This window comes from Indicator indicator, chromosome 20 (genome assembly GCF_027791375.1).
Source record: "Indicator indicator isolate 239-I01 chromosome 20, UM_Iind_1.1, whole genome shotgun sequence".
Taxonomy (NCBI): domain Eukaryota; kingdom Metazoa; phylum Chordata; class Aves; order Piciformes; family Indicatoridae; genus Indicator; species Indicator indicator.
Genome location: NC_072029.1, coordinates 1,921,588 through 2,063,550, shown reverse-complemented (window position 1 = coordinate 2,063,550; position 141,963 = coordinate 1,921,588). Strand labels below are relative to the sequence as shown.

General features: G+C 47.8%; 3 protein-coding genes across 3 annotated transcripts; 1 reads left to right on the top strand and 2 right to left on the bottom strand.

The window, feature by feature from the left end:
- Positions 1 to 49,924: 49,924 nt before the first annotated feature.
- SNAP47 (synaptosome associated protein 47) lies at positions 49,925 to 67,213 on the bottom strand. The gene is made up of 4 exons (XM_054390195.1): positions 66,702 to 67,213; positions 61,781 to 62,265; positions 57,639 to 57,763; positions 49,925 to 50,071 (listed from the first exon to the last, which is right to left on the bottom strand). The coding sequence occupies exons 1-4, from the start codon at positions 67,196 to 67,198 to the stop codon at positions 49,925 to 49,927; spliced, it is 1,254 nt and encodes a 417-aa protein (XP_054246170.1). The 5' UTR covers positions 67,199 to 67,213.
- Positions 67,214 to 74,857: 7,644 nt separating this feature from the next.
- Positions 74,858 to 80,915, top strand: JMJD4 (jumonji domain containing 4). The gene is made up of 6 exons (XM_054390197.1): positions 74,858 to 75,122; positions 75,752 to 75,917; positions 77,087 to 77,212; positions 77,867 to 78,134; positions 78,998 to 79,144; positions 80,516 to 80,915. The coding sequence occupies exons 1-6, from the start codon at positions 74,858 to 74,860 to the stop codon at positions 80,825 to 80,827; spliced, it is 1,284 nt and encodes a 427-aa protein (XP_054246172.1). The 3' UTR covers positions 80,828 to 80,915.
- Positions 80,916 to 83,637: 2,722 nt separating this feature from the next.
- Positions 83,638 to 124,248, bottom strand: ALS2CL (ALS2 C-terminal like). The gene is made up of 25 exons (XM_054389995.1): positions 124,140 to 124,248; positions 122,891 to 123,083; positions 120,744 to 120,809; positions 118,991 to 119,156; positions 117,922 to 118,050; positions 117,481 to 117,600; positions 115,901 to 115,977; positions 115,454 to 115,520; positions 113,799 to 113,995; positions 111,110 to 111,175; positions 108,521 to 108,619; positions 107,090 to 107,248; positions 106,137 to 106,248; positions 104,243 to 104,320; positions 98,884 to 99,011; positions 97,314 to 97,487; positions 96,206 to 96,299; positions 95,477 to 95,634; positions 93,477 to 93,545; positions 92,295 to 92,468; positions 91,678 to 91,720; positions 90,257 to 90,318; positions 86,080 to 86,229; positions 85,136 to 85,232; positions 83,638 to 84,713 (listed from the first exon to the last, which is right to left on the bottom strand). Exons 1-25 carry the CDS (start codon positions 124,243 to 124,245, stop codon positions 84,642 to 84,644), a joined length of 2,856 nt encoding a protein of 951 aa, XP_054245970.1. The 5' UTR covers positions 124,246 to 124,248; the 3' UTR covers positions 83,638 to 84,641.
- Positions 124,249 to 141,963: the final 17,715 nt, after the last annotated feature.

The window sequence follows — 141,963 nt, the reverse complement described above, 5'->3', positions numbered from 1 at the left end:
AAGAAAGAAGAAAAAGAAGAAAAAAGAAGAAAGAAAAAGAAAAAAGAAGAAATTCTGACACAGAGAAAACAACACACTTTCATTATCAATGTTTCATTTTGCCTACAAAAATATAAAAGTTCCAGTTCTGTTCTTATGCAACAGAGTTTTTCTCCTTCAGCTGTGGCATCCTCAGGGTGACTCATGGGTTCATGAAACATTCTTCACTGGGTGTCTGTTGGAGTGGTGAGATGCTTCCATCCATCTGCTTTATCAGAAAGTGTTCAGGATGCCATCAGCTGAAGAAAGAAAGGAAGGGTTTGATTGGCAATGGATGGAAGTTTAAACTCCATCAGAATTTTTGAGTTTCTGCTGTTACTTAATACATGCTGGTTAGAAGAATCAGATCAGACACTCCCAATTTGTTCTTTTTTTTTTTTTTTCCTGCTATTTAAACTCTCAGAGATGTCACCAATGCTGTTCTTGGAAATCTAGATGGATGTCTGCTGCATGAAATTAGAGAAGAGCAAACATTTTCCATGGGAGGAAGAGTTTGGAGGTTTACATGCACATCAGGGTGCCCTGCTAAGTTTAGACACTACATTTGGAATGAGCCAGAATGGAGTTTGTTGACTCTGGCTGGTACCTGGCTTGATCATTAGCCATACTTTTTGTTTGCCTGTGGCCAGCTGTCTCACTTAACCATCTGGCTCTTCCTCAAGGACATTCATCCATCTCTTTATTTCCTTCTGTGACAGCACGTCCTGCTCTGTGGACATGTTGCCGTCAATAGAATGAAGAATAAGCCTTTAACAATCCCAGATTAACCAAGCTCTCCTTTGAACAAATCAAGCAGCCTCCAGCCTGTTTGCTATGTTAAGGACAGGCCAATTAGGCATCCAAAGGTCAGACTAAGGGATCAGAAGCACATCCTCACTGAAGAGCTGCACTACATGATGGCCTGAAATTGTGCCAGGGGAGGTTTAAGTCAGATATTAGGAAAAATTTATTTCCTGAAGGGTGGTCAGATGTTGGAACAGGCTGCCCAGGGAGGTGGTGGAGTCACTGTCCCTGAAAGTGTTCAAGAAATGAGTGGACATAGCACTTTAGGACATGGTTGAATGGCTGTGGTGGTCTTAGGTTGAAGGTTGGGCTCAATGACCTTGAAGGGCTTCTCAAACCAAAACAGTTCTATGATTCTGTGCTGAGGTTTCCTCACTCACTGTGCTATGCTTCTGACAAGCATCTGGCAGGAGTCATGTCACCAGGAGGAAACACAGAATCATAGAATTGTTTTGGTTGGAAAAGACCTCTAAGACCATCGAGTTCAGCCATCACCATTAAGCCCTATCCCAGGGTGCCATGTCCACACATTTCCTGAACACCTCCAGGGACAGTGACTCTACCACCTCCCTGGGCAGCCTGTTTCAATGCTTCACTGCTAGAGGCAAGGATGGAATTTTGGGCTGCTTCTTGACCTGGCTGCTTCTTGGGTATCCCTCTACCTGCAGGTCTCCTACCTCCAGCAGAACACCACTTTGCTCACTCCAGATATGTGTCCTGCCCAAGGTTTGTCTCAGAAAAGCCTAGTTTTAAGAAGTTAATTGGGATGTGAGGGCAAAACAAGGACAGCACTGTAAGGATATTTTTCTTGGGCAAATATTTGTAAACCATTTGAGTGTTTGTGGCTTTACAACAGCTGGAACTCACACATGGCCTCACCAGCACTGCAGCCTGTTTGGGCTGGAGGGGGAAGAGGATGCAGCACAAGCATTGAACCCTTTCATTTTCCCTCCATCCCTTCCTAATAGAGTTTTCATAATTTCTCCTATTTTCTCTTTCCAAAGAGAAGAGAAGGCAATGTGCAGGGTGTTTCATTTCTCATCCCTGTTCTCAGTCCTTTTGACCTGAAAGGGACCTACAAGAAAGCTGGAGAGGAACTTTTTACAGGGGGTTGTAGTGGTAGGGCAAGGGGCAATGGATTGAACTTGAGGAGGGTAGATTTAGACTGGAGATCAGGAAGAAATTCTTCATAGTAAGGGTGGTGAGACACTGGAACAGGTTGCCCAGGGAGATTGGGGATGCCCCATCCCTGGAGGTGTACAAGGACAGGCCTTGAGCTACCTGGGCTGGCAGAAGGTGTCCCTGCCCATGGCAGAGGGGTTAGAACTGGATGAACTTTAAGGTCTCTTCCAACACAAACCATTCTATGATTCCGTGATCTGTGGTTAAGTGGAAGGCCACCTACACCTAATTCCTCAGTATTACTACAGCCTCATGCTCTGCTCTCCAAGATGCTGTGGGCCAACAAACTATCCATGTGGCAAATAAAAGCCTCCAGACACCTGCTCCTGGGGATGGAGCAGAGCCAGGGGTCTGTCAACAAGGCCAATATTGTTCAAAGGGTGGGCTCAAAGCAGTGAGGTCAGCAGGTGTGGCAGAGCCAGGAGCTGCCATTCAGTGAATGCTTCATTTGCTGCTCTCCCCCAAGCCCATGTCTGCTCTGCAGCTGGGAAACCACATTCCTCTCTGCATACTGATCCATCCTGCCCTCTCACACCAGCATCAGCCCAGGCCCTCAGGCTGCTGCTGAGGGATGAAACCTTCTGATTCCCTGACAGCCTCTGCTGCTAATGCTCTCCCAGGACTGGGAGCTCAATGCTCACTTCTTCACCATGTTAGAAGCCAGAGAGTTTTTTTGCATCTGGTTTTCATGAGATCTTGACATAAAGGAACTGGAATGCTAAAGTCTTTGGGGGCTTCTTCACTGCTTTGAGTGAATCCTGATCTCCAGGTCTGGGTCTTTGATCCTGAACCCCAGTTCTTTGCTTTAGTGCTTCCCCAGGAATGGATGAGGTTCATTTTCTAATTCCCACACAGAGAAATATCCTTTGTGGTCTGCAGACTGCTCTTAGGCAGATTCATGCTTACCCTTTGATCACCTTTGAAGGAGGAAGCCAGAACCACAACATTTAATCTCCTGATACTGCAGCACAGGTTTGGTTATCTGCATTCACATCCACACTCCAAGACAAGCCCCCAGCAAATCAGACCAACCTCAGCTTTATCTGATCCACACTAAGGAGCAACACTAAGGCTTTGGGAGACCTTTCTTTGTGCTGCAGCAAGCTAACTCCTGGAAGTCATACCCCTGTGAACCATAGGAAAAATTATCCCTGCTTCCTGGGCATGATGGGCAGGGGACATGGAGTCTGGGCAACCTTTGGCAAAGCATCCACACATTTTGTGCACTTAAGTTTCTTAGCTTCTGCACTTCAGCAGAGGTACTCTAGAGGCTCCTTCACAGGTCAGCAAAGTGGGTTTAAGAGTCACTGTTTACCCATGAGGTGCTCAAAAAAAGAATGTTTTATCAAACAAAATTCATATTAGGGTTCAGATTCAGTCACCAAGCAAAGACAAGAGGCTCTCCCAGGCTTTCCCTGCTGCAATGCACAGTCCATCACCACCTCTCCACCCCATATGCTGCCCCAACCAGGAGGACCATGCCTGCTGACTGCCCAGCTTTCATCTCAGATTAGAGGAGGGACTGGAATGCAACAACCTGTGTTCTGTTCCTCTCTCCTTTAATCACTCATCGATGTTCACAAGACTGCTTGGTACCTAATTCCTTGGAGAGCTCTATCTGCTACAACCACTGAGACCAAGCACCAGCAGGGAGAGGCAGCTGGGAAATCAACATGAACATATCAGCCACAGTTCCTGCAACCTCCAGGGTAAGAGTGAATAAGGAAAAGAGGAAGAAGGCATGAAGCAAATCATTTTGAAGGCATTAGATGGAGAAAAACCCATGAGGGAAGCTATGTTCTGTGGCTGTCAGGACCCTAGGAGTTTGTTTTCAATCTTTCCAGAAGAGACAGAGGCTGTAATAAAAATAAATGCCCATTTCCAAAGGTGGATGAGCAAGCTTTGAGGAATGATGGTGGAGCATTCAAATGCATGTTTGTGTTCTCTAGCTGGCAAGGTGTAGGAAGCTGGATTCGTATCATGAGAAAGGACTTGCCAATCCACCTGTAATGACAATCAGTTGTTTATATCATCTCTGAAGGTTCTGCTTTTGCAACTCAGGAGCCCCAGTGTGTCCAAGTGTCCAAGAAGGCCACCAACACCTGGGCTTAGATCAGCAATAGTGTAGCCAGCAGGAGGAGTGATTGATTGTCCCCCTGGCGAGTCCACATCTTGAATCCTGGGTTCAGTTTTGGACCCCTCCCTCCAGGAAGGACATTGAGGTGTTGGACCACATTCAAAGAAGAGAAATGAAGCTGGTGAAGGGTCTAGAACACAAGTCTTGTGAGGAGCAGCTGAGGGACCTGGGATTGTTCAACCTGGAGAAGAGGAGACTGAGGGCAGACCTTCTGGCTCTCTTCAGTTCCCTGAAAGGAGGCTGGAGCCAGGTGGGGGTTAGTGTCTTCTCACAAGGTGAAAGCAACAGAAGAGGAAACTCAGCAGCCTTAAGCTGCATCAGAGGAGGTTTAGCTTAGACATGAGGAAAACTTTCATCACTGAAAAACTGTCAAGGCCTGGCCAAGGCTGCCCAGGGCAGTGGTGGAGTCCCCATTCCTGGAAGGGTTTCAAAGCAATGGAAATGTGGTGCTGAGGGCCATGGTTGAGTGGTGCCCTGGCAGTGCTGGGTCCATGGTTGAACTCCATGATCTTCAAGGTCCCTTTCAAGAAAAGTTGTTCTGAAATTCTATGAACTGATGTCAGGGGTCATAAATGGTCTCCTGCCTTCCTGCCTTTTTTTTTTCTTCTAACCTGGACCTGAATCTTGAGAGAACCCTTCCAGCCCAAACCATTCCATGATTCTAAAATCTGGAATTAGAATAAATATATTTCTAGATGTCTCTCATCAGGTCTTACATAATTAGCTAATGATCTGACTTCCACTTCACCTTGGCTGTGTTTACTGCTGTGCTATTCTGAACATGATTAATTCCAGTTTGGGGGTTTGTTTTTTTTTTTTTTCTCTGTACTTCTCCACTGAAATAAATATTGAATGTTGTCACTGAAAGCCTTCTCCAGTGTCTATTTGTGTTGAGAATACTTCTCCTTGGGATGTTGAGGGATGTGTGTATTTAACCCCATCTGAAAGTCAAATGAGTCCTTGACTATTCTGCTGGGCTCATTTGCTTCACTTGGTTTATTAAATAAGAGCCAGATGGCAAACAGCCTTAGGGCCACTTGGTGATGTAAAAATATATATACACATATTATTCATCACTGCTGGTCTCCACCATGCTGCAAATAACTCTGGACTGACTGCAAATAACTGACTTTCATGTGAAAAAAGGGTAAAAGCAGATCACAACAGCAGAACTCCAGCAGAGGAGGTTCCACCTCAACACGAGGAGGAACTTCTTCACTGTGAGGGTCCCAGAGCACTGGAACAGGCTGCCCAGAGAGGTTGTGGAGTCTCCTGATGGAGACTTTCAAGACCCATCTGGATGTGTTCCTGTGTGACCTGTGCTGGATTCCATGGTCCTGCTCTGGCAGAGGGTTGAGACTCGATGATCTTCGGAGGTCCCTTCCAACCTGTGACATCAGAATCACTGCACTGAAAGGCTTCACTTCTGCAGTGCTATCAAACTTCTGATCATAAGTGTTAGCACACACTGGCACAGGCTGCCCAAGGAGGTGGTTGAATCCCCGTTCCTGGAGGTGTTTAGAAGAGGCAGAGATGTGCTGCTGAGGCACACAGGGTAGCACCAGACTTGGTGAGACATGGAGAGAGTTATTAGCTGTTGGAATGTGCTGCCCAGGGAGGTGGTGGAGTCACCACCCCTGGAGGTGTTCAAGAGGGGATTGGATGTGGCACTTGGTGCCATGGTTTAGTACTCGTGAGGTCTTGGGTGAGAGGTTGGACTTTGATGATCCTTGAGGTCTTTTCCAACCTTATTGCTTCTGTGATTCTGTGGTAGAGTTAGGGAATGGTTGGATGTCACAGAATCACAGAATGTTAGGGGTTGGAAGGGATCTCTAGAGGTCATTGAGTCCAACCCCCCTGCCAAAGCAGCATCACCTAGGGCAGCTCACACAGGATCTGATGATCTTTAAGAACTTCTCCAATGAAAAGGACTCTGTGATTCTAATATTAGTTTTTCACAAGCTCAGACACTGACAGCTCTCTCCACTTGACAGCTTCATGCACTGGTGTCATAACTCCTAGGGTGTTGTGTGTTCTAAACATGTTTCAGCTTCTTCTAGAGAGCAGATTTCTGCTCTGTTTCTTCATCACAGAAAATAAGGAAAAACTTTGCTGTGTGGGTGCTGGAGCCCTGGCCCAGGCTACCCAGAGAGGCTGTGAACTCTCCTCCTCTGAAGAGGTTCCAAACCCACCTGACCAGTTTGATCTTGGCAGCCTGTTGTGGGTGACCCTGCTTGAAGCAGTTGGGTTGGGTTAGATGATCTCCAGAGGTGCCTTCCAACATGCTCCATGCTGGGTTGCTGTGAAAATGCAGGAAACCTATGTTCAGCTCCCTTTCTTTGCTTGTTTGGGGCAGCAGCTGGTGTCCCTATATCCCACAGGATGCCTCCTAAGAGACTTGCCATTACCTGTTAGCAAACCTGTCTCTTCTAGGGATGATATTTAAGTGCTCCTTAAGGCAGTGACTGCATCCCAGCCCACCACATGAAATCTGTAATTTCTGGAATTGAAAACAATCCCAAATACCAGGCAAAGAAGATTCCTCCTCAAATCCCAGTTCTACTCACTGGAGCTAGAAGAAATACCATCTCCATCAGCCCTGGTGGGTTTGGTTGGGGTTTCTTTTTTTCCTCACCCCTTTCACTTTTGGCACAGGGAGATTTTGTTCAGATAAAAGCTGCATCCCTTTATTTGACTACATCACAGCAGCAAAACACAGAAAGTCCAAGGTGGGAATGAGTCTGGGCTTGGTGGGACACAAATCATTTCAACTTTAAAGGCTGTGTTCCCAGCTAGAGGATTTGTTATCCCCTCCAAAGAGACCAGAGAGCTATTTCTATCTCCCTTAAATGGCTCAGAATATGACCCTTTGAAAGAGAATCTGCCTTGCTTTGTCTTTTGCTTCTCATAGCCCAGGAAATGCATTTATTCTTTGTAATAAAAACGTTTATAGAGACAGAAAAGAAAAAAATATATATATTTAAAAAGTATTTATTTCAATGACTTTTTCCAACTTTCCAGTAGGAAAATTCAAACCAAAGAAGCCACAATTACAATTACTCTTTGGATTTGCTCTCTTTCTTTGGTTTTGTTTTTTTTTTTTTGTTTGGTTTGGGTTTCTTGTTTGTATTTTTTTTTTTTTTAATTAAAAGCACCAATTTTTAGTGGTGTTTCCAAGAAGGTTTTGTTACAAGGTTTTGTTCCCTGAAATGAAGGAATAAAGGAACCCTAATCAGGCTGTCAGAACTCCAAGGCTCCCACATCTGGCACCATTAGGCTTTTATTTGTTAACCACTTGCAATTTCTTTAAGACCCAGATAGACACCACAGGGCAGATTGATGCCAGCCAAACCCAGCAAAATCAGAGGGAGTTTGCTCCTCTGGGCCAGCAAATTTTAAGATTTGGATGAGAACTATAGGGAGAGTTAAAAAAAAGCACTGAGGAAACATCATCCACCTCTGCTGGCACATGGAATGATTCTTCTTCCTGCTGACTCATTCTGCCAGTGGTGCCCAGGGACAGGACAAGAGGTAATGGGCACAAAGTTGAACGTAGGAGGTTCCATCTAAACATGGGGGAAAGTTCTTTACTTTGGAAGTGGTAGAGCACTGGGACAGGCTCCCCAGAGAGGAGATGGTGGAGTCTCCATCTGTGGAGTTATTTAAAATACACCTGGACACCATCCTGTCTGTGGAACCATTCTGAGGTGAACCTGATCTGGCAGAGGGATTGGAGTAGGTGATCTCTAGAGATCCTTTCCAAGTCCTATCATTCTGTGATTCTATGGTTGTGTTTGGTTTTGTCAACCAGACATGAAATGAAAACCAGGATCCAGGCTTATCTTAGATATCCTTGTGCCCTTCTCTTGGTTTTCATCTTCATCACCATCAGAGCTTCAATCTAAACTGAACTACCACACCACAAACTGCCTTCTAATGAATCTTCCTGCAAATACATCACCTTCATAGTATCATAGAATGGTTTGGGTTGAAGAAGACCTCTAGAGATCATCTGGTCCAACCCCTCTGCAGTCAGCAGGGACATCTTCATCTCGACCAGGTTGCTCATAGCCCCAAACAACCTCATCTGCAATGGTTCCAAGGATGGGGCATCTGCTTTTGATCTTTTACCAGGGTAGATTTAGGTTGGACATTGGGAAGAAGTCCTTTACTTTGGACAGCAGGGAGAAGTTTTTTACTATGAGAGTGGTGGAAGACTTGAACAGGTTGCCCAGGAAGACTGGAACAGGTTGCCCAGAATGACTGGAACAGGTTGCCCAGGAAGACTGGAACAGTTTGCCCAGGAAGACTGGAACAGGTTGCCCAGGATGACTGGAACAGGTTGCCCAGGAAGACTGGAACAGTTTGCCCAGGAAGACTGGAACAGGTTGCCCAGGATGACTGGAACAGGTTGCCCAGGAAGACTGGAACAGTTTGCCCAGGATGACTGGAACATGTTGCCCAGAGAGGTGATGGAGACCCCATCCCCAAAGACATTCAAGGTCAGGCTTGATGGGGCTCTGAGTAACTTCATCTCTATGATTCTATAATCTTCAATTAGATTGAAGATCACAGAATCATAGAATGTATTGGGCTGGAAGGGACCTCATCAGGGACATCCCCACCTAGATCAGGTTGTTCAGAGCCCCATCAAGCCTGACCTGGAATGTGTCCAGAGATGTCCATGCTGACTGCAGGGCAGTTGGCCTAGATGACCTTTCAAGTGTCCTTCCAAGCCAAAGCATTCCATGGTTCTATGATTGTGTGACTGTGATGGAGTGATGCCATTCTGCCCTGCTGATGGTGCAGCTTTTGGGTGTAAATGGATGCAAATCCCATTGGATCGTGCAGAATGCAGCCCCTGGGGAATGCATTAAGCTGTTCCAGAGATGAAGCCAAGTGAGGAGAAGAGACACATACCCAGTCCTCAAGCCCAAGTGGCAAATCTAATTATTTTCTGTTTGGATTTGCAAATCTGGGGGGGGGGGGGGGGGGGGAGGGTGAGGAAATAAATCAATAGCTGCTCAGGAAAATTGCAAAGGACCAAACTATAGAGTGTGAGGAGCAGTGCCAGGAATTCCTTCCTTCAGAAGCCAGTAGTGAATGTAAACCACTGGCAGCAGGCTCATTTCTAGCAATAACAGCTATGTCATGTTTCCTGGAACATGGGCAGTGTGGAGTATCATAGGAAAAGGAAAATAAACACTGCTCTGCTTGCTGAATCACCAGCCATAAATTCTCACTGAGGGGAAAAAACATCTCCCCCCGCAAAAAACACACACACACAGCTCAAAGAGACTTACTGCAGGACCAGCAGTTTCCTAACCCCCTCAGATGATGCACCAAGTGGAGATAATATCCCAGTTTTCTGAGCTGGGATAAACCTATTGTACAAAGTGATGTGAATAAGACAGAGACAAACCACCTCCTCCTTCACCTTCTGTAATGCCATTCAAGCTGTTTCCTCTGCTTTCAAACTTGGATCTTGACACTAATGGAAACTTTTCCAGGCTTTCTTTTTTTCCTTTTTTCATTATTTTATTTTATTTTATATTTTTAATTTTATTTTCTCTTTTTTTTTCCTTTTCACTTCTTTTCTTGTCTCTTCTTTTCTTTTTCTTCTTTTTTTTTCTTTTCTCTTCTTTTTGCTTTGCCCTCTCCTCTCCTCTCCCCTCCCCTCCCCTTTTCTTTGATATTCTTCTCTTCTCTTTTCTTCTTTTCTTTTCTTTTTTCTTTTCTTTTCTCTTTTCTTTTCTCTTTTCTTTTTTCTTTTGTTTTATTTTATGTTCTTTTCTTTTATTTTATTTTCTTTTCTTTTCTTTTCTTTTCTTTTCTTTTCTTTTCTTTTCTTTTCTTTTCTTTTCTTTTCTTTTCTTTTCTTTTCTTTTCTTTTCTTTTCTTTTCTTTTCTTCTTTTCTCTTTTCTGAAAACCTATGCAGGGCTACAGAAAAGCTGGAAAGGGACATTTCACAAGGGCTTGTAGTGAGATGATGAGGGGGAATGGCTTTAAGCAAGAAAAAAGGAGAACCAGGCTGGAGATTAGGACAAAAATCCTTTACAGTGAGGGTGGTGAGACACTGGAACAAGTTGCCCAGGATGCTCTCTCCCTGGAAGTGCTGACAGCCAGATTGGACAGGGCTTTGGGCAGCCTGGGCTAGTGGAAGGTGTCCCTGCCCATGGTGTTGGAACTAGATGATCTTTAAGGTCCCTTCCAACCCAAACCAGTCTGTGATTCTATGATTCTAATTGCCCAAAGGAAGTCCTACCCAGAGGATCTCCTGGGAATCCCACTGTACAGATGAAGTTTGGTGTCTCTATGCCACACTTGCATAACTGAAGTCCAACAGCCCTGTTTGCAGCCTGCAGCTGACAAGACCTGGTGATGCAGGGAGGCTCCACGCTGCTGCTGACATCTGATGCCCTCTGAAGCCTTTCCAGCAGGCTGAAGGAGTCACCAAGGCTGATCCATATCTTCTTCTCCAGGCAGCCCTGTCAGATGGCTCTCCAGAGAGCTGGCAAAAGATCAATATCTGCCTGCTTCAGAGGGAGAAATTGTGAGCCCTGGTATGAGCAACAATAGAGCCTTTGAGGACAGGGGTGAGCAACTGCACCCACACATTCCTTACTGCACACTTACCTTCATTATGTCGCCTGCTCATCACCCCTCTGCCTGTCAGCAGGGAAATGTTATCACCCTTCAGCAAGGCATCAAACCAGAGCTGCAGAGGGATTGCCAACTCTGGCCTGCCCCTTTCTCATCAACATGAAAGGCAACAGAGAGAAACCCAGTTTGAGGCTGGCTTGTGCTGCTGGGAACAGACAGTGGGCAGGCAGTTGGGCTTTGTGAAGCAAAGCTGTGCAGACAGCTCAGGCTAGACAAAAATCTCTTCAAGAGCACACAGAGGAGTCAGATGTGTTGCCTCTCTTTGTCTCCTGACACTCAGTGTTTCTCCAGCCTTTTAGGTTTGGGGTTTTTTTCCCCTCTTTGCAATTTATTGTGTCTCTTGTAGCTTTGCAGAAGCACAGCCATGCTCTGCCCTGCAGTTCTGTCACACAATCACAGAGTCATTTAGGTTGGATAAGACCTTCAGGATCATTTAGAGGCTAGGAAGTTGCCTGTCAGAAAAGGACCTGGGGGTGCTGGTTCACAGTCAGCTGAGCAGTGTGTGCTCAGGTGGCCAAGAAGGTCACCAGCATCCTGTCTTGGGTCAGCCACAGAGCATCCAGCAGGAGGAGGGAAGTCATTGTGCCCCTGGAATCACCACTGTTGAGGCCACACCTTGAATCCGGGGTTCAGTTTTGAGCCCCTCATTACAAGAAGAACATTGTACTGGAACAGGTTCACAGAAAGGCAATGAAGCTGGTGAAGGGTCTGGAGGACAGGGCTGGTGAGGAGCAGCTTAGGGAGCTGGGGTTGTTTAGTCTGGAGAGAAGGAGGCTGAGAGGAGATCTTCTTGCTCTTCACAACTCCCTGAAAGGAGGTTGGACCCAGGTGGGGGTTGGACTCTTCTCCCTGTTATCAGGTGATAGAACAGAAAGAAGTGGACTTAAGTTGTGCCAGGGGAGATTGAGGTTGGATATACTTTCCTGCAAGAGTGGTGAGGCGTTGGAAGAGGCTGCCCAGGGAGGTGGTGGAGTCACCACCCCTGGAGGGCTTCAAGGACAGCATGGACATAGCACTTCAGGCCACATTGAGCCGTGGTGGTGTTGGGCTGCAGACTGGACTTGGTGATCTTGGAGATCTTTTCCAACTGAAACAATTCCCCAGTTGAGGAATGGGCTGTAGGGGAAGCATGGTCAGCTCATGATTCACCCAGACAGACTCACCCTCCCCAGTTCTCACACTTCAGTGTTCCAGAACAAGAGTCCCACTGTTTAGCATCCCCCTCTAATTCTTTGGCTTCTCACTGTTTATACTTCCCAGGATTTATTCCAAGGGTGGAGGTGGTGGTGTTGGGAGATGAAATTGCTCTGTTTTTCACGATGAGAAATTTTCAATGGGTAATTTACTACTGTATAATTAAGCTTCAGATTTGGGTTTTTACTCAGAAATGTTTTCCAAAGGAAGCCAACTATCTGGTCAGATTTGTGATGAGCAGTTGATGAGAAGCAGAAACCCTAAAAGGCTGAGCAGAAATCCAGCCATGGTTCGTAGAAAGAAGTCTCATATCCTCTGGAAGAAGGTAAGTAGAGGTCAGCCTGCCCAGGAAGCTTCCAGTATGGCCCCAGGAGGTGGACACAGCTGCTAAGAGAGAGCTCTTGCTCTGAACCACACATGCTGCCTGCTGAAGGCAGGGTTTGCCTCTGTTGAGTCTCTCCTTGCTGATGCAGAAGTGAAACAGAAGAGAATCACAGAATTGTTTAGGGTGGAAGAGATCTTTCACATCATCAAGTCCAACTCTTAACCCAGCACTGCCAGGGCACCACTAAGCCATGTCCCTCAGCACCACATCTGCACAGCTCTAAACCCCTCCACGGATGGGGACTCCACCACTGCCCTGAGCAGCCTGTTCCAGGTTTTCACAACTCTTTTAGAGAGAAAAAGTTGTTCCAACCTAAACCTCCCCAATGTAGGTTAAGGCTGTTTCCTCTCATCCTGTCACTTGTTCCCTGGGGGAAGAGACCAACCCCACCTGGCTCTGACCTCCTTTCAGGCAGTTGCAGGGAGCCAGAAGGTCTCCCCTCAGCCTCCTTTTCTCCAGGCTAAACAACCCCAGTTCCCTCCATGACTCTTCAAGAGCCCAGCTTATAGGCATTCCTACTTTTAGCATAAAAAGCTCTGTCTGCAAGAAGAAAAATGACCTTGAGAGCAGCTGATTCCATATTCATCTGATACAGACCTAGCTACAGCTCTGGGGAAACTCTGGCACCTGTGAGCTTCTAGGCCCCAAGTCTGGAAGTGTTCAAAGCTAGGCTGGATGGGACCTCAAGTAACCTGGTCCCAGTCAGTCCCCTCTCAGTCTTCTCTTGCCCCGACTGAAGAGCCCCAGGGCTCAGCCTCTCCTCACAGGGCAGTGCTGCAGTCCCTTCAGCATCCTGGTAGCTCTCTGTTGGACTCTCTCTTGAGTAGATCCCTGTCCCTCTCAAAGAGGAACAACCAGAGCCACGTCAGAGAACGGTAGGGGTTGGAAGGGACCCCTGGAGATCATCTCCTCCAGCAGCCCTAGGTCAGTGCATCAGCTGGGCACACACTGCATGGGCTGAAAGAAGCCTTCTGACCATAGTCCAGCTCAGCACTCTGGTGCCTTCTCCCAGGACTTTGTTTTTCCAAACATGGTAAGGAGCCCAGCCTTCCCATCCAGGAACTTGTGTCCTTGCTAGGTACAAAAATAGCAAAGCAGGCCAGACATCTCCTCAGCAGGACTCTGGTGTTGCTCCCCCTGAAGCAGGGCACAGCCATTTGCTGTGGGTCATCACCACAAGGATCCTCTTTCAGGAGCTGTGTCAGCACGAGGGCTCCACGAGGCTCTCCCAGGCCACATCTCCTCTCCTTGGTATCTGGGGCTTGTTGATCCTGGCACAGCACCTGGGAACAGGCAGGAGGCCAGGCTAACAGATTGGCATGTGTGCAGGCAGGGAAGGAAGCTGAGAATCTGGCTTTAAACATTGGGGCTCAGATTTCTCTTGGAGGGTGTTGACAGGAAAGTGCCTGCCGGAGCTCTGCTGCTGCAGGGACTGCCACCCCACCAGCCTGGGACAATTCCACTCCTGAAGAGCTTTCCTTCCTACCTCCTGATCATCATAGAGTCATAAAAAATCCAGTCTGAATGAGGTTCAGTTGGGAGTTGGTCTCTTCTCCCAGGCAACCAGTGACAGAAGGAGAGGACACAGCCTGAAGCTGCACCAGAGGAGGTTTAGTCTGGGTGTGAGGAAGAAATCCTTCCCAGAAAGAGAGATTGGGCATTGGGATGTGCTGCCTGGGGAGGTGGTGGAGTCACCCTCCCTGGAAGTGTTTAAAAACAGCCTGGATGAGGCACTCAGAGCCATGGGTTAGTTGATTAGATGGTGTTGGGTGAGAGGTTGGACTGGATGATCTCTGGGGCCTTTTCCAACCCTGGTTAATTCTATGATGATTCTGTGAGTTCATCACTTCAGACCCTACAGACTCAACAATGGTAGAAGTTGCCTCCATGAGCTCTAGAGGAGTTAGGATCACTCAAATGAATGCCACAAGCCTCAGCAATGGTAAAGCTCACCTCCACAAGCTCTGGAGGTGTTAGGATCCCTCAAACAAATGCCATGAGCCTCAGCAAGTGTAATTCTGTGTAGCTGTTTAAATTAAGCAAGGTCTTGGTGCAGGTGGACATCACTCTGTGCCACAACTCCACCTCAGCCCTAAGGTCAACAACTGCCCACTAATAAATATAAATATCTGAAGGGTGGGGGTCATGAGGCTGGGGCCAAACTCTTGTCAGTGGTGCTCAGTGACAGGACAAGGGGCAGTGGGCACAAACTGGAACCCAGGAGATTCCATCTGAAGATGAGGAAAAGCTACTTTGCTGCTAGGGTGCTGGAGCCGTGCCCCAGGCTGCCAGAGAAGTTGTGGAGTCTCCTTCTCTGGAGAGATTCCAAAGCCACCTGGACATTGTGATCCTGGGAAAGCTGCTGTGGGTGCCCTGCTTGAGCAGCAGGGTTGGACTAGATGATCTCCGGAGGTCCCTTCCAACCACTACCATGCTGGGATTTGGGGATTCTGTAAATAAAAATCAACACTGACAAATTGTCACCAAAACAAAGACTCTTTGCCACCAAAGCATTTTGTCCTCCTAAATCTTAGCTCAGTGCCCTTACCAGAAGATCATTTTCCCTTGGTGATAGGAAAAGCAAAGCATCCATGAAATCATGCAGAGTGGTGCTGGCACAGCAGCAGGAGCTGTGGGCATTCTGTGGGTTCCAGAAGTGAGTCTGGAGGGGCTCTGTGGTTTGCACACATACACAACCCAGTGGGGGGTCACAGATCTGCCTTTCCTTCCTGGCTCTCCCACACATCTTCAGTGTGATGTTGGACAACTTCCTATCCATAAGCTGTTCCTCAGTTTCTCCATCCTTTGAGGGCTGCTAAACATTCAAAGAGGAAATGGTTGGGAAGTTTTCTAGGCTCCTGTAGGAGAGAACAACAACTGGGCTTGAAGGGAGGACCTGCATCTGCATCATTTGAAGGGGAAAGCTTAGGATATCAGGGAGTGACAGGACTGGAGGGGATGGAATAAAGCTGGAAGTGGGGAGATTCAGGCTGGATGTGAGGAAGAAGTTCTTCCCCATGAGAGTGGTGAGAGCCTGGAATGGGTTGTGCAGGGAGGTGGTTTAGGCCCCATCCCTGGAGGTGTTTGCAGCCAGGCTGGATGAGGCTCTGGCCAGCCTGCTGTAGTGTGAGGTGTCCCTGCCCATGGCAGGGGGGTTGGAACTGGATGATCCTTGTGGTCCCTTCCAACCCTGACTGATTCTATGTATTAAAGCCACATCTCATCAGTGTCTGCAGCAGGAGACAGGACCAGACATCCCTGCAGTCATGGTGACCTGGTCATGCTGGGTTAATGGTTAGGCCTGATGATCTCAAAGGTCTCTTCCAACCACAATAATTCCCTGATTCTCTGATCCTATTGACTTGAGGTGGAAACATGCCACACCTAGCTGAGGTACAAGACAGATTGTCCCCCAAAGAGGGTTGTCTTCCAAGCTCTCCACAAAGCATCACTGGTTTCCATGAGATGTGATGTCCCAGGGAGAAGGGATGGAGAAGAAACCTGTTTAATAGGCTAAGGCAAGGGAAATGAGATGTAAATCAGGGCTGTCAGCCCTTTCCTGACCCAGGCTGCAGCACATACTTCTGTCCCAAAGTATGTTTGTCCTGGAAGACACAGACAGGTCCAGGCTGCAAACATCTGAGTGAGAGCACAGGGAGGAGAGCCAGCACTTATTTCCCTTCAGCCCCTGATGTCCAAATTGTCCTGGCTTTTATACCTGGGGTAGATGTAAGAACAAACTCACACATGCGTGCTTGTGCAGTCCCAGATGTGAGGAGATGGCTGAGAACCCAGAGGAGATGGTTAAGAACGTTGAGGAGATGTCTGAGAGCATCGAGGAGATGCTTAAGAACACTGAGGAGATGGCTGAGAGCATTGAGGAGATGCTTAAGAACACTGAGGAGATGTCTGAGAGCATTGAGGAGATGCTTAAGAACACTGAGGAGATGGCTGAGAGCATTGAGAAGATGATTAACGACATTGAGGAGATGGCTGAGAGCACTGAGAAGATGATTAACGACATTGAGGAGATGGCTGAGAGCATTGAGAAGATGGTTAAGAACACTGAAGAGATGGCTGAGAGCACTGAGAAGATGGTTAACAATATTGAGGAGATGTCTGAGAGCACTGAGATATTTCTCCAATTGCCAGAGCCTGTTTGCTTTCAGTCCTCCACCTCAAACACGATGAACATCATGTGGATGCCTCTTCAGAACATTTACCCAAGCAGAACCAGTTTGCAACCAGCAAATGTCACTGTCCACACCCCATCATCACCACTGAGTTGAGCTCCTTCAAAGCTACCCAGGTGCCCACAGGAATTCTGACACCTGACTCCAGGCAAAGTCACTCCAGGTCCATGTTCTGCATTGGAGCCTCAGTGCTGTGGTAGGGAGGGTTGCTGTCCCAGGTGGGCTGCCAGCTCCCACCTGATGGTGGACACAAGTGGAGTTAAAAAAGAGTGTCTGCTGCCTTCAGAGACTAGAATCATAGAGTTGTTTAGGTTGGAAAAGACCTTTAGGGTCACTGGGTCCAACCCTTCAGGTGAGGCTTAATAGTGAACATGCAGGCAGGGGGTCTCAGTGGGTCTCAGTGGGTCCTGTGTGCTTGAGGTCTGTGGTAGAAGGATGGAGGAGCTCAGGGTAGCTTTGTGACTGAACAGCAGCTGGCTTGGATGCATGAGTTGGCTCAAACAGGATTTAAGCTGCTTCCTCTGGGGCAAATGCCAGGCTGTTAATGGACTGTTGGAGCTAATGCTCAGCAGCTCTGGGTCTTCCAGGGGACAAGTTGCTCCTGGAAGGCAGTCACAATGCAGCTATAGAAAGAAGGGTTTCAGCTGAGGGATGTTTGCCACCAACTGGTTACACAACACCTTGTGCTTCCTTTGCCTAGGTCACCCAGAAGCCAGCCATGCCCTGGGCTGATCCCCAGCAGTGTGGGCAGCAGGTGGAGGGAGAGGATTCTGCCCCTCTGCTGTGCTCTGCTGAGACTCCACCTGCAGTGCTGGGGCAGCTCTGGAAGTCCTCAGCACAGCACAGACAGGGACCTGTTGGAGCAGGGCCAGAGGAGGCCACAGCAATGCTGGCAGGGCTGGAAGCCCTCTGCTGGGAGGCCAGGCTGAGAGACTTGGTCTTGGTCAGCCTGGAGAAGAGAAGGCTCCAGGGGGACTTTCTGGTGGCCTTTCAGGGCTTAAAGGGCTCAGTCAGAAAGCTGGGGGCAGACTTTTGAGCAGGACCAGGAATGATGGGTTTAAACTCAAAGGGGGAGATTCAGACCAGAGAGAAGAAAGGAATTTGGAACAAAAGTTTTGGAATAAAAGTGGTGAGACCCTGGCTCAGGTTGCCCAGAGAGGTGGAAGCTGCCCCATCCTTGCCACCATTGCAGATCAGGTTGTCTGGGGCTCTGAGCAACCTGCTCTAGTTGTAGGCTGCAGAGGGATTGGACTGGATGACCTTTGAAGGTCCCTTCCAACCCAAACCATTCCATGATTCTATGAGTCTGACCTATGCAACAGGGTGACATCTTCCAGCCAGGCTCCTCTGAAAGCAGGCTTCCATAAACTAGAATTCCCTCACTAAAACACTTGCTCCTGCTTGGTGATTCCTCTGTGCCTGGTAATGCCAGACAACAACAACAAAAAAGAGTAAAACAGAAATTCAAAACCTGAAGGAGAAGCCTGTGTGTGAGGGAGCCCAAAGGGAGACCAACTGTGTGACCCCTGCTCAACCTGAACCTCCCCAGGTTAATCACTGCACTTCCCTGCTGCAACCAGAACATCACCAATGCCAAAACCCTTCCTGGCTGCAGGGATGTTCTGTGATCCTTCTGTGGTCCCATCAGGATAGTGCAATGGATGGGGCAGAAAGGAGAGCCCCCATTTTCCAAGGGAGAGGGATCTACCCCTTGCACAGCTCCAGAGAGTGTGGACAACCACAGTCAAGGACAGAAAGTTGGAGTCTGGAGGGAGCTCCTGCAGGAGTGAACTCACATGCTGTAAAGCAGCAAGTGCTTAAGGCCAGGCCCCATAAATCCACCAAATTAGATGCTGGTGACATTATAGACCTGTTTTGTTAGTTTTTCCAGCTGAGCTGCAGACCACAGAAAATGATTTATCCTCCAAGGGCTGGGATGGTGGGGGAAGGAGAGCAGGATGAGGGGAAAGGGGCAAAGGGGAGTGACTCTCAGAATTTAAATTTCTAATTGATTCTTTTCTTAAGGAAGGAGGAGAAAAAGAAAAGAACAACTTGTTCTTGGTGCTGAGAAAGTGGGAAATACAAATTGGGTGTGAGGGTGAGTTAAACATCTTCCTTCCAAGATTCATTCAGAGTGGAGGAGGCAACAGCTCCCCTGGAAGGGGCAGAGCACAGCCAGTGACAAGGACAAAGCAAAGAGAAAGGGAAGATGAGGACACAGAACTCACCACATGCATGGCAAACCTGCCATGGAGGCTTGCAGAAATGTTACACAGAGGTCTTTAGCCTCTGATATAGACTTAGCAGAAGACAGCCCTGAGAATGAGACCAAAATCTTTCTTCCTCATCATAAGAACTAGGCAGCAATGCCTATGTGGTTGACATGGAGAGCCAAGCTGAGGGGAATCATAGAATCAAAGAATCACAGAATCAAAGAATCATAGAATCACAGAATCATAGAATCATAGAATCACAGAATCATAGAATCACAGAATCATAGATTTATAGAATCATAGAATCACAGAATCAGAATTATAGAATCACAGGATCATAGAATCATAAAATTATAGAATCATAGAATCACAGAATCATAGAATTATAGAATCACAGAATGATAGAATCAAAGAATCACAGAATCAAAGAAACATAGAATCAAAGAATCAGAGAATCAGAGAATCAGAGAATCAAAGAATCACAGAATCAAAGAATCAGAGAATCAGAGAATCACAGAATCAGTCAGGGTTGGAAGGGACCACAAGGATCAGCCAGTTCCAACCCCCCTGCCATGGCCAGGGACACCTCACACTACAGCAGGCTGGCCAGAGCCTCATCCAGCCTGGCTGCAAACACCTCCAGGGATGTGGCCTCAACCACCTCCCTGCACAACCCATTGCAGGCTCTCACCACTCTCATGGGAACCAAACCTCTTGACTAGAATCATAGAATCATCAGAGAATTACAGAACATCACAGGTTGGAAGGGACCTGTAAAGCTCATCTAGCCCAACCTCCCTGCACTCAGAGGGACCACCTGCAACTAGAGCAGCTTGGTCAGAGCCCCAGACAGCCGCATCCTGGAGCTCCATCAACAGGGAAGGAAAGAGGTTATCAGTGCAGATGTAGATGTATTGAATCAGAGACACTTCATGGCAGAAGCCTGGTCAGATGGAGATGTATTGAATCAGAGAAACTTCATGGCAGAAGCCTGCTCTTCAGCGTTGCACACAGGGAAGATGGCCTTAAGACCATCATGTGGATGATGGTCTTGAGAGATATGGAACAAGAGAAAATGGAACAAGAAAAAGACTTGATCAGACCAGAGCCCTAAATCACACAGCTGCTACCTTTGCTCATGCAATTCTGACAACCACATCTAAAGCTCTGAGAAATCAGGATCTTGTCCTTCTGACAATAATGTCCTGGAGTAAAGAGGGAGACAAAAAATAAAACCAGCTTGAACACAACTGGACACATTTTGTGCTCTTTGACTGCCATTCTGACACATGAAGAATGGCATTAAAATGAAAGGAAATAGTTTTCCCCTCTGGTTTTGGAGGGTTTTGTTGCCTTTTTTTTTTTTTTTTTCTCTTCATGGAAAATGTTGACCTGATTTGAAAGATTCTGACAAGCTGCTGTGGTGACATGAGGCTTGGGTTGCCCAGCAATGCCAACCCATAGAAGGAAGCAGGCAGGATCCTGTCTTCAAAATGGCTTTGGGTACAAATAAGGAAGGACTGCACTCTGCAAGCTGTCCAGAGAGAGCTTTAGAGATGAAGGAGAAAGCCTTTATGAGGTGAAATATTTAGTACCAGGGCTTTTAAATATTATTTATCCAGGAGGAGCTGCTGAAGGAACTGAGATTGTTTAGTCTGGAGAAGAGGGGACTGAAGGGAGGCCTCATTGGTCTCTACAAGTCCCTGAAAAGAGGCTGGAGATGAGTGGGGGGTCAGTTCTCTCTAGTATCAGGTGATAGAAGGAGAGGAAACAGCCTGAAATTGTGCCAGGGGAGGTTTAGGTTGGACATGCTGCAAGAGTGGTCAGGGATTGGAACAGGCTTCCCAGGGAGGTGGTGAAGTCACCATCCCTGGAGGTGTTCAAGAAATATGTGGCCATGGCACTTTAGGACATGTTTTACTGACCATGGTATTGTTGGGTTGAAGATTGACTCAGTGAGGTCTTTTGGTTGAAAGCTGGACTCAAAGAGGTCTTTTGGTTGAAGATTGACTCAATGAGGTCTTTTGGTTGAAGGTTGGACTCAGTGAGGTCTTTTGGTTGAAGGCTGGACTCAATGAGGTCTTTTGGTTGAAGATTGACTCAATGAGGTCTTTTGGTTGAAGGTTGGACTCAGTGAGGTCTTTTGGTTGAAGGCTGGACTCAATGAGGTCTTTTGGTTGAAGATTGACTCAATGAGGTCTTTGGGTTGAAGGTTGGACTCAATGAGGTCTTTTGGTTGAGGATTGACTCAATGAGGTCTTTCGGTTGAAGGTTGGACTCAATGAGGTCTTTTGGTTGAAGGTTGACTCGATGAGGTCTTTTGGTTGAAGGCTGACTCAATGAGGTCTTTTGGTTGAAGGTTGGACTCAATGAGGTCCTTTTGGTTGAAAGTTGGACTTAATGAGGTCTTTTCCAAACAAAACAATTCCATGATTCTATGATTTAGAGCTCAGTTCGGGCAGCAAAAATACTTATTCCAGATGAGACCAATTAAAAGTACCCCTTGGGTGTCACTTGTTGCTTCATCATCCTCTCTTTTCTTCTTTGTTTCTTATCTTGGATGCTGTTTTCTATCTCCCACCCCGCAGTAAGTCCAAGGTGCCCATGGGTTTCATGCCCAACCTTCACAACAATGACATCCACCAGCGTCACCACTCCTGAAAGGGTTAACCTTATTGGAACCTATCAGGGCACCCCAACTACAGTTTGGGTAAGATACCAATGGAGTAAGGGAGGGATGATCCTTCAGAGAGAGGCTTTGGAAGTCTCTCCAAATGCAGGCAGTCATCACAGTGTTGGCTTGTTGAGAAGTTTATCTTAGCAGCCACAGGCTGTAAAAATATAACCCCAGGAAGACGGAGGGAATCATAAAGTCACAGAATCACAGACCTGTTTGCCTTAGAAAAGTCCTTCAAAATCATGGAGTCCAAGCCTTAACCCAGCACTGCCAGGGCACCATTCAGCTGTGGCCCTCAGCACCACAGCTCCACAGCTTTGAAACCGTTCCAGGGATGGGGACTCCACCACTGCTCTGAGCAGGCGTTGACAACCCTCAAGGGGCAGAAATTGTTCCTCATGTCCAACCTAAACCTTCCCTGGTGCAATTTGAGACAGCTTCCTCTTGCCCTGCCACTTCTTCCTTGGGGGAAGAGACTGGATCTTCACCTGGCTCCAACCTCCTTTCAAGGAAGTTATAGAGAGCAATGAAGACTCCTCTCAACCTCCTTTTCTCCAGGCTCAACAACCCCAGTTCCCTCAGATGCTCTTCACAAGACTTATGCTCTAGATCCTTCAGCAGCTTCCTTGCCCTTCTCTGGACCTACTCTAGAGCCCAAACTGAACCCAGTATTCAAGTGCCTCAAAGCTGAACCCAGTATTCAAGTGGCCCAAAGCTGAACCCAGTATTCAAGTGGCCCAAAGCTGAACTCAGTATTAAAGTCACTCAAAACTGAACCCAGTATTCAAGTGCCCCAAAACTGAATCCAGTATTCAAGTGGCCCAAAGCTGAACCCAGTATTCAAGTGGCCCAAAGCTGAACCCAGTATTCAAGTGCCTCAAAGCTGAACCCAGTATTCAAGTGGTCCAAAACTGAACTCAGTATTCAAGTGCCCCAAAACTGAATCCAGTATTCAAGTGGCCCAAAACTGAACCCAGTATTCAAGTGGCCCAAAGCTGAACCCAGTATTCAAGTGGCCCAAAACTGAACCCAGTATTCAAGTGGCCCAAAACTGAATCCAGTATTCAAGTGGCCCAAAGCTGAACCCAGTATTCAAGTGGCCCAAAGCTGAACCCAGTATTCAAGTGGCCCAAAACTGAACCCAGTATTCAAGTGCCCCAAAACTGAATCCAGTATTCAAGTGGCCCAAAGCTGAACCCAGTATTCAAGTGGCCCAAAGCTGAACCCAGTATTCAAGTGCCTCAAAGCTGAACCCAGTATTCAAGTGGTCCAAAACTGAACCCAGTATTCAAGTGGCCCAAAGCTGAACCCAGTATTCAAGTGGCCCAAAACTGAACCCAGTATTCAAGTGCCCCAAAACTGAATCCAGTATTCAAGTGGCCCAAAGCTGAACCCAGTATTCAAGTGGCCCAAAGTTGAACCCAGTGTTCAAGTGGCCCAAAGCTGAACCCAGTATTCAAGTGGCCCAAAGCTGAACCCAGTATTCAAGTGCCCCAAAGCTGAACCCAGTATTCAAGTGCCTCAAAGCTGAACCCAGTATTCAAGTGGCCCAAAGTTGAACCCAGTATTCAAGTGGCCCAAAGCTGAACCCAGTATTCAAGTGGCCTAAAACTGAACCCAGTATTCAATTGGCCCAAAGCTGAACCCAGTATTCAAGTGCCTCAAAGCTGAACCCAGTATTCAAGTGGCCCAAAGTTGAACCCAGTATTCAAGTGGCCCAAAGCTGAATCCAGTATTCAAGTGGCCCAAAACTGAACCCAGTATTCAATTGGCCCAAAGCTGAACCCAGTATTCAAGTGGCCCAAAGTTGAACCCAGTATTCTAGTGCCTCAAAGCTGAACCCAGTATTCAAGTGCCTCAAAGCTGAACCCAGTATTCAAGTGGCCCAAAGTTGAACCCAGTATTCAAGTGGCCCAAAGCTGAACCCAGTATTCAAGTGGCCCAAAACTGAACCCAGTATTCAATTGGCCCAAAGCTGAACCCAGTATTCAAGTGGCCCAAAGTTGAACCCAGTATTCAATTGGCCCAAAGCTGAACCCAGTATTCAAGTGGCCTAAAACTGAACCCAGTATTCAAGTGGCCCAAAACTGAATCCAGTATTCAAGTGGCCCAAAGCTGAACCCAGTGTTCAAGGTCCAGCCTCAGCAGTGCCCAGTACTGGAGGATGATCCCTGCCCTGGTCCTGCTGACCACACTGTTGCTGATCCAAGCCAGGATGCTGGTGAGCTTTGTGTCCCCTGGACACACTGCTGGCTCAGGCTCAGCAGGATGCATTCTGTGGGGCTTGTGACAGCCCCCAGCAAAAGCTTAGCTCACTGGAGGGCTGGAAACACATGAATGGGATGAGGCAAAGGTGTTACCTGATAGTGCAGGTGCAAGATCCCTGTGTTTTTCCAGCTGGAGGAGCAGGGTGCTGGGACTTTTCCCTGGGTTTGCTGCATAACTCAGACTGAGTAATTGCACAACCGCCCCAGAGGGATCTGGCTTCATTCTATTTGCTTAGGACCCATCTTTGCTGTCAGAGTAAGACTCTTCCAGGTCTGATCCAAAGGACAGGGAAGGACTTTCACTGAGCACACACATGAGAGGAGATGTTGATGAAAGGATGGATTTGGAGCATTTTTCCAAGCATGTTGTTCCCATCTCAACCTCCAGCTCGCTCCAGGGCAGTGCTAATTCCCACACCCTGGGAACATGAGGTCAATTGTTTGTCAAATTACCCAGGTGAGCTCACACTTGCAATGAGCTCCCTTTCACCTCAGGCTGCAGCTGGGCTCTGGGTAGACCTTTCCTATTCCTTATTTTTATCCACCCAGGCATTGTTCCATGGAGTATTTTCCTTTGGAAGAGTTAGAGGACCCACTGCAAATCCTTGGGAAAGACTGACCTCTTCTGGGAAGCCAAAAGGCAGCTGCTGAGGGAACCTGAAACCAGCCATTGTGCCCTGGAATTTCCCTTGGGCATTTTGGGCAGCAAACTCTTGGCATTGGATGCTGAACATTTTCAATGACTTCTCTAGAGATGTCTCTCTTAAAGGTGATTTCTTCTTGCTGGCTCTTGAGGATTCTGGGCTTACACTAGCTACTTTTACTTTATTTTTTATTATTCTTCTTCTCCCTCACGTCCCTCACACTCATTTTTAAGTTCAGTGAGGTTTTCTAAACCCTTTCAACTCTGTATCACCTCCCAGCTTCTCCTTTCTGCTTCTTCCCTAACACTTCAGCCCTTTCCCTGGTGCTCACCGTTGGCCATAATGCATTAAAATCTTTCTGGAGAGATTCCAAACCTGCCCAGACATTGTGATCCTGGACAGCCTGCTGGGGGTGACCCTGCTTAAGGAAAGGACTTGGATTAGATGATCTCCAGAGGTCCCTTCTAGCCCCCAGCATGCAGGGATTCTGTGAATCTTTGTGGTTCTTTGCACTACAATGACTTGAAGAGCTCAGTTTTGATAGATCTACTCTCTTTCATTACCCCTCTTGAACACAAACTATGTAGGGACCTAAGAGTATGCCCCTGGCAGGCACTTTGAGCAGTGCCAGCTCTTGCACAGGAGGCTCTGGAAACATCTGTGACTTGCTAAAGTTTGTCCCAGGTTTTGCATAGGTGAAGTCTGCCTCAAACATAAAGCTGTGTAAAAGTTTTTCATCCATTCATATTTAGATGCATAGAGTCACCAAATCGACGAGGTTGGAGAAGACCTTTAAGAACATCAAGTCCAACCATTGACTCCTGAACCATGACCCCCAGCACCACATCTCCAGGGATTTTCAATCCTCCAGGGATGAGGTCCCCAGCATGGCCCTGGGCAGCCTGGTCTAGGGCTGTGACAACCTGTTTGGAGAAGTAATTTTTCCTAACATCCAACCTAAACCCCTCCTGGTGTAACTCAAGGCTGTTTCCTCTGCCCTCTCACTTATTCCTTGGGAGAAGAGACTGACTCCCACCTGCCTCCAGCCTCTTGCTCTACTAATGGAGTGAGTGTGTAGTGAGGTTTGGTGATGGAGTGCCTGTTGCATCAAGCCAGGGAGCAGTCTGGTCCTTGAATCTTGGATCTTAGTGCTCTCCATGGTCTCTTTGCCACCCTTTTTGTTTCCCCTATCTTTTTATGGATGCTGATGGAATCATCCAGGTGTCTTTGCCATGAGTCAAGGTGCTGCTGGTCTGTGTGCATACAGACACAGGCCAAAGTCTGGTCCTGCCCAAGGGAGCTCACTCAGTTCTTCAGCTGTCCCCCGCTGAGAAGCCCTTTAGCTTCAGCTGATATTTTTGGCCACACAAGGAATTATCACCCACTGAAATCCAAAATCAGAGAGGTCTTTGCAGCTGCCTCTGCTGTCCATCCTGGACCATCCATGCCTTCCAGGAGCTCAGGGGATTCCAGCAGCATCTGACAAAGGGCCTTCAAAGGATACTGTGGATGGGATTGGATAAGAGACCAGCAATATTTGCCTGTATGGAGAACAAACATCCAAGCAAAGAAAAATCTTTCCAAGGCAGGGTTATTGATATTAAAACCACAGAACTTAATTAAAGATGAAGATAATTAAAGCCATATGGAAGAAAACTTTTCCTTTTCCCCCTGCATACCATGTTGTAGACTCAAAGCATGACTCAGAGAGAGAGCAGTAAGTCAAGGTGACTGGGAACATTCAAGGAGTGATTATCTGGGATCATTAGTGGGGCTGGTGGGCAGCAGCTATAAACTGGGAAGGGATCCTGATGAGGTACACAGCCTTTAACTCCTCTGGTAAGTAATGAGAGCTGTAAATCTGCCCATTACAGGCACTGGGAATGCTGCTGTATTCAGCCAGCAGCTTTGCTTTAATCTCTTTGTGACATCAAGAGCAAAGGAGGGGGACCCTTGCTCCAGGACCTGAGTGATCTGAGCCTCCTGGACTGGGTGAAACTCCCTATTTTCATGTGGGCATTAGGTGCAGCCAGCTAAAGATTGAAAAGCTGAATTCTGGTGCCAGTACCTCTGGTTCCTTGAGGAACTGCATGGGTTCCCAGGGATTTACACCTCTCAGAGTGGAGAAGAGCAGACTGAGAGGGGGTTTTCTCAGGGAGAAGCTGCAGGCAGCCCTTCCTGTGACCTTTCAATGCTTAAAGGGCTGGTCAGAAAGCTGGGAATAGACTTTTGAGCAGGATCTGTTGTGACAGGATGAGGGGTAATGGTTTGAAACTAAAAGAGGAAGATTCAGATTAGAAGGGTGGTGAGACACTGGCCCAAACTGGCCAGAGAGATCTTAGATCTCTGAAATATTTCAGGTCATGTTGGATGTGACTTTGAGCAACCTGTTCTAGCTGCAGATGTCCCTGCTGACTGGGGGGGGGAGGAGTTAGAGTAGATGACCTTTAAATGTCCCTTCCAACCCAAACCATTCTATGATTCCATGATCTCCTACCTCATTCCAGGCCAATTCAGTTGGTTCATTTCTGCAGCTAGCCTTGCCTCCCTCACCAGGGAGCAGCTAGGGATGTGCTAACATAACCAAGGGCAGCCACTTGCCTCCAGCCACCAAGAATTCCAACAGTTAAAAGTCTGCAATCTGAGGTAGTCTGGCATTTCTCATCTCTCCTGGACACCTATCCCTGAACTTGCCCAGTGCAACACTTTCTGCTTCTGGCAGCAAGAGAAATTATGTCCTGTGAAGAAAGTGCCTACAAATCATCAGCTGGAAATGGACCACATCTCTGAAAGGAATTTCCACAGCTTTTCTGGGCAACAATCAGGAGGTTATTAGCCATCTGCAAATCCAGACTGATTATGAGCTCACCACCTTGCTGGGCTATCTCATATTGCAACTGTCTAATTTTCAGCCTCAGTTTTTCCCACTCCTGGAGCTGAACACATTCCCCAGGGACCGTCTCCTCCATTAGCAATAAATCAGGAGGTCCAGTTTTGTGACTCCCTGTGACTTCCTCTTCCAGGTTTTGCCAGATTTAACCCAACAGAAATGCTTCATTGTCCTTTTCTTATCTCTATTAACTATTCACAGAATCCCAGAATGGTTTGGGTTGGAAGGGACCTCTGGAGCTCCTCCAGTCCAACCCCCTGCTAAAGCAGGGCACCCACAGCTGCTTGCCCAGGGTCAAAATCTCTGGGGGGGAATTTGTAATCTCTCCACACAAGGAGACTCCACAACCTCTCTGGGCAGCCTGGGACAGGCCTCCAGCACCCTCACACCAAAGAACTTTCTCCTCCTGTTCAGAAGGAACCTCCTGGGTTCCAGTTTGTGCCTTCTGCCCCTTGTGTTGTCACTGAGCACCACTGAGCAGAGTCTGGCCCCAGCCTCTTGCCCCCCATGCTCCCTTTAGCTCTTGCTGAGCATTGCTCAGCTGCCCTCTGGGGCTGCTCTTCTCGAGGCTCAACACCCCCAGGGCCCTCAGCCTTTGCTCCTCACAGAGATGCTCCAGACCCCTCAGCAGCTTTGTAGCCTCAGCTGGACTCTGTTCCTGTCTCTTTTGAACTGGGCAGTCCAGAACTGGACCCAGTCCTCCAGCCATGACCTCCCTAGGGCAGAGCAGCTGTTTACCTCTAGTAGGCTGTGCTCCCTCAACACTAACTTCTGTACTCAATCCCAAAGCAGAAGTTGCAATTAACCCTTGTCCCTTCAGAGTTTTTAGATACAACTTTTCCACCTAATCTTTTCCAGTTTATGCCTTTTCCCTGAACTGGGCAAACTGGCTTTTTCCATAAACAGGCTGGATGCAGATGGTTAGCCTTGGCAAGCTTGACTTTCTTTTTTTTTCTTCTTCTTTTTTTTTCCAAGTAGGAAAAAAAAAATTCTTCTCATGGTGGCCAATCTTCTAAATATCCCCAGGCATTAACAGAAATCCCTGTGTTAAGTTTTTATGATTTCCAAGCTCCTTCCATGTGCAGGCTAAATATGTCCTTTTATTGTCTTGGTTCTTGCTAGCTGGCTCACCTTGCAATTGTTTTTCTTTCTGCAAAGCATGAGGGATTTTTTGGTTGTTTTTTTCTTTTTTTCCCTGTAGCTTTAAGTTCTCTTTTATAAACTCTTGGATGCTTTCACATTCCCTGAGCTGCACCATTATTTCCTCCTCGAAGAGCAAACCACCATTTCCCTTTTTGGAGACCAGAACCCCCTGCCAGTGCCAGCATTGGCATTCTTCATGCTGAGACCTGAGCCAACGTTCAGGATTTTGAGAAATGAGCCTCAGGTATTGCAAGGATGAGAGCTGTGAATTTCCAGCCCCACTGCTGCAGCTGAGATTCCGTTTCCCAGAACGTGGCAGCAAGAGGCTCTTTTTCACAGCTCTAAAGCTCTGTCTGGAGAGCAAAACAAACAAACAAACAAACAAAAAAAACCAAACAAAGAGTTCTCTCATTTAGAGGTTTTCTTTCTCAAATTCATGTGGACATCATGGGGGGTTCCTCCTTCTCCTTAGCATTCTTGAGTGCACAGCTTCACTCAGAACGAGCCCAAACTGAACCATGCACAATTAGACTCTACCGCTGCTGTGGCTCAACTTCCAGCTTAAAAACTAGGGCTTGGTAATTCCATGTTTTTATTCTGTAAAGAAATTTATTGGCTATTCTTTTGCCTTTATCCCAAAAGATTAGTAACACCCTCTCTATCCCCTCCTCCCCCCAAAAAAGATATATATTTGAATGCTCTGACCATGACTGGAATAATTAGACCAAATACATGAGCCTGACAGGTCAATATTGCTAAGATCTGGAGGTCTGGCTGTCTCCTCTACATCTCCCAGTCCTTAATGAGTAGAAAGGAATTGAGTTTCAAAGCTGCAACTCAAATGTTCTGCATGCTGCAGTTACACTTTTTGGGCATCATAAAATTGTCTTTAAAACCATCAGAGTCACAGAATGATAGAAGTTGGAAGGGACCTCTGAGGATCATCTAGTCCAACCCCCTTGCTAAAGCAGGTTCTCCTAGATCAGGTGGCACAGGATCAAGTCATGAGAGATTTTGGAAGTTCCAAGAGAAGCTCTCTGGGCAGCTTGGTCCAGTGCTCTGCCATCCTCACAGTAAAGAAGTTTTTCTTCATGTTTAGGTGGAAGCTCCTGAGTTCTATTTTGTTCTTTTTGCTCCTTTTCCTGTTCCTGGGCACCACTAAAAAGAACCCAGTGCAATCCTCTTGACCTCCACCTTTTAGATATTGACCAGCATTGCTCAGATCCTCTCTGGGGCTGCGCTTCTCCAGGGTTCTCAGCCTTTCCTCCACATAGAGATGCTCCAAGTCCCTCAGCAGCTTCAGAGCCTCCACTGGACTCCCTCCAGTAGTTCCTTGTCTCTCATGTGCTGTGACCCCAGAACCTGATCCAGTACTCCAGATGTGGTCTTACCAGGGCAGAGTAGAAAAGGAGGAGAACCTCCCTTGACCGTGAATATTTTCATCCACCAAAAGATTTTGGCCTTTGGTGGCAGCCATTTCGAGGCTTTCTTGGCAATCACACAGCCTAGGAACACACTTCTGGCTCCCCAGAAAAATCTGCAGCTTTCCCTAAATCTCCTGATTCCAAGGGTTGGGATTTTCTCAGAAAAGAAAAAGAACAAGAGAGAAACATAAAAATATTTGGACATTTCTCTTTTTTTTTTTTTTTTTAGGAGTGAGGAATTGTGTTTATTGCATGCTTGCTTTGTTGCCTCTGCTCTGGTTTGACTCCTGGATGCCTGAAGCCCTTAAACCTTCGCTTATCTTGGAGCAGATGGTGCCACTGACTTCTAGGAGGGTGCTGGGGCACTCAAGAAGTTGCTCACATGCTTGGAAATCCTTTGTTGGAACAGAGATAAAGGAAAAACAGAACAAAACAAAACCAAAAACCCTGGAGTATAAATTCTGCTGCAGAACCATCTACTCCATGCCACCCACCAGGTCCTTTGAAATAAAACCTTTCATTAGCATTTTCCACTCTCTATTCACTTCTTTTCTTTGCCAAATCTCAAGGCAATTTTCCTTCTGCTTTTGTCCCATTTTCTCTTATTTATTATTTGCTTATTTCTCCTTTCTGTCTTTCTTCCTTCCTCTTTCCCTCCCTCCCTCCCTCCCTCCCTCCCTCCCTCCCTCTCTTTCTTTCTTTCTCTTTCTTTCTTTTTTCCTTTTCTTTCTTTCTTTCCTTTCTTCTTTCCCTCCCTTCCTTTCCCTTTCTTCCTTCCTTTCCCTTTCTTCCTTCCTTTCCCTTTCTTCCTTCCTTTCCCTCCCTTCCTCTTTCTTTCTTTCTTTCTTCCTTCCTTTCTTCCTTTCTTTCCCTCCTTTCTTCAACTTCAGGAGTTTTTATAGCTCTAGTCCTGGCTTCAGGAACATAGAATCATTTCAGCTGGATAAGATTTTTAAGATCATCCTTCCCACCTTCCCATCCTAAGGAAGCTGAAGCAAAAAGTCTCCCAGAAATAACAGACTCCTCTCAACTGGCTGCAGGAGGGTTTGGATGATCCCCAATCCCTGATGACAGTCCTGTTTCCACGAGCTGGTGAAGCTGTTCATCAAGATTCCTGGGCACAGCCATCCTAACTTTCATAGAATCATAGAATAGTTTGGGTTGGAAGGGACCTCTAAAGGTCATCAAATCCAGCTTTGCACTTCAGGATCTCAGGAGCTTGCTCATTTTTCAGTCCTGCTTGTGGACAGATTGACTTTGGATGCCTGCAGAATGTGCAAAGCAGGAATGTGACAGCAAGCCAAAGAACGCCTCGTCAGAAATGTTGTCCTTCCCTTCCAGCAGGCTTTGCTTGGCCTGAAGATCTTTTTTTTTCACTTCTTGAACTTGCAAACCATCAAAAGAGAGCCAGGAGAGATCTGGGGCTGTTTAGCCTGGAGAAGACTGAGAGGAGGTCTTTTCAATGCTGATCAATGTCTAAAGAGCTTTGTCCTGTCCTTCCATGGTGAGGAAAAGCACAGAAAAATGGAGGCCATACAGCTCTTTGCATCTCCTTCAGACAAAGGATTCTTTTTTACAGTGGTCTGGCAGGAGAAGAAGATAGAAAGTGTGGCCTCAGGAAGATGTGCAAGAAGAATGGAAATGAGTGGAACTTCTTAGCTATGGAAGAAACCTAAGGTATAAACAGAAGCTTCAAGGTTGGAAGCTAACCTCTACTCAGCTGGAGATCTTCTCTGCAACCACAAAGATGGAGAAGGAAATGAGTTGTAGGTGAGGAGCAGATTAAAGACTCCACTAGCTGGCTGCCGCTGAGATTATCCCAGATTACAACTCAACCAACAGTGATTTGGGATGCAGTCAAGCACTCACTGATCTAACTGTGGAGACTCCTGAGGAAAGAAAAGTTGTGCTCCTCCTGTTCACCAGATGAAGCTTGGTGGATCTGAAGAGCAACTTGAGCTTTCTGTCCTCAGCCACCAGGTTGGGTGGTTGCATCAATTTTAGTAAAATGGTTGTGGCAAAGAATGCTTCCAGACACTCCACTCCAACTGGACTTGATGATCTTTGAAGGTCCTTCCAACCCCTAACATCCTATGATTACATCCTATGATATAATGCAAGCAAACTGTTAGAACAATCCATGGTACCCCTTTAGTCTTAGGCATCTAGCACCTTCCCAAACCATTTCTCTGGGATTTTCTTGCAGGGATTGAACCCAAAGGCAATAGGGATGTGGCTGCCTTCTTGTGGAAGTAAAAGAGCTTCATAGTGTCAATACAAATCTTATTACAGCATAGCCTCAGGGCCAGAGAACAGCCCTTGGAGTCTGGCTGTGATTACCATGGCAGAACCTCTGCCTCCAGGGGATCCAGGCTTGGGTAGAGCAAAGAGAATAATCAACCCCATCATAAGCATAAACATCACATAGAACAGAATGGTGAGGGGTTGAAAGGGACTTCTGGACATCATCTAGTCCACCCCATACAAGAAGGCTGAGGAGAGACTTCTTAAAAGGTCTTGTAATGATAGGATGAGGGTAAATGGCTTTGAGCTGGAGAAGGGGAGGTTTAGACTGGAGATTGGAAAGAAATTCTTAACAGTGAGGGTGGTGAGACACTGGAACAGGTTGTCCAGAGAAGCTGTGGATGCCCTCTCCCTGGAGATGTTTGAGGCCAGGTGGATAAGGGCTTGAGCAACCTGGGCTAGTGGAAGGTGTCCCTGCCCTTGGCATGGGGTGTTGGAACTAAAGGATCTTTAAGGTGCCTTCCAACCCAAACCATGCTAGGATTCTGTGACTCTGGGATGCTGTGACTCTGGGATTCTATGATTCTGTGATTCTGTGACTCTATGATTCTGTGACTCTATGATTCTATGATTCCAGGGTTCTATGATTCCAGGGTTCTATGATTCCAGGATTCCATAATTCTAGGATTCTTCTATGACTCTAGACTTCTACTATGATCATAAGCTCTTATCTACAGAGAAGCACGGAAGACTTCAGCAAGGTCTGAGGTCTGCAAACAGCAGAACTGTGACCTCCTGTGTTTGCTGTTGCCCCAGTCTGGATGAAGTTCATCTTGGAAGCCTCCAGGGGAAAGGCTCCCTACTGCACTGAGCCTTCCCTGCAAAGCTGTTTTATTTGGAAAAGGTGAGCGCTTGTGGCAAAGAGCTTTTTACCATTTAAATTCTTGTTGTTGTTGTTGTTGTTCCAGCTGATGTGAAAATTGGTGCCTTTCCAACATAGGTTTTATTAAACCTATTAAAAGGGTAAATATAGCAACTCCCTTTTGGAATTTCTTCTTTTTTTCCTCTTCTTTTCTTTTTTCTTTTAATTTCTTTTCTCTTTTCTTTTCTTTTCTTTTCTTTCTTTTCTTTTCTTTTCTTCTCTTTTCTTTTTTCTTTTCTTTTCTTTTCTTTTCTTTTCTTTCTTTTCTTTTCTTTTCTTTCTTTCTTTTCTTTTCTTTTTTCTTTTCTTTCTTTTCTTTTCTTTTCTTTTCTTTCTCCTTTCCTTTCCTTTCCTTTCCTTTCCTTTCCTTTCCTTTCCTTTCCTTTCATTTCCTTTCCTTTCCTTTCCTTTCCTTTCTTTCCTTTCCTTTCCTTTCCTTTCCTTTCCTTTCCTTTCCTTTCCTTTCCTTTCCTTTCCTTTCCTTTCCTTTCCTTTCCTTTTCTTTCCTTTCCTTTCCTTCCTTTCCTTTCCTTTCCTTTCCTTTCCTTTCCCTTCCTTTCCTTCCTTTCCTCTTCCTTTCCTTTCCCTTCCTTTCCTTTCTCCTTCTTTCTTTTTTGTTTTAATTCATCATTTCTCAGAGGTAAAACTTTGTAATGCAATGGCAAAATATCAGCAGTAATTAGATTAAGTGGGGGGGGAGGGAACTGTTGAATTTATTCCTTTTTTTTTTTGAGAGAGAGCTATTAAAGCAGAAATGAAACAAAACTTACTTTATATTTGCAGACAAGTGTGTGTGTGTCTCTTTATGTATTTCCCTAATACTTGCCAGTTTTTGCTCTTTTTATTCCCCCCCCCCCCCCCTTTTTCAAAGCACTACAAGCAATAACACTGTGGATGATAGAACCCTTTCTGTTGATTCTTGTTTTCTTTCCAATAATGAATAAGCTTGAAGGGCATTATTTTAACTAGGCTCTTGTAATCCTTTAACAGGGCTTGCTGAAAATAAGACCCAGCACTGCCAGACACCAGGCAGCAAAAAGCTGCTTAGTGCCAAACTCCTTGGCACTGGAGAAGCTGGGAATTGGCTGTTTGTTCCTCCCGTTCTGTGTTTGAATATGTACCTTCCTGGGTCCCAAAGAGGGCTGGAATCCAGGCAACACCTAAAACTTGGTCCCTGTCCTCAAAGAGAGACCAGGATCTCTCTTTGTGTCACACTTGGTTGAGTGAACTGCTTCCAGGAGGGGCTGAGCCTGAAGGGGTTGGAAGGTCTCAGTGCTGTAGGGTTGATACTGGAGCATGAAATCATATAATGATGTAGCAACTCCAGCTCCTAGTCCTGACAGTCATGGAGAAACACTTCAAAACAAGAAGTCCAAAGGCTCTGAAAGCAGATGGCAGTTAAGAGAACCTCAAACTTGTTATTAAAGATCTTAGAAGGGTTTAAGGCCATCTTGCTACTGTTTTGTTAGAGGAAAGGAAAGAGCATCACACACACAAACTCAAGATCTGCAGCTCTTGGGTCAGTCCTTTGCTCTCCAGCCTGAGCAAGGACATTTTGCCTTTGCCTCTGAGCTCTCCCATGAAGTGTGTGACAGCCCTTTTAATGCCCATGCCAACCAGCCCTCTCCAAAAGACCTCTCACCCTGAGCCAGGAGCTGATCCTAGCAGACCATATGGATGTGGCTTACTGGTTTGGGCATGTGCATGGAGAGGATGAGGTGTCACAGGACTCAGAGAGAGATGATCCTTTGCCTCCTTCATTTGCTAATACAACAGTAGTCCAGCAGACAATGCTCTCAGTGGCAATTCTCACACCACTAAAGAGGATCATGAACAGGTCCAGCCTCAGCAGGCTGTTCAAAAGGACCTGAGAGAATGGCTGTGGGATATGTGATAGAGAAGGAGTAGCTGAACTGCCCTGGTTTTGTCCAAACTTTCCTACCCAAAAAAGGTGCTCTTCATGACCCTCAGCATAACAAGAAAAAAAAAATTAAAACAAATCTTTTCCTTCTCTCCAGTGTGAATCTCCCTCTTTAGTTCAAAGCATCAGCCCTTGTCCTGTCACAACAGACCCTGCTCTAAAGTCTGGCCCTAGCTTTCTGGTGGTCCCCTTGAAGCACTGAAAGGCTACCAGAAGGTATCCCTGGAGCCTTCTCTTCTCCAGGCTGGACAAGCCCAACTCTCTCAGCCTGGTCTCCCAGCAGAGGGGTTTCAGCCCCTCGAGCATTTTTTGTGGCCCTAATGATAATAAAGAAGAGTTAAGAGCAGCCACCCAATGGACTGACACTGGACCATGTTTCCTCATTGCAGGAACCTCTCCACTGTGGATTTGTCCCTTCTCAACAGCTCTAACAGCAGACAACTGATCAACAGTAGTCAGCTACGGTCATGGGGATTCATCACCTCCAACAGTTTGAATTTGGGCCCAAAGTCATGACTTGCCTTTGCCTTGCCACTGTCCTGGTCATGGCCATGGCTGCTGCCCCAGCTGGGGAGCTGAGACCTCCTTCAGGACCTTTGAACCCAAAGGAAAAGCAACCCTGAGAGCTGGCTGAAGTCCTCAGTTAATCATATCACCTAAGTATCATGAGGACTGTTGAAAAAGCTTTGAGAAGTCAGAGATAAGCTCCCCTGGCTGCTTCCTTCTTGCCAGAGAGCTCATCAGAGTGCTTACATTTTCCAGTCATGTCTGAAGAGCCTGCCTAGGGTAAATGACAAACTGAAGGAGCTACCTGCACACACCTGGGAAAAACAAACAGGGTCTGGAGATAAGAGAAAGTGGCAGAACAGAGAGATAAGAAAAAGAATCAAACATTCAGCTCTCCTCTTTTCTTCCTCTCCATTTCCTCCCAGGAGCAGCAGAGTTCACAACACTCTGCTCTCCAGCCTGAACTTCAAGTGCAGGGTGATCAGCATCAGTTTCACAATGGACTTCTGTTCCCCAGGGTAGAAAGGGGAGATTTTACACATCTTCTAAAGACACCATCCCTGGCAGCCATGCTACAGAATCTCAGCATGGTGGAGCTCAGAAGGGACCTCTGGACATCATCCAGTCCAACCCTCTGCTCAAGCAGGGCACCCACAGCAGCTTGCCCAGGAGCACAATGCCCAGGGGGGTTGGAATCTCTCCAGAGGAGACCCCACAACCTGTCTGGGCAGCCTAGGGCCAGTGCTCCAGCACCCTCACAGGAAAGATTTCGTTCTTTCCTTAGGTTTAGGAGGAACTTCATGGAATCCCATCAGGGAGTCAGATGAAATCAGTCTCTAAGGCAGAGGTGGACCAAGAAGTAAACCATGGTGCCTGAAGTAGCACTTCAATCTGAGCTCTCTGTGCAAGGCTGACCATTCCTCTTCCTACAGCCTGGCCTTCAGAAGGTCTCAGGGATGGGCAGGGAGATGAGCTGGGCACTCAGCTTTCCTCCAAGCCAGTGTGACAAGGTGGATTTGCTCTTCCATCATCCAAAGCTGCTCTCCAGCCCATTATGAAACTCTTGACCTTAGGGACCATGGAAGTTCAAAGACAGCAAAATTGGCAAGGCCAGCTGTGTGCAGAAGGGAGTGAACTTGGCACCCTTGGATGTCTGGGAAAGGAGCTGCTTGTGCAGGGGGAGGGGGAAGGAGAGCTGCCATCTCTGAGGTCACTCAGAACAACGAGGGTCCTACTAACAAAGCCAGCATCAATAACCCCACGTCTGCTGCTTCACCCCAGAGGAAAATGTTTTCTCTTGGGGCAGAGCTGGGAGCCACTGGAGTTCCCCTGACAGCTTCTCACTCCTGTACCAAGTGTGATTTACTCCAGTTACTAAATACACAGAGCCAAAAACATGCCAGAGTTAGACAGAAAGAAAAGGAAAGATGGGCTTATGGATAAAATGTTAGAGCGGGAATACAGGGATTAGGAAATTTTGCTCTGTTACAGACAATGTTTGGGTTTGGGGTTTTTTTTGGTGGATATTGTACTGCTCCTATCACTTGTATCATCCAGACACACACACTCACAAACCTTCCTTTTTTTTCCTCCCCATTTAGAAGGTTCCACCTTTTTTATGTAGATTGCTTTTTCTGTGGGGCAAGGAACAACTTTACAGAATCACAGAATGGCAGGAGTTGGAAGGGACCTCTGGACATCACCCAGTCCAACCCCCTGCTAAAGCAGGGCACCCACAGCAGCTTGCCCAGGGCCACAATGTCCTGGTGGCTTTGGAATCTCTCCAGTGAAGGAGATTCCACAACCTCTCTGGGCAGCTTGGGCCACTGCTCCATCACCCACAGATTGGAGAAGCTTCTCCTCATGTTGAGGTGGAATTTGTTGTGTTCCAGTTTAAATCCATTGCCTCTCATCTTATCCCTGGACACCCCTGATAGGATGGTCCCAGCTTCTTGACACTCACCCTTAAGGCATCTGTAAAAAATGATCAGATTCCCTCTTAGCCTTCTCTTCTCCAGGCTAAACAGCCCCAGGGCTCTCAGCCTTTCCCCATCAGACAGATGTTCCAGTCCCTTCATCACCCTTGTAGCCTTTGCTGGACTCTCTCCAGTAGTTCCCTGTCTCCCTTGAACTGAGGAGCCCAGAACAGGACACAATACTCCAGATGGAGCCTCACTAGGGCAGAGTAGAGGGGGAGGAGAACCTCCTTCTACTTGCTGACCACACTCTTCTTCATTCCCCCCAGGGGACCATTGTCCCTCTTGGCAAATTTACTGCCCACCAAGACTCCAAGGTCCTTCTCCGTAGTGCTGCTTGCCAGCAGCTCAGCCTCTCCCTCTCCTGTCCTGTGCATGGGGTTATTTTTGCCCAGGTGTAGGACTCTGCACTTGTCCATGCTGAATTTCATGAGGTTCTTCTCTGCCCAGCTCTCCAGACTGCCCAGATCAAGCCCAATTTCATGATGTGCTGGCTGAGAGGATTCTTCTCATTCTGATTCTTTTGCTCTAGTTGTCAGAAGACTACAATAAAAAATTGGATGTTTCCCTGGAGCAGTATCTTTGCTGTGGTCAAATGAATCCCTTCAGGAAACTGCCAGGGGGCTAAAGTTTCAGAAGATTTTGAGGAGGAGATTTTTCTCACTTTGGAAGAGAAGACTTGGAGGTTTAAAGATGACAGAAGAGCTGCTCAGACAACGTGGGGTAGATCAGCTCAGTTGGTTGAATATCAATGCCCTCTTGAGATGCTCTGGAATGCACCACTGGCTCTCCCACTGCTTCTAGTCATGAGCATGGCTCTGCCACACAGCTGGTGTGGACATCTCATGCACCTCATGGTGCTTCAGGTGGCTTTGCATGTCTGTGGTTAGGCAGCTGGACCACACCTTGAACTCCACTCACTGTGGTGAGGTTCATTTTGGTTACACCAAATGTCTAGGGCTGTTGTGACACCCTTGGAGGATGCCATAGGGGAGGGAGATAGGACTCTGCTCTGCTGAGACCCCACCTGGAGTACTGAGCTCAGTTCTGGAGCCTCTGTTACAAGAAGGATCTGGAGGTGCTGGAAGGTGTCCAGAGAAGGGCCACAAGGATGAGCAGAGGTCTGGAGCTGCTCTGCTATGAGGACAGACTGAAAGAGTTGGGGCTGTTCAGTCTGGAGAAGAGAAGGCTCTGAGGTGACCTTCTTGTGGCCTTGCAGTATCTGAAGGGGGCTCCAAGAAAGCTGGGGAAGGACTTCTGAGGGTGTCAGGGAGTGATAGGACTGGGGGGGATGGAGCAAAACTAGAAGTGGGGAGATTCAGACTGGATGTTAGGAAGAAATTCTTTCCCATGAGGGAGGTGAGAGACTGGCACAGGTTGCCCAGGGAGGTGGTGGAAGCCTCATCCCTGGAGGTTTTTGCAGCCAGGCTGGATGTGGCTGTGAGCAACCTGCTGTAGTGTGAGGTGTCCCTGCCCATGGCAGGGGGGTTGGAACTGGATGAGCCTTGAGGTCCCTTCCAGCCCTGACAATTCTATGACCTATGGGAGACTCTTGGTGGTGACCTCCTAGAACAGCAGCTACAGCCCCACAACTCCTGAAATCTCCCCAAATCCTGCTGCATAAGGAGCTGAACCGAGCCCTAGGGCTCCAACCCCAACCAGACAAAAGAGACATTGCCAGCATGAAGTCTCTTAAAGCTGGGTGTTTGAAATATTTGCTTTGGCTGTGGAAAGCTCCTTTTCCTGCTGGAAATTCCTGTTGTTTTGCTACCAGGGAACACATCTTATCTGCTGAGCATGGCTCCTCTCATAGAAACCTCTTATACTGTGGTCAGGGTTAAATATCCACTGGGACAGAGAGAGAAAGTTCAACTCATTCAAGAGCTGAAAGGTTCAAGCATGTCCTGGGCTAGATCCTCTACAGAATGAACTTCTACCTCCTGTGCCTCCAAAGACATAGAAGCTGACATCAGCACATGGTCTTGTAGCAGAGCTTGTTGCCTCTTTGCTGAGTGTCCTGATGATTTAAGGCCCAGATAAGGTAGTTTGAGACTTGGTTTTACAAACACTCTGCAAGTTTCTTCCTGTCTCCAGCTGCTCAGTCAAAACATTTCACATTTTGGAAATGCTCAAAAAAAATGATTTCTTTTTTTTTTTTTCCCCAGGACTTATTCATTTATTATTTTTTTTCTTTCATGTAGGTTTTTTTTTCCACCCCCCTCCCTCTTCACACCAAAAAAAGATCTGTTGTATTTCACCCAAGCTGATGTCATGATTTGTTCTGAGTTGAACAAAGCTCTAATCTAGGAAAGAGAAGGGTCAGAAAGAGGGCAAATAAAGTGCTCTAAGAAAACCAATCCAAGATCACTTCTGTGCATGTAACTGCTCCCAGCACACTGGGTCTCAGCTTAGAGCCCATGGGACCTATAAAACTGAGAGGGAAAAACCAGGGAATCATTGTGGTTGGAAGAGACCTTTCAGATCATTGAGTCCAACCATGAAGCCAGCACTGCCAGGTCATGATGAAACCTTGTCCCTCAGCACCATATCTCCATGGCTTTGAAACTCCTCCACCCCTGCCCTGGGCAGCCTGGGCCAGGGTTAGGTTGGGTATTTGGAAAAACCTCTTTGCTGCAAGAGTGGTCAAGCCTTGGAACAGGCTGTGGTGGAGACACCATCCCTGGAGGTGTTCAAGAAACCTGTGGCCACGGTGGTGTTGGGTTGATGGTTGGACTCAATGATCTTAGAGGTCCTTTCCATCCAACACAATTCTGTGATTCTTATCAGACTTCTCAAAATGGCTTTAGGAAGCTTCCCAGTAGTTAGCTCTCCATGTAGGGAAGCTGCTGGTAAGAGCTAGGCTTCCAGGGGGTGAGACTTTAGAAGTCTATCAGGGTTATACAGGACCAATAAAACCCTCACATGCAGCAAAGGACTACTTTGCAGCTCTTAACATCTTCTGCAGCCTACCCAAGGTGCTCTCACTTTCTTACTGTTTATTATTTCTATCACTCTTTGGAGAATACCAGAAAAAAAAGGGGGGGGAAAAAAAAAAAGAGAGAGAATGAAAATATTTAAAGAGAAAAGAAAAGAAAATGAATATTAATGGAAGGGGAAACTACTACAAATATTAGCAGGTGTTTACAGTCTAACAGGGCTTAAACCTCCCAAGCTGCTTATGCAAATTGCTGGGACATTTTTAATAGAGAAATTTTGTGGGGTGCAGAGCTTTAAAGGGAAGGAGTTACATGAGTGGCATGGTTTTGGCTCAGGAGCTTTGGGGTTGTGTGGTTTTTTTTTTTTGTTTTTTTGTTTTTTTTTTTTTTTTTGAGCATATCCTTTCTGTGGGATTGGATGGCCTCACACAGTGGATTTGCTGCTCCTGGTCTGTTTCAGACTGATTTTTGCTGAGCAATAAAATGCCCAGGTAAAGTCTCCCTGATTTCAAGAGCAAAGACAATGACTTGCTCCCAGGAAATGAAAGACAAGTTTTCATCAGCCATGGTATTTCAGGCCAGAGCTGCATATAAGAGGGTGGTCAGGCAGTGGGATTGGTTGCCCAGGGTGGTGGAGGTGTAGTCCCCACCCCTGGAGGTGCTCAAGAAACGTGTGGCCATGGCACCTCAGGGCATGGTTTGATAGCTGTGGTGTTTTTAGGTCTTTTCCACCCTTCTCCCGTGGTTCTGTGATTCTCTAACAACCTGTCTCTGACCATCCCTGCTAGAGGGAGCCTAGAGATGCCTGAACTAAGGACAGATGAATCTCCTTCTCTTATTTCACTCTCTCCTCCTCCCCCCCCCCCAAAGCCTTTCCATCCCTTTGAGGTGGGTAAGGACTCCTCAGGGTGAGTCAAACTTGCTGTAGTGGGTTGAAAATTCCCACCCCACCCCCTCAGCATGAAATTTGCTAGACCAGATCAGTTGGAAGCAAATGAAAGCTTTATTTACAAACAAAACTACAATGGAATGCAACGAATATGTACAAAACACAGGATTTGCAATATTCACAGGGACTTACAGTTAGCAAACAACACAAGGACCCCTCCCCCCTCCAGCCAAAGGCCAGGGGAAACTGCAGCAGCTTCTCCCTTCTCTGCCTCCCCCTTACCCTCCCTGTACAAAGGGGACAAGAGACAGAAGCAGAGAAGTTAATACCAAGCAGAACAATAACAATGCAGCCAAGGTCAGTAAAGCCACTTGGTATCTCCAAGGGCAAAGCAGCAAGGAGAGACAGAGATTGTTTTGGGAGACAAATCTTAGGCTAGATCTCTCTCCATTGGGATTGTTCAGCATCATCATTTTCCTTCTCACACCCAATAGTGATTTGTTTTACTACCTTCTGTCCAAGAACTGTGACAAACTGGAAGAGGCATCACCTAAAACCACCACACTTGCAAAAACGCAACCCAAAAGGAGACAAAACAGATTGGAGCTGGGAGCAAGACTGTGTTGTAAGCTAGAGAGCAGAAGTCCTACAGCCCCACCAAATGCCAGCCCTTCCCCTATGTCCTCAGGGCTGCCTTTTCTTTTCCACATACTGCTCTATTTATTAATTGCCAGTTCCAAGTACAGAAAAATTCAGAGTGAGAAAAAAAAAATTCATTTTGAGTTGGTTTTGGCTCCTCTCTTGCAGTTAGACTCATTTGGAAGAAGTTTCTTTGTACTTTATTACAGCAAATGCCCACAGGTTATTATTCTGGAGAACCATTAGGAAAGGAGACTAAGGAGACTGGAGGGGAGGGAGCAGTGGGTTCACAGGATCCCAGGATGTTAGGGGGTGGAAGGGACCTCCAGAGATCTTTGAGTCCAACCTCCCTGCAAGAGCAAGAGCATAGAATCTAGTGAAGGCTGCACAGCAATGCATCCAGATGGATCTTGACATCTCCAGAGAAGGAGACTCCACAGCCTCTCTGGGCAGCCTGTTCCAGTGCTCTTACAGTAAAGAAGAGATGTTGAGATGGAGCTTCCTGTGCTGCAGTTCATAGCCTGTTCTGCCCAAAGCATCAATCTCCAAGCTGTACAGGAAGTGTGGATAAAAGGTCTGGAACAAAAAGAGAGCAGCTCGAGCTCTACAAGGAGGTTTGTGGCTGAAAACCTCAGCTTTAAAGAGATGCTGGAACCCAACCTTCAACCCTTCCACTTGTGTTCAAACTCCCAACTGCAGAAAGGCTTAAAACACAAATTGGTAGTGATAAAATAGTTCTCATTATACATCACAATGCATGTTTCATTTTGGCCTCATTGAGAAGAGAGGCTAAAAAGGAAGTAAATGAAGTAATTGTCCTTCTTTATATATTTACCTTTGTTACAGAGGCACAGCAGAACTCCAGCAAGTTGCTCATTTGCTAAGGCAGTTACCATTTCTCTAGCTCAGAAGCCAAGCTTGATTTGAGGTACTGAGAAGGCTTGGAAAGGAAATCTGTTTAAATGTAAGACTCAAAGTGTTGAGGTTAGTTGCTGAATTAATCACCTTTAAATTCACATATTTCTGGGGGGAAAAATTGCCTCAGTAGGCACCAGAGTATTGATCTCCACGTATCTCACTGTGTTTGGAAGCAAAGCTGTTAACAAATGCCTGTCACAGAATCAGGGAGTGGTAAGGGTTGGAAAGGACCTCTGAAAATCATCCAGCCCAACCCTCCTGGAGTATCCTTCCTGCCCTTTTTCTGAATCAAAATTTACTGAGTTAGGCTGCAAAATTAGGCATGGATTAGGGAATTTTCTTTCTAGAATGACATAATTTAATATATTGGCAAGACAACTTGTCTTGGAGTTATGACTTTGCTTCAGTGTTTCCACTACCTACACTTCAGACAAAGACTAACTCCTGCTGAGCAATAGCATTGCAAGAGCCAAACCCTTGCCACAAATCTGATGGGATTTTAAATGGTTCTGATGCCAAAAAATTTGTGCTGACTCTTGAATTTCATGTAATCATTACATTTCTTATGTCAACATACAGAAGATCTTATCTTCAAAAGAAAGAAGCTTCAAATCCAAAATCTACCAGTTCATCAGAGCTACCTTCTTATGTTTTGATTTCTATGTACAGTAAAACAAGAAAATAAATATACCCTTAAAGATGCTGACTTGATCTAGTGGAAGATGTTCCTACCCATGGCAAGGGGTCTGGAACCCCAGAGTTGGAAGTGGCCTCTAAAGGTCATCTAGTTTAACCTCCCTGCCTCCCCCGCCACCAGCCTTCATCTTCCTAAAGCAGCTTCTGCTCCCCCACCATCCCCCTCTTCATCTTCCCCAAGCAGCTCCTGCTCTACCTCATCCTTCCCCTGCCTAAACACCTTCTGCTCCACCACCATCTCCCTTTCACCTTCCCAAAGCAGCTCCTACTCCCTCTACCCCATTCTCCCCCTGCCTAAACAGCTCCTGCTCCATCACCATCCCCCCTTCACCTTCCCCAAGCAGCTCCTGCTCCCTCTCCCCCATCCTCAACACCTCCTGCTCCACCACCACTTTTGCAGCCACCCCAGAGCTGGAGGGCAAGCCCCTCAACCAGCCAGGATAGCACACATTGGAGCTGAGCCTCAGCAAGGAGGCCCAGCCAGCAGCATGGATGAGATTGGAGTAGTCATCAGGCCTAGCCCTACCTAACCAGGGGGCCACCAGGGCCCCCAGCCTTTTGGGATCCCCATCACCAACACCCAGTGTGCACCACAGGGACTCACCAGTGAAGAGAGGAGGATCCTCATCCCAGATGGGCTCAGCTTGGGGCTGCTGCCTGTCCTGGGGGGATTAAAAAGGGGAGTGGGTGGGGAGGGCAAAGTGTCCACACCTGGGGTGGGAGGAGACTCTAACAGGGCTCAGGTGCTCTGGATTTGAGGGGAAAAAAGGTGAAAATGAGGTGGGTGGGGTGGAAAAGGGGCAGAGTGTGAAATCAGGGTTATTGAGATGGAAGGGATATCATAATAATATTGAAATATCAATTGTTGGCTTCTAGTGATTGCTAGATGCTTACTATGGCTCCTTTCAGGATGTGCCACTCCTCTTGGACTTCAGATAGTTTATTGATAAACCCAACCATGATTTTGATAGACCAATATTAAGTTCAATGAACAAAAAAAAGAAGCCTCTCACACCTTCTGCTAAGGTACAGCTTATCAAAGGTTAAGGAGGGGTGCAGGAGAAAAGGTGCAAAGCTTCTCTGAAATGCATCATTTTCCACCTTGCCATAAAAAACAAATGGTGGAGGGAACCCAAGCTGATAAACAAATAAACACTTCTTGAGAAGGGGGAGGGGGAGTTTCAGCCCACCTCTCCTCTTTGGCTTTGAGGTCTGTTTGGTTTTTTTCAGCTCTTTTAAACGTGTAAATCTTATTAAAGATTGAAACCTGGCTTGACAGCAGAGGTCAGAGGGTTGTCATCAGTGGCACCCAGGCAACTTGGAGGCCTGTGGCCAGTGGTGTCCCCCAAGGATCAGTACTGGGTCCAGTTTTGTTCAACATCTTTATCAGCAGCCTGGCTGAGGGCATTGAGAGCACCCTCAGCAAGTTCCTGATGACACAAAACTGGGGGATTGGCTGACACCTGTCAGGCTGTGCTGCCATCAAACACGACCTGGACAGGCTGAGAGCTGGCTGCAGGCAAACCTCATGGAGTTTAATTAGGACAAGTGCAGGGTCCTGCATCTGGGGAGAAATAACACCAGGCACCAGGACAGGTTAGAGGCTGCCCTGCTGGAAAGCAGCTCCATGGAGAAAGACCTTGGAGTGTTGGTGGATGACAAGTTATCCATGGAACTTGTTGTGGTCTTGTGGCCAAGAGAGACAATGGGATCCTGGGGTGTATCAAGGTGTCCAGCAGGGCTAGGGAAGTTCTTCTACCTCTCTACTTTGCCGTGGCAACATCACACCTGCAATACTGTGTCCAGTTTTGGGCTCCCCAGTTCAAGAGAGACAGAGACCTGCTGGAGAGAGTCCAACAGAGAGCCAGGAGGATGATCTGGGGACTTGAGCATCTCCCCTGTGAAGAGAGACTGAGACCCCCAGGGCTGTTTAGTCTGGAGAAGACTGAGAGGGGATCTGATCAATGGCTATCAATATCTGAGGGGTGGGTGTCAAGTGGAGGGGGCCAGGCTCTTTTCAGTGGTGCACAGTAATAAGAAACAACAGGTTCAAACTTGAACATTGAAGATTTCACCTCAACATGAAGAGAAACTTTACAATGAGGGTGAGAGAGCCCTGGAACAGGCTGCCCAGGGGGGTTGTGGAGTCTCCTTCTCTGGAGACTTTCCAACCCCACCTGGATGCATTCCTGTGCAGACTACCCTAAGTGCTGCTGCTCTGGCAGGGGGGTTGGACCTGATGATCTCTGGAGGTCCCTTCCAACCTCTGATATACTGTGAGACTGTGCTAATTTTCTGTTTAAAGACAGAGCCAGGACCAAATGAGCTTAATAAAAAACAAGAAGGCAGCTGGGGAAAGTTGTGTTTGGATACGGTCAGAGCAGATAGGTAGAGAGGCAGATGGATGGGAGAAAGGAAAGAAGGAGGAGAAGGAAGAGGAGAAAGAAGAGGAGGAAGAGGAAGAGGAGGAGGAGGAGGAGGAGGAGGGGGAGAAGGAGGAGGAGAAGGAGGAGAAGGAGGAGGAGGAGGAGGAGGAGAAGGATTGGAATCATGGAAGCATGGACCTGAATTTCCCTTGGTGAGATTCATGGTGACACCAAGGTGGGTGATGCAGCTGACATGTCTGAGGGATGGGATGTCACCTCATGCAACAGCAGGCAACAACCCCCATGGAGGACCCATGGAGGATTGTTGCATGAAGGCATCAAGTTGTGTACCATCTGTGGGGGGGAAGCAGGGCTGGAAGGACATGGTGTGGAGGTGTTCAAATCCTTGCATAACTGAGGCAGGATGGGGAGCAGAAAAATTAAGGTCTTGGGCAACTAAGTCTAGCTGAGAGGCTTCCCAGCCCATGGCAGGGGGGGTTGGAGTAGATGAGCTCTGAGATCCCTTCCAACCTAAGCCATTCTATGATTAAATTCTGGTTTACTGCATGACAAGGAGGTGGACAGAGTATTTTTTTTATTGCAGCTTCTCAGTCAAATGAACACAAGAGAGGAGATCACTATTCCAATATATTTAATAAGAAGAAATTACAGCTGGGAAGTCCTCTGGGCACAGGAAATGCAGCAAATGCACAGCTCTAGAGTGGGTCAGGGTTTACAAACAACATCACAATGCTTTTTGCTTTAGCATGGACATGGTGGACTACCACAAAACACTAAATCAGATGCAACAAGCCAGTGCTTAAAAAACCCACAATAAAAAACATGGCAATAATAATAATAATAATAATAATAATAATAATAATAATAATAATAATAATAATAATTCCAATTAAAAAGTAATTATTTCATTTTGGCAATCCTGGTGTTGGGACTAACCCAGGACAGAGATTTCTTCCCTGTCAGCACCAGGCTCACAAAGTCAACATAAAATTTCCGTGCAAAAGCTACTTTGCAAAGTCATGAAACAATCAGATGTGTAAACATGTTTTCTTCCCACAGTAAAACAAGAGGGATTTGGAAGCAAAGAGAAGCCTGGACAGACCTTTTATTTCACAGTATATAGTGGATGTCAAGATCATCACCACACCCAGCCTAGAGGTAAAGTGCATGCCAGTAAGAGTATAAATGAAGAACTCATGGTGCAGAAGCACATTTTACCCCAAAACTACCAAACTATGAAGTATTACCACCAAAATATGAAGTAACACAAAGAAAAGAGCTTGAAAACAACCAACTCAGCATGACCTCCTGCACCTTTCTTCCACAGGTTGGTTGAATTACTCTGAAACAGGGAAGTTTCACATGGAGTATCAGTGGAAGGAGCAGTTCAAAGCTTCACCTGGTAGAAATATTGCACCGAAAGTGTTGTGCTTGAAAGGAATGCAATAGGCCAATATTAAGTTCAATAAATAGAAAACCCCACACAGCTTCTGCTAAGGTCAGTGTACAGCTTATCAAAGGTTAAGGAGGTTTTTTTCTTTTAATATAAAAGGAGGGGATTCTTTTTTTAATATAAAAGATGTATTAAAAAGAAAAGACAATGGAGGGAAAGGGAAAATAGAAAAAGGAAAAAGGAAAAAAAAGAAAAAAGAAAAAAGGAAGAAGGAAAACAAAAAAAGGAAAAAAGAAGAAAAGAAAAATAGAAAGAAAAAAGGGAAAAATAAAAAAAGAAAAAAGAAAAATGAAGAAAAAGTAAAATAAAAAATAGTAAAAAAGGGAAAGGAGAAAAAGAAGAAAAATAGAGAGAAAATAGGGGAAAATAAAAAAAGAAAAATGAAGAAAAAATGAAGAAAAAGTAAAATAAAAAATAGTAAAAAAGGGAAAGGAGAAAAAGAAAAAAGAAAAAAGAAGAAAAAATAGAAGAAGGAAAAAGCAAAAAGGGAAAAAAAGGAAAAAGGAGGAAGGAAGACAAAAAAAGGAAAAAAGGGGAAAAAAGCAAAAAGGGAAAAAGAGGAAGACAAAAAAAGGAAAAAGCGGGAAAAATGGAAGAAAAATAGAAAGAAAAAAGGGAAAAATAAAAAAAGAAGAAAAAAATAAAAATTAAGAAAAAATGAAGAAAAATAAAAAATAACAAAAAAGGAAAGGAGAAAAAAAGAAAAAAATATAAGAAGGAAAAAGAAAAAAAGGGGGGGGGAATGAAAGAAGGGGAAAAAAGGAGAAAAATAGGAAAAATACAAGAAAAAACACATCACAACAGCTCCTTTGAAATTAAACAGCTGGGAAACTGCAGGAGCAGGGGAAATGTGAGTTCTTTGCCACAGGTTATAGATCCATGGATGACCTGGAATCTCTCCTACATACTCTGAAGTAAATTAAGAGAGGAAAAGGTCTCAGTCACTGTCCTGTAGTCTTGATGGTGCCAGCTGCAAACTTAGCAAAGCTATCAGGCAGCAAACTGGCACTTGGATCCCTTTTAATTTAGAAACACAGGGCTAAGAGCAGCCTTGAAATGCTTCACCACCACTTGCTGCTAATAAAAGTCACTGGATCAATGGAGGTGACACAATGATCAAATATTCTGCTGATGCTTACAGCTCAGACCACAGGCTGTGAATGTGGAGCAGACACATCAGAACCAGGTGAAGCTCCACTCAACTCGTCAAGTTTCCATTTAGAAATTTGGAGAGCAAGGGTAGGGAGATGCTGGGAGAATGAAGGACAGAAGCAACAGGCCTGGGCTTCCATCAACAGCCATCAGAGATGTGGCAACCCAGATCCAATATGCTATTTAGGGACCACACTAAGTGAGCACCATGAACACTGAGGACACTGCACCCCATGTCACACCCAAACCAGAAAACCACTGTGAGGGATACAGTGAACTCCATGACCTGAACAAACTCATCTGTGAATAAAATCACTTCCTCCACTCCAAAAATCAGTTCCTTCACTACATCTTGCCCAGGGAGGTCATGGATGCCTCCTCCCTGCAGGTGTTCAAGGCTAGGCTGGATGAGGTCTTAAGCTAGTGGAAGGTGTCCCTGCCCATGGCAGGGGGGTTGGAACTGGATGATCTTTAAAGTCCCTTCCAACCCAAACCATTCTGTGATTCTATGTGCAGCTGAAAGGGGGAAAATAGACCACCTAAAAATGTGTTGATGACCATCAAAGATCAGCAATCCCTTTTTGGAAGGCAGAAGATGCATTAAACTTTGGCACTTCCCTTTTAGAAGAGACTTAAGTGAGCAAAACGTTTATTAAATGGCACAAATCAACCCTACAAGCTGCTGAGCAAGGTGTCTCTACCCAGCCATGCACACTAACCTCCTTCTCTTGCTTTCCCAGGACAGGGCAGCAGAAAGCTGTGGCCACTAAGCCTTCACCACTCCCATAAAATTTCTGAGTATATTAAAAGCAAGATGGAAACCTATGAAAACTCTTTGCTGAGGGAGCACAAAGGTTTGATCACCATCATTTGCTCACCTCAGCATTAACTTAGCACACAAAAAAAAGCCCCAAACCAACAAAAACCAAGCCTCAATGACTTGCAGTTGGACATCTGGCCCTTAGTTTGGTTATTAAGTGGTTTAAAGAATGACCTTGAGAGAGAATTAATGGGCTGTAATCATCTAAAGTAGTCTCAGATGCAGTTCAGTTCTCCTTCACTTCAGTGCAATGAGGAAAAAAAAAAAACAACAACCCTTTCAATAGCAGCAACATAAAAAAGCACATAAAAATTGCCTCAGTTTATATCCCACCCCTTCATATTTACAGATTTTCTGCAGTAAAGACTCAGCTGTCAGTGCTTCACCACAACTCCAAGTCAACAATTAAAAGGTTTTGCCCTTCAAAACCTCTCCCCCCACAACCCGAGTCTGGAAACGCTTTCGAAGCCCTCAGGAACTCGACAGCAGCAGCAGCTTCGTATGCCAGGCAATATTGCAGATGCCTCCCACGCCATCCAAGTGTCCATTAAAGACCCAGGCTGGAAAAACACAGCTCCCTGGAGCTCCTCTTCCTCAGGGCTCCCAGCCCCAGGTGCTGCCCGGGGGTGCTATGTCAGCTTCCTCATCCGGCGGTTCTGCTTGTCGATGGTCAGCGTGGCGCGGTCAACGCAGGTACTGATGGAATCCAGAGCCTCGTCCTGCCTCTCCAGCTCAGCTTCTGTCTCCAAGGCAAGGCCCTTCAGTTTCTTGAGGATCTGTCAGAAAAAAGAGAAGAGTGAGAGAGCTGAGTGGCTGGACCAGCCGCTGCCTTGAGAAACACAAGAGACCCATGGCAAGAATTTCAGGGCTTTGCATCATCAAAGCCTTTGTTGGAGCCTGCCCTGGAGCATGCTGGTGGAAAGGCACAGGTCTTCTTCTGGCAAACTGCTCTGAGATCAACACAACCCCAGCATGGTAAGATTTGGAAGGGACCTCTGGAGATCATCTAGTCCAACTCCCCCTGCTAAACCAGGGGCACCCACAGCAGCTTGCCCAGAGCCCAGGTGGCTCTGGAACCTCTCCACAGGAGACTCCACAACCTCTCCAGGCAGCATGCTCCTGGCATCCAGCACTCTCACACCAAAGAAGTTTCTTCTCTTCCTCAGATAGGACCTATTGGATTCCAGTTTGTGCCCCTTACCCTGTCCCTGGGCACCACTGACAAGAGTCTGGCCCCAGCCTCTTGCCCCCCATGCTCCCTTTAGCTCTTGCTGAGCATTGCTCAGCTCCCCTCTGGGGCTGCTCTTCTGCAGGCTCTCATCCCCAGGGCTCTCAGCTTCTCCTAAGACAGATGTTCCATACAGACATCCATAATGACACCACAGGCTGACTTATGGGATATATTCAACTGTCACCAGTTCATAGAACCAAGTCCAAGAGCAGAGATCCAAACACCAGAAGAAAAAGCTGTCTTCATCCCTGATCATTTCACACTGACTCCTATTAGCAGCAGTTCCAGGCCTGAGTTGTATCATTGCCTGCTCTTCCCTCTTGTGGCTGCTCCCTTCATAAGCCTGGTTGTGTGAACTGAAGGCACCTGCCCCAGCTACCTCCCTTCAGATGTATCTGGAAGCATCCTATGATCTTTATCTAAATGACCCCTAAGGCCCCTTCCAACTCAAGCCATTCTATGATTATATATCATCCAGACTGGAAATCCAGCCTCTTGGTCACACAGAAACACAGTCACACCATGGGAGGGGTTGGAAGGGATCTCTGGAGACCATCCAGTCCAACCCCGCCCTGCTAAAGAACAGTCACTCACAGCAGCTTGCCCAGGGTCACAATGCCCACATGGCTTTGGAAGGAGACTCCACAACCTCTCTGGGCAGCCTGGGACAGGCCTCCAGCACCCTCACACCAAAGAATTCTCTCCTCATGTTCAGGTGGAACCTCCTGGGTTCCAGTCTGTGCCAATTACCCTTTGTCCTGTTGCCAGGCATTACTGAAAAGTACCTGGCCCCAGCCTCTTGCCCCTATGGTGCCTTTATCTCTTGCTGAGCATTGCTCAGCTCCCCTCTGGGGCTGCTCTTCTCCAGGCTCATCAGCCCCAGGGCTCTCAGCCTTTCCTCCTGACAGAGATGCTCCAGGCATCAGTAGCTTTGTAGCTTCCACTGGACTCTCTCCAGTAGTTCCTTGTCTCTCTTGAACTGGGAAGCCCAGAACTGGACTCAGTACTATGAGAAAAGCAGTGTGGAAGCTCTTATCTAGCTGGACTGGCAGGGGAATTCTCTGCAGACAAAATGCTTTGACTGAAGCTGGACATCAGCCAAAGGAGTGAGATTTATCTCATAAAAGATCTCTCAGCTCTCTCCATAAATCCCAAGCAGCCAGAAACACTGCTGGGTGAGTAACTGGGTCTGCAATTTGGCTGCCAAAGTGCAAATACAAAACAAACTGTGGATCAAGCTTAATCTACCTTCTTCTGTTCTTCCCCAAACTTACAAACTGAACTCTCCTCTGATTCTATCCCAAATAAAACACTTGAGGTTCTTCAACTCCAAGAGGAAAGCGAGGCTGCAATCGCCAAAGTGGAGGTGGTAGATGTGTGTAGGAGAAATGACATCATCAGATCTGCCCTGTGTATGATTCAGGACATGGATGTGAAATAAGGTTTTGCTCCTCCTCAGGAAACAACTTTCACTACTTGGAAACGGGAAGTTCCGAAGTCCCTCAGGCCTTCCTAAGAGCTTCTTCTCCATGGATAAACATACAAATATGAAAACATAAAATAGAGTTGAAGAGTCATAGAATGGTCTGGGTTGGAAGGGAGCTCCAAAGCTCATCCAGTCAGCAGTCAGCAGGGACATCCTCACCTAGATCAGGCTGCCCAGAGCCCTGCTGAGCCTCACCTTGAATATCTCCAGGGCTGGGGTCCCAACCACCTCCCTGGGCAACCTGTTCCAGTGTTCCACTACCCTCATGGTAAAGAACTTGTTCCTAACATCCAATCTAAATCTGCTCTGCTCTGGTTTGAAGCCATTGCCCCTCATCCCATCATAACAGGCCTTTATAAGGCTACATGAAATTACTTCTACCATTCATAAAGTCACAGTTTAATTGAGATTGGAGGAGGCCTCTGACCATCTTCATCCAGCTAAGAGCAGGTCCAGCTTCAATGTTCAGCTCAGAGAAGACTACAAGGTTTTAGCTTCCACTCCAACATTTAATTCTTTACTATAGAAGAAGAACAGAAAACTTTGGGTTGGAAGAGACCTTTAAGCTCATTGAGTCCAACTCAGCACTGCCAGATCATCACTAAACCACGGCCCTCAGCACCACATCTCCACAGCTCTGAACCCCCTCTGGAGGGGGCTGTCCTGGGCAGCCTGTTCCTTGACAACCCTTTTGGGGAAGAAATTGTTTCCTCCTGTCTAACCTAAACCTTCCTTGGGACAACTTGAGGCCATTTCCTCTTGTCCTGTCACTTGTTCCTTGGGAGAACAGACCCTACCTGGCTCCAACCATCTTTCAGGGAGTTGCAGAGAACCAGAAGGTCTCTCCTCAGCCTTCTTTTCCCCAGGTCCCTCAGATGCTCCTCACCAGCCCTGCTCTCCAGACCCTTCTCCAGCTTCACTGCCCTTCTCTGGACCTGCTCCCAGCCCCTCAATGTCCTTCTTGGAGTGAGAGGCCCAAAACTGAACCCAAGATTCAAGGTGTGGCCTCAGCAGTGCCCAGTCCCTGCCCTGCTCCTGCTGGCCACACCATTGCTGATCCAAGCCAGGCTGCTGGTGGCCTTCTTGTCCAGCTGGGCACACCCTGGCTCATCTTCATCTGGCTGTTGACCAATATCCCAAATTCCTTTTCTACTGGGCAGCTTTTCAGCCACTCTTAGAATCATAGAGAGATCTCTAAGCTCCTTGAGTCCAAATGTCTTCCCCAAGCCTGGAACACTGCATGGAGTCAAGAGAAGAGACCTCCCTCTCCTTCAGTATATCATAAAGTGAAAGACAAGTGCTTTGTCATTTGCTGGGGGTGTTCAGATGATTTAAAGATGGTCCATGGTGACCAACTGTTTAGTGAAACCCACTGGGGTGAGCACAGAAGGTGACATGCAATGCAAGCCTTCAAGAGAGCCGTGCAGCACAGCAGGGGCTGGCAGACAAGATGCAGAAAGGACTCAGGAATTCTCACAGAATTCACAGAATGGTTTGGGTTGGAAGGGACCTTAAAGATCATCCAGTTCCAAACCCCTCGCCATGGGCAGGGACACCTCCCACTAAACCAGACTGCTCAAGGCCTCATCCAACCTGGCCTTGAACACTTGCAGGCAAAAGGCACCCACAACCTCCCTGGGCAACCTGTGCCAGTGTCTCACCACCCTCACTGGAAAGAATTTCTCCCTAATCTCCAGCCTAAATCTCCCCTCTTCCAGCTCAAAGCCACTGACCCTCATCCTATCACTACAAGCCCTTGTCAAAAGTCCCTCCCCAGCTTTCTTGTAGCCCCCTTTGGGCACTGGAAAGATGCTATAAGGTCTCCTTGAAACCTTCTTTTCTCCAGCCTTTGCTTCTTCCCCACCTCTCCAAGAGCCTCCCAATTTATTTGTAAATCAAAGCTGTGCCAAGGGAAAAAAAAAAAAAAAGGCCCAGGTTTGCCCATGGAAATTATTTATTGCTTATTTTCAGTTTCCAACCAGGTTCCTTTTGATAGGTTTTGCAGTCATTAGGGCACACTTAACGTTGAGAACACAGAAAAAGACACAATTGTTGAGGACAGAAAAGCTTTTAAAAACTTCTGAAAAGCAGTAAAATGGAAACTCAGCTACAGGGCTCTGCTCAGTTCACCTGCCAATTAGGCTCTGCCTCCAAACACAGCAGGCAGGGGTGGTGTGGTTACTCACACAACAAAAATAAAAGGCAAGTGGCTTCACTTTCATCTCTTTAATTCTCTTTGCCAAAAGAGATTTTGGTAATGAAGCCCTTAACCCTTTGTCTGGCAGCACCTTCCAGCTGAGTGCTGCTTCCTCAGTCTAAAGGGATTTGAAATGGTTAAGATGCTTTTCCTGCACAGCCCACAGAGCTTGCTGGAAAGAGTTACTGGACTCTGAAGCCTGGCCAAAGCTGCTCACTGTTTATTGCAAAGCAAAATGATGGCAAGATGTGGAGTTATGGCTGCTCCAGTTCTGTCAGCTGCTCATAGCAGCAGGGCCTGCTGTGCCAGCACAGAATGTGGATGGTGAACCAAGCCAGGAAAGCTCAAGGTGAAACTCTTCTCTGCTACCCAAAGTCAAACAGCAGGTAGCAGCCCACCAAAGACCTATTTTAAGGGCACAGTTCCTTAGGGACTGGGCAGTCTCACATGGAGACAACCTCAGATTTATGCCACCAGCTTAGAAAGTGGAAAATCTGCTTTAGAGATGTGGCTCTGCCACAGTTTTCTGGGCACCCCAATTAGATCCATCCTCAACCTCTGTACCCTCAAAATCCACTTCTACTGGCAGGAACTTCCCCCTTCAGTCACACTTTCCTTCACTTCCACATCTTTACACTTCCCTCTAAACCTCACTAAGCTCTCCCCTAACAGAACCAGAAGATCCTGAGCTATTTCCCTCTGCTTTGTGCTTTAGAGAAAGGAGAAAATGCAGTGCTTGGACAACTGGGAACAGTTGGAGACACACCAGTCTGTCCCAGGTGAGAGGTTTCATTCCCAATTCACCAGACTTGTTGGAAGAAGCTGAACTCATTGTCCTGTGACTCCTCTGCTTCTCCAGCCACAGCCAACTGCTTTGATAAGATCAAGCACCAACCAAGGTTGACGTTCAACTCTGAAGAACTGTGCCTGGGGAAGCAATCCCTAGAAAGCCTTTTTTTTGCAAGGTAGAGCAAAATGTCCCTTCAACAGCAGCTCAGGACCAACAACCACTCATCCCACATTTAGCTTTTGAGGCTAAAAATCAGAATTCTAGTGCTGAAAAGCTGACATTTGAGGCAGGAACAAGGAGCACTTCTAAACACACAGCAGCTGCAGAAAGTGGATGCATGCATGACTAACAGATTGCTGCTGTTAGCAGAGCTGCAACTGACAAATCCCTTCCTTAAAATCCTCCAAAAGGTCAAAGCTGCCTCAGAAAATGGTTATTTTTGGATGAAATGCTAGACCATGGAGATAAGCTCTTTAAAAGATGAGAAGGAAAAATGATTAAGTGGTAGAGAGTCCATTTTGCTTCTGTAAAAGCCCAAAGAAGATATTTCAGACAAAAGATCTTGATTATGTTTTGATGCCAGAAGCAAAATTTGGTCTAAAAATGTGTATTTATGCAGTGATAAAGAAAAGGAAATAGCAGTTATGGCATTTACCTTAACACTACTAACAACTAGAATGATGATTAAAGGCCTGACTCTGAGAGAACAGGTGCTCAGCAATTATTGAGGAAAAAAAAATTGAGGCCATGTCAACAAATGGGATGTCAGTTTGGCAGTTCAGGTCCTCTCCCCTCCCACCCCACCCCCACAAGCTCACCCCACTTTGTTAACTGGCTTAAAAATCCTTGGCTTGGTGTGGTATAAATAAACGCAAGAATTGTCTTTGGAGCTCCAGTTGATGTTGAGAGGGTTTTCTTTTAAATAACAGTGGCCATTTAACACTCTTCCTAGGCCACCCATCCATTCTGAAATGAACCATCTGCAAAGGTTAAATTCTCACTTACTTCAATGTCTTTTGGTTCATTTTAACAAATAGATTCTTTCCTGCAAGAGGGTTTCATTTTTAGCCTCTCAAGTCACTACTGAGTGCTTGTAACTCTCACACAATCCCAGCAGGGTGAGGGTTGGAAGGGATCTCTGGAGCTCATCCAGTCCAACCTCCCTGCTCCAGCAGGGCACCCACAGCAGCTTGCCCAGGAGCACAATGCCCAGGGGGGGTTGGAATCTCTCCACACAAGGAGTCTCCACAACCTCTCTGGGCAGCCTGGGACAGGCCTCCAGCACCCTCACACCAAAGAATTCTCTCCTCCTGTTCAGATGGAACCTCCTGGGTTCCAGTTTGTGCCCCTTGCCCCTTCTCCTGTCACTGGGAACCACTCACAAGAGTCTGGCCCCAGCCTCTTGCCCCCCACCCTTTAGATCTTTCTGAACACTGCTCAGCTCCCCTCTGGGCTGCTCTCCTCCAGGCTCTCAGCCCCAGGGCTCTCAGCCTTTGCTCCTCACAGAGCTGCTCCAGGCCTCTCAGCAGCTTTGTAGCCTCCACTGGACACCCTCCAGTAGTGTCCTCTCTCTCTTGAGCTGGGGAGCCCAGACCAGGTCAGTGAACTAGCTCAAAGTGTTGTTTGCTCTCAGTGGTGTAACTCAGAGCCATGAGGGGAAATCATGCTTGACCAATGTGATAACCTTTTGGTGCTGTGACTGGCTGGGTAGGTGAGAGCAAAGGATGTTGTCTACCTCAGATGCACTCCAGCTAACAAAAGTTGCTTTAATTCTGATTCCCAGATATAAAGCACAAGAAGGAGGCTGGAAAACTGCAGTTTTGGCCAAGAAGTAGCAAAAACTTCACATGGTGCTAACATGAAGCTACAGATGGAATATCAAAAAGAATAAGATGTTAGAGGTGAAAGGAAAAAAAACAGAATGAAATTAAATCTTCAATCATATCTTCTGATGAGGCTGTGATCATCAATAATAAACCTATTTTAATGGAAAAAAAAGAAAACAAACAAACACAAACTCCATACTCCTTCCAGTCACTTCCCTGCTTCAGAACAAAAAAGGGATTCTTAACTAAAAATTCTGGACATCAGCTATGAGAGAAATTCCTTAAAGAGTCATTTAGAGGCAGAATATCAGGCTGCATTACTTTAAATAAATATTTTTTCCCCTAGTAAAATCTCCAGCCTATTTCCCTTTTATTAATTTGCTCACTTCCTAACTACAAGTTCTCTCTGTGTGTTTATGAAAATACTCTGTTCAGCTTTGTGGATGTTTGCTGAAATAAAACTGCTGCTTCTTAGCAAAAAGAATAAGAGAGCCCAGTGGGGAAAAAACAACCCACACACAAAAAACTGAAAATGATTTTATTATTAAGCTTCTTAATCTTAAAGAGGTTCTGGCTAAGGATTTTCCTTGGGTGATAATCCTGTCACTGAATAGATTTTGCTGATAATCCCTGAGTGGAAAACAGTTTAAAATAAATATCAATTTATCAGTGTATTTTAATAACAGACTTGCTGAAGTAATGTAGGAATGTTTTGCTGAAGGACAGTGACTGTTCAGGATGATGACAATTCATGTTAGTAAGGCAGCAGGAGGAGTGAAACCAAACTCACACCAAAATCATCTCAATTTATACCTGTCTAAGCTCTTTGGCTTCTTCCTGAGAGACCTTCTCTTGCTTCTGCAGCTGAACATGGTCATTGTCCATTCCTTCTTTGGCAGGAGAGCCAGGCTGCACCACTCCTCCCAGGAGACCTGTGGCTGCAAGAGAAATTCCCAGTTCTTACTGCAGTACCTGGCACTGCCCAGTAGCAGGGACATGCTGCAAGGACAGGTTGGTACTTCTGATTCACATGCTGCTCAGGAATTGAGACACACAGCTCCCAGAGGTGCTTTGAACACAGAATCACAGAATCATTTTGGTTGGAAGAGAGCTTTAAGATCATCAAGTCCAACCCTTAACCCAGCACTGCCAGGTCACCACTAAACCATGGCCCTCAGCACCACATCTCCAAGGTTTTTAAATTCAAGGGTGGGGACTCCAACACTGCCCTGGGCAGCCCGTCACAGATCTTCACAACCCTTCTGGGGAAGAAATTGTTCCTCCTGTCCAACCTAAACTGCCCCTGGGGCAGCTTGATGTTGTTTCTTGTTGTCCTATTGCTTGTTCCTTGGGAGAAGAGACCAAGCCTCCCCTGGCTGCAGCCTCCTTGCAGGGAGTTGCAGAGAGCCAGAAGGTCTTCCCTCAGCCTCCTTTTCTTCAGGCTGAACAATCCCAGGTTCCTCAGCTGCTCCTCACCAGCCCTGTTCTCCACCAGCTTTGTTTCCTTTCCCTGGACCTGCTCCAGCTCCTAAATGTCCTTCTTGGAGTAAGGGGCCCAAAACTGACCCCAGGATTCAAGGTGTGGCCTCACCAGTGCCCAGTCCAGGGGCACAATGCCTGCCCTGCTGCTGCTGGCCACACCACTGCTGATGCAAGGCAGGGTGCTGGTGCCTCTCTCAGCTAGAGGAATACTAAGAAGGAAGTTAACACTCCAACTACCACTTGAGAGCATGTGGCCCAGCCCAGCAAAGGGCCATGACAGCAGCTCTTGTGTATATCAGGACAGAAAGCAGGATGGAAGATGCCAGAGCTCTTCACAGAATCACAGAATGGTGGAGGTTGGAAGGGACCTCTGGAGCTCAGCCAGTCCAACCCCTGCTCAAGCAGGGCACCCACAGCAGCTTGCCCAGGATCACAATGCCCAGGTGGCTTTGGAATCTCTCCAGAGAAGGAGATTCCACAACCTCTCTGGGCAGCCAGGGCTCCAGCATTCTCACAGCAAAGAATTTTTTTCCTCATGGTCAGATGGACCCTCCTGAATTCCAGCTGGGGCCCACCTGGCTGCCCAACTGACAGCATCCACCCAACCACTTTGGATAGCATTACTTCTCCTGTGAAAAGGGAGAGAAAAGCTGAACCCAAAGTCCCAAACCCTAAATCCCTCTCAAGTAATTACTGCAAACTCCTAATCCCTGGAATTATTCGTTTATCAGCCTGAGAGTCACTGGACTCAGGCACCATCAAGATTTCAGACAAGTGAGTCATTCACTGTGCTAGTGTTACCCTGTGCAAATGCTCCTTGGTTTTGGAGGGGGTAAGAACCAGGCACTGAAAATGCTGCTCATGGTAAACTACTGTTGTGGTCACCCTCAGACACAGACCTTCCTGCTGCAGCCAAGAGCCAGATGAGATTCTTTGTGCTTGTGATCAACTGAGTGCCACCATATGCTAATTATTTCATTCAAACCCCCAAATCTCTCAATTTCAATTCCTTCATTCTTGCTGAGAACAAGAGCAGGAGGAGAACATGACAAAGGCACACAAAAAGAATGAGATGAAGAAGGAGATTTGGCTTTTCCCAGCTATTTTCTAGTTAAGACAGAGAATTGAATAGAAAGATAAAAACACTTGAAAAAAAAAGCAAGTTTGCTTCTTTTCTGGTTACACTCAGTTGGACTGTGAGACTCACTGCCACCACACTGAGGATGAGAAGCCACCACACCTTTGGATTCTCCAGTTTAAGAGAGACAGGGAACTATTGGAGAGTGTCCAGTGGAGGCTACAAAGATCTGGGAGGTCTGGAGCAGCTCTGTGAGGAGGAAAGGCTGAGAGCCCTGGGGCTGAGGGCCTGGAGAAAGCAGCCCCAGAGGGGATCTGAGCAATGCTCAGCAAGAGCTAAAGGGTGGGGAGGGAAAAGGATGGGATCAGACTCTTCTCAGTGGTGCCCAGGGACAGGACAAGGGGCAGAGGGCACACACTGGAACCCAGGAGGTTCCATCTGAACAGGAGGAGAAAGTTCTTTGGTGTGAGGGTGCTGGAGGCCTGTCCCATGCTGCCCAGAGAGGTTGTGGAGTCTCCTTGTGTGGAGAGATTCCAAACCCCCCTGGGCACTGTGCTCCTGGGCAAGCTGCTGTGGGTGCCCTGCTTGAGCAGGGGCTTGGACTGGCTGAGCTCCAGAGGTCCCTTTCCAACCTCCACCATGCTGGGAGTCTGTGATTGTCCTGTTGCAAGTATGTCCCTCCCTGTACGTCTCTGAATCAACGTTTGCTATCTGAAGACACACACATCTCATGGAAAGGCTGAAAGGTTGGACCAAATGAGCCTTGGGGTACCTTCCAATGTATGGGGTCCCTTCTGTGGTATGTGGACACAGAGGCAGGCATGTGTAACACTGAGCTTTCTTCCTCTCCTGATTTTAAGGAGGGGAAAAAAAGCCCCAAACAACTAAAAATGAAACCCCCAGTATTTCCATCCTGTGAACAGCCATGGAGAAAAAGCCAGAGGAGGAAACATGGTCCATGAGTGCCCTCTTGTGACAGAAAGCAGACGGTGACAGACTCCAGAGGGAACAAACAAGAGTTTTTGGTGGAGCTGGAGAAGTCAGCATTTCCATAAGCTCCAGTTTTCTTTACTGACATTTCCAAATTAAACAGTCCAAATGCAGGTGGGGGTAGGAGAGCAACAGCCTTGAGTGACTGACTCAGATGCAAACAGAGCAGAGCAGTGGGAAATTAAGCACAGTAGGGCTGTATAACCAATTATTTTATGTAACCAGCCTTAAGACCATCAGGAACTGAACACCAATTTGCTGGAATAACTCTGTGCTTAAGAAACCAGCAGGTTGTTTTTCCCTCTAAGTTGTTGTGCTGACATTTTCGTGCCAGATGCCCAAGACTTACTTCCTGCAAAATTAATAAGCTTTTCCAAGCTATGGCCCTTGACAACTCATCAACAAGAGGACATTATCCTTCCTCCCAAACCCAGCTTTAACTTGGTGCACAGAAATTAGTTAATCTATTGTTTTATTGTATCTTTTTACCTATTGCTTTTTAATATTCTGGCCACCGACCCATTCACCAGTTTACTCTTTTGTCTCTAACTAGGAAGGAAAGAAGATTCAAGTGTGCTGATAGAAATAAATTCCTAAGTGATAAAAATTCACCAAATGAACCTGCATAGAATTCTAAAATTCATAAAATTCTGCATAGAATTTTAGGAGCAAGAGTAGTAAGGAAGAAGAACTAAAGCAAAAAAGGACCTGGGGTGTTGGTGAAAAGCAGCTGAAGATGAGCCAGCATTGCCCAGGTAGCCAAGAAGGCCATCAGCATCCTGGCTTGGATAAGCAATGGTCTGGCAGGAGGACGAGGGTAAAGGATTGTTCCCCTGGTCTGGGCACTGCTGAGCCCACAGCTCGAATCCTGAGGTCAGATTTGGGCCCTCACTCCAAGAAGGACATTGAAGGCTGCAGAAAGGGCAACAAAATGAAGGCTGAGGGACCTGGCCTTGTGAAGCCTGAATAAAAGGAGGCTAAAGGAAAACCTTTTGGCTCTCTACAACTCTCTCAAAGGAGGTTGGAGCCAGGCGGGGATTGGTCTCTTCTCCAAAGGAACAAGTCACAAGACAAGAGGGAACAGCCTCAAGCTGTCCCAGGGGAGGTTAGGCAGGACCTGAGGAATAAATTCTTCATGGAAAGTGTTGTCAAGGCCTGCCTCAGGCTGCCCAGGGCAGTGGTGAAGTCCCCATCCCTGGAGGGGTTTCAGAACTGTGGAAGTGGTGCTGAGGCACATGGTTTTGTGGTGACCTGGCAGTGCTGGGTTAACGGTTGGCCTCCATCATCTTAAAGTTCTCTTCCAACCAAACCTATTCTATGGGAGAAAGTACATCCAACAAGACTAAAACAGAGCCACACACTTCAGTCATCTGCTTAGAGCTGGATTGCTTTGTCTGTCACATACCTGCTTGCCAAATGGAGGTCCCCAAATCCACCTGAGGAGACTTGGTGGCACCAGCAAATCCTAGGGCATCTTCTAGAAACTGCATCTTCTTGCTAAACTGCATCTCCAAGATGGGGATTGCTTCTGGCATCTTTGCTGAGAGGAGCCTGTAGGAGGTGTCAGGCTTCCCAATGAACCTCTGCCGGACACTGATCTCGTAGGGCGTATGAACTCTGATGTCATCCACCTCCTTGGATTCAAACCTGTGAATCACCTGAGAATTGCAGTCACTGATTTCCAAACCAGAAGCAAAGAGGGTGAGTTTTCCTGGCTTGACATTGGAGTCTGTTCTGTGGGTGATAATAACTGGAATTCTAATTATGATTCCTTCCTGGTTCTTTGGATCGGAAACTGTGGCAGTTTCCTTTGGCTTGGCTTCCAACGGAGCTTTCCAGAGCTTGCTGCTAAACGGCCACCAAGAAGGAGATTCCAGCTCAGTCAACAACCTAGCAGAGGAAAAGAGAGAGTTAGGAAAGTGAAAGCCAGCAGGAGGGTCGTGCTGTCCCACCAACTCAAAGCAATTTACTGTGGACACAAAGATTTCCTGACACTGGATCCAACCCCCTGTTATTTTGCACCTCTTCACCAGGATCCCTCCCCATTTCAAAAGGCAACTGTTCCTCCTTTGCTGACACTTTGGGATCTCTGTTGTGATCTGAGAAATCCAGCTTCCAGCTTGGATTCCTTCAGGTCAATTTACACCCATCTGCTGGTAAGCTAACGCTGCCCTTTACCTCAATGCTTCCACTTGGCCATCACCACCACTGCCTTCTCCCGCTCCTTGACACCCCAGCCCCACAGCCTGCTGCCACCTCTTGCTTTGTCCCCAATTCCCATTGCCAGTGAAAACACCAAGAGTGTGAGGCTGAAAAGCCCAGCAGAGACATCCAGTGCCTGCCTCACCACCAAGTGTTGGTGTAGCTTTTGAAGGAGACTGGTGTCCTTGCTGGCAAACTGGTGCCATAGCTTAACGGTAACTGGACTCACTTGATGGAGGAATTGAGTAACTGCTCCCAAGGAAGACCACAGAATGGTTTGTGTTGGAAGGGACCCTAAAGATCATCTACTTCCAACCCCTCTGCCATGGGCTGGGTGGGACACCTTCCAATAGACCAGGTAGCTCAAGGCCCTGTCCAACCTGGCCTGGAACACCTCCAGGAAGGGAGCATCTACAACCTCCTTGGGCAACCTGTTCCAGTGTCTCACCACCTTCACCAGAAAGAATCTCTTCCTAATCTCCAGTCTGAATCTGCCCTTCTCAAGCTCCAATCCATTCCCTCTCAGCCTATCACAACAAGCCCTTTTAAAACGTCCCTTCCTGGCTTGCTTGAACTGGAGGCTATGATCCTTCTGTTGTATTTTCTAGCAGCGTGACTCATTCCTTGCTGAGCATTGCTCAGATCCCCTCTGGGGCTGCTCTTCTCCAGGCTCAACAGTCCCAGGGCTCTCAGCCTTTCCTCCTCACAGAGATGCTCCACACCCCTCAGCATCTTTGTAGCCTCCACTGGACTCTACAGCAGTTCCTTGTCTGCCTTGAACTGTGGAGCCCAGAACTGGACACAGGACTCCAAACGCGGCCAGACCAGAGCAGGAGTAGGAGAACCTCCCTAGCAATGAACGAAACGTGGCCAGGGCACTTTGGGACACGGTTTAATGGCCATGGTGGTCTCAGGTTGATGGTTGGACTCAATGATCTTAGAGATCTTTTCTAACAGAAACAATTCTATAATTTTGTGAGCCTTACCAACCAAAATACAAAGTCCTGCTGCTTCACTGCTGTTTTGGAGAGCCAGCTTGATTTAATTTGCTTTTAAGGCTGCTCCAAAATGGTACTGCCTGATAAAACATGCATCAAAGCATTGCTACTCTCAAGATGGTTTTTGTAATGATTTCTTTTCCAGGAGAGATTCAGAGGGTGTCTACAGAAGACTCTGCCATTTTAAAAGGCTATTTGATTTGGCTGCAGACAAAGTCTGATCTGGAAGAGCAAGATCTAACTGAACACAATTTGTTTATTAGCCATCAAAGTGCTGCCCCAGGTTCAATACAGACCTGCCTAAAGGAATTCATCGGCCAGGAAAAGCTGGAAAAGTCCTACTGAGAGTCAGCCACTCAATTCATGGATAGCAGAGACAGAATGAAGTGTTCCAGGAACCTACTCCCAGCTAAACATGACCATCAGATATTTATGCAGATAGCATGGGAGATGAATAAGGGCTCTGGAGCTCTCTGCTCCCCTCTGAAGATGCTGCAACATGCCTTAGATAAAGAGAAGGAAAATAAAACAGCCAGACCAAAGGAGAGGTACCACAAAGTTCTACAGTTCACCTTCTGAGGTGAAATAGCACAGAGTTAGGGCTGAATTGTGAAAGAGAGGTTCAGCTGAAGTTCAACACAGAAAAGGGCTGACAAAGTCCTGCTAGCAGACTTCATCTTCCAAATTAAAAGGCACACTCCATCCTAAATGCTGTTAACTAAACAGAAACAAGTGACCTGATCTCATCAAAGCATGTTTGCTGTCCTCTTGGTGCATGAAAGAGTTAAAAAAATGTAGTGGGGGGCTACAACAGCTTCTGCCCTCATCATAGCCTCTGAAAAGTCATTACATTCCTACCATATGGGTTTGTCTCCTCACACTCAGCGTGAGAAAAGCCTTTGTGTTCACTTAGCCAGGACCAGCTGCAGTGTGAATAGTCTAAACCTCTGTTCAGAACTTCTGGAGATCTCTGAGCCTTCATTTTTATCACTTTATCCTTCAACTACCTCCTCCCTTTCTCCCTAGGGACTCACATCCTGCCTGGGCAATGTCTGATTCACAGTCTGGATTTTTCTACTGCACAGCCCTAACAAAAGCTCCAGCCAAATTCTCTGGTCTTCAAAGAAAGAGTCAACCCTCAAATGACAATTTGCAACCAAAGGAGTTTTACTCCCTTATTCCCTTTCTCATCCCCTTTGGAGAGGCAGAGGGGTTTGTAAAGAGCCTCTGACACTCATCTAGAGGCCAGCCCAGAACTAACCCCTCACACTCATCTAACTGAACTAAAATCACAGAATCACAGAATGCTTTAGGTTGAAAGAGACCTTTAAAAGATCATCCAGTCCAACCTCCTGTAGTCAGCAGGGACATGTGCAACTAGAGTAGGTTGGTCACAGCCCCAAACAACCTGATCTGGAATGATTCCAGGAATGGGGAATTTACCACCTCTCTGGCCAACCTGCAACAGGGTCCCACCACACTCAGTGTAAAAGAATTCTTTCAGTCTATCTAGTCTGAATCTCCCTCTCAGTTCAAACCATCAGCCCTTGTCCTGTCACAACAGGTCCTGCTCAAAAATCTGTCCCCAGCTTTCTGATCAGCCCTTGAAGCACTGCAAGGCCACCAGAAGGTCTCCCTAGAACCTTCTCTTCTCCAGACTGACCAAGCCTAACTCTCTCAGCCTGGCCTCCCAGCAGAGGGCTTCCAGCCCTGCCAGCATTGCTGTGGCCTCCTCTGGCCCTACTCCAACAGGTCCCTGTCTGTGCTGTGCTGAGGGCTCCGGAGCTGGCTCCAGCACTGCAGGTGAGGTCTCTGCAGAGTGCAGCAGAGGGGCAGAATCCCCTCCTTCCCCACCTGCTGCCCACATTGCTGGGGATCAGCCCAGGACATGGCTGGTGCTGGGCTGGGAGCACAATTACCAGCTCATGTCCTGCTTTTCACCCCCCCAGCACTCCCAAGGCTTTCTCCACAGCGCTGCTCTCAATGTTTCCTCCTGCACAAAACCTGCTACACACACAAAAAGCATTAGAACCCCTGAAAAAAGCAGCTGCAACTAGAACATGGTTTCACTGATGACTTCTGGGCTGCACTGCAGATTGCAGGCAAGTTGACCAAACTCTCCATGCTGCAGATGAAACAGACTCTCAGCTAACATTTGGTCATTGCCTGCCTTTATTTTTCCTTTTTTCTTTTAAAATCAAAGCGTTGAGCTCTTCAGATTCCTGAGGACAAATAATACCTCCCAGTGCATCTGAACCCAACCCAAAACTCCTTTCCAAAAACAATGAGCAGGTATTTATTTTCCTGCTCATTGTTTATTGCTCCAGATCTTTAAAAGCTCTTGCTGAAGCTTTCAGTTGTGTTGGCTTTTCATGAAAGGGGCTGAAGAACATCACCAGAGCCATTGTGAAACCAACACTTTCTTTCAGACATGATATCCAACTGAAAACAGATGTTTCTTCCAAAACCAACTAGTTTGAACTTTGTTTGTTTCTTCATGCAGGTGTAACAGCTTCTACAAAGATACTCAGAGCTGTAGATCTTCAAATGTGACCACACTGCTCTCAAACTTAACTCTCTGCTTTGGACTGCTACTAAATCCAGTCTACAGCACACCGGGAAGCAGAGAATAATTCACTTTCTTAATCATGAAACAGAAGAATCACAGAAACATTTGGGTTGACTCTTTAAGATTATCAAGTCCAATCATCAACCCAGCACTGCCAGGTCACCAATAAAACATATGAATGCCATACCCTGTCCTTCAGTGGGGATATTAATTTGCATCCCTTTCACCTTTCCAAACTTAGATCCTAACATTTTGGAGCTCTACCACTTCTACCATTTGTGGCTGAATCTTACAAAAGCTTGAAAAGTTACTTGAAGGACGGAGGATGGGTTTAGATGCACAAACTTCACCTGGATGAGAAAATGTCACAGAGAAGAGAGGACAGAATACATAAACATAACAAGAACTAGATGGACCCAAGAGCATCACAAGCTTAAACTCCTAGTGAAAATGAACACTTTAGGTTCCTAGTGACCTACATGGATCTGCCCCACAAATTTCAGGTATAAAGAACACAAAGCCACCACCACTGCTTAGCTCAGAGGTTGCCATAGTACCTGTCTGCCACATCCATATCCCCTTCGATCTTGTTGAGTCCTCTCATGATGTTATCGAACTGCTCGCCCTGGTAATGCAGCACCTTTGCTGTGTCCTCCAGACGTTTCTGGGACCCAGCCAACAACCCTGTCAGCTCTTTTCCCTTTGTGGACTGCAAAGCTGCTGCTTCTGCTCCTCCACCTTGGCTTGAGAGCAGCTGCTCCCTCCAGAAGTGCTCAAGGATGTTGAATACCACATTTCTGCTGGGTTGCAAAGAACTGAACCAATGCTTGGTGTTCTTCTCCAAGATGGTGAGGGAGCTGAAGATTAAATTTGAAGATTCCTTCTTTATCTCACTGATACTAGAAAGATGGAAGTTGACCAAAAGCTCCCCAGTCTTGTCAGCTGTGAATTTGATTGCAACAGGAGTCAGTGAGAGTCTGCCAGAGACCCATTGTTTGCTGGTGTCCAAGTAGTAAGAACACGGCCAGCTATGGATCCGCAAGTCTTCGTTCATCAGCCCGAAGTTGAGATCCTCTTCTTCAAGAGCAATGCCCTCAAAGCCAGAAAGAGAAACTTGAGTCAATGAGAAAGAGAGAAGCAAGAGTGATTAGCAACACAGAATCACAGAGTCGTTTTGGTTGGAACAGACCTTTAAGATCATCAAGTCCAACCATTAACCCAGCACTGCGCCAGGTCACCGCTAAACCACGTCTCTTAGCACCACATCTACACTGCTTTGAAACCCTTCCACCACTGCCCTGGGCAGCCTGGGCCATGCCTTGGCAACCCTTTCCATGAAGAAATTGTTCCTCATGTTCAACCTAAACATCCCCTGAGGCAACTTGATGCTGTTTCCTCTTGTCCTGTAACTTGTTCCTTGGGAGAAGAGACCAACTCCCACCTGCCAACGACCTCCCTTCAGGGACACCAACCTCCTTTCAGGGAGCTGGAGAGAGCCAGAAGGTCTCTCCTCAGCCTCCTTTCCTCCAGGCTTAACAAGCCCAGGTCCTTCAGCCTCTCCTCACAAGACTTGTGCTCTAGATCCTTCACCAGCTTCACTGCCCCTCCTTGGATGTGAACATACCTACCTCCAAATATACCAAAGCACAAGGTCATCAACTTTTGTCTACAATGCCAGTAAATAACTGGTGTTTCCTCTCCCACTCTGCTACCTCAACATCCAGGCATGTTAAAGAGACCCCCTAGGATGTCTACCCAACACATTCAACAGTGCAGGTGAACCAAAATCCCCACTGAGCAGGACTCACAATCATGAAAGAGCAGAAACACCCAGCCAGAAATGGGCAGTTCCACCTCAGACCATCACTGCTGGTCTCAGGAGAGACTCTGCAAAAATACCTCACAAAATACCTGGAATACCTCACTGGAAATACCTCCAGTGATTTCCAGAACTTCTACTAGAACATCACTGCCAAACTGAACCCTCCACATTTGTAGTATTTGTTGTGTGAAATATTTGTTGTTGCTCAGTTACTACCAAGAATGTTTGGAAATAAAGAGTTTAGGAAGAACTGGAAACAACCTCAAAATGTCGCTGGGAAAACCTTGACTGACCCCAGTGGAAGTTAAGATGAAAAGGATGCCACGGTGGTGTTGGAAGAGGTGCTGCTGGCCTGGCATGCAGACTAACTGCACACATGTGGCAGTGGAGCAAGCTGAAGCAGAAGAATCAGAACTGAAGCAGAACTGACTCTGTTGACTCAGCATGAAGGGACACAAGCTTCAGGGCAATGGTGGCCTCATGACATCTCTGTGACAGGTCGTTTTTTCCCATGCTGTCATTTGATGACACAATATGAATTCTCCAAGGCTTGCTCAGGGAATCCCAGCATGAAAACAAAGAGCTGTCACATACCTCAAGCCTGGCTTGGGACATCAAACCAATCTCAAATTTAGAATGGTAAATCAAATCAAAATGTATAGCAATTACATCAAATTAAATCAAACCAAACACTGCTTTGAGGAGATCCCACCTGGAGGAAGGTGTCCCTGCCTATGGCACAGGGGTTGGAACTAGATGATCCCTTCCAACCCAAACAATTCTATGATTCTATGAAGTTCTAGAAAATATAATTTCTTTCCCCATCAATTGCTACAGAATTTCATAATTTGGAAAGAAAAAAAGCTAAAAGCTCTGATCTTGACTTCTGCATGTAGAAGAAGGTTGTTCTTCTACTACAGCAAGACAAGATCAGACAGATCAGATGGAGAGAAGTTATTTTTCCAGCCTGACTGGGCTTTGTAGGTAGCCAATTATTAAAATTTCTATTCAAGTGTTCTTTTTCTGTCATAGAGAAAGAAACAGGGAAAAGAAAAACACTTTTTACCAATCAGTCAAACATTTCTGCAAAGAAACAAACAGCAGCAGTGAGATTCCAAAACAGCCATGAGCAGAAGGGCTTGTAAAGGATACTTCAAGTAGTGCCTAATATGGATACAGAGTTATGTGCTAATAATATCACATTTTTGTTACTGCAACTGACAATTTTGCACTTTAAAGGACAGAAATTACATCAGTGATGAAAATCAGTGGCAGTTACAAGCTAAACCTTGCTAGAGCTTTACTAATCAGGATTTACAAATTACAAATCCAAAGTAAGTTTAACTGTTTGACACTGCCTAGCTATGAAGTAAACACAATAGTAAGCAGATAATAAACTAAAACAAACATCTCAGAATCCCAGCATGGTGGGGTTAGAAGGGACCTCTGGAGATCTTCCAGTCCAATCCCCTTGCTGAAGCAGGGCACCCACAGCAGCTTGCCCAGGATCACAATGCCCAGGTGGCTCTGGAATCTCTCCTGAGACTCCACAACCTCTCTGGGCAGGTTGGGACAGGGCTCCAGCACCCTCACACCAAAGAAGTTTCTCTTTGCAATCAGATGGAACTTTCTGGGTTCCAGTTTGTATTTGTTTCCCCTTGTGCTGTTGCTAGGCACCACTGGCAAGAGCCTGGCCCCATCCCCTTGCCCCTCATGGGTTCTTTAGCTCTTGCTGAGCATTGATCAGATCCCCTCTGTGGCTGCTCTTATCCAGGCTCAGAAGTCCCAGGTCTCTCACCCTCTCCCCTCCTTAGAGATGCTCCAGTTCCCAAAAGCTTTTATTATACGCTCAAGCTCCTCACAGCCTAAGTATTTCAGAGGCAAACAAAATTTACTGAAGGAGCTCATCACAGCATTTAAAATGAATCATCAGCTTCCCAGGTTATCAAAGCAGCACCTCACATTCAGAGAAGCAACAAATCCCAGCTCATACAAGTAGCTGACATCTCTTCTCCCAGTGCAAGTCTTTGCTGCTTAACACTGCTTTCTGAAAATCTCATAAATATCAGCAGGCTGCTCACAACAGGCTGTTGCTCTGAGATGTATTTTATAAACAAAGATGAAACCAAGACACAGAAAGATCGTAAGCCCTGGAGAAGATCACAAGAGAAACCTGAGCAGGTTTCTCAACACTCGCTGCTGGAACAGGCACTGCAGGACAGAATGTCAACTGAAAAACAACTCCCGGACCTTGCAAACAGCAACAGGAGCCTTCCCCCAGGCACAGCCAAAACTGTTACTAAGCAAAAGAGCCCTCAAGGTTTGTAAAATCCTCATCCTAGAGCCCATTTTCACATGCTGAGGTCCTCAAACTCTAGCTCCCCACTAAGACAGCAGTTTTCTCTCAAGCCTGCTCCCCACCATCAAGGCTGTGGAAATATTAATGTCCGACACAGTCTCACAGCTATAAAACAAAACCCAACCCTCCTAAACCATATCCCAAGCTCCTTACCTCTATCTGTAGATGCAGAGCCCTCAGGCAGCATTTTAGGGACTGCTGCCTTTACAGGACTGTCCATCTGTAGGTAGAAGCTTTTTTCCTGAGTATTTTTTCTCTTCAGAGTCCAAAAGTGCAGGTAAAAAAGCTTGATGATGAAGTACTGTGCCCTACTGTGCCCTTTACCAAAAGGAGCAACGTCTAAAGAACAGAGAATGTGTGGATCTAAGAGTGAACTAAGCCCTCTCAGTCCAGGAGAAGCAATGAGGCAGTCACTTGGCCTGTGGTATGTATGTGTATATGCCCTGGGTCTCATGACTTTTGACTCACCTGAGAGCTTAAAGGTCTGGCCTGAGTCAGCTCATTTCTGTGCCTGAGGCCAGAACTTCCAAGTAAAAACCTATCTGGTAATTAAATCCATTCATTCTTCTCTTTCTTTTTCTCCTGTCTCTCTCACAAAGAAATTTATAGCTTGCAGAAATTCAGGTGTACATAAGGATAACCAAGGTTGATTTTATTCAACCATGAAAGCAGTCATCAATGGTACAGAACACAGCTACTGTTATGGACATTCAAAAGCATACTGTGACTGAACACAAGACTCCTGTGCCAGAGGGAAGGGATCCAACCAGACCTGGACAAGTTGGAGAGGTAGGATGAGCTGTGAACATCATGAGATTCAACAAGGCCAAGGGTAAGGTTCTACACCAGGGTTGGAGCAATCCTTGGAATCAACACAGGATGGGGATGAAGGGCTGGAGAGCAGCCCTGAGGAGAAGAGGCTTGGGGGTTCTGGGGGTTGAGAAGCTGGAGATGAGCCAGCACTAAGCACTGCTAGACCAGCCCCAGCCATGTCCTGGAGTGATCCCCAGCAGCCTGGGCAGCAGATGGAAGGACAGGATTCCACCCCTCTGCTCTGCTGAGATCCCAATTGCAGTGCTGGGGCCAGCTCTGGAGTCCTCAGCACAGCACAGACAGGGATCTGTTGGAGTGTGGCCAGAGGAGGCCACAACAATGGTGGGAGGGCTGGAAGCCCTCTGCTGTGAGGCCAGGCTGAGAGAGTTCAGCCTGGAGAAGAGAAGGCTCCAGGGAGACCTTCAGGTGGCCTTTCAGTATAGCATATAGGAAAAATGAAGAGGGACTCTTTATCAGGGGGTGCAGCATTAGGACAAGGGCTAACTATGAAATTGAAAGAAAAGAGACATTTAGATTACATATTATGAAGAAATGACAAGAGCCCCTGGCCCAGGTTGCCCAGAGAGGTTGGGAGATGCCCCATCCCATGAACCATACAAGCTCAGGCTGGACAGGGCTCTAAGCAACCTGCTCTAGTGGAAGCTGTCCCCACCCATGGGGTTGGAACTAGATGATCTTTAAGGTCCTTTCCTACCCAACCCCTTCTATGGTGCTGTGATTATGTGCCTCACTGTCCTACTCCTGCTAAAGAAATTCCTTATATTAAAAGACTTGGAATATTCATAGGTTTGTAAAACACACATGCCATAAATCAAACCATTCCAATATGCCCACCAAGAAAAGAAAAGCAACTGAAAAAAACCCAACCACAACAAACAAAAAAGAAACCACAACAATGAACCTTTGTAACCTTTAGATTATCACACAAGGAGGAAGGTGGGAGAAAAACAAAACATAAACAAAGGGCTTTAAATTTGTTACAAATACAATAAAAAATGAGTTTATAAACTTAAGAAGGTTACAGTCATGGATGGAGTGGAAAAGGAAGAAGCACCTAAAGGATTTCACAATAAATTCCTTCATATTTTGATTGATTCACAATAAATTTACCATAAATTCCTTCTCTTTTTTTTTTTTTTTTTTTTTTTTTAAGGAACATGCGTTTGCCTACAGACCAGATGACACAGGCAGTCTCTTCCAATCCAGACTTCCCAACATCAACACAATTATCCACATCCTGTTAATCGCTTTTTTTTTGTTTGTTTCAGCCATCAGATTGTCTTCTTGACTCCCCCAAACCCAGTGCAGTACCACACAGAGCAGCACAGAGCAAGGACTTGGGATTAGCTCACAGAGCTGTGGATTCCATTTCCGGCAGCGTCACCACAACATCACATAAATTCTTTTGTTTACACACAACTCAGTGGCTGCTGCTGCTATAAAAAGGAGGTGACTCACCTTCTCCTGTGAAGTGTTTTGAGATCACTCAATGAAATGGAAGTGTTAGTAACAATCTCAGGTGTTAGTTACATCCTCAGGTGTGAGGAGATGCTACAGACACTGGGAGAAGGTGCTGTCAGCTCCCAGTCCCTTCACAGACTCCAAACCTTACGCCACAGATTCTCATCTGCTCTTGTTTAATTATCAGCAAAAGCTTCTGAGTGCATTTCTAATGTGTGATAGTTGTTTATGTTTTCTCCTCCTTCATGGCTGGTCACAGAACCACAGAATCTTTTTGGTCAGAAAAGATCTTTAATTTCATCAAGTCCAGCCATTGTCTAACTCTACCAAATCTGGTGCTAAACCATGATGGGTTATTCCCAAAAATATGAGGGGTAATTGGCTATTAAGCACAATTTATTTACTGAAAGAGTGATGATGCACTCCAACAGACTGTCCAGGGAGGTGATGGAGTCACTGCCTCTGGAGGTGTTCAAGAAACAAGTCGATGTGGCACTTCAGGACATGGTCTAATCATCATGAAGGTGTTAGGTAGAAGGTTGGACTGGATGATCTTAGAGGGCTTTCCAGCCTTAATGATTCTAGGAGTCTATATCATCTGGCAAATCCCAGAATCCCAGCATAGGGAGCTTTGGAAGGAATCTCTGGAGACTATCTAGTCCAAACCTCCTGCTAAAGCCGGGTCACCCAGCGCAGGCTGCCCAAGATAGCAATGTCCAGGTAAGTTTCAGAAGCCCCCCACAAGTCTAAACCAGACTCTCATTCTCATCCCTAGGCCCATCCTAACCTTTCCACCCTCACCCTCCTCTCAAGCTTAGGCCCAACCATTCATCCCGCCCCTTTATCCAGCCACTACCAACCTCCACCTTTCCTCCAAGCCTCTCCTAGACCCTCCCAACCTCTCCTAGACCCTCCCAGTCTTCCCATTAGCCCCCGTCCCACACCCACCTCCCTCAGCGCAGCGCGGCCGCTCGCCGACCCCCGCCTCGCTGCTTCTGCGCCTGCGCGCTGCTCCCGCTCCCATTGGCTGAGCTCGGCGTGCGCCGGTGCTCGTCCCTTCTCCTCCCCCCTCCAGCCTTGCACCCCGAGCGCTGAGGTTCCGGCAGCGGCGGCTGTTTGCCTCTCCCCTCCTTCTCCTCCGCCGCTTGCCTTGAGGTCCTGCTCCGCTGGTTTTCCCCACTCCACGCTGTCCTCTCGGCTTCTGCGGCCCGTGGATGCGCGGGCGGAGCGGGAACGCAAGGTGGGGGAGGGGTGTGCGACGGCCTGTAGTGTCCGGATTCCCCGCTTTGGAGCTCCGTACGAGGGGAACCGCTTGATGGCGGCCCCGTTCCGCTCCCCTCACCACCCCGGTCTGCCCTTCATCTCCTGGTCGCCTCTTCATTGCCGTGTGTCCCCTCTCCTGATGCCAATCCCTGTAGGGTATGTGGCCTTTTTTGTCCTCGGGCCTCCTCCCTCCCGTTCTGTGTTCTGTCTCTCCTGGTCCCTCCGCTTCTTCTCCCCCCCCCCCCCCCCCCCCCGTCTTCTCAAAGACTTCCCTTTTATTCACTGTTAAGTTACATTTTTTAACCTATAATTGCTGCCTGACCCATACAGAAAGGGCTAGTGAGTGAATGGGGGCGAAGGTCGGGGTGTGGTGCCAGAGCTTTTAACTTCTGGCAAAGGGCTGAGCCCAGCTACGGGGCCCCTGGCTGCAGCATTTTCCAAGGGCCTCAAATATTTAGGGGGTTTCCCTCCTTCTACCGCTACAATTAATTAATTTAACAGACGTATCCCACTGAAATTAATGTTTCTGCTGTAATCTTTCCTTTTCAGGAAGGAACCAGCCTGTGCTGGCCATCCCCAGAGAGCGTGGTCCCCCTGGCAAGAAGATAAGGAGGGCCAAGCAACATTTTCACCATCCCTGGGCACCTTTGTTGGCAGACACCCCACTGGCATTAAACTTTAGAAGCTATGGAAGATGCTAATTAGCCCAACGTGGTGGGATGTGTCTGCACCACTTCTTTTATATCTGGGCATTTCTACTTTCTTTGTGACTTTTCATGGATTTAGAGACTGATGCTTTAAAACAGTTATAGGTTTATTAATTTGGTTTTGGTTGGGGGTTTTTTGTTTGTTTTTTTTTTTTTTAATTGGTTTTCTGGGGTTTGTTTTTTGTTTTTTTTTTTTTTTCTGTAGCATAACTGGATAATACCTGCTCAACACTGTCTTGGCTAAGCCAGGAAGGGTATCCAGCCTGCATGGACAGAGCAACATTTGCCTGTTCCACTGCCTTCTTTCGTGACTACAGCAGCTCGTCTCAGGGTGCGTTATGCCTCCCCGGAGGACACGTTGACTTCATTGAAAAAGTAGAATCATTCACTTACTCAGATTTTTTCAGGGATTATTTGATTCCCAACCATCCCTGTATTTTCTCAGCAAAATTCACTGAAGATTGGGGCAGCAGGAGAAATTGGGTTACTTGGGATGGCAAGCCAAACTTTGATCATCTGCTTCAGAAGTTTGGTAAGTTGTGGAATTTTACATTCCTAATTAAAAGGGGTTTGCTAAATGCCAGAGAATGGGGACAGATACTTTTCAGTGGTGACAGGACAAGGGGAAACAGGCACAAACTGGAGCCCAGAAGGTTCCATCTGACCATGAGGAGAAAACTCCTTGGTGTGAGCATGCTGGAGCCCTGTCTCAGGCTGCCCAAAGAGATTGTGGAGTCTCCTTCTGTGGAGAGATTCCAAACCCACCTGGACTTTTTGATTGAGGACATTGTGGTTTTACAAGGGATTGTAGCAATGGGATGAAGGAGAGTGACTTTAAGGTGAAAGAGGGTGGTGAGACTGGAACAGCTTGCTCAGGAAGGTTGTGGATGCCCCCCCCTCTGGAAGCATTCAAGGCCATGTTGGATGGGGCCTTCAGCAACTTGGCCTAGTAGGAGATGTCCCTGCCCATGGCAGTGGGATTGGAACTAGATGCTCTTTGAAGCCCCTTCCAATCCAAACCATTCTGTGATCCTGGGCAAGCTGCTGTGCATGACCCTTCTTTAGCAGAGGGGCTGGACTGGACGCTCTCCAAAGGTCCCTTCCAACCCCAAGTATTCTGTGATTCTATCCCTACATAGACTCAAAGAGTTTATATTTCAGGAGAAGCTGTAGTTCCTGTTGCCAACTGTGATGTCAAGGAGTACAATTCCAACCCAAAGGAGCAGCTGCCCTTCAAGGAGTACATCAAGTACTGGAAAGAGTACATCAGGAATGGCTACCGCTCCTCCCGAGGCTGTCTCTACCTAAAGGACTGGCACCTGAGCAGGTAAGAGAGCTCTGTAATAACCCATGCACACAGCAAGGACCTGCCCTGGAGCCTTAATGCTCTTGTCTGACTGTTTAAATGGCTGCAGTGCTGGTTGTTAGCACCTCCCCAGCAAAATATCAATCTTGGTGTGCACTGTTCTTGGTGTACTTCACACAACAAAGTCATTGCTTCTTGTAGAGACTGACATTCCTCAGCTTTCTCTTTTTAACTCTGTGTTTTAAATGACTCTGTGTTATCCCTGTGAAAACCATGTGGATGGAACAGTTTGAGTGCTACATGCAAAAACCTCCCTTCTTAAAAAGAAAGGGGGACATAGAATCATAGAATGGTTTGAGTTGGAATGGACCTTAAAGATCATATGGTTCCAACCCTCCTGCTGTGGGCTGGGGCACCTTCTACTGGACCAGGCTGCTCAAGACCTTATCCAACCTGGCCTTGAACACCTTTAATTGCATGTAATTCAGAGAGCATGTTTGAGTTACAATCCTTTGTTATCCATTTTTCCTGTTCACTTTCTCAGTTCTTAACTTCTTCTCCAGCTCACTGCTTGTAAGCTGGATTGTCCATTCCCCACGATGTCCATGTAGGACTTATGTCTTTTCACTCAAATCTTTTCAATATATCCAACTTTGACTCTATCCTCACATTCTGTCAACTCCTGTTTTCATCTTTGAGTGTGCCAGTAACTCAAAATAGAGATTTGTCAGACTTTGCCTCCCTTTGTCTGTTTTCTCTGACAGAAAGTCTGCCTATCCAGCCTAGGATGGGAAAAGGGTGCCACATCCAGTGGGAAAAAGCCAGACACTTGTCAAAATCCCACAGCCTGCTTTGCCTCCTAACCCTCTCACCTCCAACCTGTTATCCAGTTGGACAACCAGTCTTGCATGCATCTCACCTAAAGAGAATGTGTTTGTTAGGAGCTGGTTTTACCTTCATGAGGAGTCTCCCAAGCAGCAGTTAACCTTCACAGCTTTCCTGGGAGCCAGAAAAGCATCAATGTGTGCAGTTTGCATACAACTCAGCCTTGTCAGTGCTGTGAAGGGAGATGACAGCAAAGGATTAACAGCCTGTTAGACATCTGATTGTAGCTGTGCTTTGGCAGCTGAGGTAGAAGGAGCAATTCTGCATTTTTCTGAGGCCCATTGCCCACACCTTGTCTTTTTCAGAGCTTTCCCTGCTCAAGATGTTTATACCACCCCTGTGTATTTCTCCTCTGACTGGCTGAATGAATACTGGGATGCTGTGGCTGTGGATGATTACCGGTTTGTCTACATGGGACCTAAAGGCTCATGGTAAGGAAGAGTGGGAACTGTCATCCTTATCTCCTCTGGAGTTTTTTGAGGTTAATGTTGTCCATCAGGACAGCAGTGTGCTCAGGTGACTGAGAAAGCCACCAGCACCCTGCCTTGTATCAGAAATAGTGTGGCCAGCAGGAGCAGGGCAGGGATTGTCCCCCTAGACTGGTGAGGCCACATCTTGAGGACTAGGCACTGTCCAAGAAGGACATTGAGGTGCTGGAGCAGGTTCAGAGAAGGGCAACAAAGCTGGTGAAGAGTGTAGAGAAGAGGTATGGTGAGGAGGTGAGGGGTGCCTCAGTTCACTGGTGAGTTGGTCACATATTTTGTAGGTGAAAAGTGATGTCCAGCTGTGGTGCTAAAGGTGCATTTGTAGACTTCTCAGTGGCTCACATCACAGAATCTCTTCTGGTTGAGGTATTTGTGGGACAGATTGAGAAGAGGCTGGTGGAGAAGCACAGAGGATATAAAACACTGCAATATTGCATAGACAGAGTGGCCTTTTAATCCTTAAACCAATGGGAATGAAGCTAGTTCAAGGTCAGAGTTGCAGAGCAAAGGCTGCTTTCTGTGTGTATATCTGACTCTCAGAGACATGAATTCAGCTCACAGCTTTTAGGTGTTGCCTCAAACCTCTGATTTGCCCCCCAGGACTCCCTTCCATGCTGATGTCTTCCGTTCCTATAGCTGGTCAGCCAACATCTGTGGGAGAAAGAAATGGCTGCTGTACCCTGCAGGGCAGGAGGAGTTCCTGAAGGACCACCTTGGCAACTTGCCCTTCGATGTGACTGCGCCAAGTCTGCAGGACAAGAGCGTTTACCCTCGCTACAACCAAAGTCAGCCCCCCGTTGAGATTGTGCAGGAAGCAGGGGAGATAGTCTTCATCCCCAGTGGATGGCATCATCAGGTTTACAATCTGGTAGGAGAGCTGAGAGCATCCTTTTCACCATACAGAGAGGGGTAAGCAGGCAGCAGGCATGAACAGAAGCAGGACCTGGAGCTGTTGGAGCGAGATCAGAGGAAGTCACGAAGATGCTAAGGGGGTTGGAGCACCTCCCTGTGAGGACTGGCTAAGAGAGTTGGGGTCATTCAGCCTGAAGAAGAGAGAGCTCCAGGGAGACCATCTGGATGCCTTTCAGTGCTTAAAAGAAAGCAAGTTTGGGACAGACTTTTCAGCAGAGCCTGTTGTGACAGGACAAGGGGTGATGGGTTTAAGCTGAAGGAGGGGAGGCTTAGACTAGAGAGAAGAAAGATATCTTTTAATTCTAAGAGGTGCTGAGACCCTGGCCCAGGTTATCCAGAGAGGTGATAAATGCCCCATCCCTGGAACCATTCCAGGTCAGGATGTTTGGGGCTCTGAGCAACCTGCTCTAGTTGCAGATGTCTCTGCTGACTGCAGAGGAGTTGGAGCACGTGAGCTTTAGAGGTCCCTTCTAACCCAAACCATTCTACAGTTCTGTGATAAGGATGTCAGAATCAGAGAATGATAGAATCACAGAACGGTTTGTTTGGGTTGGAAAGGACCTTAAAGATCAGGTAGTTCTAACTCACCTACCATGGCAGGGACACCTCCTATTAGACCAGGTTGCTCCAGGCCCCATCCAAACTGCATTGGAGTTGAAACATCCACAACTTCTCCTTCAGAGACAGCCTCACAGCACTGTGGTGCCAAAGCAGCATTTTCCTTGCTGAGGAAGATAATTCTGCAGCCTCACTGATGTTAAGCTGTTTTCTTGCACTTTCCTGCCTGCAGCCTAACAACCCTTTCAATCATTCCTTCAGGAGGACACCATTTCCATCAACCACAACTGGGTGAATGGCTGCAATGTGGCTATCATGTGGTGCTTCCTGCAGGATGAATTAGCAGCTGTCCAGAGGGAAATTAATGAGTGGAAGGACCCTGTGGAGGATTTGCACCTACAATGCCAGGTACCACAACAGGTCAGGTTGTTTGGGGCTCTGAGCAGCCTGCTCCAGTTGCAGATGTCCCTGCTGACTGCAGTGGGGTTGGGCTGGATGACCTTTAAAGGTCCCTTCTAACCCAAACATGGATTCTGATTTCTACCTGATTCTCTGTTTGAGGATCATGTATTTCCGAGATGCTTTGCACAATCTTATTAATGCTCTAAGACACACAAGTCCTTAGCTCCATGCCTGAGATTGAGAGATGTTTCATACAGAAGTAGGAACTGATGTTTCATACAGAAGTGGGAACTGGGACAGCTTCATTTTGCAGGAGATTAAATGTTTTGTAAGACAGAGGGAAAGTCTTGTGCACATTTGCTATGTCAAGAAAATTTAGGATATGTCTCAAAAACAAATGCTTCACCTGCTCTTCTTCAGCCTTCAAGGCTAATATCAGCATCAAGTTCAATCCTCTCTGAGGTGTTTACATGGCGCTTTAGAAATGGTTTCCATGTAAACAGAAGAATTGATAACACAGACCCCACAAAGAACTGGTTTGAAGACCATTCCTGCTGGAAGAGTGAATCTGAAACAAGCAAAAATAAAGTGAAGGTGGCAGCAGGTTTGTGGTGCTTTCAGAGCGTGAAACCACACTGAGCAATGTTGTATCTTGTGTGCTCCCAAAATCCTAAGCATGGAACAAAAGTACAGTTTATTTCTAGAAGCTGTTGCTGCTGCTAGGGTGAGATCCTTCAAAACTAGATTCAAAGCCAAGCCATTTAGTGCTTAGAAGAAGGAGACTGTTGGGGTCTAGGGACATTCCAAGTGGCATAGAGAGTTGTAGTGCCATTGGGGAACTACAAAACAGATGATGGAACATGGTTACTAGTCCAGGGGAGGGCCACCAAGATGATCAGAGGGCTGGCCTCTCCTGCAAAGACAGGCTGAAAGAACTCAGCCTGGAGAAGGGAAGGCTCCAAGGATACCTTAGAGCAGCCATCCAGGACCTGAAAGGGGCTGCAAGAAAGCTGGGGAGGGACTTTTTTACAAGGGCTTGTAGTGACAGGATGAGGGGCAGTGGTTTGAAACTGAAGCAGGGTAGATTTAGGTTGGACATGAGGAGGAAGTTACTTACATGAGAGTGGTGAAACACTGGGACAGGTTGTCCAGGGATGTGGTTGAGGTCCTGTTCCTGGAGACCTTCAAGATCAGACTGGATGTGGGCTCTATACAGCATAATGTAGTTAGAGGTTTGCTGACTGCAAAGGGTTTGGACAGGATGACCTTTGAGGGTCCCTTCCAACCTGCTGCAATCTATGATAGAATGTTTTCATAAGTCTCCCAGTAAATAAAAGACTTGGTTCCATTTCAGTGCTGGTTTTTATTCCTTCCTAGTTGATCATGAAGTCTTGCACCGGTATAGACTACAAAGAATTCTACAACTTCCTCAAAGTTATTGCAGAGAACAGGATTTCTGTCTTGGAAAAGGGCCTGGATGATGAAGCTTCAGCAAAGAACACCCCAAAAGCTGCTATTTCCACTTTGGGCATGCTCCACGCTGTGTTTGATTTGAAGAGGACTGTGAAGGTGTTGACATCATTGAGTGCTAATGAAGACTTCAAGAAGCTGGACCTGACATCACTCTCTCCACCTCCGGAGGCATTGCTCCACCACTTGAAAGCAGCAATAGATACAGCTCTGCTCTAACTTCCTATTTGCCAGCTCTTTGTAAAATGAACCTTTTGCAGCGTGGGTGGTTGTAGAAGTTCGTAGACTCCTCCCTGTTTAAGAGCTGTTGGAGTACAAAGAGCCTTAATGCAGAGTGGGGTGAGAGTACATTCACAAGACTCTGAATACTTTTGACAGTATTGAAGTGTCTAAAGTAATCAGACAGGGAAAAAAAACCAACTCTGATAAAGGGAAGAAAAAAACAAAACCAAATCCTGTTAATATTTGGAGCCCTGCTGATGCTTTTATGCACTCAGGGAATGGAACAGAAATTCTCTGTGGATCAAGTTTACATCTGTCAGGGCTAAACACTGAGACTGCAGTGCCCTGCACCATATCCCCTCAGCTTGAGAGCACTGTACACAGACAGCAAACCTCCAGCAGTTAAGCTTCACAACTAAATTACTGTAAGATCTGTCCTGAAAAACTCAGCTTTTCCTTTTCTTCTTGAGTTTTCCCTTGAAGCTTGACCTGGCCTAACAGCTGCACCCTGGCTGAGGAAGAGTTGACTGTATTCATCCTGTACAGTGATACCTCTCTAAAGCTGAAAGTCTCAGGTAGGATCAGCCTTCACACTACTCCAGGACACACAGGGTTCAATGTAACACGGGAATCAGGAAGCTGAAGTCCTGATTTTGCAGTGCAGGTAACAAATCTGCCACTAATAATTTCATCATGGGATCCACCCAAGCTCAGAAGGAGGAACCTGGATGTACTCTCCCATTTCAAGGCACAGTATTTTTAGCAAGCAGAGATCTGCTCAATCAGGGAAGCTAGCACCTAGCCTCACCTTGTCTCCTCAACAAAAACAAAAGCAAGCCATGCTCCTCACACTCCAAATAGCACCACTGCATGGTTAGAGAGCACAACTTGCACCCTGAATGCTACCCTTGGGCTTAAAAAGCAAAACCTCTCCAGTAAAGTATCCCTCCTTGCTTTGACTGCTTAGTGAGGAAAGCCTAGAAGCACAAATGGCTGCACACTGTTAACCTTTGGTGCCCCCTGAGGGCTTCACTTGAATTCTTGCTCAAGAACTTCCTCAGTTTTCAACCTGCTGAGCAGTAAGAGCAGCAGCTAACTGTATGTTTTAGGAAGTGCAATAGGAATCTTCAGTAGAGCTGAAAAAAACCTCACCTCATTTTCTAGGTAATCCTATGGCCTGCCTTTTGCATGTCCTCTTTTCTAGTAGAAGTTCTGCATTTTGAGTAGGTAGTGGTACCTGAAGTTAAACTTCCAGAGCATGGAAGAGCACAGCATGGAGAAAACAGACTTTTTTTTCCTTTTTCCTCTTAAGCAGCTGTAACTATGCCTCAGTGATTCAGCCTTCTGGCAGGCTGTTCATTTGGACTGGAAAACTGCCAGGTTTAAGCACCTCTGAAATTGAAAGCTCCTAGCTGGTACTTCTGGCTGTTTACATCCTCAAGCAGGCAGCTTGGAGCTTTCTTACCCAAGTAAGGTGAGACTTCAGAGGTGAGGAACAATGGTTGAAAGCTGACAGCTTGATGTTGTGGTAGGAAAGCCTGGTGGTGGTGGTCTGCTGCTTGCCAGGCTCAAAGCATGCTGTGCAACTGGGATTGGCACTGCCCCCTTGAAACACTGCACTTTCATAAAGGGTTTGCTTTGGTGCCCAGTACTTCTCATCTCCCATCCCATCATGCTGGAACTGCTTGGCTTTGCTGGGTGAAACCAGCAAGAGCACAAGCCTGGCTTTTACATCCACAACTACCTTAGACACTGTCCAGCAGACTACATCCTCCTCCTTTGGGTGGGGGGATGCTGTGAGTTTGCTGTGATGCAAGAATCCAGGCAGCACTTCTTAGGGAAGAGGCATCATTTCTGCACTTAGTTCCTCTTTCCTGTGGAATAAAATTAAGGAATTAAGACAGGCCAGTATGGTAGGGTGGCAAAAGAGGTGTTCAAGAAAGGAGCTTTCAACTCCTCACCTTTACTTGCACTTCACCCAAGCTGCACCACAGAATAGGACAAGAAGCAGCAGCCTCAAGTTGTCCCAATGGAGGTTTAGATTGGATATTAGGGAAAAGTCCTGCTCTAAAAGGGTTGCCAAGGCCTGGCCCCAGCTGCCCAGGGCAGTAGTGGAATCCCCATTCCTGGGGGGGTTTCCAGGTCCTGGAGATGTGGCACAGCTAAGGGCCATGATGTAGTGGTGACCTGGCAGTGGTTGGACTTGATGATCTTAAAAGGTCTCTTCCAACCAAATCCATTCTATGGCTTTTACTCACCTTTGAAGGTGTCTGAAGGCCTCTTTCATAAGACCTGCTAAAGATTAGTGTGATTAGTGCAACACAACAGGGTTAAAAACAACAGGAAATGATCTAAAAGTTTTAGTCTTCTGCTTGATACAGGAAGGAACAGAAACCCAAAAATTAGTGTTACTGATCCAACCTCTCTTAAAATTGCATCAGGAATCTAATCTGTAGTTCAAATTCTCTGTTTTCATTAATGATCAAGGAGTAGTTTTCTAAAGTTAAAAAACCGAAAGTGAATTCTCAGATGCCTGAAGACAGCAATGAGATTGGAACAAGAAGTGTGCAAACCCTGGAACATCTCTTAAAACAGCTTTATTTAAATACAAAGTTACTGTAAAACATCCATTAGGATCCTCTCCTACCAATATATTAACTGTTGTAACCAATGTACTATTTATTAAAGCATAATACTCATGATAAACAGCAGGAAACAGTCTCTGGAGTTTGCTTTTGTTTTCCTAAAGTCACAAACCTGGAAGTCAAAGTGTAAAAAAAAAAAAAAAAAAAGGCATAGAAATAAAATAACACAAAGCAGGTTAAAATCTAGTTCAAAAAGAACTTTTTGTTCTAAATATGCAACTCAGACATTACTGTTTCTGTCTGATGGGAACAGGATACCAAATATCCATTTGCCTTTCCTAAAGGCAGCATCAAACCCAGCCTGCTTCTCAACTTGATCTGTACCCCACTGGCATCAGGGGGTGGTCTGTCAACCCAGAGCTGTGCACTGAGGAGAAACAGTGGTGGCTGCAGCTCTGTCAGTGCAGAAAGCCAGGGGGGTTTGAGATTTCTCTCCCCAAAGGCACACACAAAACCCCAACAAAATTCCAAAGCAGCACTAGCATGGTCAAGGTGCAAGTGTGATATCCCTGAGGTTCCACGAGTCTTGCAGAGTATAAAATACACCCTTTGAAGTATCATCAACAAAGAAGTTAGTCCATAGCAGCTTTACAAGGGGATGGAGGGGTACTGAGTTGGGGTGAGGAATGGACAAACTTTCCTCTTGGGGATACAAGAAAATCCACATCCCTCCAGGAAGAGCTTGTGGAGGAACTTGGTTATGGCTCTTCCTGTCCACACCACATTTCTGCCAACCAACAAGTGTCCCCCACCAGCATATTTCTGGTGGTTTCATTTGACTGCTTCCTACAAAATGAACTCTTTTTCCCTTCTGTCAGTTCACCATCATCAGAAATAATGGTTAAATGAAGTTCCAGGGCAGACTTCTATGTGCAGGAAAGGGAAATAAAACTACAGGGCAGAAGAGACCTTGGCCACTTTGCACAAGGACAGTCCCAGAGACATGAGCTGGGATTGCTTGTTGAAGACTCAGCCCACAGCATCCATCTCTGTGTTTCATGAGCTAGTCTAAAGAGAACAGCCAGTGAGAAACCCTCCTCTGAAGAAGGCCTCTCCTTTCCTTTTTAACAGCAGCCAGGAGAGCAGTGACACAATTTCGTCTTCATCCAACAGTGTTTGGTCAAGAGAGTGCAGCAGGGAGGAGGATTCCCTTGAGGTCCTCAGGCTCAGGAGCTGTGAGCCACGTGGCAGTTGTCTCTCTGGTTGAGCCTCATCTTCTGGATGTGTTTGTAGCACGACTGCCAAAGCAAGAGAGCAGCCCATTAAAGGAGAAGCTTTGGAGCTTTGAAGTCAAACTCTGGTCTCTAGCACACAAAGTGAAGCTGTGCTGCCCCCCAGCATGGGCAAAAAGAGTAAATCTACACAGGGCTGCAAGGGAGAGGGACAAGATGACCTTTGAGGGTCCCTTCCAACACAATGCATTCAATGATTATGAGTTAAAGAGAAGCAGATTCCCTGGGCTGGAAGAAAAATGACCTGTGCTAGGCACACAAACAGCCCTCAAATCAAAGGAGAGGACACATCAGTGTCTTTACACTCAAGGAATCACAGAATGGGATGGTTTGGAAGGGACTTGTGGAGATCATCTAGCCCAGCCCCCCTGTCAAAGCAGGAAACTCAAGGCATCTTGCAAGTGCCACTGCTGAAAACATTTCCTTACCTCCAGTGCTGTTAACAGAAAGTCATAGAGTCCTCCTTGATTGGTGGGGTCCATCAAGTCTCTGATCAGATGGATTTCAGCTCCCAGGTGTTGGATTCTAGGGAGAAAGAAAGAAGCAAACAAAAAGTCCTGACTCAAGAAATCTCTGGGCACTGGGGTTTGTGTGTGTGTGTTTGAAATCAGGAGGCATGGATCTGCAAGTTCATTGTTGATTCACAGAATCCCAGCATGGTGCTGGGGTTGGAAGGACAGTCCAACCCACACTGCTAAACCAGGGGCACCCACAGCCCCTGCCCAGCAGCACAATGCCCAAGGGGGTTTGGAATCTCTCCACACAAGGAGACTCCACAACCTCTCTGGGCAGTCTGGGACAGGGCTCCAGCACCCTCACACCAAAGAACTTTCTCCTCCTGTTCAGGTAGAACCTCCTGGGTTCCAGTTTGTGCCCTCTGCCCCTTGTGCTGTCCCTGAGCACCACTGACAAGAGTCTGGCCCCAGCCTCTTGCCCCCCACCCTTCAGTTCTTGCTGAGCATTGAGATCCCCCCTCCAAGCATCACAGCTCCAAGGTCTCTCATCCTTTCCTCCTCACAGAGATGCTCACAAGGTGATCCCTTGTGCATCACCTCAGCCTTCTGGAGGCTGTGTCCTTGAGCTATCCAGGACGACTCAATCTCAGCAAAGATGCTCTATTAGAAGACAATTTCAGCTCCTCTATTTTTCAGACTCTCTCTCCTTCTCTCTCACCTACAGTCAAGACATCTGCTTAGCAAACAAACCTGAACCATCCACCATGCCTGCAGATAAAATACCCCAAAACTGTGCATTTCCTGGCCCCAAATGCCAACATTTCACCTTTTTTTTTTTTTTTTTATATTTTGGAGACCAAGCATATCCAGGAAGTCAGTCAAGGTTTTTGACTGCCAATTTAACAGCTGCAACTCACTTTGCTCGAGACACAACATATATCAGCAGAGAGAGCAGGTCATCCATGGGCAGCTTGTAGTCCTTCTCCAGCACCCGGCACACTGTACTCTCTATCTCCTCATAGGTCTTCTGAAGGATCAGCAGCTTCTCCCGAGGGTCCACTGTGGTGCTGTCAGCAGGAAGAGAGTCACATCAAAATTGCTTCCACCACACAGGCAAAGGGATAAAGCAGCAGAACTGGAAGTGATCAGAGGAGGATACAAAAAAGTTCCATCCATCCATCCATCCATCCATCCATCCATCCATCCATCCATCATCTCGAATGGCTGCACCAAAGAAATCAACCAGGTTGTGCCTGAAGGTGTCACCAGGGTATACCAGCATCCAGATGGACTTTGAAGCTTCCTGGGCAGGACCTCCTCACCCTAGCACCAGTCTTTCAGTTTAGACAGGACTAACCTGAGTCACACTCCCAGAAGCAAAAGCTAAAGAGCATGAGATGAATCCTTTGACTGGATGATCTTGGAGGTCTCTTCCAACCTGGTTGATTCTATGATTCTGTGATTCTTTGGGCAGTTCTATCAAGGCACTAACCCTGCTGCCATATCTCTAAGGTTGGGGTTACTGCCCACAGCAGAACCACAGAATGCCTTCATTGGATTGGAAGGGACCCTTGAGAGTCCAACCCCACTGCAGTCAGCAGGGACATCTCCAACTAGATCAGATTGCTCAGGGCCCCATCAAGTTTGAATGTTTCCAGGGCTGGGACCTAAATCCTGCCTGTGCTTCCTTCCCCAGAAGAAAAGTGATGTTGGCTTTCAGAGGGAGGCTCTCACCAGAACCACTGTACCTGTGCTTAGCTTGGGACCTGAGAGCTCCCAACTGATGGATCCCACAACACTTCCCTACTCTCCTTTAACAGGCAAGGCTCCTTCCTTCCTACTCTTTAGTGCAGCTCCATTCCCTAGGCTGCACTTCAGGCTTATAAATCAAGCTGAGCTTCTCAAAGTGAAGCTGCAATCAGTATCTTGAGCTGCCACACACTGGGCTGATAAGCCTCATGGAGCAACATGTGTCCAAAGCACACACCAAGATAAGAGGTGGACATTAGCCAGGGGTGGGTTACATTTAGAAACCATCAGTATTGCCTTGATAGAATTATTTTTTTGTTTTTGGGGGGGAGGGTAATAATTCTACTGAAGATAGGTTTTTTTTTTCCTTATTAAATGGAAATAATATCATAACTTTGTTTCCATTTCTTTCCCATTTTCTTTCATTTCTTTCCATTTCTTGCTGACTCCAAAATGCTTTTCTGATCAGGTGCAAATTTATGGAAACATCAGAAAAAACAAACAAACAAACAAAAAAACCCCAAACCCACCAAACAAACACACAAACAAAAACCCCAAAACACAAAAAACCCACACAAAACAATACCAAAAACAACCAAACCCAAACCCAAAGCAGAAAAAAAAAACCCAAACCCAAAGCAGAAAAAAAAAACCCAAAGCAGAAAAAAAAAACCCAAACCCAAAGCAGAAAAAAAAAACCCAAACCCAAAGCAGAAAAAAAAAACCCAAACCAGAAAAAAAAAACCCAAAGCAGAAAAAAAAAACCCAAAGCAGAAAAAAAAAACCCAAAGCAGAAAAAAAAAACCCAAAGCAGAAAAAAAAAACCCAAAGCAGAAAAAAAAAACCCAAAGCAGAAAAAAAAAACCCAAAGCAGAAAAAAAAAACCCAAAGCAGAAAAAAAAAACCCAAAGCAGAAAAAAAAAACCCAAAGCAGAAAAAAAAAACCCAAAGCAGAAAAAAAAAACCCAACCCCAAAGCAGAAAAAAAAAACCCAACCCCAAAGCAGAAAAAAAAAACCCAACCCCAAAGCAGAAAAAAAAAACCCAACCCCAAAGCAGAAAAAAAAAACCCAACCCCAAAGCAGAAAAAAAAAACCCAACCCCAAAGCAGAAAAAAAAAACCCAACCCCAAAGCAGAAAAAAAAAACCCAACCCCAAAGCAGAAAAAAAAAACCCAACCCCAAAGCAGAAAAAAAAAACCCAACCCCAAAGCAGAAAAAAAAAACCCAACCCCAAAGCAGAAAAAAAAAACCCAACCCCAAAGCAGAAAAAAAAAAACCCAACCCCAAAGCAGAAAAAAAAAACCCAACCCCAAAGCAGAAAAAAAAAACCCAACCCCAAAGCAGAAAAAAAAAACCCAACCCCAAAGCAGAAAAAAAAAACCCAACCCCAAAGCAGAAAAAAAAAACCCAACCCCAAAGCAGAAAAAAAAAAACCCAACCCCAAAGCAGAAAAAAAAAACCCAACCCCAAAGCAGAAAAAAAAAACCCAACCCCAAAGCAGAAAAAAAAAACCCAACCCCAAAGCAGAAAAAAAAAACCCAACCCCAAAGCAGAAAAAAAAAACCCAACCCCAAAGCAGAAAAAAAAAACCCAACCCCAAAGCAGAAAAAAAAAACCCAACCCCAAAGCAGAAAAAAAAAACCCAACCCCAAAGCAGAAAAAAAAAACCCAACCCCAAAGCAGAAAAAAAAAACCCAACCCCAAAGCAGAAAAAAAAAACCCAACCCCAAAGCAGAAAAAAAAAACCCAACCCCAAAGCAGAAAAAAAAAACCCAACCCCAAAGCAGAAAAAAAAAAACCCAACCCCAAAGCAGAAAAAAAAAACCCAACCCCAAAGCAGAAAAAAAAAACCCAACCCCAAAGCAGAAAAAAAAAACCCAACCCCAAAGCAGAAAAAAAAAACCCAACCCCAAAGCAGAAAAAAAAAACCCAACCCCAAAGCAGAAAAAAAAAACCCAACCCCAAAGCAGAAAAAAAAAACCCAACCCCAAAGCAGAAAAAAAAAACCCAACCCCAAAGCATAAAAAAAAAACCCAACCCAAAGCAGAAAAAAAAAACCCAACCCCAAAGCAGAAAAAAAAAACCCAACCCCAAAGCAGAAAAAAAAAACCCAACCCCAAACCAGAAAAAAAAAACCCAACCCAAAGCAGAAAAAAAAAACCCAAACCCAAAGCAGAAAAAAAAAAACCCAACCCAAAGCAGAAAAAAAAAACCAAACCCAAAGCAGAAAAAAAAAACCAAACCCAAAGCAGAAAAAAAAAACCAAACCCAAAGCAGAAAAAAAAAACCAAACCCAAAGCAGAAAAAAAAAACCAAACCCAAAGCAGAAAAAAAAAAACCAAACCCAAAGCAGAAAAAAAAAACCCAAACCCAAAGCAGAAAAAAAAAACCAAACCCAAAGCAGAAAAAAAAACCCAAACCCAAAGCAGAAAAAAAAAACCCAAACCCAAACCAGAAAAAAAAAACCAAACCCAAACCAGAAAAAAAAAACCAAACCCAAACCAGAAAAAAAAACACAAACCCAAACCAGAAAAAAAAACACAACCCCAAACCAGAAAAAAAAACCAACCCAAACCAGAAAAAAAACCAACCCCAAACCAGAAAAAAAAACCAACCCCAAACCAGAAAAAAAACCAACCCCAAACCAGAAAAAAAAACCAACCCCAAACCAGAAAAAAAAACCAACCCCAAACCAGAAAAAAAACCAACCCCAAACCAGAAAAAAAACCAAACCCAAACCAGAAAAAAAACCAAACCCAAACCAGAAAAAAAAAAAAACCAACCCACCAAACCAACCCAAAAAAAAAACCAAACCAAACCAGAAAAAAAAAACCAAACCAAACCAGAAAAAAATAAACCCAAACCAGACAAAAACAAACTCACCAAACCAAACCAGCCAAACCAACTCCCCAAAAAAACCCCAAAAAACCAAACAAAAAAATAAACCAAACCAAAAATACCCAAGCCCCCCCCCAAAAAACCAACCAAACAAAAAAAAAAAAAAAAAACCAAAACCAAACAAAAAACAACCCCCCAAAAACCAAACAAACCACAACGACAACAAAAAACACAAAAAAAACCCAACCCCCAAAAAACCCAACCCAAAAAAAAACCCAAAAAACCCAAACCAAAACCAAACAAAAAAACCAACCCCCCAAAAACCAACCCCCCAAAAAAAACCCCAAAAACCCAACCCAAAAACAAAGAAACAAAGAAAACCCAAAAAAACCAACCCAAAAAACCCAACCCCCCCCAAAAAAAAAAAAAAACAACAAAAACCCAACCCAACCCCACAAAAGAGCAAACTGCTGGTTGTCAGTTGGAGGTTGTGGGCAGTGACTCACATCAGCTTCTGCAGACACTCGGTGGCAGACAGGAAGCATTTGTCTTTGATAAGAGATCGCCTCTGCAAAGGAGACAAAGAGTTGTCCTTCTAGAGGAGGACCTTCCCAAGAGCCACCATGTGGCTCCCCAGCCCTGGACCCAAAGCTCAGTGTGTTTGCTGCCCAGAAAGAGGGCAAAATAAAGCTGTTGTAGATGGTGCCACTGTGAGCACTCTTAGATGTCTACAGAGCCACTCTGAACACAGATGTCTTCAAAACCCCACCAAGCAGAGCACTGCAAAGGGGACCTAAGCAGGGCTCATGTAGCCATCCATGGAATTTCATACTCCCATGTGTTCTCCAGGGCTCAGTACTGGGGGTTGTTCATTTGATGTCTTCATTCATCACCTGGATGAGGGGCTTGAGGGCACCCTCAGTAAAGCTGCAGATGAGAGCAAGCTGGGTGGAGTGCTGCTCTGCTGCAAAGTGCTGAGGTTCTGCAGAGAAATCTGCCCAGGCTTGTGGGGCCAATGGGATGAGGTTCCAAAGGGCCAAGTGCTGAGTCCTGCACTTGACTCACAACAGCCCCATGAATTCTCCAGGCTTGGGGCAGAGTGACTGGAAACTGCCTGGTGGAAAAGGACCTAAGGGGACCGGTGACAGCAACTGGAGATGAGCCACCTGGTGCCCAGATGGTCAAGAAGGCCACCAGCAGCCTGGCCTGGATCAGCAATGGTGTGGTCAGCAGGAGCAGGACAGGGATTGTCTCTCTGTGCTAGGCACTGGTGAGGCCACACCTCGAATCCTGAGTTCAGTTTTGAGCCCCTCACTCCAAGAAGGACATTGAGGAGCTGGAGCAGGTCCAGAGAAGGGCAATGAAGCTGCTGAGAGGTCTAAAGCACAAGTCTTGTGAGGAGCAGCTGAGGGACCTGGGGTTGTTCAGCCTGGAGAAAAGGAGACTGAGGGGAGACCTTCTGGCTCTCTACAACTCTCTGAAAGGAGGTGGAGCAGGGTGGGGGTTGGGATCTTCTCCCAAGGAACAAGCAACAAGACAAGAGGAAATGGCCTCAAGCTGTCCAGGGCAAATGTAGACTGGACATGAGGCACTGGAAACAGGCTGCCCTGGGAGTTGATGGAATCACCATCCCTGGAGAACTTTCAAAGCCATGGAGATGTGTTGCTGAGGGCCATGGTTTAGTGGTGACCTGGCAGTGCTGGCTTAATGATTGGACTCAATGAGCTTAAGAGTTCTCTTCCAACCCAAATTATCTCTGTGCAGTAGCTCCAGATCATAACTCCTCGACACTTCCTGAAGCTCTGATTTCTGAGTCCTGTCTGTCCTGTGGTTGCTTAGGTGAGATCCATCACAGGCCAGCACCAACATGTAGCTCCAACCCCACCTCACTAACCCACCCAAGACAGCTCTTAGCATCATTTCTCACCTGGTTGGTAGTCAGGGTGAGATCCTTCAGGGGCCAGAGGTGTCTGAAAGGAGATTACAAAGAGAAGATTTAGAAGGCAGCTGCCCACTCTGAACTCCCCTCTAAGTCAGTTTTGACTTTTATCTCCTTGTAAAGCTGAAGTCTTGCAGGTGCACGAGGCTGAGTTTGTTCCTCTTGTTGCACACATCAGTTCCAAAGATGGATCTGTCTGCAGGGGTGGATGAAGGAAACATCTGGACCCAAACCCTTTCCTCTGTCCTGACACCATATGCCTACATTGTTCCAGTAGATACCACTGGGTGGACTCTAGCCCTTTCTAAGACACATTGGTCCTGGGCTGGAGCAAACCATTTGTTTGATGAGCTAGAAAAGAAGATTTTTGCCACTCAACAATGAGAGTGGGGACAGACAATGGCAGATTTCCACTGGGCCATGCTGTCCTTCCAGGCAGTATTGCAGGCACTCCATGACAGCACATCATCTGACAGCCTAGGGAACACTTCAGGGCTACAGGTAAGGATGGACAAAGGACCAGGTGGTGTGTCCTTTCCATCAGAACCTCCCCTGCTTGTTTTGCCCTCCCAGTTGGTATGATGGGCTGAAGAAATGGCACTTACTTCTGCACATCCAGAAACTCCAGCAGCTTGATGTCAGGAAACAAGCTAAGGTCCACAATCCCTTGGCAGTAGAGGTCATCTTCTCTTTCATGATAGAGCATGTAGAGCATGGAAAGCTCAGGGTAGAAGCAGGGTAAGATCAGTGGCAGGACCACACTGCAGGCCTTCTGGTCACTGTGGCACAGAAAAGCAATGCAGAGTGAGACCTACAACCCTGATGTTACCATGAGCCATGCAGCCCTCAATGGAAGGGGCAGCTTCTGAGACTGCAAAGTGTCCTTCTTGTTCTCCTCTCTACCTTTGAGTCCATCAAAGTGCATCTTATGCTGTAGGACAATGTAATGTTTTTTTTTTTTTTTCCACCAGATCTCTGGGAGAAGCCTGGAGCACCACAGACCTATCTCCAGCTGTTCTTTGTGAGCTGTTTCAGCAGAACACAAAGAGGGCAAAGGCCAAATCGATCCAGATAAAGTCCCTTTCTAGCTCATTACCATCCCACCAACCTCTTGGCTTCATTCAGCCCATGTGGAAGTGTTTGCAGATAACAGCAAAGTGAAATCCAGACCAAATGGGGACAGCAGAGCAAAGATGCTTCTTCCTACCTCCAAAACCCTAAGCCTGTGTCTCCCACAGCTATTCCTCCCTTCATATTCTAGGAACATCTTCTCTTCTACCTCCTCTGCCACATTTCCCACGTGTTATTCCCACAAGATACTCCATGTCTTCCCTAGGAAGAAATTCTTTCCAGTGAGGGTGGTGAGACACTGGAACAGGTTGCCCAGGGAGGCTGTGGATGCCCTCTCCCTGGAGGTGTTCAAGGCCAGATTGGAGGAGGCCTTGAGCAACCTGGGCTGGTGGAAGGTGTCCCTGCCCATGGCAGGGGGATTGGAAGCAGATAACCTTTAAGGTCCCTTCCAACCCAAACCATTCTATGATTCTATTTCCAAGTCTGCCTCTTAAGGCTGTGTACCACACACACCTCCAGCTCACCATTCTGTTCTGCTACAGATCATGATTAGAAGTTGCTCTGATCCTTCAAGCAGAGCTCCTGAAAGCTTTGCTTTGAAAGCACTCAACCTGTCTCAAAGGGACAAATACAATCAGCTCAGCACTGGGTGTGTTTTAGAGGACACTCCAGACCTCTGAGCAGCCTCCAACTGAACAACCAGTGGTGACACATACCTTGAACCTTCATCCACACACTTTGCAGGCTGTTGGCCTTTCTGTTCCAGTGCCAGATGGAGCAAAGCCCTAGAAGAGGAGCAGAACCAAGGTTTAGTTCCCTCCCTCATGTTTTTTAAGGTTAATTAGTCATTCACACATGAGGAGCTCAGCTGTTCCAGCATCAAGTGGAGCGTTAGTAAAGCTCTCTGTTGTACTTGCAGTGTTGCTTTGGTATTCAGGTTTCACTGAGGGCTTTCTCCACTGCCAGCAGAAGCCATCAGAAGTGTTTCAAAAACCTCCACAGCTTCCAAAGTGTAGGGTGTTCACTCTGGAGAGCCTGTGGTCTACACTGAGTACCCATCCCCTTGTATTCCCACTCAAGGGGAATGAGGTTTCAGGACCTGTCATACCAACCAACTCTCTCATCCATCTGTGAAGATCAGAGGATGGTCTTGCTCTGAAAGAGTAACTTGAGTTTGTCTTGATGTTTCAAAGCCAAAGCTTCAGAGTCTTAAAATGAGGGTTGGGAAGAGGTTGTCTTCTTTCACAGAAAGAAATATCAGCCTAGGAAACTTCTCACAGGGCACAACAGAGTAAGGTAGTTTTCCTTCCCCCCACTGCATCTGGAAGGTCTTGACACATGAGGCACTGGAACAGGCTGCCCAGAGAAGATGTGGATGCCCCTCCCTGGAAGCATTCAAGGCCAGGTTGGATGAGGCTTTGAGCAACCTGGGCTAGTTGGAGGTGTTCCCACCCATGGTAGGTGGTTGGAACTGGATGATCTTTAAGGTCTCTTCCAAACCAAACCCTTTGATGATTCTGTGGAGATTTCCAAGGTATGCACTGAACTCAGCAGCACCTTGGCATGAGCCAGTGCTGTGTTAGCCCTGTTGCACAGCTCAGGTGAGTTAAATCAAATCTGACTTGTTCACATCAGCTGAGCTGCTGTTCTCAGACTGCTCCAGGACAGACAACTCATCACAGAGCTGGCAGCCTTCCTCAAGCTCCCAGTGCCATGCTGAGAACAGCAGAGCTTCAGCTTTTTAAAGCATCACCACCCTGAGTTCAGCTAGAGGCAGAGCTCCCCACCTCTGCCTGCTCTGCCATTTCTTCTATCTTCTCCTTAAAGATATTAAAACAGCAACAGGACCCTAATCACACCTTTGATCCAGTCCTTAATTAGCCATGGGCACAGCCACACAACTGAACATCCTCATTGTAGAGCCACCACCCACATCAGCTGAGCCTCCACAAGGAGTTTGTGCTGCGTATTCTGAACTCCTGTTGAGGCATGTTGAGCTTAAAGCTGGTTTCCATCCAAATATTGGTATCAAGCACCACTGCTGTAGGCTCTGGTAGGCCTTGCTGTCCCTGTTACCTCTGCCTTCTATCCATGCTTCTCTAAATGAAGTCTTCTTCTGAGCAGCAGCTCATTGAGCTGCCACAACTCAGTTTTAGTCACGTTAAAGCCCTTGGGTTAAAACTGGGTAGCTATGTCCCTATGACCTCAGTTTACAGGATCACACTGAATGACGGGGGGTGGAAGGGACCCACCTAGTCCAAGCCCCCTGCTAAAGTAGGGTCACACCCCCAGCACAAGATCACAATGCCCAGGTGGCTTTGGAATCTCTCCAGAAGAGGAGACTCCACAACCTCTCTGGGCAGCCTGGGACAGGGCTCCAGCACCCTCACACCAAAGGAGTTTCTCTTCAGATGGACCTTTCTGGGTTACTGTTTGTGCCTATTTTCACCTTTTCCTGTCACTGGATACCACTGACAAGAGTCTGACCCCATCCTCTTGCTCCCACCCTTCAGATATTGCTCAGCATTGAGAAGCTCCCCTCTCAATCTGCTCTTCTAAAGAGCCATTGCAAGCAACCCTTTATTTAGCACCATTCTGAAGCAGCCCTCCCAGGAAAGATGCTGGGCAATAAGCACCTGGAAAGCAGCTGCCAATGAGCTGCTCCACAAGCCCTCCCTCCTCACAGCCATGGCAGGACTCAGCATTCCTCACTTACTGGTAGAACTCCCATATTTTCTTTGCATAGTGCTTGACTTCCTCTTGTGCCATGGTCAGCAAGTGTCTGTTGGCCCCAATCCCAGAGTATGTTGCCTGGAAAGCTATGGTCAAAGCCTTCAGCAGCTTTCCCAGTGGGTGTAGGGAGGACTTCAGTGCCTGCAGAAGAGAGGAAATTTTGATTTCAGAAGTCGGCCCTTGCCATTAGTAGGGAATAAGGACTGTCAAAGGCCACCCAGCCTTCTCTTGTCAGCAAAGGAGAACAAGCCTAGAAGCAAGCAACTGTAATTTTTGGGTCTGATTTTGCTGCCACAAGCCTGTTCTCCTCTTATCAGACAGAAATGTGCTTAGTGGAAATGCTCTTCTGAGGAGATTTGCTGGGATAGGCAAGAGAGACAGCAAAGGGTGCTTCAGGGAAAGGTTGGTTGAGTGCAAAAAACAACTGCCAAGAGTCCATGGAAGTTTATTAATCATTTCCAGCCACTGGTTTATTCCTTGGGACAGGTTGAGTGCCAAGACTGAAGCTCTATCATCACTTCCTGGCCTTTATTGATACAGCCAAAATGAGTGTCCAAAAAGCCTGAGGGTTAGCCCTCCTCTTCCCAAGCAGAGGTAGTCACACAGCTCAGAGAAGACTCTTGAAGTCACTGTTGACATCATATTTGTTAAGAGGAAGCATCAGAAAGATGCTGGTAGGACAGATGTGGATCCTTACAGCTTGAAACTTTACCTTCTCTAAATAACTCTGTAGTGACTCCACCTCCTGGTACAAGACAAGCTCCTCAGGAATATCTTCTATCTTCCAGGATACTTCCTCAGTCCCCCTGGAAAGATGAAAGGTGAGGATGAAAAACAGCCAGTGAAGCACTGGGCTGAAGATATATTGCAGGCAGACACCATGGGGGCACAAGGCAATCAGCACTAATTAGTTTCTCTCTACCCTTTCCAATGGAATTGCTCCTCAGGCTTTCACCTGCCTTCAGCTCCCCTTGCAACCAGTCTGAGCTGCATCCTGCCCATACCTGTCTGATCTCTTGTAGATGTTTTCTTACAAGTAGAGAGTCAAACTCATCTTCAACTCCTTGAAAGGAGGTTGGAGCAAGGTGGGGGTTGGTCTCTTCCTCCAAGGAATGAGTGACAGGACAACAGGACAAGAGGAAATGGCTTTCAGGCTGTACCATGGGAGGTTTAGGTTGGACAGAAGAAACAATTTCTTCCCCAAAGTGTTGTCAAGCCCTGTGCCAGGCTGCCCAGGGCAGCAGTGATGTCACCATGCCTGGAGGGATTTCAGAGCCATGTGGGTGTGGTGCTGAGGGAAATAGTTCAATGGTGGAGTCGGCAGTGTTGGGTTAGCAGTTGGACTTGATGATGTAGGGGGCTACAAGAAAGCTGGGGAGGGACTTTTTAGGATATCAGGTAGAGATAGGGCTGGGGGGAATGGAACAAAGCTGGAAGTGGGGAGATTCAGACTGGATGTGAGGAAGAAGTTCTTCCCCATGAGAGTGGTGAGAGCCTGGAATGGGTTGTGCAGGGAGGTGGTTGAGGCCCCATCCCTGGAGGTGTTTGCAGCCAGGCTGGATGAGGCTCTGGCCAGCCTGCTGTACTGTGAGGTGTCCCTGCCCATGGCAGGGGGGTTGGAACTGGCTGATCCTTGTGGTCCCTTCTAACCGTGACTGATTCTATGATTCTATGATCTTAGAGGTCTTTTCCAACCTCAGTGAGCAGGAAGAATGGGACAATGCTTGGGTTCATAACTCATGGCAGACCCTCATGTAGACCACTACCCTCTCTCCCCATGTGGGCTCCTCAGCTGGAGTGAGGACAGGCAATGCTCAAACCTCTGGCAGAAGAGGTACTCCTGAGACTTCCGCAGCTCCTTGCTTGTTTGTATGTGGAAGCCTGTGAAAGACTCTTCCATTTCTTCTTTGCAGCCAGAGTGGATGAATTCCAGGAACTGGTCATAGATTCCTTTCCATCTCTTCTCCACTGGGAACTCCTCGAGGCCCAGCTGACTGCAAACCATAACATGACATTAAGCTTTTCTCCATCCCTCTCCTCAGCTGTTTCAGACTTCACTTTGAAAGGTGGTAGGCTCTCCACAGCCTGATATCAACACAAGAACTGTGGGAGCAGAGAAAGATGGCAGCACCTAGCTGGTAAATTCCAGAAAAAGCAGCCCAGGTCTGTTGTCCTGACAAGGAAGTACTTTGGGTGAAGAAGCATCCCTGGGGTGTGGAACATCAATCACCTGAATCTCTGCTGGTGAACTGATGACAGGTTTTCTACTTGTGGATGTTTCTAAACATAGACTAATTTGTTTTGACTGAAAGCCTACAGAGAAGTCTGGGAGCAGGAAGACAGTTGAGCAGCCACCACCAGTAGCTATTCCTGTCTGGAAAGCACAGGAAAGAGAAAGAGTTTCTGCACCACACATATGCTGATGGACTGGAAATGATTTGAAGAGGAAAAGGGGAAAAAAATGAACTGAGTTTTGGAAGAGGAATTCCCCTCAGAGGACGAGCAGTGTGTCCAACGTAGTGCAAGGAATGTGCTGAGGGTTCTAGAGCACAAGTCTTGCAAGGAGTGGCTGAGGGACCTGGGGCTGTTGAGCCCGGAGAAAAGGAGGCTGGGGGGAGACCTCCTGGCTCTCTGCAGCTCCCTGAAAGGAGCTCTCTCCCACCGCAACCAAGCCACCACTAAACCATGACCCTAAGCACCCTCAGCCACCTCTCAGAAAGCTTCTTCTCCAGACCCTTCACCAGCTTTGCTGCCCTTCTCTGGACCCAACTCCAGCACCTTGAAGTCTTTGGAGTGAAAGGCCCAAAACTGACCCTGGAATTCAAGGTGCAACCCACCAGTGCCCAGCCCAGGAGGATGATCCTGCCCTGGTCCCACTGGCCACACCATTACTGATCCAAACCAGGCTGCTGGTGGCCTTCATGGTCTCCTAGGCACCCCCTGGCTCATCTTCAGCTGCTGTCAACCAGCACACCCCAGGTCCTTTTCCACTGGGCAGTTCCCAGCCACCCTGCCCCCAGCCTGGAGCATTCATGGGGTTATTGTGACCAAAGTGCAGGACACAGCACCTCAGATCAACCCTTTCAGGCAAGGACTGCTTTGGTCCCTTTGAGTTTTGAGCAGTATTCATCTAGGTAGAGTCACAATCATAGAATCAGTCAGGGATGGAAGGGACCTCAAGGATCATCCAGTTCCAACCCCCCTGCCATGGGCAGGGACACCTCACACCAGAGCAGGTTGCTCACAGCCACATCCAGCCTGTCCTTAAAAACCTCCAGGGATGAGGCTTCCACCACCTTCCTGGGCAACCTGTGCCAGTGTCTCACCACCCTCATGGGGAAGAATTTCTTCCTCCCAATGCAAGCCCTGACCCAGGAAGCTGCTGCTCACACTTTGGTTATGCTGTCATCCAGCTGCTCGTGGGATGTGTTCAGGATGCCATGTGTCTGCAGACCTTGGCCTGATTTGTTAGTAAAGGTTCCCTCCAGAATGAAGCCATTGGCAAAGGACAGCTTTCCCTGCAGTGGAGAAAACAAAGGGTTATTCTGCCAAGAGCTCATTAGTGACAGGAAACAAGCTGGGCTGAGATCTCCAATTCTCTTTTCAGCAGAGCCAGCTTCTGAAACAGCAGCTGAGGACATCTCCCAGCCTGGAGGTGCTCGTTTTCATCAAGCAGTCATTAAGGTGGCAATGCTCTGAAGCAAACATGGCCTTGCTGTCGAGTGACACGTGGAGGATGCTGGAGGGGAAGGACCACCACAACCAACCCCAGCGCGCAACCAACCCCAGCGCAACCAACCCCACCGCACAACCAACCCCACCGCAACCAACCCCACCACAACCAACCCCACCGCACAACCAACCCCACCACAACCAACCCCACCGCACAACCAACCCCACCGCAACCAACCCCACCGCAACCAACCCACCGCAACCAACCCCACCGCAACCAACCCCACCGCGCAACCAACCCCACCGCAACCAACCCCACCGCACAACCAACCCCACCGCACAACCAACCCTACAGCACAACCAACCCCACCGCACAACCAACCCCACCGCACAACCAACCCCACCGCACAACCAACCCTACAGCACAACCAACCCCACCGCACACCCAACCCCACCGCACCCCCAACCCCACCGCACCCAACCCCACCGCACAACCAACCCCACCGCACAACCAACCCCACCGCACAACCAACCCCACCGCAACCAACCCCACAGCAACCAACCCCACCGCACAACCAACCCCACCGCACAACCAACCCCACCGCAACCAACCCCACCGCACAACCAACCCCACCGCAACCAACCCCACCGCACAACCAACCCCACCGCACAACCAACCCCACCGCAACCAACCCCACCGCACAACCAACCCCACCACAACCAACCCCACCACAACCAACCCCACCACAACCAACCCCACCGCGCAACCAACCCCACCGCGCAACCAACCCCACCGCGCAACCAACCCCACCGCGCAACCAACCCCACAGCACAACCAACCCCACCGCAACCAACCCCACCGCAACCAACCCCAGCGCCACCAACGCCAGCGCCACCAACCCCACCGCACAACCAACCCCACCGCACAACCAACCCCACCGCACAACCAACCCTACAGCACAACCAACCCCACCGCAACCAACCCCACCGCAACCAACCCCACCGCACAACCAACCCCACCGCACAACCAACCCTACAGCACAACCAACCCCACCGCACAACCAATCCCACCGCACAACCAACCCCACCGCACAACCAACCCCACCGCAACCAACCCCACAGCACAACCAACCCCACCGCAACCAACCCCACCGCACAACCAACCCCACCACAACCAACCTCACCGCACAACCAACCCCACCACAACCAACCCCACCACAACCAACCCCACCACAACCAACCCCACCGCACAACCAACCCTACAGCACAACCAACCCCACCGCGCAACCAACCCCACCGCGCAACCAACCCCACAGCACAACCAACCCCACCGCAACCAACCCCACCGCAACCAACCCCAGCGCCACCAACCCCAGCACAACCAACCCCACCGCACAACCAACCCACAGCACAACCAACCCCACCGCAACCAACCCCACCGCACAACCAACCCCACCGCACAACCAACCCTACAGCACAACCAACCCCACCGCACAACCAACCCCACCGCACAACCAACCCCACAGCACAACCAACCCCACAGCACAACCAACCCCACCGCAACCAACCCCAGCGCCACCAACCCCACAGCACAACCAACCCCACCGCAACCAACCCCAGCGCCACCAACCCCAGCACAACCAACCCCACAGCACAACCAACCCCACCGCACAACCAACCCCACCGCACAACCAACCCCACCGCACAACCAACCCTACAGCACAACCAACCCTACAGCACAACCAACCCTACAGCACAACCAACCCCAGCGCGCAACCAACCCCAGCGCGCAACCAACCCCAGCGCGCAACCAACCCCAGCGCGCAACCAACCCCACAGCACAACCAACCCCACCGCAACCAACCCCAGCGCCACCAACCCCACAGCACAACCAACCCCACCGCACAACCAACCCCACAGCACAACCAACCCCACCGCACAACCAACCCCACCGCACAACCAACCCCACCGCACAACCAACCCTACAGCACAACCAACCCCACAGCACAACCAACCCCACCGCACAACCAACCCCACAGCACAACCAACCCCACCGCACAACCAACCCCACCGCACAACCAACCCTGCACCACAACCAACCCCACCGCACAACCAACCCCACCACAACCAACCCTGCACCACAACCAACTCCACCGCACAACCAACCCCACCACAACCAACCCTGCACCACAACCAACTCCACCGCACAACCAACCCCACCGCACAACCAACCCCACCGCACAACCAACCCCACAGCACAACCAACCCCACAGCACAACCAACCCCACCGCACAACCAACCCTGCACCACAACCAACTCCACCGCACAACCAACCCCACCACAACCAACCCTGCACCACAACCAACTCCACCGCACAACCAACCCCACCACAACCAACCCCACCACAACCAACCCCACCGCACAACCAACCCCACCACAACCAACCCCACCGCAACCAACCCCAGCGCGCAACCAACCCCAGCGCGCAACCAACCCCAGCGCGCAACCAACCCCAGCGCCACCAACCCCAGCGCCACCAACCCCAGCGCACAACCAACCCCAGCGCACAACCAACCCCACCGCACAACCAACCCCGCACCACAACCAACCCCACCGCACAACCAACCCCACCGCACAACCAACCCCACCGCACAACCAACCCCACCACAACCAACCCCACCGCACAACCAACCCCACCGCACAACCAACCCCACCGCACAACCAACCCCACCGCACAACCAACCCCACCGCACAACCAACCCTACAGCACAACCAACCCTACAGCACAACCAACCCTACAGCACAACCAACCCCACCACAACCAACCCCACCGCACAACCAACCCTACAGCACAACCAACCCTACAGCACAACCAACCCCACCGCACAACCAACCCCACCGCACAACCAACCCTACAGCACAACCAACCCCACAGCGCAACCAACCCCACCGCACAACCAACCCCACCGCACAACCAACCCTACAGCACAACCAACCCCACCGCACAACCAACCCCACCGCACAACCAACCCCACCGCACAACCAACCCCACCACGCAACGAACCCCAGAGGAAAACATTTGCTTTGTGCTTTAGAAACAAAGCAATCCCTTGAGTTATCCAATTTTCAGGCTTAAACTGATTAATTACTTCAAGCTTCCAGTGACCAGGCAAAGCTTCCATTTCTCCTCTGTTGGTTTTTTGTTTTGTTTTGCTTTGTTTTTTTGTTTGTTTTTTCATCTGCTTGTTAAAACCACAAACAGGTTTGGCCTCACAGGTAAGGGCCATCACATGATACTCACTGCTTCCAAGATGTTTTTGCTCCCAAAAAAAACGTTAAAAAGTCTCCAAGGCAAATTCAGAAGACGTGCAGTAGCTTGACTCAAACTTAGAAGTTGTAATTAAAATCACATCCAAAGCCAAACAATATCCTGGCTGGGAGTATGAGCCTAAAATAATCTTTGCTCATAGAATCAGAGAGTCATTTGGGTTGGAAAAGACCTCCAAGCCCAACCATTAACCCAGCACTGCCAGGTCACCACTAAACCATGGCCCTCAGCACCACATCTCTAAGCAGGAGGGACTCCACCTTTAGATAAAGAATAGATTCTTTTTTTCCACCCAGGACTAATCACTCAAAACATTAGGTTTGGAGGAAGCTCTACCTAAGCACTGTCATCATTCTCTGCAACTCTTCCTGTTGATGAAGATAATAGAATCAGAATTCTTTTGGTTGGAAAAGACCTCAAAGATCATTGAGTCCAACAGTCAACCTAACACCACCATGGCCATCACACCATGTCCCCAAGTGCCATGGCCACACGTTTTCTGTACACCTCCAGGGATGGTGACTCCACCACCTCCCTGGGCAGCCTGTTCCAATCCCTGACTACTCTTTAAGGAAAGAAATTTTTCCTAGTACCCAACCTAAACCTCCCCTGGTGCAACTTGAGGCCATTTCCTCTCATTCTATCACCTGATTCTAGGGAGAAAAGACCAACCTCCCCTTGGCTCCAACCTTCTTTCAGGGAGTTGGAGAGCACCAGAATATCTCCTCTCAGCCTCCTCTTCTCCAGGCTGAGCAACCCCCAGCTCCCTCAGCTGCTCCTCATGAGATTTGTGCTCTAGACCCTTCACCAGCTTCATTGTCCTTCTCTAGACATGCTCCAGCCCTTCAACATCCTTGGAGTGAGGAGCCCAAAACTGACCCCAGGATTCAAGGTGTGGCCTCACCAGTGGAGAGTACAGGGGCAAAGTCCTTCCCTGCTGCTACTGGCCACACCATTGTAGATCCAAGCCAGGCTGCTGTGGGCCTTCGTGGCCCCTGGGCTGGCTCATGTCCAGCCCTCTGCCAAGCTCTTCCTCCCATGACAAAGCTCATCTGAGGTCACTGCCAGTTGTGGCAACCACTCCTTCTGACCACATTCTTCCTGTCAGACTCACCAGAGCTGTCTGTAACAAGCTGCAGGACTTGTTTTTCCCTGCACTGGGGCACTTGGTGCAGATATTTGACCAGATATTGCAGTTAAATAACCACCAAACATTGAACTTGGCAGGGCAGTGGCCAGGTTGCAAAACCAAGCCTCCAAGATCCTTCAGCTATGTGGACATCTCGACTACATTAGCACAGTGCTGCTACTGCAGCTCCCTTTGCTTTGTACATCATTTCCTGCCTTCCCAACCACTACAGAGGAGAAAATATTTGTTCTGAGAATAGTAATAAAAAAAATAAATAAACTATCCCAACTGCCTCTGGTGGAACACAACCAAAAACGTCCCACCAGCAACAAAAAAAACCCAAACCCTCAGTGCAAACAAAACAGTCCAAACCAAAACCACACACAAAGCCCTCAGCAACTTAAAATCTCTCTCAGCTGCAGTCTTCCATCTGTGAATGAAAGCAACAATGCAAAAAGGAAAGCCCAAAACAACCCAACCCAAAGAAAATTATCTTTTCTACCAGCTGAGGGGAAGTGAAGCAGGGGAGGGAGGTGAGATTTAAAGATGAGTCCAGCAGCCCCTCTGGAAAGCAAATGAGTGCATAGAAAAGGCTGAGATGAAGGAAAAGGTCTCCTCACCTTTCCAACAAAGGTTAGATCTTCTGTGAAGTTCCCTTCATAGACAGAGTCATCTTCCAAAAGCAGAATCCCAGAACCCTTCATGTTAAAAGCACAAGCAGTGAAGTCATGACATTAACTTCCTCCCTACTGAAGTTCATCTAGAAAAGGCTACTGGCTTGGAATATTTATGAGTTCCTCATTAACCAACACCCCCAAAGTCCGTCTCTGCAAGGCTGCTCTCCAGTCCTTCATCCCCAGCCTGTGCTGATACCCAGGATTGCCCCAAGCCATGTGCAGGACCTTGCAGTTGGCCTTGTTGAACCTCAGGAGGCACACATGGCTCCACTTCTCCAGCTTGTCCAGGTCCCTCTGGGATGGATCCCATCCCTCAGGTGTGTCTGCTGCACTGACACCACTCAGCTTGGTGTCATCTACACACTTGCTGAAAGTGCACCCAAATCCCCTCACGAAGACCCCAGGGGGGACATGGCTTTTCACCCATTTCCCTAGAAGAAGGAACAAAAAGTAGACTCCTGTTCTAAGAACAGACACAGCAAGAATTGGGTCAGACTCATGCTCCTCCCAATCATCTGACCTTGAGGTGCCTGCAGCCACTTGTTTCATCCTTTGCAAGATGATTGAGGGGAAAGAGGAAGGGGGCTGCTGAGCCAGATTAGCTTTGTCCCTTTGCAATCAATGAGATTTTAATGAGCTGCTCCAAAGCCCTTCCTAAACTATCTCCTTCCACTACCTCCCAAATTCCACTAGCACACATTTCAGAGGAGAACCAATATGTAGAACAGACTGGGGAGAAGAGCAGTGGAAAGAGAGACTTTTTGCTATGGTTTGTCCCATGGTTTGAGCCCCAAGATTTTAACCTACCCACAACCAGCCAGAAAAATGTGGCCACTTTTAGAGCTGCAGCACATTTTCCACTGGAATGGTTTTCTTGATGGAAAGCTCCTTTTCTGGCAAAAATAAAAGGTTTCCAAGGGAAGCTTCTTGGCCATAGCAATTTTCCACTAGGAAACCTGAAGTGACTGCTCCCCACACGGAAGCCTTGTGAAGTTAAAGGAGCCTTTGGCTGCTGGCAGAGCAAAAGAGAACTTTTATTTTGGTTCCCCTGCAGATGGAGATTTTTTTTTTTTTATGGAAAGCCCTTCCAACAGAGTTTCCATGCTAAACATTTTCTCCTAATTTGGTGAGTGGGGAAGGGGTTGTTTGTTTTTTCAAGCCTGTATTTTCTCATCAGAAGAAATGCTTTTCTTTCCAAGCCACTTCCAACCATGCCAACCCTTTCTTTCCCCACCAGCATCTAAACTCTCAATGAACTGGACAGCCAGCTGGTCATAGAGAAGGTAAAGGCTTTATGACCTCCATGGTAGGCGAAGTATCACAGAGAACTGCACTGCTTTTCATATGAGCTCTGGTCTCTAGTTGCAACCTGATGGGCAGTTGACCAGCCAGACCTAGAAGGTGTCTTAGCAAGAGCAAGAAGTGGCAGTCTCACCTCGGGTTCCTACCTGGCACCTCAGGGAGATGGGAAGGAACAAGACTAAATCTACACTTTGTACTTCAAGGTGGTTATGGTAAAATATCAATGCTACATTCTCTTGCTTTCTATTTTCCCTCAAAGATAGACTCAGAGAATTTTCAGGTTGAAAAGGACCTTTAAATGTCATCTAGTCCCACCCCATGCTGCAGTCAGCATGGAGATCTTTAACTAGATCAGGTACTCAGAGCCCCATCCAGCTTGACCTGGGATGGAGCATCTACCACCACTCTGGACAGCCTCTGCCAGTCTTTCATCACACTCATTGTAAAAACTCCTTCCTTGATCTTGAAGACTAAGAAGCTTTAATTTTGCCCTTGATGGGGAATTCCAGAGAGCCCACTGCAAATAAGTACTCACCACCATTTTATCAGCATGAAATGTCCTTTGGTAGCAGACACCTGACTGGGTTACCACAATGCCTTGTCCGTGTTTGCGGTCATCAAGCCATGTCCCTATGTATCTCTCTCCCCTAGAAGGCAACAACAACACCACCACCACAAAACAATTACATTTTTTCCCTGTTTTATTAGATCTTGCTCAGTTTGAGGTATCACTTCTTAGTGTGACCAGCAGAACCAGGGAAACAACTGTCCCCCTGCACACAGCACTGCTGAGGCCACATCTTGAATAATTGGTTCAGTCTTGGGCCCCTCACTCCCAGAATGACATTGAGGGGCTGGAGTGTGTCCAGAAAAGGGCAACAAAACTGGTGAAGGGTCTGGAGAGGAGCAACTGGGGGACCTGGATTGTTCAGCCTGGAGAAAAGGAGGCTCAGGGGAGACCTTCTGGCTCTCTGCAACTCCCTGAAAGGAAGTTGGAGCCAGGTGAGATTTGGTCTCTTCTCCAAAGGAAGAAGTGACAAGAGAAAAGAGCCTCAAGTTACCCCAAGGGAGGTTTAGGTTGGACAGAAGAAGAAAATTCCTCCCTGAAAGGGTTCTCAAACACTGGCACAGGCTCCCCAAGGAGGTGGGTTGAATTCCCATCCCTGGAGGTGTTGAAAAAAGGCAGAGATGTGGTGCTGAGGGCCATGGTTTAGCTCCAGACATGGTAGAGTTAGAGAATGGTTGGACTGGATGATCCTAAAGGTCTTCTCTAACTCAAAGGCTCCACACAGCACAGGTGCCATGATGTACTGCACAAAGTCAACTCAGAGAAAGCTTTCCCAAGAGTTCAAGCCTTATAGCAGAAGTTGAACACATCTCCCCTTCATCTCCAAACACCCCCATCCAAACATGAGGCCTCACCCCTGCCAACAGAGGGACAAAACTGTCAAGGTACCTAAAGCCAGTCCTGATCTCAATCTCCTTTACCTATCTTTGTCTTCCCAGACTCCATATCCACTCTTCTTGTCATTTTCCCACTGTCCAGTGTATTTAAATGGATGCTCAGCTGAGATGTTCTCCAGGATCCCAAACCCTTGCCGCATGTTGTCTTTGAAGTAACCTTTGTAGACCACATCGTTGCCATACCTGCAGGGAGAGGGACAAAGAATTTGAGGCTGTGCCTATTTGATCACTGCTGTTGGAGCAGAAAGCCAGGGGAGTGAGTGGAGTGGACTCATCTGCCTCCTAAACATTCCAAACATTCCCCTGATAGCCCTGGAGCAGGTTGGTGATCACTGTTAGGAACGTGCATCACTCCAGGCAGTCACTCCACAGAGAGCTGTCCCACGTTGTCTAAAGACACAGCACAGCACTGCAACTGTCTGGGGAGAGCCAGGCTGGAGCGCCCACTGCTTAACCCAGAGTAGGAGTAGATAAGATCAAGCAAGGAGGCAGAGCCACCTTCGCCTTTTTGCACTTGCCAACCACCCCTGCTCCTTGAGAAGAGCCCAGCAGATCTTCACTGCTACAATGGAGGAAGCACTTGACCTAAGCAGAGCTGGCATCCCTAAGCGTTAACATGCTGTCACATTTGGCACCAGAGACACCAGCCCAGCTCTGCTCGTTGGCGTGTCTTGTACACTGAGAATCAGAGAATGAGAGATTTGTTTAGGTTGGAGGAGACTCTTCAGGTGCAACCATGAACCCAGCACTGCCAGGGCACCACTAAACCATGGCCCTCAGCACTGCCACATCTCCAGGGCTTTGCACCCCCTCCAGGGATGGGGACTCCACCACTGCTCTGGGTAGCCTGGGCCAGGCCTTGGCAACCCTTTTAGGGAAGAACTTGTTCCTCATGTCCAATCTAAAACTCCCCTGGGTGCAGCTTGAAGCCATTTGAGCAACCAGACCTAATGGGACTTGTCCCTGACCATAGCAGGGGGGCTGGAAATAGATGATCTCCAAGGTCCCTTCCAATTCAAATCATTTTATGATTTCCTTTTGTCCTGTTGCTTTTTTCTTGACAGAACAGACTGACCCCCACACCAGATGGCTAGGGGAGACAGAGTGAGCTGAGTTCTCCAAGTCTGTCCAGGGCTGATGGCTCACCATGAGCTCTCCTCCCTTCAACCACAAGCATGAATGCAAAATCACATCCTCAACCATGAGGAACAGAAAATGCTGTGGCAGGTGGTTACAGTGGTCATAGCTTGCAGAGCAGCTCTCACTTCCCAGTGCTCAGGAGGCTCAGGTTTGTGAAGCCAAACTGTCCATCTCCAAAGCAAAGCTTCTGGCACCTGACTTCATCACCCTGGCTTTTACACCAAGCCTTTCACAGAGAGGTAGGAACACAAAATACATGGAGTCCTTTTTTCCCCCCCTACCTCCCCCCAGAGTCCATCTTGGGGTTTTACTTACTCACAGATTCCATAGCCTCTCATCTTGCCCTCATACCAGTGGCACTTGTAGCAGTCATAGCGGTCCTCAGACTGGCGTGGCACAAGGCATATCCCAAACCTACAAGGGACATGTGGCAGAGGTCAAAAGGGGACTCAGTTGTCCTGGATGAGGTTTGAAAACTAAGGATCTTCTAGACTCTCAACTTGATTTCCATGGTTGTGGTCAGCTCTACCTCTGACACTGTTCCCAAGTATCAATGGACTTGGTGCAAGGAAGATCTCATCTCCTTGTGAGCTGCAGTCACGGCTACTCACAGGATCACAGGATGTTAGGGGTTGGAAGGGATCTCCAGAGATCATAGAATCCAGCACAGGTCACACAGGAACACATCCAGATGGGTCTTGAAAGTCTCCAGAGAAGGAGACTCCACAACCTCTCTGGGCAGCCTGCTCCAGGGCTCTGTGACCCTCACAGTGAAGAAGTTCCTCCTCCTGTTGAGGTGGAACCTCCTGTGCTATGGTTTGTATCCATTGTCCCTTGTCCTGTCCCAGGGGGCAGCTGAGCAGAGCCTGTCCCCTCCCTCTTGACCCCCAACCCTCAGATATTGACAAAGATTTATTAAATCCCCTCTCAGCCTTCTCTTCTCCAGACTCTTCTCAGCCTCTCCTCCTAGGGCAATGCTCCAGCCCCTCAACCATCATGGTAGCTCTCCCTTGGACTCTCAAGTCCTCCATGTCCCTCTTTGCTTCTACAGAGATGCTTCCAGTGTTGTTGGAGTTCTTCCCTCTCTATCCCAAGTCCAGTTTAGGGGATGAGTTAGGCTACCAAAGCAATTGCTTTGGTCCAAAAAAAAAAAAAAAAAAAAAAAAGGGTAGAAGGGACCTTGGGAGATCATTGAGTTCAACCCCCCCTGCCAAAGCAGGACCACCCAGGGCAGGTCACACAGAAATGCATCCAAATGGGTCTTGAAAGTCTTCCCAGAAGGAGACTCCACAACCTCTCTGAGCAGCCTCACAGTAGAGTTTTTCCTCGTGTTGAAGTGAAACTTCCTGGGTTCAGGTTTGTACCCATTGGCCCTTGTCCTGTCACAGGATGCAACTGAGAAGAGGCTGCAACTTCTTCTTGACACTCACCCTTCAGATATTCATAGATATTAACAAGATCCCCTCTCAGTCTCCTCCAGGCTAAACAGCTCCAGGTCTCTCATCCTGCCCTCATCAGGCAGATGTTCCAGTCTCTTCATCATCCTCACAGTCTCTGTTGGACACTCTCCTGACTCTCTTGACTGGGGAGCCCAGAACAAGACACAATACTCCACATGTGGTCTTATCAGGTCAGAGTAGAGGGGGAGGAGAACCTCCTTTGGCATCTTAATCCCCCCAAAAAGCCCAAATCAATCCAAAGCAAACCAAAAAAACCCAAGAAAAAAATATTTGAAGCTGTTTTTTTTCCTCTTTTAAAAGCATCATTTACTCAGGAATCCATGTAGAAAGGAGAAATCTGAACAACAACAACAAAAAGTCTTAGAAAAATAATGTTTGGATTTCAGAACATTGTTTCTTTCTCCTGAAAAGTCCTCATGTAAGAGAAGTTTTTTAAAGATAACTAAAAATAACTTTTTTTCCCCAAGGATTTTCCAATGAATAAATTCACCTTGATTTAAGAGATCAGGGCTCAGATTCATCCAGCTGGATGGAAATGTCTGCATGTGAACTGGGCATCTGCCCACACCTCTGCTGAGTCAACATCCATCCACTCTACTGCTGGAAAGCAGCTCCGCAGGGCAAGACCTTGGAGTGCTGGTGGGCAGCAAGTTCTGCATGGGACAGCAATGTGCTCTTGTGGCCAAGAGAGCAAATGGCATCCAGGGGTGCAGAAAGAAAAGTGTGGCCAGCAGGGCTAGGGAAGTTCTTCTACCTCTCTACTCTGCCCTGCTGAGTCCACACCTGCAATACTACTTGCAGTTTTGGGCTCCCCAGTTCAAGACAGACAGAAAACTGCTGGAGAGAGTCCAAGGGAGAGCCAGGAGGATGATTAAGGGACTTGAGCATCTCCCCTGTGAAGAGAGACTGAGAGCCCTGGGGCTGTTTACTCTGGAGAAGAGAAGACTGAGAGGGGATCTGATCAATGTCTATCAGTATCTGAGGGGTGGGTGTCAGGAGGAGGGGGCCAGGCTCTTTTGGGTGGTTCACAGTGATAAGACAAGGAACAAGGGGTTCAAACTAGAACAGAGAAGATTTCACCTCAACATGAGGAGAAACTTCTTTCCAGTGAAGGTGACAGAGCTCTGGAACAGGCTGCCCAGGGGGGTTGTGGAGTCTCCTCTGGAGACTTTCAAAGCCCACCTGGATGCATTCCTGTGCAGACTCCCCTAAGGGATGCTGCTCTGGCAGGGGGGTTGGACCTGATGATCTCTTGAGCTCCCTTCCAGCCTCTGATACACTGTGAGACTCTAGGTTGCAACATACTCAACCTTAAGCTCAGTCAGATGAATTGGGCTGCAACAGTAGAATCCCTTTACAAGGTGTCAGTGTCCCTGTTCCTCTGGGAAGAACCATTTCTTGCTTTCAAACCAAGCTAAGCAGCAGCCTGCTTTTGGAGGCTTACCCATGCTCCAGGCCCTCCTTGAAGTCCCCCACGTGGTTGCGTCCATCACGCCACTTCAGGGTCCCCCTGCAATGTGAAGCCAGGATTACATGAGGGACATCACCTGCAACCTTCCCAGCTACAACAGAAAGGGATCAAGGCACAGCCTAGAAATGGTTGACATCAAAACATTTCCCAAGGGCACAGAGAGAGACAAATCCTGCTCTTGGTTTGTGCTGTATGGAGCAAAGTGCAAGTTTTGCACTGGGGAAGAGGAGGCTGAGGGCACTCCCCACAACTGCCTGAAAAGAGGCTGGAGTGAGGTGGGTGTTGGTCTCTCGTCCCAAGGAACAAGTGCTAGGAGGAGAGGAAATGGCCACAAGTTGCCCCAGTGGAGGCTTAGGTTGGATGTTAGGAACAATTTCTGTGCTGCAAGAGCGGTCAGGTATTCCAACAGGCTGCCCAGGGAGCTGGTGGAGGCACTGTCCCTGGAGGTGCTCAAAAATCATGTAGCCATGGCACTCTGGGACACAGTTTAATGGCCATAGTGGTGTTAGGTCAATGGTTGGACTCAATGATCTTAAAAGGTTTTTCTACCTGAAACAGTTCTGTGACTCTGATTTAACACCATCACAGTTTTGTGCCCTGTATGAACAGGGAGAATCCTCTTCCAGGTTCCCTGATCTCAAAAGCACTCTGTGGAGCTGCTGGGTCATCCATTTAGGACCCTTTCACATGGTCCTTTTGGAACTGCAGTGCAACATGTGATTAAGCTGAAGTTGCAGCAGGGCACATCCCTGCAGACAACATAATGACCCCCCCACGGTCCAGCACTTCATTGTGCTGAGCACTAGGAAAACAAAAGAGACAAGCACTGGCCTAAAGGGATGGTATCTCTCCATCTGCTCTGGGTGTGGGGGGGTTGTAGAAACGATTACACCAGGTAACAATGCAGCAAGGAGGCAGGAACAGTCAACACGAAGGTCAAATTACAGCATGGCCATGCCCAGCTGCATTTCCCTCCCTCCCAGTCTCCCACTCCACCTCCACCCACTCCCTCCTTCCGTTCTTGCATCACCTCAGGCTCGGTGAGCTCCCTACACATGTCCAGAGACAACAGAGGATGGTGCAGTACCAAAACTATGACACATTTGTTTGACTTTCACTGAGGTTGTTTTCCACACCCACAGGAGCCAGGCCCTTGTTCTTTCTGCTACAGGTAGATGAACACATTAAATGAAAGGGGATTTGAAAATCCATCTCCTTTTGCTTTGCTAGGGTGAATGCTAGCAAAGGAGAGCGAGCCAGAGGCAACACCTGCTCCAGCCAGGGGAGGGTTGGAGCTCCTTCTCTGGGAGGGCATCTCCTTCCCTTTAGGAAAATAAGGGCAGATATTAAAAAAAAAAAAAAATTCTTCCCCCAAAGGGTTGTTGAGCCCTGGACCAGGCTGTCCAGGGCAGTGGTGGAGTCCTCATCCCTGGAGGTGTTTCAAAGCTGTGTAGATGTAGTGCTGAGGGCCATGGCTTAGTGGTGACCTGGCAGTGCTGGGTTAACAGTTGGACTTCATGATCTGAAAAGTCTCCTCCAACCTAAGCAATTTGCAGCAGGTTTAGGCTGGATATTAGGAAAAAAAAAAAAAATCTTTCCTGAAAGAGTGGTCAGGGATTGGAACAAGCTGCCCAGGGAGGTGTGGAGTCACTGTCTCTGGAGAAGTTCAAGAAATATGTGGACATGGCACTTTGGGACACAGTTTAGTGGCCATGGTGGTGCTGGGTTGAAGGTTGAACTTGATAATCTTAAAGGTCTTCTCCAACCAAAAGCAATCTGATGATATGTTTTTAAAATTCCTTTGCTAATAATTTGGATGATAAAAAATGGTTTTGATAGCACAAAACCAAACTTTTGTCCCATTCACAAGCAAAGAAAACCCAAAAATAAAAGGTAAAGAAAAGCAAAAACAATTACTGGTTGCAGGATTTTTGTCATCATGATGATAAGATTTTACGCCCCAGGCTGAGATCTTGAACATAAACATCAGTTCAAGTTTAAGTCTCTAATTAGAGGCATCATCCACTGCAATGTGGTCATTACCACATTCCTGGGGCAACCTCTACAATTTACTGCACAAAGCAGGAGCACCAGCAAGACAGCTGCAGCAGGTCATGTGTCAGGACTCAAGCTCTGAGCCAAGTGTGTCCCAACTGGCCCCTCAATCCATCCTCAATTCCAGATTTCCCTCTGGAAATAAGTAAGGAGTGAGCCAGAGAGACTGGCAGACATTGGAAGATCACCAGCCCAGAGCCTGTGATCTAGGATCTCAGCATGGAATGGACCCAGAGCCTGTGATCCAGGACCTCAGCATGGAATGGACCCAGAGCCTGTGATCCAGGATCTCAGCATGGAATGGACCCAGAGCCTGTGATCCAGGATCTCAGCATGGAATGGACCCAGAGCCTGTGATCCAGGACCTCAGCATGGAATGGACCCAGAGCCTGTGATCCAGGACCTCAGCATGGAATGGACCCAGAGCCTGTGATCCAGGACCTCAGCATGGACTGGACCACCCCAAATCCAGAGCCACTCTGGGACATCTATAGCTCCACTTCTCCATCCACTAAATGCAGGTAGTGCTACACAGACATTGGGACCATCTTTGCATGTCCTTGCTTAGGAAAGGGACAAACCGCCCCCCCAAAAAAAGTCTCCTTACTTGCCATGTGGCTTTCCCCAGTGCCACTCTCCCTCATAGGTTGCACTCTTGAACTTGCCCTCCAGCCTGAAGACGTAGGTGAAGAAGCGGCAGGATGGGGGCTCGGTGCCTTCCCCAGTCCGGCCCCACAAGGGGAAATCTCTCTTCCCATTCAGTGCCTGGCGCACAGCCTGCTTCAGCTTCCACTGCCAAACAGCCTGGGGGGACAGGGATGATGAGTCCAACCAGTGAAGAAAGCATACCAGCTCCCCAGCAAGAGACACTGCAGGAGGAGCAGCAAGAAGCTGTTGGGTTCCCATCCTTTCTGTGCCATCCAGCTGGCTGGGCTACTCAGGCTTGGCTCATCTAGCTGGAGGTGTCTAGCCTGGAGAAGAGGAGGCTCAGGGGAGACCTTTTTCTCTACAACTACATGAAAGGAGGTTGTAGCCAGGAGGGGGTTGGTCTCTTCTTCCAGGCAAGCAGCACCAGAACAAGAGGACACAGTCTCAAGCTGCACCAGGGGAGGTTTAGGCTCAAGGTGAGGAGAAAGTTCTTCCCAGAACGAGTAATTAGCCATGGAATGTGCTGCCCAGGGAGGTGGTGGAGTCCCTGGAGATGTTCAAAAAAGGATTGGATGTGGCACTTGAAGCCATGGTTTAGTTAGTCATGAGGTGCTGGGTGATAGGTTGGACTTGATGATCTCTGAGATCTTTTCCAACCTTGTTGATTCTATGATCTACAGCATCATCAGCAGGTGCTGGGTTGGGTCCTGCAGGAGGGATGCTGCAGCAATGCACAACATTTCCAGGTCACTTCAGCCTGACTTTCACCACCACTAATTGCCAGGAGAGGTTTAGGTTGGACATGAAGAACAATTTCCTCTCCAAAAGGGATGTCCAGGGCAGTAGTGGAGTCCCCATCCCTGGAAGGATTGAAAAACTGTGGAGATGTGGTGCTGAGGGCCATGGTTTAGTGGTGACCTGGTAGTGCTGGGTTAGTGATTGGACTTGATGAGCTGAAAAGTCTCTTCCAATTACCACCATTCTGTAATTCTATAACTGGTCCTTGTGACAGGACCACACTGATGTGCTGTCCCAAGCTCTGCTCAGGGCAGATGACTTCCAGCACCTGGATATTTTTCATCCACCATCAACTCTGTAATCCATCTCTGGCCAATTTACACAGTCTTGGCTCTGCAGAGTGGGGGGAAACCTTTCAACAAACCAAACACTGCTAATTGTTCTGCTTGAAATAACATCTAAAAAATAAGATAATTAGGAGTGGAAAGACCTCAGCTGCATCTAAAGAGGTGCAGAACCTACTAATCCTTCTTCTGATCAGGAAACTAAAGTCAGTGAGACACTGAGACAGGCTGCCCAGGGAAGCTGTGGATGCTCCCTCTCTGGAAGTGTTCAAGGCCAGGCTGAATGGTGCCCTGAGCACCCTGAGCTGGTGGAAGGTGTCCCTGCCCTCAGCACAGAGGTTGGAAGTGGATGGTCTTTAAGATCCCTTCCAACCCAAACCATTCTATGATCTTGATGCTCAATGGGATTTACTCTTCCTCTCAGCAGTCAATCTTTTGCCTGCACCAGAGAGCTGCCATCTCCTCTATGCCATTCTTCTATTTCCAAACTGGGTTTGTCAGGTGGCACAGAAGCACCTTGCCTTCTGCTAACCTTCATCTGTGGGTCTTTGGCAGTGAGGGAGAAGGTTTCTTCAGGAGTTATGATGTGGAGTCCATACCTGTGAAGCAGAAGACATTACAATGGCTATGAAAAACTGATTTCTCAGGCAAGGAGCAGTTCCTGCCCTTCTCATCCCTCCCCAGAAGCTAGTGGTTCTTTTGAAGTTAGCTTTTCCTTCTCAGGAGGCTCTCAGCTACTCAACCCGTCTTCATTCTCTAGATCTGGAGTCCAAACCATTTGATTATTGATGGATTTCAGTGTGTCAGATGCAAACAACACAAGGCCAGGCTGCTGTGATCCCAGCTCAGAAGTGCTGCAGTTACCCAGAACCAAGCCCACTGGGTGCAAAGGGATAAAAATTCTGAAACCCTTTCTCAGTTTCACAATCCAGTTGAAACACTTTTCCTTTTTACCTCCAAGTGGAAATCTTTCACTTACAGTCCTGGAGCTGATTTCTCCTTGTAGTTGTCATCTACCCATACAAGCTTCAGATCAAAACTCTGGAAGCTGTTTCCCTGGAACAAAAGGGAGAAGGTGTTCCTGATGTTGATGGCAACATCACACTCTGTCCTCCTTCTGCTAAGCCACTGAACAGCAGAGCAAGGCTGGCAGCACTGTGAATTCCTTCTTTTGTGGTCCACATATCAATCCCACATCATGATGACAGACCTTGGAGATAGAAGAAATGCAGAAGCCCCTGGACCAGGGCTTATTAGTCCTTTGGGGGGAAAAAAAAAAAAAATCATTCCTCATCTCCAACCTAAGCCTCCTCTGGGGCAATGTAAGTCCATTCCCTACTGTCCTGTCACTTGTTCCTTGGGAGAAGAGACCAACCCCACCTGGCTCCAAAATCCTTCCAGGGAGCTGAAAACATCTCCCCCCAGCCACTCCAGGTGGCTCAGCTTCTCACAAGACTTGTGTCTAAACCCTTCCCCAGCTTTGCTGCCATTCTCTGGACCTGCTCCCCACCCTCAATGTCCTTCCTGGAGTGAGGGGCCCAAAACTGACCCCAGGATTTGAGGTGTGACCTCATTAGTGCCCAGTCCAGAGTGATAATCTCTGCCCTGGTCCTGCTGGCCACACCATTGCTGATCCAAGCCAGGATGCTGGTGTCCCTCTTGGCCACTTGAGCACTTGCTGGCTCACCTTCATCTGGGTGTAGACCAATACCCTTCAGGTCCTTTTCAGTCAGGCAACTTTCCCAGTTCTAGCCCAGTCCAGTTATATCTCCCCAAGCCTCAGTATCAGTCATAGCAGCAGATGGAGTTAATGAGTGGGAACCATTGACATCTCCATGTGAGCTACTCTGTGCTCTCATCCCAGCCAAGGACAGGATTCAGCTCATCCTAATTTTTGGCATCTGAACAAGGTCAGGTAAACCACACCCAGATGGTTGATCCTTCTCTCCCCTGACTATAAAGGGAGCCTGGGGGCACTTGCTCACAGCAGTGCTGAGACATCTACAATGTAAAGCTGAATGAGATAATCACCACCCTATGTCCTCAGGCTTAGACCCTGCAAGCTGAGTAGAGCTTCTCAGCATCATGTTTGGAAGAGTCCCATCACATATATCAGCTCACAAGGCAGCCATGTGTGTGGACACCTGAGGGGCTGGCACATGACTAAAGAGCAAGAAAGGTGCACAGGAAGAGAGCCCTGCTGGGTTCCAGGAGCTGTCAGTCAGAAGCAAGCCAAGCTGGGCTTGGTCAACATGCTGCAGAGCAGCTTGAGCATGTATTATTCATCTACCTACCCAGGGATGTAGGCACTCCCTGTCTGCCCCACACCCAGGCCCAAATTCCTGAAATTGCCCCAAGAACACCTGAAACTTCTGCTCCCATGCCATTAGAAGCAGCCACCCATGAAAGGTCCTGCTTAGTCCTATGCATGAGTAGAATATCTTTGATTCACCAGGCTCCCATTGGTTTGACCAACAGCCAAGCTCTGCTGTGTGTTCAGTGCCCAAGGAACCCAAATCTGGCTGTCCCTCCCATCCCTCTGGAGGGCTGCGGGCTCACCTGAATGATCACAAGAACATCATCAAAGAGCAAGATCCGGTCTGACCTATTTGTGCTGGCAGAGATGGGAAGGTTTTTGCTGTCTTCCAGCAGCCTCCTTTCAGGTACACAGAGGATGTCCTGCAGGAAGAACCACAGAGCTCCAGACAGAGGACCAGAACCATCAAAAACCACCAGGATTTGGGAAAGGCCAACAGTTCCCGCAGAGGCCATCTGCCTCATGGTGCAAGGAGACAGTCCAGCAGAACTGCACACAGCACTCAGCCTCTAAATTCCACCACGAGGTTTCTTCCAGGCTTCCATACTGCCCTGCTCTGTTGGCTTCCAAACCAAGCCTCAAATGCTTGATCCCTGTTAAGTTTCCTCCATGTGTAAGCAGTAGTGTGAAGCACCCAGAAGAGCTCCCCCATCATCAAGCCACTTTCTGTGGCCATGACTCACTGTGAATTTGTAGCTCAGGTTTTTCCATAAGGCCTTGGTAAAACAAGCTTCATCCAGGACTTGGCTGATGAAAGACTCCAGCTTCACATATTCCTTGATGGCAGTGATAACCACATCCTTCTCAGAGCCCTGACAAAATAAGGCAAGGCTGGAGCAGTGCTTCAGGCATGGCTGGGCACTACATCTGGGCTACAGCAAGACCTCAGTCACTCTGAATCCAAAGGGCTCATGAGAGTTAAGCCTCCAACCCCCTTTGCAAGGAAAGCCTCCAAATTCCAGCATTCTCTCTACCACCAGCAGGAGTGTGCAGCCTTCAGCCAGATGCTTGAGCCTTTGGAGCTTTTCTATGTGATGAGTAGCTCATACCACACTGGAGTGGCCACTCTTCAGTGCTTTGACACCTTCAGGTGGGCTGCACTCCACCAGTGCTGGTTACTGCCAGCCCCCCACCCCTGCTGTACACTGCAAATCATTCTCCTTCCAGCCTGCTTTCACAGATCCACAGCTTGCATTGGGTTGGAAGGGACCCTCAAAGGTCATCTTGTCCAACCACCCTGCAGTGAGCAGAGACACCTCCAACTGAATCAGGCTGCCTAGGGCCACATCAAGTCTGATCTTGAATGTCTCTAGGAAGGAGACCTCAGGCACATCCCTGGGCAACATGTGCCTGTATTTTGCCACTCTTGTTGTGAAGAACTTCCTCCTCCTGTCCAATCTAAATCTACCCTGCTCCAGTCTAAAACCATTGCTCCTTGTCCTGTTGCTACAATCCCTTCTAGACAGTCCTTCCTGTATGTCCCCTTGAGATATTGAAATGTAGTTATAAAGTCTGCCTGGATCCTTTTCTTTTCTAGGATGAGCAGCTCAAATTTCCTTTGGCTTGTCTTTGTAGGGAAGCTGCTCCAGCCCTAGACCTCTGACCCCCCTCCAGGGCTCTGTGTCCCTCTAGTGTTGGGATCCCATCGCTGGACATCATACTCCAGGTGAGGAGTGCCACCACAGAGTCCCACCAGCACTGCATAAGGTGTTAGCATAAGGCAGTCAAGACACATCAGATACAGCTTCCTACCTCTTGGAGAGCCTCCTTCAGTTTGGTCAGGAGCTGTATGTACTGGTCAAGGTGATCTCGGATGGGTTTGTGCAGAACAGTGTACAAGGCCAGGGACATGGAGCTCTCTGAGGTGAAGTCTGTGAGGAATTGCTTCAGCACTGTCTTGTGATGCTTCCAGGCTTCACTGCAAGGTGGAGAATCGAGACAAAAGATTCATTCATTAATTCTGGAAATTCCCACACCTCTGCCTCCCAAACTTTGTATGCTTCCTCCCAGAGAGGGCACGGAAAGACTTGGAAGAGCTGGAGGTAATGTGGTCCAAATGCATCTGCAGACCAAACCCACAGAAATAAACCAGAGCTTCATCCATCCTGTCTCTGGCCCAGAGGTCTTCACAAGTAGGACCTACACCCACAAATACTGAGGGTACAGCCTGATGCCCATGGTGGTTTTCACACTGAGAGGGTGACTCAGGTCAATGGCCATGAAGGAACTACTGGAGAGAGATCCAGGCTCTTGTCAGTGGTGCCCAGAGACAGGACAAGGGGCAACAGACACAAACTGCAACCCAGGAGGCTCCATCTGACCATGAGGAGAAATTTCTTTGGTGTGAGGCTGCTGCAGCTGTGATGGTTTGAAACTGTCTTTTTAATTTTTCCTTACAAAGTTCAGAATAGAGAAAGTGAAAGAGTGTAAATAAGTCACTATTGGGTGTAAGAAAGCAAAATACTGATTGTTCTAAACACTTCCATTGGATAGATAGAAATGTTTAAGAACTATTACCCAAAACAAAGTAGGCATTCTGCACATTCTGCGTTCTGCAGTGGGGGCAGCTGCTGGGCTGTCTGGTTGCTGTTTCTTCTTCTCTTCTGGCTGAAGATAACACACTGACCTTGGCAGCTAAGTTAACAACTTTCTGCTTAACTAACTCTGCTTCTCTGTCCAGGGGGGTCTGGGGGGAAGCTCCTGGGAGAGAGAGAGGCCCCTTTGGGGAGGGGCACCTTTGGGGGGAAGCAAAGGGAGCTTGGTTGTGCTTTTCTGTTGATTGTATATATTTGTGAATGTTGTGAATTTTGTATATTTGTACATATTCATTGCATTTCATCTGCTTGTAAATACAGCTTTTCATTTGCTTCCAGACTGAGCTAGCCTGGTTATTGTCGGTGGGGCTGGAATTTCAGCTCACACTGACACAGCAGCCCTGTCCCAGGCTGCCCAGAGCGGTTGTGGAGTCTCCTTCTCTTGAGAGATTCCAAAGTCACCTGGGCACTGTTATCCTGGGCAAGCTGCTCTGGGTATCCCTTATTTCGCAGGGGGAATGGACTGGATGATCTCCAGAGGTCCCTTCCAAACCCCATCAAGCTGGCATTCCATGAATCTGCTCAGTGCTCATGTTTTCATTCGCTATTTCCATGAGACTCTGGCATCATGTGGGACAAAGAGTGGAAATTTGCCTGCCAGATTCCCACAGAATCCCTTCTCAGATCTCAATCCTTAACCTGAACCCCCAAATTTACCTCCTCTGCAAAAGAAGCTGTGCCTGACTAGAAAGAGATGGAGAGAGATGTGTAGAGGGAATGCTGCTGTGGTCTCAGATGATGAGAGGGGCAGGCAGCAAGACCAGCTCAGAGCGGAGGAAGCTGGACCACGAATTGATGATGGCTGTAATATGCAGCACTCAGTGCTGCTCACTCTGCTTTAGTGTCTTGACCCATACAACATTTCTGTGTCCCTACCAGCTCCTTCAACAAGCACTTCTCAGCCCACTGACCTTTTGCTCTTGGTGGCATGCTCAAAGCCATGGACCACGACATAGTTTGCAAAGGTGACGAAGTATCTGTTGGCAGGAGGAAAACAGAGACACAGCCATGAGCTGAGTTAGAGGTGCACATCACCTGCAAGGTTCAAGTGACAGAGGGAAGGAGCCCCTTGAAAATGTCAGATCAAGTCCTCCACCTCCCCTCCTTAAGGGCAGGTGAAGGGTCTAGAGAACAAGTCTTGTGAGGAGTGGCTCAGGGAACTGGGGCGGTTTAGTATGGAGACAAGGAGGCTAAGGGGAGACCTCATTGCTCTCTACAACTCCTTGAAAGAAGGCTGAAGCCAGGTGGGGCTTGGTCTCCTCTCCCTTGTATCAAGTGATAGAATGAAAGGAAATGGCTTCAAGGTGCACCAGGGGAGGTCTAGGTTGGATATTAGGAAAAATTTATTTCCTGCAAGAGTAGTCAGGCATTGAAATAGGCTGGCCAGGGAGGTAGTGGAGTCACCATCCCTGAAGATGTCCAAAACCCATGTAGACTTTGGGACATGGTTTAATGGCCATGGTGGTGTTAGGCTGATTCTTGAACTTGGTGACCTTTGCAGTCTCATTCAATCAAAACAGATTTATGATTCTGCAATTGCACAAAACAGGCAGAAGGGGACATAGGAACTCTGCTTCTGCCCTTGGCTCTCTCCCCTTTTGTGCCCTTTGCCAGCTCCATGGTTTAACCACCACCCTGACTTCTGCACCACTGTTGGCACAGGATGCTTAAATCCTTCTGGTCTTCAGCAAAAGCGGAAGCAAACTTGCTCAGCACTCCTGGGAAGTAAATCTGCAAAGGCTGAGCTTAGGAGATCCACCTTCAGATGACTGAATTTCTGCTGGTTGAAGTAAAAGCCTCAGGTCTGTGTCACTCATGGTAAATTCAGGTCAAGGTGTCCCACGCTGATCTATCTCAGCTCACACTAGAGGGAGATGTAGCCACGTTTTGGCAGCAAACAGCAGGCTTCCTCCCAGTGGGGTTTTGGGACAGGTCCTGTGGGATGTTCTGCCTCTTCAGCATTTCTTACACCTCTAAGGGACATTTATTTGTGTGTTTCAGACCCTTGAACCACTCCAGGAAGCATGAGACACTGTAGGATGAGGTCTGCAGAAGGCGCGTCAGCAGCGGTGAGGAGGAGCCAGGCTTTCATTTCAAAATGAGGGGAAATTGGAGCTTCAGGTAAACTTCTGCTTTGGGTGATCTGAAGCCTCAGCACACATCTCCATATTTTCTGTGGCTCTCTACAGCTCAGTGAAAGGGGGTTGGAGCCAGGTGGAGGTTGGACTCTTCTCCCACAGAAGTAATAGCACAAGAGGAAACATCTTCAAGTTGTCCCAGGGGAGGTTTAGGTTGGATATGAGGAACAATTTCTGCCCTTTTAGGGTTGTCAGGGCTGGCCCAGGCTGCCCAGGGCAGTGGTGGAGTCCCCATCCCTGGAGGGGTCTCAAAGCCCTGGAGCTGTGGTGTTGAGTGATGTGGTTTAGTGGTGACCTGGGTTAAGGGTTGGACTTGATTATCTGAAAGGCCTCTTCCAACCAACTTAATCTCTTATTCTAGAATATTCTCTCCTCATCCCTATGAGTCCTTTAAACTTCAGGAATAGGTTGCTCAGGGAGCTGGTGGAGTCACCATCCCTGGGGCTGTTCAAGAAGAGTGTGGACATGGCACTTTGGGATGTGGTTTAATGACCATGGTGGTGTGAGTTGGACTTGATGATCTTAGAGGTCTGAAATTATTCTATGATTCTGTGACCTTTCTGTTCCTGATGCCAGCTGAAGCTTCTTTCTCATAAATCACCCAGGTACAAGCTCTGCCCCTTTGTTCTCTTCCCACTTTGAAGATGCATTATAAGACTCCCTCTGCTTACAAGAGCAAGTTCTACCTCCTACAAACATACTGAGAGCTACAAAAAGGCAGCTCCTTGTGATGCCTGCACAGACACCACATTCTGTAGCACTTGCTGTGAGCACTGAGGGCAGTCACTCTCCTGACCTAATGTCTGAACACTCCTGGACAGAACTGAACAAATTCCATGCACAAAATTGATTGTGCCAAAGCTGCCAGTCAGGTGAGAAGTTTGGTCCCCGTACACTGCCCCAAGTGTTTCTGTACTTACTGGATGTAAAGACTTAAAAACAAGTCTCCTTTCCAGATGGTGTAGATGTCCTGGATGCAGAATGACTCAGAGGTGCTCCATTTTTGCTTCAGTATCCAGTAATTTTCTTCTGTGAGGTTCCATAGAGCTTGAAATCGATCATTTAGGAGCTGGAAGAGCTTGAAGTTCTCCTTTCCCTTCTGGTCATTAGGCTCTTTGAGGAAGAAATGGGGGAGAAAAGATGATTAGAAAGCCTTGATTCCATGAAATCTGGTGGAAACATTGCTGATATCTAATGCTCAGCCCATTTTTAGCAGTGGAAAGCACAGGTATTAGAAGGAAACATTTCCAAGTAGGACTGAGATGATGATGATTTAGGGTTGTGTCCCTGTGGCTAATTGCAGAGGTTATCACAGAATCATCACAGAATTAACCAGGTTGGAAAAGACCTTCAAGACCATCCAGTCCAACCTCTCACCCAACACCATCTAATCAACTAACTCATGGCTCTGAGTGCCTCATTCAGGCTGTTTTTAAACACTTCCAGGGAGGGTGACTCCACCACCTCCCCAGGCAGCACATCCCAATGGCCAATCTCTCTTTCTGTGAGGAATTTCTTCCTCACATCCAGCCTAAACCTCCCCTGGTGCAGCTTCAGCCCTGGCTCAGACACAAGCACCAGAAGAAAATTCCTGCTTCTTGCCCCAAGGGCTCTTCCCAGTCTCCTTGGAGCCTAGACCAAAGAGGAGGTGACATGAGAGGAAACCACCCCACAGGCTTAATCCAGTCACTCCACTTTGGGCCAGACAGGTTTGTGAATATTTATACGGATTTATTTCAGTGGAGCTGCTCTGATTTACTGCCAGCTCAGAACCTGCACTCACAAGTTTTCCCTTCAAAGACAGGCATGGCCACGGACCAAGAGCAAGGAGGTGAGATGGGCACTTGTTTAGGGGTCATGCAGGTGTGAGATACATCCTGGATTTCCACACACCAGGCTGGAAACAAGCCTCAGAGTGGGTGTACAGGCTGATATGGGTTAGAATCTGGATTAACACCTCCAAAAGCCAACAGGAACCACAATCCTAGGCTTGACAACCTAAAGAGCTCACTATCTTAAATCAAACATCTCCACACACCACTTACTCCAGCAAACAGCCTCCTGCAAGCCCTCAACCATGGAGTTTCAGTGAGAAATCCCTTCCTAGGTGTGTCAATGACTCAAGGCTAGAACTACAGACAGAACAAAAAGGAGATTTCTCCAACCTACCTGCCTGCAGCAGAGGCTTGAGGATGAGGGCATCTATCCGTGCCAGGCATGCTGAGAAGGTTTCCTCCACTTGGAGCAGGGATGCAGTTGCTTCAGCTGTGCACATGGCCTGGATGCAACACAGAGGGTGTACATTAACTTTCCAGCAAGAGTTTTCACCTGCCAAGGCTTCCATGCTCATCACAAGCCCCCAACCTTTCTTGTTTTTAACAGCACACAAGGGTGCAACTGCTGGCCCTAAAAAACCATTTGAAAATGTTAAAGATGAACCAGAAACCCAAACAGCTCAACACAGGCAGGTGGCACAGAAGACCACCAAGGCTACAGCCTGTTTTCCTGATGCCTCACATTGAAGATCTTCTCAGGTGGGCCACAATACCTGCTCCACATGACTGGAAAGGCCCTAAATTTCTTGCTACCTGTTAATCCTGCTTACTGCCAGATCTGTCCTCCCAGAAGAAAATTCTGAAGCAGAAGAAAGCGAAGGATGAAGCAAAGTGCTTCTTCCCATCTCTCTCACCAGTTTTCTGTCCAGGTGCCTCAGGCTGCACCTATTGGCATGAAAAGCTGTTGTATGGAGCTGCAGAGCCTTGCTAGCCATGTCCAAATATCCAAGCTTCCAAAGGAGCAGAGCTCTTTTGGTGTCACTCCTTTGTGAGGAGGACACTGCACTGCTGGCTCTGTGTCACAACTGCTGTGTCAAGCAGGAGACTTTGCCTAAAGTGGAAGTGGGCAGTGCTTAAAGAAAGGCAGCAAACCCAAGTCAGCAAGCTCCAGGAGCTTCCTCCTTCCCAAGAGAAGTCTCTCAGAGGAAGTGAGCACAGCCAGCTCATGGCAATGTCATAAGACAATGCTCTGGAAAACAGCCAGATGGGGGAGATGCTATGGGCAGAATCAGCTGCTCCTACTGATGGTGATGAAAACACAAAACTCAGCCCTTCTTTTAATTTCTCAGCAGCAAAGGACTGAAGATCACAGTCTCACAGTATATTAGAGGTTGGAAAGGACCTCCAGAGATCATCAGGTCCAACCCCCCTGCCAGAGCAGCATCACCCAGGGCAGTCTGCACAGGAATGCATCCAGGTGGGGTTGGAAAGTCTCCAGAGAAGGAGACTCCACAACCCCCCTGGGCAGCCTGTTCCAGGGCTCTGTCACCCTCACTGGAAAGAAGTTTCTCCTCATGTTGAGGTGAAATCTTCTATGTTCAAGATTGAACCCATTGTTTCTTGTCTTATCACTGTGAACCACCCAAAAGAGCCTGGCCCCCTCCTCCTGACACCCACCCCTCAGCTATTGATAGACATTGATCAGATCCCCTCTCAGTCTTCTCCAGAGTAAACAGCCCCAGGGCTCTCAGTCTCTCTTCACAGGGGAGATGCTCAAGTCCCCTAAGCATCCTCCTGGCTCTCCCTTGGATTCTCTCCAGCAGTTCTCTGTCTGTCTTGAACTGGGGAGCCCAAAACTGGAAGCAGTATTGCAGGTGTGGACTCAGCAGGGGTGATCTGTCCTCACTCATCCTCAGTCTGGTTCAGGTCCACCCTCAAGGAAGGCAACGAGGATAGGGAATTGTGCTGCAAAGACTGAGGTTGCTGCATTGGTGGCAGGGACTTTGGCCCAGTTTTGATGCCTGAGAGAGGTGCTGCTTGGCACAACATTCTCAGATATGGTGCAGGAGCCACTGAAACTGGTAGCTTGCACATGGTGATGGTCCCTTGGGAGGGGAGGACAAATTAGTTCTGCAGAGGTTATGCAACAACCACTTGGCTATGGGGCTGGACCTAATTTATCTGTTATTGGAGAGTTAAATCTTTGCACTGTTTCCAGGAAGAGCTAAGCTGAGGGCTATCTGCTGGTGGCACCCTCTAAGACATCCTGAACCTCTCCCCTGATTGCTGCAAACAATACGTGAGAGTCATTCCCTTTGTGTTCAGATATCAGGAAGTTAGACATAAAAGCTTAACTCTACTTTAAACTTCATGGGAAGAAAGACTCCAAATCTCTCAGCACAGACTGTTAAAAGGTCACCAGGGTGGGGTGGCTAAGTTAGGTGGGAATGTCACTTTTGAAGCTCCACATGGGGATGGATTTCTTGCTAAATAAGAGTTTGACCTCCCTAAAGTCAACAAACTCTGCTTAGGAACTCCTTTTCCAGGTCATCCTGGAGCTCAGGCTGGAATGGTGTCATAGAACAAAGGGTGCTTTGCAGTTTAAGTGATTAGCTGGCCTGGGTTTAGGCATTTCTTCAGATCCAGGCACAACCAACTTCCCAGATGAATGACAACATTTTTCTCCTTCCTAACCACTGCCTGTTAAACTTAATTTGCCTGAAAAATGAGCAATAAACAAACAAATGAAAGCCACCCATCCATAATCTCACTAGTCTGCAAGTTTGCCTCCCTTACGGGGTCTGCATGATCATGGGAGGAGTTAATTTCTTTTGCAGGAGCACCAGCAGGATTCATCCCAGAGGAAAGATCTAAGCAGGTCAAAAATCTGGAATCCAGACTCCTCCTGGTCCCTCCCAATGCAGGCAGCTGAGCAGAGAAGAAAAGCAAAACACAACAGTAGCCAGCTAAATCTCACCCTAGAGCACCAAGAGGATGGGAAAGACCTCAAAGTTGATTTTTTTTTTTTAACCACCATCCTCCTGCCTTGTAAACACTAAGTTGTTTCTCACAGGTCCTACAGAGCACACTCAAGCTTGTTAGAAATGTGTGGGCATTAAGGAGCTTAACCAGGGAGTAAGATCAGGCTGAATGTGTGCTTCAGCAGACCAGGTAGTCCCTGGGGTTGTAATTAGGCCGAGTGAGTAACAATCTAGTGGATTTTACTTATTGGTCTATTTTTGGTGGAAGGAAGGGAGAGGATTCTGAATCATCCTGCATCATTTCAGAAGGCACTGATATGAGAGGATGTCTCCACCTTCTCCTCATTTAATACTGCCAGAAAACGTTTTATCCTGTGCAAAACCACAAGAATGGGTGCAGGATGCCAAACTCAGAAAGTCTTTCCCCAAACTCTTACCAAAACAACCAGAGAAGACACCCACCCACTACAGACAGAGGGCTTCATGGAAACTGGATGACTCACACCATGCTGTGCACCCACAGCACTGCTCCACAGCACCATGAGCAGAGGCAGGAGGCTGAGGAAGCTCCCCATGGCTGAAGAGCACATGTGCAGCACCACAGCAACATCCCTGCCCCAGCCTGACTCTTATTTGGTACTTCCATAAGGATCACCTGGGAGAACTATGCATGTCCAAGGTGCTCTTACTGATCTGGATGCAGCATCACCCCTTCCACCCATCAGCTGGCCCCTCACTGCCTCCTGCCCATCTGCAGTCCTGGCTTGTGAAGGTTCTATTCACAAAGGGATCTCTGGAGATCATCTAGTCCAACACCACTGCTAAAGCAGGGTCACCTAGAGCAGGTTGTCCAGGACCACCTCCAGGTGGGTTTTGAACATCTACAGAGAAGGAGACTCCACAGCCTCTCTTCATTACCCATGAAGACCTGCGCTCAGACCTCAGGGGGATGACCCCAAAGCATTCCGACAGTGCAGTAAGAGGGTTGAGAAACCTCTGCAAGTTGCAACATTGTGCAGAACTGGGGAGCCCAGAACTGGACACAGCACTCAAGAGGCCTCACCAGGGCAGAGCAGAGGGAGAGGAGAACCTCTCTCAACCACACTCTTCTTCATGCACCCCAGGATACCTTTAGCCTTCGTGGCCACAAGGGCACATTGCTAGCTTGTGGGCATCCTGTTGTCCCCCAGGACTCCCAGGTCTTTTTCCAGAGAGTGGGAAAACTTCCTGGGTAAATTCCTAGGCTAAATCCTGCCTGAACAGGGCAGCCTGGGATGGTTTGCTGAATGGGTGAGTGACAGCAGCCAGCTTTCAAAACAGCCCTTCCGGCACCATGGAAAGACCAAAGTTGCCACATCAAATCACGTCACCAACCGAGTCAGCAGGGCTGCCAGCCACCACTTCCAGGCTTTCTCCATCAGTTCTCTGACAACAGCATCTGCACCTTTGTTCCAGCCCAGTCAGGCAAAGGAGATCTCAAGTTCATCAGCCAGAGAACAGAGCCAGCGCTGGCTCAGCCGCAGGGAGGGAAGGGAACAACCAGGACCACCCAAGGGCACACAGAGGTCACTTTGTACATTCAGGTGTGAGAAGCTGCATGCAAACTGCAGTGCAGCTGCCTGATGGAAGCACTCAGCAGACACCTGGGGCTGGCCATGGTGTCTTCCCCAGGTGGACACAGCTCTCACATAACTCAGGCATGGAAATGGTTTGATTTGGAAGGGTCCTTAAAGATCTTCTTATTCCACCCCCCCTGCCGTGGGCAGGAACACCTCCCACTAGTGCAGGTTGCTCAAGGCCCTTCCTAACCTGGCTTTGACCACCTTCAGGGAGGGGACATCCACAGCTTCTCTGGGCAACCTGTCCCAGTGTCTCACCACACTCAGAGTAAAGAACTTCTTCCCAATGTCCAATTTAAATCTACCCTGCTCTAGTTTCAAGCCATTGTCCCTTGTCCTGTCATTACAAGCCCTTATAAGAAGTCTCTCCCAGCTCTCCTTTAGCCCCCTTCAGGTACTGGAAGGGTGCTCTAAGGTATCCCTGGAGCCTTCTCTTCTCCAGGCTGAACAGACTCTCCTCCCTCAGCCTGTCCTTGTAGGAGGGGTTCTCCAGCCCTCTGGTCATATTTGTAGCCTTCTCTAGACCTTCTCCAACAGATCCATGTCTTTCTTGTGTTGGGGGCTCCAGAGCTGCACACAATGAGTGTGTAATTCTGTGTTTGACCCATGAAGAGCAATGCAAAGCTTCAGCAGAGCCACTCCAAAGCCTGTTCATAAGTTTTGAGTCTGCTCTTCATGCATGGCTCTGCTGACAGGCAGTCAAAGCCTTTGAAGATGGTAAACACCTGATGGCCAAGAACTGAAAGTGGTGTAATTCCAAGGTAGGGTCTGCATAAGATGGTAGCTTCTGGCTTTATCTGACAAATCAAAAAGCCTGCAGCCTTTGAGGATGGAGATTTCCCCTGGCAAAACAAAACAGCCACCAGTCTGCTTCAGGCTTCTAAGATGTGGAATGAGATCTGCCTAGGAAAACCTTTTCCAGAGCCTGAGACACATCTGTTTGTTCTCCTTAAAGGAAGATACCAGAGAGGTGTACAGCAGAGGTCTGTAATTAGAGAAGAGACTTGTTCTAGTATTCATGTAGAAACAGGAAAATGGCCTTGAGAAACAGCTTCTATGGGAGTCCCCAGGTCCATGTGGCTCATCATGTTCTTAGCCTGTCCACTGAGCATGGCAATGAGACCAGGAGAAAAGAGAAAAGGTGATGGAGAGCTAAATCCAACCTGAAGTGGTGGTTGAGCATCCAATAGATATGAGCATCTCAGCAGGGTCTGTCCAAAGCTTCTAAATGCACATTTCAGTGAGGAAATAAATACAGGTGGAGCCTCATCAGGATGTTGTACCCAGTTTCAGGAAATGATGAAAGGGTGGATGGAACAGATAGGAAAGGAAGAAAAGAGACATTCTGGTGGCATGCTGAGCCTCAGCAGCAGCTTTGCATAGAGCCCTTTGGAGTCTGTAGCCTTGAGGCAGCTGTTCCAGCAGGGAAATGTGTGGAAAGCCCCATGGAGTTTGAGATCTGACACAGGGTTTCTCATGGAAACACACTCCAGTAAGCAGTCTCAGCAGCTTCTGTATGTTGAGGAACAAACTGGACACCCACAGGAGGACTGTTCATTCATTTTCCATCTTCCTCTTGGGAATCTCCCTCTGTGCTGAAGTCAACAAAAGCATTCCTTAGATGGGAGAAACCTGTCATGGACTAAGTCAGACTTGGGGAGGGCATTTTAATGTTCAACCAGGGGGGATGTAAACCTCAAGGCCATGTTTGCTGTAGCTCCTCTCCTCCCTTCAACTCTTCCCTTGCCCTGTGTCAGCCATTCTAAAGGGCATCCCAACTTTTGTAGCTCTTCCAACCTTATCCATTGTTACAATTCATAACCCTCTGACTACCAACTGCCTCAAAGACAAGGCCAGTCCATCAGTTTGTCAGTCCTCAAAACAAAAAGACCATTTTCCTTCCTCTGTCCTTTGAGAGTCAAGTGGTTGCTGCCATGCAGCTGAAGAGGTACCTCCCTGCCACAGCCCATGGCAAGTAGAGAGGGGAGACCTCATTGCCTTCTACAACTACCTCAAAGAAGGTTAGGGCAAGGTGGGGATCAGTTTCTTCTCACATGCAACAAGCAACAGGACAAGAGGAAATAGCTTCAAGTTGTGCCAGGGGAGGTTCAGGTTGGATACTAGGGGAAAAAAACATCTTCACAGAAAAAGGTTGTCAGGTCCTGGAACAGGCTGTCTAGGGAGGTGGTGGAGTCACCATCCCTGCTCCAGCCACTCACCAAGAGCTCACAATGCCACTGCTACTGCTAAACCACATTCCTCAGCACCACATCCAAACATCTTTTAAATCCCTTCAGGGACTCCACACATGAATGAGGTCTTCAGCCAGTGAATAGTGCTAGCTCAGAACCCATGGACTCAGAAGCTTCAGACCATGGGGGCAAGTTCTGGTGGGCAGCAGTGAGACACTGCTCCTCTTTCTGTCCCAAGCTGTGCTGCTTTTCTCTAGGGACAACTATCCTCCTACATCCTAATTGTGCTTCTAAACAACACTCCCCCTCATGTGCCACCCTCCAGCTGAGCCTGCATGCAGGCTGGCACACAGACCTCCCTATCATGTGGAAACACAATGCCAGGCTTTGTTTAACCAGCACCAACACGATGGATCAAGTCCTCCCATCCAGAGCCTGCTCTTGCCCAGCCTCAGATGGCCACAACTCAGGTTGAATTAGTGTCCAACTCACTGGGGCCACCTCATAAAGCAGACAGAAGCACAAAGCCTGTGAGTTCAGAGGTAATTGGGAAGAAATGGAGCAGCAAGACAATAAACCCCCAAAACCCAAGAAAGCCCTTAGCAGCACAAAAACAAAAGGAGAGAAGAACAGAGGGAGAAGTTACTTGGATGTTGGGTTAGGCTTTGGCACAGGGTGTGCTTTATCATGGAGGTGCTGTTAGCCATCTGAACATCAGCCACCAGGGTGCTCAGGTAGCCAAGAAGGCAAACAGCATCTTGGCATTGACCAGGGATAGCGTGGCCAGCAGGAGAGGGGAAGGGATTGTCCCCCTGGACTGGGCACTGGTGAGGCCACAGCTCCAATCCTGGGGTCAGTTTTGGGCCCCACACTCCAAGAAGAACATGGAGGGGCTGGAAGTGTGTCCAGAGAAGGGCAATGAAGAGGGTGAGGGGTCTAGACACAAGTCTTGTGAGGAGCAGCTGAGGGACCTGGGATTGGAGAAAAGGAGGCTGAGGGGAGACCTTCTGGTTCCCTCCAACTCCCTGAAAGGAGGTTGAAGCCACATGGGAGGCTGAAGCCCATATGGGAGTTGGTCTCTTTTCTTTAGTATCAAGTGACAGAATGAGAGGAAATGGCCTCAAATCATGCTAGGGGAGGTTTAGGTTGGACATTAGGAATAAAATTTTTGCCTGCAAGAGTGGTCAGACAGTGAAGAGGTCAACTCAATCCAGCCTCAGTGAGGTGAGCAAACCTTTGGGCATACCTGGTCTCTGCCCACTAGCTGCAGAATTAAACAGCTCCAAGGTCATTCCCAAGCAAAATGATTCTCTGATTCCATGAAGTAAGATCCTGCACTTGTTGACAGCTAAGGCTGGAGAAGATAGGATCTCAGGTAGTGACAGGACTAGGGGGAATGGAATAAAGCTGGAAGTGGGGAGATTCAGACTGGATGTGAGGAAGAAGTTCTTCCCCATGAGAGTGGTGAGAGCCTGGAATGGGTTGTCCAGGGAGGTGGCTGAGGCCCCATCCCTGGAGGTGTTTGCAGCCAGGCTGGATGAGGCTGTGGCCAGCCTGATGTAGTGTGAGGTGTCCCTGCCTATGGCAGGGGGGTTGGAACTGGATGATCCTTGTGGTCCCTTCCAACCCTGACTGATTCTGTGATTCTAAGATCACTGGCACCTCAGGCAGCCTTTGCAAACAGCAAGGCAGGTATGACAAGGCCCACAGCTGAGAAGCTGTTTACTTAGTGGCTTAATCCCCCATGCCTGGTAGCTCCCATTGTCATTATCCTTATCACTTACAAGCAGCTTATGGGTGCAGAACCATAACTACTTTGACCCAGTAACTCCACAGAAGGACTTGGGGTTACTGGATGAAACTTCAAGCCAGATCTGAAGCAAGAACAGGGTGTCTGGAGGCAGCAAAGGAAAGAAGAGCACGAGAAGAAAGAAGTCTATAATTCTCCTTTGGAGTGGATAGAACAGAGAGTAGATAACATCCAGGCACAATTTGTGGGTCACAGGTGTGGGAGCAGCTTTAGGAGCAGGAGGTCTTCTCCCTTTGTTCTCATATTCCCAATATGCTTTTCCAAAGGGTGTGGGATTCCAGCATGGCCTCAACAAGCAAGAAAAATGACAGTGTGCTGCACATCTGGCCTTTAGAATGCACATCACCATCTGCCTCAAAGAGGTTTCAATTCCTCCCCTGAGCATGAGTCTGCATTACAGCCCAGACACCAACCCAGAGGCACAAACCTCAGAGGAGTGTCCCCTGGGACAAGAGGAGAGCTGGTAGCAGAACTCCACCACAGATGAGGTGGAATTCCTCACACAATGAAGTTGTGCCCATGAACCATGCTCTCCACTCAGCACCTCCAGCACTCAAATAGGGCCAGAGGGGATTCCACCTTGTGCTGAAAACAGAGAATCATCATCAAGCTGTGGCAATGGCCACTTCCCATTGAATGGCTGGAGTTGGAAGCAGCCTTCGAGATGATCCAGTTCCAACCACCCTGTCATGGACAGGGACACCTCCCACTGGATCAGGCTGCTCACAGCCTGACCCAGTCTGATCTTAAACACTTCCAGGTGTCCACAACTTCTCTGGGCAACCTTTCCAGTGTCTCACCACCCTCACAGTAAAGAGCTTCTTCCTGTGCCCAGTCTGAATGTACCCTGCCCTGTTCAAAACCATTTCCTACTTTGAGAGGGTTGCTCCTCCAAATAATCACAAGGAAGGCTCTGGATCCATCCTCTTACTGCCTTGCCCTTTGATACTACTACTTACCTCTCCTCCCACCTCACAGGTGTTTGCTTATGCTAGAGAAAATGCCCAAAAGCTAACAATGTGTCACAACAAAATACCACTTGCCAAGCCTCTTACAGTGGTGAGACACTGGCTTAGGTTGCCCAAAGAGGTGGGAGCTGCCCCAGCCCTGGAACCATTCCAGGTCAGGTTGTCTGGGGCTCAGAGCAACCTGCTCTAGTGGTAAATATCCCTGCTGACTGCAGGGAGGGTTGGACTGGATGAGCTTTAAAGGGTCCCTTCCAACCCAAAGCATTCCATGATTCTAGGTCTGCCCTATCAAGTGACCTGTGCAGGGCTTAGACACATCACATCCTCCTCACCACCTGCCAGCAAGAGGGCAGGGCTGAAAGGAACAGGGATGGAGAATAAAGACTTGTTTGGATTGGATTAATCCTTGCACCCAGCATTGGTCTGCTTTCTGTTTGGGTCCTTTAAACTCAGGAACATCAGCAGCAAACCCAAATGAAAGGGTGCCAAGTTTTACTTCTTGTCTCCTCTAGAGCACAAAGTCCTTACCAAAGGCTGAGTGTGGCAGGAAGCATCAAGTCTGTCATCCAAGGAAACTTCCAGTGTTTCATCCAAGTCTTCAGGACCTCTTGCAGGACAAATTACAAGCCACTGAAGGCAGGGCAGACCTGCAAAGAGTCACCTGTGCCTCCTAAGCTCTGATCACTCAGAGACACCACAGTTCACTGGGGTGATGTGAGTGCCCAAGCCTGGGCCCTTTGATGACCTGAAGAGCTGGTCAGTGCTCTGACAGAAGTGTTTCACAAGACAGTTCCTGTTTGTTGAGCCCAGAGTGCTTTGCATGAGTCCTCTCCAATTCAACAGGAATGTAAACAAGACCCAGCCAGGTCAGAGCAGTAGTCTAGCTAGTCTGGCAGTAAGAACAAGAGCTGTTCTTCAGAGAACATAAGCTTGGCCACTTCTTTAGGTCCTCTTATATTCCCTCAACACCCAACTGTTGCATTAGATGCCTCAAAGGGGAGGCAACCCTTTTCCTAGTGTCTACCTGTAGTGACTTATTTACATTCTTTCACTTTCTCTGTTCTGAACTTTGCAAGGAAAAATTAAAAAGACAGTTTCAAACCATCACATCTGAATTCATCTTAGACTCATAGAACCATTAAGTTTAGAGAAGACCTCTAGGATCAAGCCTAACCCTCAAGCCAACACCACTATGCCTGGTAAAATCATGTGCTGAAGTGGCATGATCCCTCCTTTGGTGTTATTTGCCTGCACAAGGCATTGCTGAATTGAAGGCAGGGTCTTGAAGGATGAATCCACCTGGCTTCCTTGCAGCTCCTCAAAACCAAAATCTCATCAAGCAGTTTCTTGGGGACCAAAGTCACTGCAGCAGCACTACAGAAGCTACCAAATTCAGGGAGCAGCTGTGAGGTTCTAGGGAGCTTCCAGATGGCAGGAAATTTCCACAGACAAAGATAATGCCTTGGTTTGAGTCCAAAATAAACTAAGGCAAAGTTTAAAACAATCCCTCCTGTGAAGTGCAGCTCCTCCTCAGATGACTCCAAACACGTAGCTGTGCCCAAAAAGCCTTCAGCCTGTTGCTCTTCTCCTGTAATTGTGCCTCTGACCCAGACTTTTCACTCCACACCTCAGACACCTGCAAGCTTCTGACTGCTTGGAAAAAACCTTAGGAAGCCTCTCAGCCTCTCTCACCATGACTAATTAGTTGAGTATCCCTCTCTCTACTCCAGCCTTACTCCATCAGGCTTGAATTGCCAGGCGAGACTGGCACGGGTGGAAAATCCTTCCCTCACAACAGGAGCAAGCCTCAACACACACAGGATCAGGCAGCTGCCTGCAGCAGAAGGACCATGAGTCTACATTCTTCTCCAGCATCTCTTTCTGGAAAGCACAAGGTGAGGGCAGAGGATTTCATGCCTGAAGTCCAAACCAGACTGGGAATTAAACACCTCAGAGACCATGCAGCCTGTCCATGCAAGGCCAGGCTGTTGCCTAGGTGCAGCACAGGACTGCATGTGGCTGCATTTGACACCCCAAGAAAATGCCCTCCACACATCCAGCCCTCTGTAGAGGGAAAACTCTGCCTGTAGAAAGCACTCCCAAAATTTACCCTGCCTCAGCACTTTTACTCCCAGCACACTGCCTTCAACAGTCCTTGCAGCCTGCTAAGGCTGACAGAATCACAGAACACCTTTGGTTGGAAAAGGCCTTTGAGACAATCAGGTCCAACCATTAACCCAGCACTGCCAGGTAACCCTCAGCCCCATGCCTCAGCACCACATCTCCAGGGCTTTTCAATCCTTCCAGGGATGGGGACTCCACTACTGCCTTGGGCAACCCAGTCTAGGGCTTGACAACACTCAAGGGGGAAAAAACCAATCAAATTGTTCTTCATGTCCAATCTAAACCTCCCATGGGGCAGACTGTTTGCTTTTGTCTTATTGCTTGTTCCTTGGGAGAAGAGACCAACCCCCAGCTGGCTCCAGTCTCCTTTCAGGGAGTTGTAAAGTCTCCCCTCAGTCTCCTTTTCTCCAGGCTGAACACCCCCAGGTCCCTCAGCTGCTCCTCACCAGACCTGTGCTCCAGACCCTTCACCAGCTTCATTGCCCTTCCTTCATAGCCCCATCCCATGGTCCAAATATTCCCCCAACCCTCTGGCTGCCTCATTTCATGCTTACCAGCCTATCCTGGACATGCTGCAGCACCTCAGTGTCACAGAACCATAGAATGACAGAGGGTGGCAAGGACCTCTGGCTGCTACCAAGCAGGCTCACCTCCAGCAGCTTGCACATCCTTCCTGCAGTGATCACAAACCCCTTCTGTGGGTGGCTACACCTCAAAACCAAGCCCTGGGATCAATGGGAAACCAAACCAACCACTGGTCACAAAACCCCCAAAACAGCCAAGGTGCAGAGCAACCTACCTTGCACAAGGCAGACGACTCAAACCCTCCCGTGGCAAGCGCTACGGCAGCAGCTCCTGTGAGCTTCTGAGCTGCTCTGCGCTCACCCAGCTGCTGCTGCTCTCCCCTCCCACCTCTTCCTCCCACATCCAGCCACCTCCTTTGCTGAAACACAGATCTGGGCCTGTTCATGAGTACAGACACCCAGGGAGCCCAGGGAGACAGTTACGAAATGTGTGCAAACAGAGTTGCTAAAAAGTTTGTGTTTTGCCTCTTCTTTTCTTTCTTTCTTTTTTTTTCCCCCCAGGAGGACACAGGATTCTGTGAGCTGTGCTCCTGAAGCTGATGGGTTGGGGGAAACTCAAAGTGCAGGAAGCTGAAAAGGGAAGAGGACAGGGGGGGATTTATTCTGCGTGCAGTGGTGTTTCTCAGCTCTGATCCCTTTTCACCTACAGAACATTCCCAGAGCAGTTTGCCAAACTGAGGTCCCCCCCTGCCTTTTCTCCTTGTCCTGCCAGCCTCGCCCCTTGCCCCACTTGTGTGCTGGCTGCAGCTTGCAGATGGGAAGCAAGAGGATTCCTGCTATCCAGAGCATGTGACAGCCTGCACCTGCAGCATGCAAAGCCTGTCCTCTGCTACCCCTCAGACAGCAGTGACTATCCCTCCTTCTTCTGAAAAGAAAAACCTAACAACCACCCCAGGTCCATCATCATGAGGACCCCGAGTCCTCCCCAGCCCATCTACCACAGCCCAGCTACCACCCCACCTCCTCAAGCACCAAAGCCTTTTTCCAACTGATGCCAAATTATGGCAAATCACAGAAGAGTTTGGGTTGGAAGGGACCTTAAGGATCATCCAGTTCCAACCCCCCTGCCATGGGCAGAGACATCTCCCACCAGTCCAGCTTGCTCAAGGCTTCATCCAACCTGGCCTTGAACACCTCCAAGGAGGGTGCATCCACATCCTCTCTGGGCAACCTGTTTCAGCATCTCCCCACCCTCACTGCAAGGAACTTCTAATCTCCAGTCCAAAATCCTCACAAACATTTTGCTGAGGCATGTGCTGTGCTCTCCACATCAGAAAAAGGAGATCTGCTGCCCAGCAAAAGCCCTGTGCCCTCCCTTCTGCTTCAGGGCACAAACAAAGCCCCATTCTTTCTTTCCCAGACACTCCAACACGTTCCAATTCAGCAGCTTCCCTCTTCCCTGCCTCTATCTTTTCAAGGACTTTCACAAACTGCTGGAACTGACTTCAGGCTGAGGGATCAGGACCAGCTGAGGATGCTCAGCGAGGCAAAAGATGCCTCAATCACCTTTTGTTCAGAGAGATTCTTCTGTTGTCTTGATTTCCTTCCCACTTTTCCTGACTCCTGGGGGTCTTTTTAGAGAGGGATCTGCCCATAACTCACTGCCTGCCTCAAGACAACGATTGGCACCTGCTTGATCTCAGTTTTAAATCTTTGTCTCTGTACTTGCAGGTGTCCCTCTGGAGAACATGGCTTAAAGATAGTCTTAGCAGCATCACTAGAAGCACCTATTCAAAGCACCAGGGAGAGGCACCAACAAACCTCCAAGAGGCCTGCCCTTAGAATCCCAGGATGGTTTGGGCTGGGCAGGGCCTTAAAGCTCATCTAGTTCCAGCCCCTTGCTATGGGAGGAGGAATATCTCCTGCTAGCCCAGGCTGCTCAAAGCCTCACCCAGCCTGGCTTTGAACACTGCCAGGGGTGGGACATCCACAGCCCCTCTGGGCAGTCTGTTCCAGGCACAGCAAAGTGGCGTTCAACCACTTGCAGGCAATGAAAGCCATTTACCCCCCTCAGAAATACCAAACTGACCAAGAAAACTCAAAGAGAAGGAGTCCACCTTGCTCCTCCCACTTAGGAATTTTAGCCACGAGAGCAGAGACCTCCACCCCAATTTGTACCTCCTGGCTAAAGATCTCCTCTGATAGAATCCCAGAATGGCTTGGGTTGGAAGAGCTCTTTAAAGATCACCTAATCCAACCCCTCTGCTGTGGGCAGGGACACTTTGTGATAGATCAGGTTGCTCAAAGCCCCATCCAACCTGACTTGGAACACTCCCAATAACAAGGCATCTACAGCTTCTCCAGGCTGTTTGTTCCAGTGTCTCACCACCCTCAATTTCCCCTAAATACAGCTTCCCTCTTGCCTTTTCCACCAAGGACATTTTGTTTTGACCCAAGCCTATTTATAGTCCAGTTTCTGCTGAAACCAAGTCCCAGGCAAATTCTGGAGTTCTGGGGACACTGATGCTGAAGCAGCTCTGTTGGCCAACACATCTATCAGCAGGGCAGTCCCACACCATGCTACCAGAACCAACCATTCTTGAAATAGCTTCTCTGTGACTCACTCACTCACAAGAATGTCATTGACTCTACCAGCTGTGACATGAGGTTGTTGAAGCATGGCCCAGAGGAGCAGCAACACACAGCCTGCAGCCTCCCATCCCATCAGGAGGCTGCTTAGGGGACTTGAGCATCTCCCCTGTGAAGAGAGACTGAGAGCCCTGGGGCTGTTTGGTCTGGAAAAGAGAAGACTGAGAGGGGATCTGATCAATGGCTATCAATATCTGAGGGGTGGGTGTCAGGAGGAGGGGGCCAGGCTCTTTTGGGTGGTTCACAGTGATAAGACAAGGAACAAGGGGTTCAAACTAGAACAGAGAAGATTTCACCTCAACATGAGGAGAAACTTCTTTCCAGTGAGGGTGACAGAGCCCTGGAACAGGCTGCCCAGGGGGGTTGTGGAGTCTCCTTCTCTGGAGACTTTCCAACCCCACCTGGATGCATTCCTGTGCAGACTACCCTAAGTGCTGCTGCTCTGACAGGAGGGTTGGACCTGATGATCTCTGGAGGTCCCTTCCAACCTCTGATAGACTGTGAGACTGTGATCCCACAGCACCAGACAGGGAAGCCTCAGCTTCTGCTCACGCCTAGCTAGAGGCTGTTTGAAGATGTGAGGAAAAAAAAAAAAAATCCCAGAATGGTACCCCAGCATGGTTGGGGTTGGGAAGGAGCTCTGGAGATCATCAGGTCCAAACCCCCTGCTAAAAGAAAGTTACCCACAGCAGGCAGCCCAGGATCACAATGTCCATGCAGGTCTGGAATCTCTGCAGAGAAGGAGACTCCACAACCTCTGGGGGCAGCCCCAGCCACAGCTCCAGCATTTCAAAGGGGAAGATATTTTTCCTTGTCTAGTTTTAGCTAAGACAGTTCCTCCTAGCACAAATCCCAGCATCACCCAGCCTGCTTTTCTTTCCAGAAAGCTACTGTAAAATTCAGCAGCATCCTTTATCCTCCTGCCCCACAAGACATTCCAAGAGTTCCAGATGGACGTTGGTGTCAAGAAGACTGAGTTAAGAGATGGAGACAATGCAAGCCTCAGGTGGCTCCCAGCTAGCACCAACCTGCTCTTGCCATGTCACAGGACCTGTGGCAAGGAACAGGGCAGCCAGAGCTGGGACCTGGATCTGTTAGACTTTATCCAGTGAAGGAACTAACACAGCATCCATCCCAGATGGGACCACCAAGCTGACATTCACTCACCCAGGGGGCTCCAGTGTAGAGGTGGAAGTCTACTCAAGCAGGTACTCCAACTTCTGTGCCTTGCAAGCCCAGGAGCAGGGTATTTGTACATGCCATTGAGAAACTATGCATGGAAACAGGAGCTAAGTGTGCAATTATTCATATCTCATGCAAAAGACGTTTCACAATCTCCCATACAATTCAACTTGTCCTGGTTCTTTTCACCACACAAGGATTTTCCCTACAGGAGAAGGCAGGCATGCAAGGCAGGAGCAGTGGCACACATTGCTAGGCTTGGGTTTTGTTGGTTTTTTTGAGGCAAATTCACTTTACAAGATAATCTTCTAGTGTTCTCAGATCATTTCATTCCCCTCCTCTGAGCTGGAGCTCTCAGTCCTCTCAGTTCTGCAAGCTCAAGTGAAAATGCTCTGAAACTCAGCTGTGAAGTGAGCCAAGGGCAATGGACAGAAACTCCAGCACAGGAGGTTCCACCTCAGCAGGAGGAGGAACTTCTTCACTGTGAGGCTCACAGAGCCCTGGAACAGGCTGCCCAGAGAGGTTGTGGAGTCTCCTCTGGAGACTTTCCAGCCCCATCTGGATGTGTTCCTGTGTGACCTGTGCTGGATTCTATGGTCCTGCTCTGGCAGGGGGGTTGGACTCAATCTCTGGAGGTCCCTTCCAACCCTGAGCATCCTGGGATCCTGTGTAATTAGAAAACAAGGAATGAGAACCTGGGGTCAGCAATGGATACAGATGTGTCTTGGTGGCATGGTTGAGCTGAGATGGTGGTGTTAGGTCCTAGGCTGAACTTGATGATCTTGGAGGTTATTGCCCAGCCTCAATAATTCTGTGATTCTATGGCTGAGCTACCACCCACCCAGAGATCAAACACTCCTGGGAATTCTCCAGGCTGATGTCAGGATGGCCAGAAAACTTCAGGTGTCAAGCACTGCAAAGAGGAGGGAGGTGTCTGCAGTCTCCTGTCCATAAGAGATGGAGAAGACAATCAGACAAGACCAGGGACAGACTGCAGCACAAGACTGCCCAGGAGCAGGGCAGGCATGGAACAAGCATAAGAAGAGAACATGGAGAAGATATTGAGGTATCCTCAACATCTTCCCTTCCCACACTCATTTCCTTGTGTAGGAAAGGCCCTCACAGAGCTGAGGACCTAATTCTTCCTACACCCTCCAGTCTGCTGGAGAGAGCTCAGATGTTCCAGTATTGGTCCCACAGAGACTGTCAGCTTGAAGAGCCAAGGGTTAATCCCTGGAAGTGTGCACAACCCGGGCATTTCAGCCTTGCTTGAGCTCACAGGACCTAAATACCATGTCCCCAGCTGTTTACATGACCTTGGACGAGTCCACTCCACCTGTGCTCTCCTCTGTCAGACAGCAGCTGGCCCTGGTGCCACCTATGATAGCATCTCCATGCAGTGCCTGGTCTGTGGCAGACAGTTCCTAGCACCAGCACTGCCAAAGCTCTATCACCAGCAGGATCTTGTAACAGATTTAAGTCATCCAAGGCATTAACAAGAGCCTGGGCAGACAGTAGCTGTTGGCTGATGGCCTTCATCAGGCACCATCTGGTTCTTCTTAGAGTAAGGAAGAGCTGGAAAGGTGCAAAACCAAATGGAAGCAGACTGGTCACCAGCATAAGGGGCAAAAAACATTGGTCCTGATCCAAGGACCAAAGAGTAGCCAAGAGTAAGATGTCTCCTGGTGCCTGTTAGTCAAGCTGTACCAGTTCTTGAGCCTGCTGGACAAATTCCAGTTGCAACAAGGTGGTGCTGAAACTGCATCATGAGCTGCACCTACTGGTCCCATCCTCCCCTCATCCTACACAGTACAGGAGATTAGGCTGGCAGGGCAGGAGAGCAAGATGGTCACCATGGGGATGTCATGTGTGTGTCCCCCTTCATGTCACCTGTGGTCTTTGCTTCTGCACTAAGGGCAGAGGGGCAAGTCAGGATGTCCTTCCGCCTGCCCACAGCTCAGGTGCCACATGGCTCTCAGAACTCTGGAGAGCCTGGGTGCTTCACAAGCACTTGGAGAAGCTACCAAGCACCTCTACAGTCACACCAGGCCCCACAACAGATCCAAAGGCACAGGCTCACTGGGGGCACCACATGGAGTTACAGTAAAGCAATTCTAATTCTTCCTCCACAGACCAAACCAGACAAACACCAGTCCCTAGGGCAGCCTC

What these genes read in the sequence shown, in the direction of transcription:
- ALS2CL (XM_054389995.1), bottom strand. Translation starts at nt 124,245, where the DNA reads ATGTGCACAGCTGAAGCAACTGCATCCCTGCTCCAAGTGGAGGAAACC. An exon ending in GATGACAGCATAACCAAAGT is followed by an intron (nt 97,488 to 98,883) that starts GTGAGCAGCAGC and finishes TATGGTTTGCAG; the next exon opens with TCAGCTGGGCCTCGAGGAGT. An exon ending in GAGTACCTCTTCTGCCAGAG is followed by an intron (nt 96,300 to 97,313) that starts GTTTGAGCATTG and finishes TCATCTTTCCAG; the next exon opens with GGGGACTGAGGAAGTATCCT.
- SNAP47 (XM_054390195.1), bottom strand. Translation starts at nt 67,198, where the DNA reads ATGAACGAAGACTTGCGGATCCATAGCTGGCCGTGTTCTTACTACTTG. An exon ending in GATATGGATGTGGCAGACAG is followed by an intron (nt 62,266 to 66,701) that starts GTACTATGGCAA and finishes TTCCTCTGCTAG; the next exon opens with GTTGTTGACTGAGCTGGAAT. An exon ending in AAGCCAAAGAGCTTAGACAG is followed by an intron (nt 50,072 to 57,638) that starts GTATAAATTGAG and finishes TTTTTCTGACAG; the next exon opens with ATCCTCAAGAAACTGAAGGG.
- JMJD4 (XM_054390197.1), top strand. Translation starts at nt 74,858, where the DNA reads ATGGACAGAGCAACATTTGCCTGTTCCACTGCCTTCTTTCGTGACTAC. An exon ending in AAGGACTGGCACCTGAGCAG is followed by an intron (nt 75,918 to 77,086) that starts GTAAGAGAGCTC and finishes TGTCTTTTTCAG; the next exon opens with AGCTTTCCCTGCTCAAGATG. An exon ending in ATTTGCACCTACAATGCCAG is followed by an intron (nt 79,145 to 80,515) that starts GTACCACAACAG and finishes ATTCCTTCCTAG; the next exon opens with TTGATCATGAAGTCTTGCAC.